At 49.5% G+C, this 142,958-nt stretch overlaps 2 protein-coding genes and 2 long non-coding RNA genes across 15 annotated transcripts; all 4 read left to right on the top strand.

Annotated features, from left to right (window-relative positions):
- The first annotated feature begins 40,534 nt into the window (after positions 1-40,534).
- LOC101933864 (ultra-long-chain fatty acid omega-hydroxylase-like) lies at positions 40,535-70,285 on the top strand. Of its 12 annotated transcripts, none has more exons than XM_065575596.1 (13): positions 40,535-40,807; positions 44,380-44,602; positions 46,256-46,400; positions 54,778-54,831; positions 56,429-56,556; positions 57,484-57,605; positions 60,653-60,920; positions 66,574-66,640; positions 67,090-67,219; positions 67,865-67,998; positions 68,128-68,192; positions 68,826-68,880; positions 69,221-69,401. In XM_065575596.1, exons 2-13 carry the CDS (start codon positions 44,381-44,383, stop codon positions 69,256-69,258), a joined length of 1,428 nt encoding a protein of 475 aa, XP_065431668.1. In that variant the 5' UTR covers positions 40,535-40,807; position 44,380; the 3' UTR covers positions 69,259-69,401. The 12 variants fall into 12 exon arrangements, with proteins under 12 accessions (XP_065431668.1, XP_042714883.1, XP_023969052.2 ...); XM_024113284.3 differs by having other exon boundaries at positions 40,539-40,807; positions 68,798-68,880; positions 69,221-70,285; XM_042858949.2 differs by lacking the exon at positions 68,826-68,880 and having other exon boundaries at positions 40,536-40,807; positions 69,221-70,285.
- A 9,652-nt stretch (positions 70,286-79,937) lies between these two features.
- Positions 79,938-84,884, top strand: LOC135977065 (uncharacterized). Its single transcript, XR_010594399.1, has 2 exons — positions 79,938-82,381; positions 82,440-84,884. It is a non-coding gene; the product is annotated as an uncharacterized LOC135977065 (long non-coding RNA).
- A 7,866-nt stretch (positions 84,885-92,750) lies between these two features.
- LOC135977031 (uncharacterized) lies at positions 92,751-96,910 on the top strand. The gene is made up of 4 exons (XM_065575615.1): positions 92,751-92,838; positions 93,285-93,354; positions 93,467-95,346; positions 96,341-96,910. The coding sequence occupies exons 3-4, from the start codon at positions 94,770-94,772 to the stop codon at positions 96,814-96,816; spliced, it is 1,053 nt and encodes a 350-aa protein (XP_065431687.1). The 5' UTR covers positions 92,751-92,838; positions 93,285-93,354; positions 93,467-94,769; the 3' UTR covers positions 96,817-96,910.
- Positions 96,911-99,520: 2,610 nt separating this feature from the next.
- LOC101935345 (uncharacterized) lies at positions 99,521-110,488 on the top strand. Its single transcript, XR_010594342.1, has 4 exons — positions 99,521-99,635; positions 101,605-101,657; positions 109,881-109,988; positions 110,370-110,488. It is a non-coding gene; the product is annotated as an uncharacterized LOC101935345 (long non-coding RNA).
- The last annotated feature ends 32,470 nt before the right edge of the window (positions 110,489-142,958 follow it).

The raw sequence follows: 142,958 nt of genomic DNA, 5'->3' as shown, positions 1-142,958 counted from the left end.
AACTGAGGGAGGGTCGGAGCGACAGGGGTATATATGCAGCACGAGGCACCGCTCTGGTGGGGCTCCCCTGCTGGCCCAATGGGAGCCGCTAAGGGGAAAAGTTTCCGACGTCCGTGCACACGGAGCGCGCACACCTAATGTGTAATGGACGTGAACAACACATCTCGAAGAACAACAGTTCCGAAAAGGTAGGTAACTGTTTTTTCCTGAAATAGCAAGGGCCAAGTTGCTTTTTGATTGTGTGATTTGGTCACCCTGAAAGTGCTTAGTGTGTCGCCTTAACTAAAGCAGGGTCTGTGCTTGGTTCCAACACAATTTCCTTAGCTGTAATAGGGAGGTGATCTAGGAAAGAAACTGTATACACAGGGTTTTCCTCTCTGTTTCCCTGTGTAAAGAAGCAAATGGGACAGTGCATCAGATGGTGTATGTGTGACACTATGTACCTCGGGGGAACACCCTGCACCCCCATGTTCATCCTTATAGGATTGTGTGGTTTATTCTACCTGAAACAGAGCATTTGGTTGAAGCGTGTCAGAGACTCCCCTGGGGATAACAAACCTGGTACATATCAATTTCTTTGTTAAATTGACAAACTCATATAAGCTTGCAGCGTCCAGCGGGCATAACTGGACACTGCAAAACGGAGGTTCCTAGGGTTGTGTCTGGGATCGGAGGTATTGGCTAGTGTCATTCGGTTGCACAGTCCAAGGAGCAGTGACATGCCAGAGGCTGTGCGTGAACAGACCCAGGAGTGGGGGTTCTCACAGCACAGCAGGGTAAGGCTGGCTCCCAGAGTCGAGGATTGGAGTGACCTAGCAGGTCACCGGTCCAGATAACACCAGAGGGGAACATCACAGTATGATAAACATCATGCTGGCAGGCAGCTGAGATCACAGCCCATTTCTGAAGCTTAGCTGCCTCTAGCAGAGAACACCTGCCTTTGGGCCTAGGGTTTATGATCAGTGATGAGGGCAAACATGTCTAAACAGGCCCTCATGGAGTTTAATTCCCCCCCAAATGGTGCCGAAAACCTTTTTTTCTATTTGTGAATAGTTTCTCTCAGCCTTTGAGAACGTTCTGGAGAGAATGCTCTGGGGTTTTCACTCCCATCTTTACCAGTGTGTGCAGCGACAGCCCCAGCACCTACAGGAGAGGCCTCACTCACAGACCAGCGCTAGGGGGATCCCGGACTGAAATGTTCCAGGAGCCTGGAACGACTCCGCTTCTTTTTTCGACCTCAAAACCCTTGTTTTCCTTTTCTGTGCAAACCGGCTTCATATTTTTCCATAACAGCGCGGACATCGGACTGCTTAATGTGGCTACATTTGGAAGTAGCCTTCCACAGTAGTTTAACGTGGCCAGAAACAATCTAAGCTCCAAGACATTCTGTGCTACTGGTGCATTGTCAGTGGCTTCTCTTTTAACGGGTTTACCCTTCTCCACCTCTACAATGCTCCGAGTGAGTAACCTGATTTTGAAACATGTACACTTATCTTTGCAAAACTATAACATTAGAGTTAACAATCTCTGTAGAGCCTCCTCCAGCCTTTCTAAAAGTCCATAACAGACCTCACCATTCACCCCCTGCAGCGCCTGACCATTACTCTTTGATACACAGCAGGTGCACTCCCCACAAGGGGTCATAAGGTCGTCATTCACACCCAATAGCCCCTTATGTGGCTTCACTGTCAGATATTTTTTACTCTGGTTCCAGCACCCCCTGCTGGTAGGCTTGAGACAAGACTAGTTTGGGAAACATCACTCCTGCTGCCAGTTCTGCAAATAAATTTTGTCGTTTAGCAATTGGATATTGGTCCACTTTCAGCCCGGGGTTTATGGTGATGTTATAGTCCCCACAAATTCTTCTGCTGCCATCGCTCTTTGGGGTACACACAACTGGGGCAGCCCATTCAGTGAACTTGAACTTACACCGTTTTGCAATTCCTCCATTTGGTTTTCTTCTGTCTCTTGCAGAGCATATGGCACAGGTCTCTGTCACTAACCCACAGGACCGGTGCTATGAGACCAGCTTTGCAACAGTCTCTGGGAGAACTCCTTCAGTGAGCCAGACCCCCTAGTGGCTTCACTCTTCCTCCAGGGAAAGCACATGGCTTCACCACCTCCTTAGGCTGGACCTCTGGGCCTTCAGTACCCCTGCTTCAGACCGTGTGCTCCACTCAACAAGTCCAACTGGGGCAGATCCCTGAGGGGAACTTGGACGATCTCAGGTAGCAATGCTCCTCCTCCACCAGCATCCGCAGGGACACCCAGCCAGCGCTGTCACACAGAAGAGTTTATTAGTAGGCTGGAACACAGGAAAGGAAGTCCTTAGCTAGCACAGAGAAAAAGAAGTTACAGCAGAGTCCATCGTGGTCAGCAGAGAGCCCAAAGCTCTGTGCCTCTGATTGCTCTGTCCCAGCTCAGGTGTGTGCCCAGAAGCTCTCAGCAGCCAACACTTAATCACCCCCTGGCACCTCCCCAGTCCTTTGTTCTGCAGCTGGGCAAACACTACTTGCTTCCTGCTGAGAGGTGGGCCATCCATGGTCATTGGTATCAAAGTCTCAGTGATTGGGTTTGCCATTGTCTTCAGAACTCCATTGATATGGGACCCAAGCCCCAGACAGCTAGGAGCCATACACACCAGAGTCTCTGAGCCTCTGCAGAGAGCAAACAAGCCTTTTTACCCCCTTGGGTAACCCTGCAGCTCATAGGGGAAATGGAGGCACATATAGACTTCATAAAAGGCTTCAATCCCATGTCTGTACTACATACGGCTTTGTAGTTTTCTTTCAGTTCCCTCTCTCTGTCTGGCATGTGGTGTACCACACTCCAAGCCAGTCAAACGTTGGATACCCACTTTCTGCCCATCAGTGGGGGACCATTTCCTTCCGTTACAATTAACTCTAATGGGAAACAGCTATCTTTATATATTTCAGTGACTGGGAGACTGCCTAATACTCCTGTCTGCCCATTATTGTGATTCTGTAAAAGCATCTCAGTGTCTCTCAATCGTCCCCCGGGCAATTTGTACCCCCCTGAGTGACCACAGGCATTGCCCCTCCTGTATCTAGTTCCAGAGTCAATGTCACATCATTTCCCTTTGCATTAAGATAACGAGGGGGATGATATGACCAAGCCTGTGTCATTATAATCCTCACCCCCTTCTTCCCAGCCCCATGGGGCCAGGCTATTTTCAAATGTTGGTGCATTTTTCTTTGTGGATTCAAAAAGTGGAATCTCCATAGCTCTCTCTACTGGCAGTTTCTCATTATACACAACATTCAACAGTTTCTCTCTTAATTCAGGTTTCAGAGTGATAGTCTGTATCAGCAAAAACAATGAGGAGTCCTTGTGGCACCTTAGAGACTTATTTGAGCATAAGCTTTCATGGGCTAAAACCCACTTCATTGGATGCATGGAGTGAAAAATACAGTAAGCACTATATATATGAAAATATGAGAGTTGCCTTATGGGGGGGGGGGGTCAGTGCTAACGAGGCCAATTCAATTAAGATGGGAGTGGCCTATTCTCAGTTAATTACTTTTGTAGTGCTAACAAGGCCAATGCAATCAAGGTGGACATCATCCGTTTCCAACAGTTGACAAGAAGGTGTGAGTATCAGCAAATGCTGGGAAAAAATTAAGCAGTTAAATGTTGTAAAAATGTTTTTTAAAAAGTGTTATAAAAAAAACCTTGGTTTCTTTGCAGCCATTCTGAAGGAAAAATGGGGGCCCTTTTCCAAAGGAATGTCTGTAAATAAGCCAGGCAAAAAAAATCTAATTTAAATCATTTGACTATGAACAAGTATCAGGGGGTAGCCGTGTTAGTCTGTATCTACAAAAACAACAAGGAGTCTGGTGGCACCTTAAAGACTAACAGATGTATTTGGGCATAAGCTTTCGTGAGTTAAAACCTCACTTCTTCGGATGCAGAGTGAAAGTTACAGATGCAGGCATTATATACTGACACATGGAGAGCAGGGAGTTACTTCACAAGTGGAGAACCAGTGTTGACAGGGCCAATTCAATCAGGGTGGATGTAGTCCACTCCCAATAATAGATGAGGAGGTGTCAATTCCAGGAGAGGAAAAGCTGCTTCTGTAGTGAGCCAGCCACTCCCAGTCCCTATTCAAGCCCAGATTAATGGTGTTGAATTTGCAAATGAATTTTAGTTCTGCTGTTTCTCTTTGAAGTCTGTTTCTGAAGTTTTTTTGTTCAATGATAGTGACTTTTAAATCTGTAATAGAATGACCAGGGAGATTGAAGTGTTCACTTACTGGCTTGTGTATGTTACCATTCCTGATGTCTGATTTGTGTCCATTTATTCTTTTGCGGAGGGACTGTCCGGTTTGGCCAATGTACATGGCAGAGGGGCATTGCTGGCACATGATGGCATATATGACATTAGTGGATGTGCAGGTGAATGAGCCCCTGATGGTGTGGCTGATGTGGTTGGGTCCTCTGATGCTGTTGCCAGAGTAGATATGGGGACAGAGTAGGCAACGAGGTTTGCTACAGGGATAGGTTCCTGGGTTGGTGTTTCTGTGGTGTGGTGTGTAGTTGCTGGTGAGTATTTGCTTCAGGTTGGGGGGTTGTCTGTAAGCGAGGACTGGCCTGCCTCCCAAGGTCTGTGAGAGTGAGGGATCATTTTCCAGGATAGGTTGTAGATCGTGGATAATGCGCTGGAGAGGTTTTAGCTGGGGGCTGTATGTGATGGCCAGTGGTGTTCTGTTATTGTCCTTGTTGGGCCTGTCCTGTAGTAGGTGATTTCTGGGTACCCGTCTTGCTCTGTCAATCTGTTTCCTCACTTCCCCAGGTGGGTATTGTAGTTTTACGAATGCTTGATAAAGATCTTGTAGGTGTTTGTCTCTGTCTGAGGGGTTGGAGCAAATTCGGTTGTATCTTAGGGCTTGGCTGTAGACAATGGATCGTGTGATGTGTCTTGGATGGAAGCTGGAGGCATGTAGGTACGTATAGCGGTCAGTAGGTTTCCGGTATAGGGTGGTGTTTATGTGACCATCACTTATTTGTACTGTAGTGTCCAGGAAGTGGATCTCTTGTGTGGACTGGTCCAGGCTGAGGTTGATGGTGGGGTGGAAATTGTTGAAGTCCAGGTGGAATTCTTCAAGGGCCTCCTTTCCGTGGGTCCATATGATGAAGATGTCATCAATGTAGCGCAAGTAGAGGAGGGGCACTAGGGGACGAGAGCTGAGGAAGCGTTGTTCTAAGTCAGCCATAAAAATGTTGGCATACTGTGGGGCCATGCGGGTACCCATAGCAGTGCCACTGACTTGAAGGTATAAGTTGTCCCCAAATCTGAAGTGGTTGTGGGTGAGGACAAAGTCACAAAGCTCAGCCACCAGGCTTGCTGTGGCCTCATCAGGGATACTGTTCCTGACAGCTTGTAGTCCATCCTCATGTGGAATATTGGTATAAAGTGCTTCTACATCCATGGTGGCCAGGATGGTGTTTTCAGGAAGAACATCAATGCATTGTAGTTTCCTCAGGAAGTCGGTGGTGTCTCGAAGATAGCTGGGAGTGCTGGTAGCGTAGGGTCTGAGGAGAAAGTCCAAATAGCCAGATAATCCTGCTGTCAGAGTGCCAATGCCTGAGATGATGGGGCATCCAGGGTTTCCGGGTTTATGGATCTTGGGTAACAGATAGAATACCCCTGGTCGGGGTTCTGGGGGTGTGTCCATGTAGATTTGTTCCCGTACTGTAGCTGGGAGTTTCTTGAGCAGATGGTGTAGTTTCTTTTGGTATTCCTCAGTGGGATCAGAGGATAGTGGCCTGTAGAATGTGGTCTTGGAGAGTTGCCTGGCAGCCTCCTGTTCATAATCTGACCTGTTCATTATGACTACAGCACCTCCTTTGTCAGCCCCTTTGATGATAATGTCAGAGTTGTTTCTGAGGCTGTGGATGGCATTGCGTTCTGTACGGCTGAGGTTATGGGACAAGTGATGTTGTTTGTCCACAATTTCAGCCTGTGCACGTCTGCGGAAACACTCTATGTAGAGGTCCAGTCTGTCATTTCGACCGTCAGGAGGAGTCCACGCAGAGTTCTTCTTCTTGTAGTGTTGGTAGGAGGGTTCCTGTGGGTCAGTGCACTGTTCAGTGGTGCGTTGAAAATAAACAAAACCCAGTTCCACCTTACATAAAAATAACGCACCCATTGTGGAAACTGCTAAAAAACATACAACATAACCCTGCTAAAACAGAAGGCTTTCACAGTCCCAGCCCTGCGTTTCCCTGATGAATCACAGTCTTTTGTCATTCGTTTGGCAGTTAATAACATGGCCGTGGCTGTCACACTATTACAAAATATTAAAAAAGGGAACCGACATGAATGTCCAGAGGTCACTCTGGAGCAAAAAATTGCCTTGTTAAAGGCACCCCCACTGGAAAAATTGAATACTGTGGGCCAAGAAAAGCACGTCTGATTTACTAATGAAAGTGCAATAATAATAATAAAAAAACCGTGTAAAATACGCTGCCGTTAATTTAGAAGAAGAAGTCATTCAGGGACATTTAGACCATGGGTCGGCTCAGCATGTCGAGCTCCACACAATTTATCAGGTTTTAAGGGAATATAAAAATTCCCCACAACACGGTATATATTTATGCTAACAGTAATTTTTATGTGAAAGAAATACAGTTTTAAGTACATAATTGGTATAAAAATGGGTAAAAAGCAGCAAATAAAAAGAATATTGCATATTCAAAAAAATTAAAATAAATTTACTAGTGGGTAACAAAAAAACCCTATACAGTTTAAGGTAAGACGTGTAAAAGCACACAGTAAAAAAATGGGTCTAAAAACCATCTAAGATAATCAGATAAATACAATAGTCCAACAGCATAACATAGCAGTTTTAACCAAAAATAAATAATAAAAAAAATGTCTGTGCTAACACATATAAGCTAACAAATAGCACACAAACCACCCTAACCAAATTCCAAAAAAAAATATACAAATAAAAGTTACTTAATGTAGCCCATCAGTTTATGCATAAAAAAGTAAAAGGGACTTTAAAAAAGCTATAGCAAGTAGCAGACTGGGAGTGTATGAAGGATGATGTTAAAACATGGGTGCGAAATTGGATGCGGTGTGCTCAGGACAAGACTCATCCCCCACACTGACAACCCATAATGCACCAACGAAGGCTTGGGCCATAGCACAGAGTTCAAATTAATTTTATTAATAAATTGCCAAAAAGTAAAAAAGAATTCCAGTATTTATTGGTAATAATTAATTCCTTTTCAGAATGGGTAAAGGCATTTCCTACTAAAAATAATAGCACCAGGGTAGTGGCCAAAGTTTTTTTAATAAGGTAGTATGTAAATATGGCACCTCAAAAATAATAAATTCTGATAATGTGGGAGCCTTTGTAAAAAAAAATCTTTGCAACAATAATACAAGTCTTGGAAATTAAACAAAAGCACCATATACCATACCGGCCTCAGTCCTCAGGCCAAGTAGAGCACATGAACCGCACTATTAAAAAAGCACTCTGGAAGAAATCACACAGAAAAAGACCGCCTGGATAAACTGCCTCTGATTTTGGCTGCCATAGCAGTAATAAACTAAGAATAAAAATCCAACCCTTTCAAATTCTGTTTGGACACCCAATGCGCCTAATGCTTGATCCTAGTTACATGGTACGGGGCCTAGAAGAGAGCTCTAATTTCATTATTTTCAATGGCTTAAACAGTTACAAGAAAATAAAACCACCCTCCAGTATAGGGTTAATCAGGCCATCAAACACATAAACAACAAAATTCAGAAACAAAGGCCCACAGAGGCAACCTCATGGGAAACAGGGGACCAAGTCATGTACCTTAAAATGGGAAAAAGGGGCCACTCACTGGAATCAAAATGGATAGGCCCTTACTCCATAGTGGGCTGCCTTAGCCCATTGGTATACTGTATTGAAAAAGATGGAAAACTGAAATGGGTACATTTCACAAATTAAATTGTTTACATAAATACTGGTGTTTGAATAGTTTGCAGAAAAGGACATCCCGGAACCTGAGCATGAAACATTGCTTAACCACCACAATTTTAATCCACAGAAAATGAGACTCCAGTGTAAAGTCTGGCTTTACCTGCTTCTGGGAACTTTCAGTGCCCGGATAATTAGAGCGATCAGGGGAGAAAATGCAGCCCTCCTCATAAGCCAATATTTAAGGAATAATTTACTCCCCGCCAACCAACCATGGATTCCTACCCGTGATCCTCATGAAATAGTATAATAAAACTACTCTAAAAACACTAGCTGACTCTTAAGAACCTTAGGAAATACCAATGTGTATGTCTGGGAAAGGGAAGTGGGACTTAAAGTGTACCTTATAAACACCATAAAGATACCACTGGGAAATAGGGGTTAAAATAGAGGGCCCTAATGGGGATGCCACCTAGAGTTCCAGCTACCCACAACTACCATATCAGTGGGATGAGCCTGTTAAGACAGGAACAATGCTGACAGTTATTGTGGGGTACTGTCCAATACCCTGTGGTGAATTGAACCTATGGTTCCCGGACACATGCACCAGAACCTGGACCAGAGACTAAGCATTCAAAAAAGGTTCCCCAATTAAAATAAATTGTTTTGTGACTCAAAGTGATCCAGTAAAAGTCTTGTTAAATCCACTATTAGTAACAAATAAAAAATTGGTATGAATTGGACTCCGCTGAACGTGTCTAAATTGGAACCCAAATGTTCACCCTACTCCCTTCCTATTATAATGATCTGGATAAAAACACATCAACACTCCAATGGCCGAGCAAAATGAAATGAAATAGACACCATGTTAGGAGAAGTTGGTTTGGGAGCAAAAATTATAAATACTATAAACCTAAAGGTAATTAAGAATAAGTTAAGTTCCTTGTCACAACTGCAAGACAGTCTCATTCACAAGCAGGCAAATACTACTGTGGACTTGGTACAAATAGGTCTGGGAAACCTAAAAATAACATGGAATATGTGGCGGTGGCTGAACACCACCTCCTGGCTGCTGTATAAACAACAAATAAAATTAGAAAATAAAACTGCCTTGGCCATAAGATGTATTGAGATGGAAAATCTTGAACCCAAAATGTTTGGGGTAATATCTAAAAATGTAGGATATAAACACATCTTTTAAAACAACAGAAGAGGTTCTTCTTTGATACCTACAAATATGAATGGATGCAGCATGTTTCCAGCATGGTTAAGCCTGATTTGTTATTAGGTGAAATTATTGTTAAAATTACTCACCATCAGTCTGTGGCGACCGAAATATGGAAGGTAAGCCCGCTCCCAATATTGACCATGGGATCCTTTTGGCTACCCCAGGTTATGGGTCAGTGGGCTGGAAAAGAGGAGAAATTATTGGACTCCCGCAGGTGTACGGAATGGAGCCCTCAGAAATGGGTGTGCTTGTCCTTACCTGTCACCACAGAACATGCAGCAAGGACACATCATTAAAAACATGTGTTTAGAATCAACTAAAAAAGGTGACTCCATTTTTACAAGAAACACACAAAAATATTAAAAAGCATGTCATTCAAATATTACATGCCAATAAAAACATACTAAAAATTGCTAAATCTAAAAAAAACCTGACAGCCTATCATTGGTACAGTGTTTTTACAAGCTGGTCCCCGACCTCTAAGGGCATATTGTCAATTATGTTTCACCCATTACTAGTTGTGTTAATATTGTCCTGTGTTTGCTTGTTAGAAATGTGTTGTATGTGCTGTTAAACACAAAAAATAGTTTGTTAAATTACAACTACAAGCTCAAATTGTCTCTCAGTATATTGCTATAAAACAATTGCATAAAATATGACCCCCCTCAAGACTTGTCCTTGAGGGGTCAAAAGGGGGACATGTAGTAGCAGGATTTTATGTTTGTATTTTATATAATTTAGAATGAAGAATAAAAAATAATAATGTAGCATGTATTAAATGTATTGGTGTATGATTTAATCATATCCTGCCAGCCACCCTTTTTGAATAACAGAAACGTATGGCCTAATGGGCCAATGGGAATCTGTGTCTGGACTGATTTCAGAGCAGTAACAGACATTTGAGGGTCACCAATTGTTGTAGGTTTAGCATTTTAAAATAAGTAAAAGAATGCCATGATTGTTTTCTTTTGCATTACAATTTGATGTTCCTGTTCAAAATGTTCTGTGTAAATTAATTCTGTTTTGTGTGTGAATGAGGAATGTGTGTGTAAAGAGGTAAGTGTGAAAGCCATCGCTGAACGAGATGTTCTAGGGAGCACTGGAAACAGACGCAAGGGCTCTAGGAGGCTGCAACATGCCCCTATTGACATATCAGAGGAGGGCAGATTGATGCCTCTAAAGACAGGCACCTATCAATGGGGACAAAATAGCTGTGATCAAAACCAGCATGGGGTAACTCCCTGAGGAACTTGATGAAAGAACAAAATAGAGAATCAGAAAGCCAATTTAAGAAAACAAGCACTCGTCAAACAACAATTGATTACAGCATGACGGTGCAAAACTCATTGGTCCCAATGAAGGAAAATCACTATATAAACAGGGTGCCTTAGTAGTATAATCAAACCCTAACCCTCCCCTTGACCCCTTAAGCCCCCCCCCCTTGACCCCTTAATCTCTCCCACTGGTCACCAGAAGTCCCACCCTATGGGGTTATTACTTCTGGGGTCAAGGTGGCCACATGACCGGAAGCAAGGTGGGTCGTGTGACCCCTCTAAGAACTCCTCCCTCTGCCCTCTACCAATCAGGATGGGGTTTGTGCCAACAGGACCACCCCGAGAGGAGATCTTGACCAATCAGGGTGCCTTCCGGGGTGGGGTGACCCCTCCGGAAGTGGGTCGTGTGACCCCTCTAAGAACTCCCTCCACTTCCCTCTACCAATCAGGATGGGTTTTGCCCTGAGAGGAGATCTTGACCAATCAGGGTGCCTTCCGGGGCGGGGGTGACCCCTCCGGAAGTGGGTCGTATGACCCCTCTGAGAACTCCTCCCAAGGCCCTCCGCCAATCAGAGTGCAGCACTGTTACCCCATAAGTCCCAGCGCCGGACAGAGGAAGCCATCTCTTACCAAGGACATGTGTTTTAGAAATCGTGGAAAGGCTGCTGAGAGGAAACATGGACTCCTTCACCACCTCTGTGAGAACTTCTGACTTTGTTTTAGCCCCGAGCAACTTTGGACTTGTGTGGAGAAAACGCTACATCAGCGACAGTTCTGAGGAGGACCCTTTGACCCAACCATTGATGAATATGCCGGAACCCGACCCTGAAACCCTCGTGAGGCACCCCAATGAGTGTGACGGCCTCTCTTCATCCACCCCCTCAGAGGTGGAAGGCGATTGCAGCTCAGGGGAGTCACCGGTGGACAAGGTGAACAGAAAAGATGGAGCTCAGGTAAATGAATGATTAAGAAGCGGCGGTCAAGGAGGGGTGGGTAATGAGGCTAGGAACCAGGGCTTGTGTAAATTAAAAACAAGCAGTGGGGGTGCTTACACTGTTTCTTTTCTGAAAATCTCTCAACAGCTCGATGATGCCTTTCTAGAGGACTCAGAGGCCCTGGACAGCGTTGCATCAAGCAGCGAAGATGAACCGGGCCCACCATGTTTTTGCACAACACCAATACAAATTGTTGAAGAGGACTCTCAGGATGATGGCTATGAGGAGTTAAGGAGGCGTCTTGGCATAGAACTAACTGAGCCAGTGCCACGTCGTGAGTTATAAAAAAGTTATGCGGACTATTGTACACGTTGCTGTTTATGCTGTCCTTAAACACCGCCTTAGGGAAAAGCTTTTTGAAGATTGTGAGTGCTGTGTCTTAGGTGTGCCAGCCCAATGGCACCATGACTGTGTGACTTGGACTTCAGTGAATAGAAACTGCAAGCTCCGGGGCCTGTGTGCTGAGCTGTGTTTGGAAAGCTTATTAAACACTGTTATTGCCATAGGTTATGCTATGCAATATCTGTGCCTAACCCAAGAACATTTAGCGCAAGGGGTGACCTTGAAAAATGCTGTGCAATTCAGTGGAGACCCTGACCGTGTTTTAAAGAAAATGCCCAAACTGGAAGATGCCTGCTTACAGCGTTATATTGACCGTCTGGTCTGCACAAGAAGTGACAGAGCCCTGCTTAAGAAAAAGACTATTTGTAAGAAATCTAAAAGGATTAAGTTAGAGAATGGTCAGGGGGCAAACATGCGATATAAAACTTGGTAGCTGTAAATTTAAAAAAAAAAAAAGGGTTTTGTGACTATCTGTGTTTTGTTAGAAGGACTTTGGCCCTTAAGTTTTAATGAAGCATCTTGGTTTGTTTTCAAGGAGCTGTATGTCTTTTAAATAAAAACAAATAAATAAATAAATTGTTTGTGAGAATTAGCTCTTGTGTTTTTGTGTGTGTAAAAGAGACCCATTTATAGCAAAAAGCTGAAATGTATGTTGTGGGAGGGGAAAAAAATCCTAAAAATGTGCTTACAATAAAACAAATAGGGCCAGTTCAGACATGTGTTTGAGTACAATAGAGTTAATATGGAGATATACCTATCTCATAGAACTGCCTTCACTAGCAGGACCAAATATTGATTTTGCCCCAGATCCATAAGTGGCCCCTTCAAGGATTGAACTCACAACCTTAGGCTTAGTAAAATCAATGCTTAAACTACTGAACTATCCTTAATCTGTTGAACTGAATGGGTTTAACCACACACACACCCTCACTGAATAGCCAGGGTGACTGCAATTACTTACCCTCATTGCTATAGGGTTACATATGATGGGGGTGCACCCATAGTAAGGGGGTGGGTTGGGGTGGATGGTGAGTTCTGATTAATATGAAATTAAATAAAACCTTAGGAATTCACAGATGCTATTGGACAGTTTAAATATAACCCCTGGGGTTGATAGAGCGCTATTGGACAGTTTAAAGGACCCAGGAGTTGGTGGAACGCTATTGGACAGTTTAAATATGGCCCAGGAGTTGGTTGAATGCTCTGGGTCATTCTTTCTAGGAAACAACCCCACCCCCCAAACTTTAAGCATGAAAGAAACATGTTTTAAAAAACAACCAAGCCCCAAGACATTCATTGATATCTGCAAAGCTCCCCCCACTTGGAAATGGGTACTGTTTAATACTGTACGAAAGCCACAAATGTATTTTAACTTAAAGGGGAAAAAAAGAAGAAAAAAAGCCCTGTTGTGCAGACAACATGGTTCCCCCACCCCAGATCACAAAAGGGTATGCTATGGGAGGGTGCCTAAAGTCCTTAAGGATCTATTATTTCAGAGCTGAGGTGATTAAATTAACCTGTTAGCAACTGTGTTGAAGTCTGTTTGAAACAATGGGTTAATATGGTATAAAAACCTCAGGTATGCTGGAGCCTGTCCTTTTCAACAGAAAACTTTCTTAGATAGCTGCTGGACTGCAAAAAGAGGTAAGACTTGCTGTCTTTAACTCTGAAACTATATATTATATAATGCCACTCTTTGCCCATGCTGTCTTAGTAAATAATGGTGCCTATGTTTATTGCAGTGTGATCTGTTTAGCATGGAACCAGTAACTTTAAACTGCATTTCACCACCAGGCCAAGGTAAAAACTATTTTAACTATAATTGTGCTTAATACATTTTTTTTAATTCAACAGTATTACACAGGTTGTATAGGGATTTGGTGGTAATACTAACTAACATTTTTGCTTGTTCTTGAACCTGAAGGCCCAAACACACATGGGGGAAACAGAACAAGCATGTGCCTGCAACACTTTATCCCACAGTGAAAGGTAACTTTTTTTTTTTTTTTTTTGCAATTGGCTTTTAAATGCATGTGGGTTTTTGAAAAGTATATAGCTGCAAACTTGGTTTGGTGTGTTTTATAAAGCTGCTGTTATGTGTGTGTGTGTGTGTGAGAGAGAGAGAGAGAGAGAGTGGGGCCTGTGCAAGGCATAGGTGTGTGGTGGTTTTTTTGTTTTGTCTTTGTTTTTTTTTTTTTTTTTTAAAGTATTTGGTTTGTTTCAAACTAACAGGGTTTTTTTTTACTGTGCATAATGTGATGTATTTTTAAAAATGGAGTTTGAGGCAATTGGGGAGGGGGAATGCTACTAACTAACCCAAAGGCCTAAACACGCATGGCTGCAGGACAGACAAACCGTGTGGCTTTTAAATGCATGTGGGTTTATTGAAAAGTATTTGGTTGCAAACTGGGGTTTTAAACTGGTGGTATGTGTGTTTCAAACTAACAAGGGTTTCTGTGCAAAATGGATTTTAAAAGCAGTTTTGGTTTTTATTCTGCAAAATGAGATGTATTTAAAAACCTGTGTTTGTTGTTCAGCCTGAAATGGATTATTTTGTTGTAAAGCTATGACTTTTTAAATAGAAAAACACCCTATTGTGTGTGTGTATGTGTTTACATACATATAATATATATATGTTTACAAGATGGTTTCATGTGTTTTATAATAATGTTGTTGTTTGCTCCACAGTACAGCCAAACCTGAGATCCTTAGACCAGAGGGTAAACAAGCTCAAAAGAAAAAGGAAAGAGACCGCTGAAAAGGAAAAGTCACCAGCATCAGTGACTGATGGATGGATGAAGCCCAGTAAATATATTGTGTTTATTAGTTTGGTTAATTTATGAGGTTTTGTATTTTAAGTAAATGCAAAGGTGTGGGAGAGAAAGATGGTAAAGTTAGGGTTACCATATTTCAGCGAGCAAAAAAGAGGACGGGAGGAGCCCCGCCCCTGCCCCTCCCACTTCCCGCCCCCCCTGACCTCCCAACCCTCCCCCCGTTCCTTGTCCCCTGACTACCCCCTCCTGGGACCCCTGCCCCTAACTGCCCCCCAGGACTATCTAAGCCTCCCTGCCTCTTGTCCCCTGACTGCCCCAACCTTTATCCACACCCCCACCCCCAGACAGACCCCTGGGACTCCCACGCCCCATCCAACCACTCCCCACCCCCTGACAGCCCCCCCCAGAACTCCCAACCCATCTAAACCCCTCTGCTCCCTGTCCCCTGACTGCTCCGATCCCTCTCCGCACTCCTGCCCCCTGACAGCCCCCCCCAGAACTCCCAACCCATCTAAACCCCTCTGCTCCCTGTCCCCTGACTGCTCCGATCCCTCTCCCCACTCCTGCCCCCTGACAGCTCCCCTCCAGAACCCCACCCCCTACCTAAGACTCCCTGTTCCTTGTCCCCTAACTGCCCCCTCCTAAGACCCCCCCCCAACTGCCCACCAGGACCCTACCCCCTACCTGTACCCTGACTGCCCAAAACTTTCTCCACTCCCCCCAAAAAGCCCCCCCCCTCCCCTGTTTCTTGACTGCCCCCTCCAGAACCTCCCTGCCCCTTCTCCTGCCCCCCCTTATCCTGCTGCTCAGAACAGGGTGTTGGGCTCTGTGCGAGCCGGACACGTGGCTAAGCTCCCCAGCACAACAAAACCCGGTCCCTGGCCCTGCACAACAAAACCCGGTCCCTGGTCCGGACCGGGTTGCAGGGGAGAGCTGCCCTTGTATCAGCACAAAGTGCTCTCGCTCCCGTTTTGCTACGCTGCATGGCAGAAACCGCTCCCAGTTGCAAAAGGGGAGGGCTGCATTTTGTGCTGAGACACTTGCTCAGAATGCAGGGTGGAGCTCCTCTCCAGCTGCTCCGGAGTCCAGCCCGGGACTTTCCTGCAGCCCTCCCAGCCGCTCGCTCTGCTGTGCCGGGGGAGGGGGGAAATCCCGGACATTGTGAGTGCTTTACAAATTCCCCCCGGACGCTATTTTTAGCACAAAAAGGAGGACATGTCCGGGTAAATCCGGACGAATGGTAACCCTAGTAAAGTTCAGTTTTGTAAAATGTTGTTGTTTTTCCCCCTCATAGGCATGGGCAACTTTTCTGACAATGCTGTAGTCAGAGCTACAAGGACACCTCCTCCAGAACTGCCAACGAACGAGGAATCTGCTTTGAGACCTTTAACAATGCAAAACAGCACAAGAGTGCAGCTGAAGCATCAGGGCAGTCCAAACTTCATATGCGTCAAACCCAAGGACAAAACAAAAGACTCTGGTTAAAAAAAACAACCATGCAATCACAATTCCAGTTCTTCAGCGGCCACCACCACACCAAGCCCTGAGGAAACTGTGAGTGAAAATGCCCACGTTCACAAACCCGGAACACGCACTCTAGGGGTTCTGAATGTGCGCAAACCCGGAGCATGCGCTCTAGGGGTTGTGAATAAAAAAACAAGAACTGACAAACCATTCTCCCAAAACCATAAGTTCGTCACAGCTCCCCCATATTCTAGTATTTGGGAAGAGTTTGATGCTTCCCTCAGAAAAGTGATGGATGCTGTATCCTCAGGGAATCTAAAAGAACGGGATTCTAGAAAGATTTGGGAAAAATATGATGCTTTGTTCAGAACAATGCTGAAAGACAGGAGGGCTGGAAAGGGTGGCTCTGATCAGGCATGACTAGTCATGGAAAGGGGCCTGGGTAAAAGGGGCACCCTCCAGGGTACACATCAGCTCATGTGTAAACAAAAGGGGGGACAGCACCAAAGAGTTCCACGCCAGGGTTGTTGTAAAATTTTTAAAAAGGACTAAAGAGGTAATGGGGGGAGGGGGGAAGAGATGCCCCCTAATGGAAGCTCTCAAACTGGCTTGTCTGAAAATGGGGAGGCGGAATCAGACTCTGGTTTAGCAAATTCCCCAGAGGGCTCTCTAGAAGGGTCCCGTTCTACTCCCAATGACCCTCATGGAGGTGCCTCAGAGTCTGACTCTCAAATAGCATCTAATGTAGAAGATGCCACTAATGATCCCGTAGAGGAACCCCCAAGTAACCCTGAAAATGCCGAGGTGTATATGGAGAGAGTGAGAAGTTGGCAACGTGAAGTATCCAGATTTGGTGGGGTTGGTGTATTGTGAGGAATTTCATTTTGTCAATGTTGAGCAAATAAATTCAGCTCAGCAGGTTGTTGAAGCCGTACACAGGGGAATACAGTTAGTGCTCGATGACGTTAATGGTAGGGTAGACCCTGATGATTATGTTCAGCTACGTTGAGAGAACCGTAATTTAACTAACCCTTTGTTTTTGGTCTGAAGAACTAGAGATGAGCTTTCTGCTGAGGATTTCTTAAATCAGACCTCAAAGCTGCTATAGAGCAATAGCGTTGCATGTCGATGGGACATTGCGCCTCGTTGTGACAGTTGTTAAAAAAAAGGGATGGAGGTGCTCGTAGAGTTTTAAATTCTATCCTCAGTAGTCAAATTATTCATAAAAAGAGACAAAGTTCAGTAGATCTGACTTACACAGGTACCAATCTGTGTTTTGTGGGTGGGCTCTTGGCCGTCATGTCCGATCGTAAACCTATGGATGTGGAATTGTTAGCGGGGGCAAGAAAATTGCATGAGAAACTGGGGTGGTCAGATCAAAAAAAGGTTATGCTCAGTGACGTAGCAACGTTTGAGCAGCATTTAGGAGTCCACATACAGGTAGTGCTATATGTGGTGAAAGGCGGCTGGGGCTTTTTTAAACCGGGGGGCACAGTGTACCCCAAGACTTATTTTATCCTGTTGCACGATGAGCATTACTATGGGGTTCTGGATGTAAAAAAGTTGTTTGGAGCGAAAAATTATTGTGAGTTTTGCCACACGGTGTACAGTCACGACCACTCTTGCAGGTATCGTTGCCGCCTCTGCTTGATCATAATGTGCTCAGACAGCGTGGGCTTGCAGCTGCCGTGTCCTAGCTGTAGACTGTATTGTCGGTCCAAAGAGTGTTTAGACAGACATATCGACTGCATCAAAAAACCAAGTTGAATGCCTGTCTAAAACTTTGTGTGATAAGTGTCAGTCTTACGTGGACAAACAGCACAGGTGTAAAGGGAGGTGCTGTAAGCAGTGTCAGGGTTTGATCATTGGTGATGTAGACTGTCACCTCTGTTTTATGGACAGCCTTAGAAAGCCTGAATCTTCAGAAAAGTGTGTGTGTGTGTGTGTGTGTGTGTGTGTGTGTGTGTGTGTGTGTTTATTTATATATATATATATAATTTTGAATGCACGCAGGAGACCGGGTTGCACACTCCCAATTACATTTTTGCTATGTCCCTAAAGCTGGAAAAGTCCTGGGAATTTAAGGGTGATGAGTGTCTTTCTGTGTTTAAGACCTTTATTGGCAAAGAGTTTTGGGACTACACATTCCTAGCGCACAATTCTAAAGGTTATGATGCGTACTTCATTGTTAGACAGTTACTGAAGGAAAAGATGTTCCTAGAACTGATCACTCAGGGTAGTAAACTAATGTGTGTGGAAGTTAAGGCCCTGGGCATTCATTTTATAGACTCTTTAAACTTCTTGCCCATGAAGCTTAGCAAGCTTCCGCAGGCGATGGGGTTTGAAGGGTGCAAAGGGTATTTTCTACTTTTTTTCTTTTTTTTTTTTAACACTTTTTAGAAAATCAAAATTACGTGGGGCCTATGACCAGTATGGAGCACTATAGTGTAGAAAGCATGATGCCCAGAGAAAAAGCAGAGTTTCTCGACTAGTATCGGGACCACAGCTCTGAGGAGTTTGACTTGCAGAAAGAGCTCGCGTATTACTGTCAGCAGGATCTCAAAATTTTGAGACAGGCCTGTATTCTATACAGAAAAGAGATTATGAAAATGACAGAGAAGGGAGATGTAGTAGAGAAAGAGCCTGGTAAATTCACCAAAATAAAACTGTATAGATCCATTCCGGTACATAACACTGGCATCTGTCTGCATGGGCTATGTACAGATTTGTTTTTGGAGCCTAACTCGGTAGCTCTTCTCCCTCCAGACAACTATCACAGGCAGAAAAAGAGAGATTCGACCCCATCTATTCAGTGGCTGTTGTATACCTTTCACAAAGAAAATATACAAATATGGCATGCTTTACAGAATGGGGAACTACAGGTAGGCCCCTACTTTTTAGACGGTTATGCCGATGTTGATGGGGTACGCACAACCTTTAAGTTTAATGGATGTTTTTTCCACGGCTGTCACCTCTTATTGTGGAAAAAGCACAAAACCCTATGACGGGGACAACTTTTGGGTTTCTTTATTACAAGACGCAGCTCAAGACTGACTATCTGAAATGACTTGGTTTTGTAGTGAGGACTCTTTGGGAGCACGAGTGGGAGGTGATGAAAGAAACAGACAGGGAGCTTGCAGACCTTTTAAACTGAGCCCAGTTGCCCCAGCCTCTCGTGCCTAGGGATGCTCTTTTTGGGGGGGGGAGGACAAACGCTATCCGCCTATATTAGAAATCTAACTCCGGGGAAGAAATCCACTACTATGATTTTTACCAGCCTGTACTCTTTCGTAAGCAAAACCAAAGAATACCCTATCGGACACCCCAATATAGCTTGACAAATTTGGACCCCTTGCAAATTACTTTGGAATTGCAGAAGTTAAAGTGTACCCCTCACGAGGCTACTTTTTTCCATTGTTACCTGTCAGAGTGAGTAGCAAGCTTATGTTCCCGCTATGCCGAACCTGTGCAGAAACCGAGCAGCGGGAGACATGCACCCATAGTGATGAGGAGAGGGCCATCCTGGGGACTTGGTGCACGGTGGAATTGAACGGGGCCATAGCGAAGGGGTACGCGGTGGCTAAAATCTATGAAATCTGGCATTTTAATGAAAAATCGGATGAACTCTTTCCAGAGTACATAAAATTACACCTCCACCAGAAACAAGAGGCTTCAGGGTATCCCAGTTGGTGCACAGACGAAGAAAAACAAAATAAGTACGTTAGCGATTTCTACCAGCAAGAAGGCGTAAACGTACGCCAACACGAGATCAGATCAAACCCTGCTAAACGCCAAATCGCTAAACTGTTTTTAAATTCTCTGTGGGGTAAATTCGGCCAAAGAACCAACTTATCCAACTCCAGCATTGTGAGAGACCCTGACTAACTCTTGCAGTATCTGTTTTCCCCCAATTACGAGGTTTCATCCTGCGAGTTTATCTATGATGAAACAGCGTGTGTGTCTTGGAAGCTGGCAAAAGACTGGTACTCTGTCTCTGGCAATCCTAATGTTTTCATAGCCTGTTTCACCACTGCTTACGCCTGCTTAGAACTATACAACCTCCTAGACCAGAGGTTCCCAAAGTGGGCGATACCGCCCCCTGCGGGGCGCTGGAACGATCCAGGGGGGCAGTAGTAGCCTCGGGTGCAATTGGGGGGCATTGAATAAAAATAAGGGGGCGGTGGAAGCATAAAGAAAGAATATAAGAAAATTTTGAAAAATCGTTCGTACATGTTTCATCTGTTGTGTAACATAGAGTTAAAGTTGTAGTGATTACTTTATTTTCCAAATAAATTCACAAATTATAACCGATCAGGTGTCAAGTCCGCCAACAGCTCTTAACAAGCAAGTGTTGGCAGGCGAGCGTGTCGCGCATTGTTGGGAAGTCCAGCATGCATCGGCAGGAATATGTGCGTGTAATGACTTGTTTACAATACGATACTATAAATAGGCGACATGTATGAAATCTAATTTAGATGGTTTCTTAATTGTGTAAAAAGCAGTTAACAATAGTGCAATAAGTATTTAAAAATTTTTATTCATATTCAATAACTTCGATCTTTACGGATTACGGATCACATACAAAGCAAATTGTATTATTGTTGTTTCAATAAAACAGCAATTTACACGTGAGTATTTTTATAGATTTTCTTACATATCTACCGTACGTTTCTGTGTCTCTAGTGCTTACTAATAATAAAATCGTAGCAGGCTTGTGGCGGTACAGTACTATTTGAAGTGTACAGTCAATATATTTGTCATTTTTTATTACAATATTAACGAACGGGAATGAAATCGTAAAAAAACTGTTAACTATTAACATTTATATCTATCGAATCATCTGTGTTAATTGGTAAATAAGGCGTGTGTTAATAAGGAACAATTATTTAAATAAGGGCAAACTAAATTAAAACTATTAACTGATTTTTAATTGCATATTGATTATTTTTTAATTAATTATTTCTTGATAAATTTAGTTTGATATTTGACAGTTTAATATCAAATACATATATCTAATGCTGAGCAAAGAACAAAACCCAGTTTATTAGTTTCATTAGTATTTTAGTTTGGTTGTCTTTTGCTATCTTACGCAAAAACCACTGTATACCTGATGTCGTGGGCGATATTCTAATAACACATCTTTCTTTACTATATTGTAGGACATAGGTAGAAATATAGATACATAAAAGAACACAAATTTGTCACTGCATCTTTCTGTTTGTTCACTTAAAGAAGGTAGATTTCCAGGGGGGCGCTGAGTAATTTTTTTTCTGAAAAGGGGGTGGTAGGCCAAATAAGTTTGGGAACCTCTGTCCTAGACGGTTTGCAGGAGCGGTGCCTGTACCAGGATGCTGACTCAGTGGTATTTGTGAAAAGGGTGGGTGACTGGAATCCCCCCTCTGCGGGATTATTTAGGGGACCTGACGAGCGAGATCCCGCCAGATCAGCACATCACTGAGTTTGTGTCGGCAGGCCCGAAAACCTATGGGTATAAGCTGTCGGGAGGAAAGGCCTGTATGAAAGTCAAAGGTATTACCCTAAACGTAGCAAACTGTGAGAAGATCAACTGTGACAGTTTAAAAGATCTAGTCCTGGACTATTACACAGGTCTGCACGAAAATGAAAACGCCTCAAAAAAAGAGAGGTGCAGCAGCCCTCTATCGTAAGAAACAAAAACCAGTGGCAAATAGAGACAAAAACTCTTAAAAACACAAAGTGGTTTCCAACAAGAGGGTCCTAGGAGACGGTTTTAAAACCCTGCCCTACGGCTTTTGAAAAAAATGGATACAAGGTGGAAACACTCCTTTTCTGCAATTCTCGCAGGGCCTACCAACTGCGGGGAAAAGTTGCTTTATAAAAAAAGTGTTGGATAATGCCAAACAAACACTGTCTGTTTATGCCTGAGAATATCATGTGGTGTTACAGTTGTTGGCAACCTCTGTATAAAGAACTACTCTGTAAATGTCCCTTTATCAATTTTGTGGAGGGGCTGCCTGATGCTTTTGATGATAACAGCTTTTCCTACTAATAAAGTAAATATGATTATCATAGACTATCTGATGAACTCTGCTTGTGAAAGCAATGAAATTGAGAGAGCCTTTACCAAGTATGTGTATCACAGAAACCTGAGCATTATGTATATAGTTCAAAACGTATTTTGTCAGGGGAAAAAACAGTCGCACGATTAACATAAACACAAAGTACGTGGTTCTGTTCAAAAACCCCAGGGATAAATTACAAATTGCTACGCTCGCTCGGCAAATGTACCCTGGCAAAGCTCAATTCTTTCTAGAAGCTTTTGAGGATGCTACCTTATGGCTACCTGGTGGTGGATTTAAATGTTTCCACACTAGAAGCTTAAAGACTAAGAACTGGTCTTTTCCCTACACACTGGCCGGCGGTTTATACTTTAAAAAGAACAACATCTGGATATAAAAAGAGATGACTTATCGGCAGGCCCCTTTTTAACAGCCGGGGCTGCTGACTGAAAACATGTCTAGCTGCATGAAGAGAAACCTGGGCCTTTTAAAATTACTTTTTAAAATTACTTAGCAAATTGTCCCCGCAGCAAAGGAGAGCTATACTGTGTTCGGCCTCTGATGATCTAGTAGCTGCCATCTCAGAAATCTGAGGGGTAGCCGTGTTAGTCTGGATCTGTAAAAAGCAACAGAGAGTCCTGTGGCACCTTTAAGACTAACAGATGAATTGGAGCATAAGCGTTTGTGGGTGAATGCCCACTTTGTCGGATGCATCTCAGAAATAACGCTCAATACCTTAAAAGAAAACGTACCTTTAACACAGAATCAGATGCATGTGCTGCAAAAGAAACGCACGCTTATAAAGGCTTTGTGTAATAAAAGGGTTTCATTTAAAAGAAAAAAGCATCTAGTGAAGCAGTCTAGGGGGGTTATCGGACCTCTGTTAAGTTTTGCTATCCCTCTGATAATGGGGCTTTTAACTAATTGATAATGCAGTATGCAGAAAAAATGTACCTGGTGCCCAGCCACCAGTTGGAGCAATTAAGGGCTCCCCCTCTGGCAGAGGAAAATATCAGAACGACCACAACTCGCTTACTGGATGCTGAAATGAAGTCTGTTCTTCAAAGAACTGACTTGACCGAATACGAAAAGGCTAAACTTTACAGCGCCGTGCTTCAAAGGTACCTAATGTACGTGAAGCAGAGCGATGCAGATAAAGGGGAAAATACGTCTGTTTCTACCAGAACAGGAACAAAGTGTGACTGCCAAACCCCCAGAAACACCAAAGAACTCAGACTTAGTTGCTCAGGAGGTGTTGGATAACGTGAATAAGCGTTATAAGAAAAATGTATTGCTAAATAAGCTGGGCCAGTATAAAAATCTCTCTTCATGGAACGATAAAGGGTCTTTTGTGTACAAAGGTCTGTGGTTAATGGTTCTAACATGCTCGACTTAGTCAGGGCCGTCACCCAGACTCGCTCTGTTCCTAGCAGACATGTACCTAAAGGATGGGATGTGTTTATGAATGCCATGGCGGAACTGAACGTACCATCTTCCGTCATGGGCAATGCAGCCAGCAGAGATCTTTTGGAACGCCTCGACTGCCGACACCGGGGTGGATTGAGAAACCATGACACCTTTTTTGCCGTCTAAAAAATGAAAATTGGCTAAAAGAGCCAAATGGATTAGTGTGTAATGTTTTTCACATTCTAAAATTTTTAAAACTGGTAATGTTTTGCTTTAAATAAAACATTTCTATACTTTTAAAAAAAAATCTGTGTACTTTTTCTCAATTGGTCATTGGTTTTTTGTTTTTTTTTAAACCCACCAAACATCAATTGTCTTTAAACCCTTCACCTGGGGTGCTTTGTTGGGTAACATGGCTATGAAAATCATTGCAAGATACACATGTCTGGGCTTGTTGAAACATGTTTTGAGCAAGGTTAGGCATGTCCAAGAATTGAAATTTATTTTTTACAAAATTCATCACCATCTGGTCATTTTGCACTAAGTTGTTAGAATACAATTTTAAAATCCGGTCAAAAGATAAACCCTTGCTACGATGATGTAAGGAAAAACATGCAGTGATAGCCGCAGGCGACAGAGTGGGGTGTCTTGTAATTGTCTATTGTGAAACACAATGTCTGTGGGATTTTTGTTTAAAAATTTCATAATGCTTTTAGGAAACAACACGCTGTTTGCGGGTTGCCCATATGAGTCAAAAAACTCTCCACGGTTACGCTCCGCCAGATACAAGGCGAGCCAGTGTTCACCAGGTTGGTTGTGTGGATGCGTGTTCACCACCAAACCTAGGGGTCTCTGAGACAGCTTGCTGCCAGGGAGCCAATTGCAAGGGAACATATCTAAGAAATTCTTTTTTGTGTAAGGGGCCATTGATAAGACACGTGAGAGCTGCACGATGTCCATGTTCACATGTAGTCAAACAGAACATTTCTCCTCTGATTTATCTCTGACATTGTCAAAAACCCCATACACGATCATATTGACGGTAACCGTTAAAGTCTTCCCAAAACATATTTCTGCTCTCAGGTTCCCGGTTTTAATCAGGGATTACTGATCAGCGCATTCCTGGTCAGGAGACAGGTCAAAGGCAAACAAGGTGTAACCCTGTGCAAACACCTCACGGTCAATTAACAGAGAACGACCTTTCATGTGTTTACCAGCTGTCTGTACCAGAGTCATGTATTCTCTCACGCAGCATTCTGCCTCGAAGTCCGGTTGCAGAGGCTTGGTTCACCATCCACATACAAGGCCACAAAATTAATATCATAATGTTTAAAATGAAAGGGATTTTTAGCGTAACTTCCGTTAAAGGTATCGTTATCCACAAATCCTAGGTCAAGCATTTTGGGTAACTGTCCCAAAAATAGGTTCGCCTGGTTACTGACCCTGCTGCCCACGGGAATGCTAAACACTTTCATTCCCACACGGTCCACGGGATAATTAGCATTAGCGGTAAGCAGGGCCTCCACGTGCCCCAGACGAACGCTCCGGGCCGTACTTTCTTCACAAAAAGGGACGCTGATACAATGCGCAGTTGAAAGCCTTCAGCCGCACTGCTCATTAAGCAGAAAGCGTCTTTACTGCGCGTCAGTTTAATTTTCACATCCACTCCGTTCAACAAAAGCTTTTCTTGAAAAAACAGGTCGCTGTGTAGATGGCCCAGCAGCTCTACTGACCTGCTCTCGGCCGTCAGCTTTGCACACCTCACAAACCCTAGATTCCCTCCATCCAACTCTGTTTCTTCATGTTGTCCAGCAGTGTCTTTGTAAAACAGGCTGGCGGAAAATTGCGGGTGTCGTCGCTGTAATTGAGCACCGATTCTATAAAGGCCCTGTAAGGGTAACAGTTGTTGCTTTGGCTTATGATGCGGTCTCCCAGCATAACATCCAACTGACTGAAAACAGAGGCCACGGGGTAATTCACCAGGCCCACTTCAGCGTCCACGGCGAGTTCAGTTCCGTCTTCTTTTACAATCTTGCAACACAGGTACAGCAGTGTGTTGTTTAAATCCATATAAACTATGCCAGTCCCTGCTATAAAAAAGTCAATGGGGGCAGACTCCGTAACGGCCGATAGAGGTGGCACCTCGATGTAGATTCTTTTCTCGATGCTGGTCTGTGTAGGGGCTATTTGAAACAAGTCTAGTTCGGATTTGGTGCACTTTTCAGACCTGCTTTGAACAAAAGCAATGTTGATTAAAATGTGTCTTTTACGAGGCAGAGCGCATCTCCTCTTTTGCCCAGGCTTCCTCTTGGACTTTCGCTTATGGCCGGCCCTGCGTGTCAAAGCCCTTCTTTTAAAGGGTTTTGGGGGACCTGTGCATCACAGGTATGACATATTTCTCTTTCTCTTTCTCCTTTTAATGTACATCAGCCCTGATCCTTCCTGTGAAGCTGTATTCCCCACCTTCTCCAGAACAGCACGGGAGACGTGACCTACCACATCTTTAGCTATGTTTTGAGCGGCGGTTTTTACGTGGGGTTTAATAATCTCTAGCCCCCTCCTCAAAAGCGGTCCAGCTTTTTGAAAGAGGCTACGAAATATTCCATCCACACCAGCCCCGTACATCACGGGGGCCCCATGATATCCAGGAAGGGCGTATCCAGCCTGGGCTTTGTAATAGTTCCTGTAGATGGTGAGGTCACCATAATTTTTTAGGATCACCATAATAGTGATTTTCTTTTTAGAAACCTCGCTCTCTCCACGGCCGCAGATGCAGCTTGATGATCACCTTGCCGAAGCGAAATGAGACATGTCTGTTCTGATTTTGTCTTTTTTTCAATGGTGATGGTGTCGATGTGGTGTTTACTGACAGGGACATAATGAGGTTTATCGTAGGTGATGGTAACAAACTCGTTGTTCCTTCCTCGGACAGGGACGCAGCATAACAGGGGAACAGAAAAGTCCCCCACAAACTGGTGTTCTATGATATCTGTGTACAGATACAAGGAGTTAAAACCCCCTGTGATGTCTGCCGAGAAGGGGAATTTTTGGATGTTGCGTTTGGGGCCCAAACCCAGAATGTTAGCTAGTTCCCCACCAGTAGAAAACACATACATAAAATCGGTAGATTTAAGTCTCACTTTTCTACCCACAGGGTCATAGTTCATGACCACCTCAGGCAGTCCGGGATGATGAGCCATGGTGCTGTTCATATGCTCCAGTAATTCGGGTATGGTTGAGTAATAACCTCGTCGTAGGATGAAATTCCACGTCATATCTCCAAAGGTGATTTCGAAAAGGGTGTCTTTGTTGATAGTATTCCAGCTGTGCAGGTATTGTATTTCCACTAACCCCACCTCCCAGGCACCCGGGAGATCCAAGGGCTTAATTAGCCGTATTGTAAAGTTCGAGATGATGTCTCTCTGTCTCTCTCTCTGTCTTTGCAGGAGGAATCTTTTTTTTTTTGTTCGTGTCTAAATGTCACAGTGTTGAGAAGCTTCCACCCAGCTGTTAAACTTATCGGGCCACCCCAACCATTTCACCAGTAGCTGTTTTTTTCTCCCTTTTCCTTTCTCCGCTAGAATTTTTTCAATCCTGTAAATCCTGTCACATTTGGGGTTTACTTTTTGTAATTCTTCAGGATAAAAAGATCCAGTAACTGCCTCACCCTCGTAATCTTTTAAGCGGTATACAGGTCTCTGGCCCCTGGTTAAGGCTTCATCCACTATGAATATCTCATCGGTAAACGTCTGTTCATAACCTTTTCAAAAGCGCCTTTTGTTTTAGATAGTCTCACGTGGTCACCTTTTCTAAAAGGGGCAACAACCGGTTTTATTTTAAAACCATCTCTATAAACCGTTTTCCATACCTTCAGAGAATTTGAAGGGTTAACATCAATGGGTCTGGTACATATAGTTTTGTGAAAGCTCTGGTTGTAACTCTTTATAAAGTCAGGTAAGACGTCAATGTAGCAAAAGATGTTATGGACTGTAAAATATCTCCACATTCTAGTTTTTAAAGTTCTGTTAAATCGCTCCACAACCCCTGCTTTGACTTCATTATTAGTAACGAAATGGTGAACTCTATGCTGCTTTAACAATCAGCTTTAAAGGTTTGTTTAAAAATTCTTTCCCCCGATTGATTTGTAATTTTTGAGGCATGTGACCTTCGCCGAAAATAGCTTTAAAGGCCTTGGATACCTCACTACTCATCTTGTCTTTTAGGCCTAAGGCCCAGACATATTTGGATAGAATGTCTATCGCTGTTAAGATGTAGTTAAAACCGCCGTTGTGTTTGGAGAACTGGTGCATATTTACCAAATCTGCCTGCCATTGCGCGTCCACATCTGAAACAATGGTCTTGTTTCTTTTAAAACGTATTCGAGCCGGTTTGTGTAAAGTGTAAGCATCCTGGTCTGAAAGCCATGCTGTTACCTGTCTTCTGTTTAAAGTTTTACTATGCTTTCTGGCCACTTGAAAAAGAGGGTTGACTCCGCCGAAGCTCCCAACTTCCCCGGGGGTGTAATATATGTTCTTTAACAGAGCCGTCTGTGGAGACATGACTGTTACTGATACCATCATTTACTACCATGAGTATGAAAGGGAACACATTCATATTGACACATTTAAATAAGTTTTATTAATCGCCTGGTTTAACACGACCTTTTACAGCTGCCTGTAAAAATGGACGCCATGACCCCTACCATAAGGGAGTCTGAGCTGGTTCATTCTTCCATTTTGTCCTTTTCGTCTTGAGATCTGTGTCTCAGACATGAGCAAAAACAGCTGACGCACAATATATTTACTCCCACAGGGCTGCGGATGTGTAAGTTCTCAAAGGCCTCTAAAAAGGCATCGTCGAGCTGTTGAGAGATTTTCAGAAAAGAAACAGTGTAAGCACCCCCACTGCTTGTTTTTAATTTACACAAGCCCTGGTTCCTAGCCTCATTACCCACCCCTCCTTGACCGCCGCTTCTTAATCATTCATTTACCTGAGCACCGTCTTTTCTGTTCACCTTGTCCGCCAGTGACTCCCCCGAGCTGCAATCGCCTTCCACCTCTGAGGGGGTGGACAAAGAGAGGCCGTCACACTCATTGGGGTGCCTCATGAGGGTTTCAGGGTCAGGTTCCGGCGTATCCATCAATGGTTGGGTCAAAGGGTCCTCCTTGGAACTGTCGCTGATGTAGCGTTTTCTCCACACAAGTCCAAAGATGCTTGGGGCTAAAACAAAGTCAGAAGTTCTCACGGGGGTGGTGAAGGAGTCCATGTTTCCTCTCAGCAGCCTTTCCGCGATTTCTAAAACATGTGTCCTTGGTAAGAGATGGCCTCCTCTGTCCGGTGCTGGGACTTATGGAGTAATGGTGCTGCACTCTGATTGGTGAAGGGCCTTGGGAGGAGTTCTCAGAGGGGTCATATGACCCACTTCCAGAGGGGTCACCCCCGCTCCAGAAGTCACCCTGATTGGTCAAAATCTCCTCTCGGGGTGGTCCTTTTGGGACAAAATCCCTCCTGATCGGTAAAGGGTGGTGGGAGGAGTTGTTAGAGGGGTCACACAACCCACTTCCAGAGGGGTCACCCCCACCCCGGAAGTCACCCTGATTGGTCAAAATCTCCTCTCGGGGCAGTCCTTTGGTGACAAAACCCATCCTGATTGGTAGAGGGTGGTGGGAGGACTTCTTAGAGGGGTCACGGGACCCACCTTGCTTCAGGTCATGTGGCCACCTTGACCCCAGAAATAATACCCCATAGGGCGGGATTTCCAGTGACCAGTGGGAGGGACTAATGTGTGAAGGGGCGGGGCTTAAGGGGTCGAGGGGCAGGTTAGGGTTTGATTGACGGTAGGGCCCTTATACTACTTGCCTTGCCATAAAACTTTGGGTTCATCCTGCCAAGACTTCCCCGGAGCATATCGCGACCGACGGAACCCGGCTCCTCCCTTCCCAGAATCCACCTAGCTAGATTGATCCGAACTCTGGACTGGTAACTATAAGATCTACTGGTGAGACAGTGTGTGTGTATGTGTGTGTGTGTGTGGTGTAACTGAATGCATATGCTAATTGTTGTATCTTTAGTAAATGCGGCCTATTGCCTTTCCTCCCCTCCCCCAAAAATCCCATGTGCTTCTTATAAGCATAACACAGGTAGACCAACAACAGTTAGGACTCCCAGCTGCTGGGCCTCCCTCAGGGCTCCTTCTGCAGAGCTGATCTTCTCACCTCCGCTGGCCACCTCCAGGTTGCCAACACTCTCCATTGAAAAATCATGAGTCAGACCCCGTTTGGCTTAAAATCGTGAGGGTTTTTTAAAATGAAATGTGGGTTCTTTTTATTTCCCTTCTGGTTTCTGGGCCTTTAAGGTGCTCTCAGGCCCCATTTTCCTCTGCCACCATGCAGGCTAGAAACTTACCTTTCTAGTACAAAAAGGTACTAGAGGCCACAGCCTCCTGATGGGGATGAAAAAAAATTCCTGAGATTTGATAGTTCTCTCACGAGCTCATGAGTGAGGCTTAATTTTACTTAGAAATTTCATCATTAGTGATAAATTTGTGAGAGTTGGCAGGTCTGCTACCTGCAAGTGAGCTACTGTGATGCCGTTTTCAGCTCCTCCTCCAGCCTGTGTATGCATGGTAGGTGTGGTGGTGAAGAATAGCCTGGGTCCAGAACAGCTCCTTAACCCCTTCCAATCCAGTGTGGTTTATTTTTTAGACTTCAGAATGATAACATACAAGAATCCAAAATAGAGACCAAACAGGCTCCTCCCTCTGACAGAGAAGCACAACTCACCTCTTCTTGCTGCAGCTGGCTCTTTCCAGATTGATGCAGATCATACACTTCCCTACATAGCTCCCAACCCATAAGCAGGGACAGGAAACCCCTTGAGAATTTAAAATGATAGATCACAATTTCAACACAGTTTTCAATATACTACGACCACTTTCCAGCCAGCACTCAGCCCAAAAGCTCACGCTCGCCTAGCTTCTCAGGGTGAGATTTTTTTTTTTGGCCATCTTGGCTTCCTTGTTGCTTTCTCCATGTGCTTCTCTGGTGTTTCTGCTGTAGTACAGATGCACAACCTCAATCCAATCATTCCCCCACCCCTGCAAATCTTGTTAGACTGCAAGACTGTCTGAGCTTGCATAGGATTTGGTTGTTGGGCAGTGGTTTTTCATTGTTTCAGCTATCATAAAACAAAGAAGCATTTAATTGCTCCCTCATTTAGCCTGAATGGAAGGCAACTGTCACACCCAACACCTTCAGCAAGGTGTGATTGCCCAGCTCCCAGTGCAACAATGTGCAGCCGGACCTGGCATGTTGGGGACTTTCAGCAAAATTATTGTTGTACAAAGAGCAAAAGTTCCAACAGTGCAGGTAGCCAAACTCCTTCATGGGACAAAGCAGGAACAGCACACGACAGGAAGGAGACACAGTCCCTTGCACAGCGAGGAGCCAAACCAAGAAAGGAGGTGACACATCCATGCATATTTCTCTTCTGTTCATTCAGTCCTAGCAAGTGCTTCCAAAGATTTCTCTCTGCCCCAGAAGCAAATGGAACCATGCCAGGAGGGAAGGAAAGCCTACAGCCCAGGCACCATCCACTCCCAGGACCTCAGCAGCTGGCTAATCCTGGCCAGGAACACTGGTGCATCAGGATTAAAATGCCTGCTCCTGGAGGAGCAAAAATGCCCCACAATCAGCCAGGCAGGTGTGGGAAATAAGACACTGGTGGCTGTAAACCCTTTGGGGGCAAGGACCATCCCTTCCTCTGTGTCTGCAAAGAACCTGTCATATTGGGGAGTCTGCTGAAAATCAATTACCAATAACAGGTGGTATCACCAGAGCCAGAACTCTCTCCCAGACAAAGATGTGTTCATTAATGTGTTCATGGCCATAAGGGACCGCTGCAAAGAACAGGCCAGAGACCTGCCCCAAAATAATTCCTGTTTGAACAACAGCAGTTCTGTTAGGGAAACATCCAACCTGGATTTAAAACTTGCCAAAGATGGAGAATCCATCACTACCCTTAGTAAGTTGTTTCAATGGTTATTTCCCCTCACTGTGAAAAATTTACACTTTATTTCTAGTTGCAGATTTCAAGCCTGCTGGCTGCTTGTCCTCACAGATTGAAAGAATCCCTGGGGGTTCATCTGCAGCCCAGATCTAGTTTCAGAAGTTTATTATCTTACTCCTAAGCAGGAGACCCCCAGCTGTTTTTGGTTTTTCCTGCAGCCCCCTCAATCTGTCCATTAGCATTTTGCTCAGGCTGTCCCTGGGTACCACTGTGAACCAGACAATACTCAGTTTGCACACGACTTGCCTGAATGAGATAAGTGTCGTTTCCCCCCTGCCTGATGGGTCTGTGGTTCACCTTTTCGTGACCTGCCTTAATGCACAGACCTAGAGAACATAATTTTTAGTATATACACATAACTCTTCACATATTTACTGTCCGTACGTATCACAATGATTATGATGACCAGGGTGACACAGGCTTTCATTAGTGACCTTACATTATATTTATTGGCAGACTAGGTCTGGAATGTAGATCCCAGACCCAGAGAATCCCCGTAACCCATGTGTACTTCTGTGTCCTCTGCCAGCTGGTGTCAAGGGGTCTTTGGGCCACACCGCTGCCTCCGAGAAAGCAGTGCACCCCATTCACTGGCTTCACCTCAGTTCAGTGCTCTCCTTAGCGCAAGGCACTGAGACAGCATTATTGTAAAATCAAACTGAAGTGCATCTACCAGGGCTTGAGAGAACAATTCAATTAGAAGGAATTGCAAGGGTTAGGGGAAAAGGTCACAGGTTTATAAAAAAGAAAAGAAAACCCATAACATGCCAACTATAGCCTACTGTTCTTAACTTGTCGCCTTCCTATCTAATTAAGGTCTCTCTCACCCAAAAGTCATTCCTTGCAGTGCTTGTCCAGTTCCAAAAACTGGGATCCAAGTTTCATGAGAGTCCCACACCGGCAGAGTCCCCACTTGTGCCCTTTCCTCATTTTTGTACCGTCACAGATCATTGTCTCTTACCCCAGGGGGCTCCTCCTCTGAGAACTCGCCTGGGAATCATTTGTCTCTGAGAATGCTCAGGCTGCCTCTTCCCCACCTGTAAACAAAAACTGGTTCAGTCAAAGGAGGTCCATTGTTCTCATGTTGATTTGGTAGGCCTGTAATTTTCTTCCAAACAGATTTGGAACACAATATCATACATGGAACATAACTCTAGAATTATTTTGCATACAAACGTCTTGCAATAACCCAGGCAATCAGCTAGTTCTTAGCTTTTAAGGCCACATATGACCCCCTTGGGTTAATATCCAGAAAATGGGCGGACGCAGATTTAATCTCCCTTCTAGGGCATGTTTGGGCATGTCTGTGTCCCAGATCACACACACACCCCCGGCATCCCTTCTGGGGAGGGGAGCTACACTCTTGGAATCCCATCCCTGGAGGAGATAAATGTCATGAGTGAAAAATGAAACTGACAGCAAACGTGAGGCCTGGGGACCTTTGCTGAACTCTCCACTAGGGAGAACTCCACACAGCAGACCTTGGGCTGGTGACCTAGTTTGGGAATTATCCCAGAATAGTTGACAGCTTGCAGCAAGGTTAAGGATGTCTAGGTGGGATTTCCATGAAGGTTGTGAAGGCCGTCACTCTTTGTTAATTTCGCAGCATCCAAGGTATGTCAGGTGCTCTGCTTCACAGACATGCCCCCTGCCCCCAAGCGCTTACAGATAGGATGCAGTGAGAGGGGGCATCATCCACTTCTCTCTTCATTCCTAGACACTGGGGCCCAGAGCATCAAAAGCATGTAGGTGCCTAAGTCCCATTTAAATCAATGAAAGTTAGAAGATAAATACCTTTGAGGATCTGGGCCTGGGTCCCTGCATAGGTCCAAAAGAAGAACAAACTTTGTGGAGCTGGCCTGGCCCTGCTGGCATTAAAGGAAGAGATATGGGGAAGCATGTGCGAGGACAAGTGGTCTAGTTTGGCTTGAGCTTAGCTAACTTGAGCAGGTGACCTAGAGCAGGAGTAGATACAGGGCCTTTAGCTCCAATCTGGCAGATAGCTGCAGCTAAGGCATACGTAGGCTAAGTCCAACCACTTGTCCTTGTCAGGACAAGCACAACAGCTGCTTCCTGTGTCGGTTTGTTAAGCTAGGTTTGGTTTATTGGTTTAGGGTGTGATTCACAGTTAGCATGTGAGAAAACAACCCCACATGAGCTCATGCTTTGTGAAGATTTCTGCTAGGCGAGGGCTCTTCAATCTAGCAGACAAAAGCAGAACAGGATCCAATGGCTGGAAGCTAAAGCAAGACAAATTCGAGAGTTTACACAATTTACTCCTCCTGAACTGCCTGGGCAGTTAGGAATCCAAAGTAACAGGACCCCTCCCAGCTTAAAAACGGCCCCAACAGCATCTATCAACTGTCACCCTCCCGCCTACACCAACCTTCCCCGACAGTGAAAACTATCACAGTTATATACTTCAACAAAAAGGATTTTATTAACAAACCACTTAGTAGGTTTAACGTACCTGTAGCATGAAGCCTGAACCCAAACCCGAAACAAGAGTGGACAACAGGTGTAGAAAAGGTCTCTATAATACAGTATCCCCGCAGTAAAGGAGGATGAGTGGTAACGGACCAAGAACCCCGAAGTCTTCAACCAGGAACCAGCCTCTGGAACCCAGGAGACACTGCTCAGGAACTCGCCATCATGAACACCTCCGCCAAGGACAGGACCAGGAGCGATGGTAAGCGTGCAGGTCTTCTCGTCTTCTTATCTTCGTCTCCAGTACTAGCAGAGCTAACCTCTGCTTTCCCCAAGTCTATAGTACTAACAAAGCTCATGGAGCCCTTGCTTTCCCCTGATGAGACGTGGCCACAGGCTGCTACTAGGACAGACAGCAACCAGTCGCTGCGTGTCAAGTCCTTATATGGATTTCAACACTGATCACATATCCTTTCCCGCTCTCTCTGGTTACTGGGCAGATTTGCCAGCACAGTGCTCCTAGCTCTGTCCAAGGATGCTCAGTCCCAACCGTTTCAGCCCCAGTGAGAAGCCAGGATCCCTGCCCCCGAGGGAGCTGAGCAAGTACAGCCCCTTGATGAAGAGCCACTCCATGACCAACATCCAGAAGGGCCGGGGGAAGGAGGATAAGCAGCACCTCCAGCAGCTACCCTCCTCCCCACACCAGGCCTGGGAGAGGAGGAAGATGCAGCGCACCCAGAGTGTGCCAGCCCAGAGCAAGGCAGGACGCAGGCTGCAGACGCAGAGCAGCGTGAAGCATGTGGTTGAATCCCAGGGAGAAGAGAGTCATGATGGGAGCCCTCGCCCCTCTACCTCCCACCCATGGGATGGCCGAGCCCACCTGGTAAGGGGGTCCGAGCCCACCCAGTAAGGAGCTCTGGGCAGCTCCCACCCTGGGGGATGGCCGAGCCCACCCGATAAGGGGGGCCGAGCCCAACCAGTAAGGGGCTCTGGGCAGCTCCCACCGCGGGGGACGGCCGAGCCCACCCCATAAGGGGGACTGAGTTCACCTGGAAAGGGGGTCCTGGCACACAGCTACCTGCCCCTTCTCTGACCCATACAGGCTGCTCAAGACGCAAAGTGATCACTGCCAGAAGCACCCCCACAGAGGCCGTGTGCCCCACCCCACAGGGGCCAGCCACATCCTGCTCTCCGGAGAACAAGGGCTGCCTTTCCTGGGGCACTATCGGGGCCAGGGCTATCAGCACTATCAGCCCCGGACCCCATTCTGTGCAGAGAGGGGCAGGGCAGGGCTGGGCCTGGAGCCGTCATTGTCCCCATTCCTTTGCCACTCGGTAGGGTCTGGTCATGGGCTCCAGCGGGAATCACCAGTTGTTCCAGCCTATCCCGAGAGGAACCGGGAGGCATCTGGCCCCATGTCACTGACAGGCAGAGCCCTGGCCCCCTGCCAGCCCGTGCTGCCCGCAGCGCCCTGAAGGGCTCTGTGCTGTGTGTTCTAGGGGCGATCCAATCTCCGCCAATCTGCCTCACTACCCTGGAAATCCACGGTGCCTTGGCAGCGCCACGCTGAGGAAGCGGCCAAGGCACAGACTGAGCTGTATGCCATGCGGCTGTTGGAGAAGGTAACACTCTGCACCCCCAGAGACCCCAGGCAATACAGGCTCCACAGCAGGCCCGATAGGGCCATGTCAGGATCCCTCTCCCCACCTCAATGCCCAGCCTCTGCCAGGGTGCTGGTGCATCACTGCTACCCACCCCGGTCCACAGAACCAGCCCCCATGCTTGCAATGGGGAGGGCAGTGCCATCCCCCGAACCTCACCACATTAGCCTGGTAGGGGGCAGCAGATGCCTCACCATCCTTTCCCCAACCCTACGGCCTCCAGGCCAGGATCCTAGAGCTCCTCACACACACAACCAGGAGTCCTGACTCCCAGCCCCCACTGCTCTAACCACTAGGCCCCTTTCCTGCTGCCATCCTGTGCTGGGCCTCAACCTTTCTGCAGCTGGGTAAGGAGCCCAAGTGGCAGAGCGGTACCCTCTCTGTGCCCGTGGAGTGCTGCACGCCCCATGACGAGCTAACCTTGTCTTGGGCTGCCCTAGCATGGGAAGCAAATTGAGGAGCTGAGGAAGGAGCTGGCAGAGTCCAGGGAGAAGCAGAGACTCTTCGAGAGCCAGCTGGAAATGCTGGTCACCCAGAACCAGACACTGCTGGAGGAGCAGGCCAAGAGCCAGGTGTAGGAGGAGAGACTCTGGAGGTAGCTGGGGCAGCTGGAAACCCACCAGGGAAACCACAGCACCAGGTAAGGGAGCCCTCAAGGAGAAAGACAGCACTGGGGCACCATGGCCCTGCTGAGCCTCTAGGTGATGCTGGGTGCTGGCTCAGCAGAGAGCCCTTGGTGGCCCTCCATGGCCCAGTCATATGCCGGGCAGCCAGGCCACGAGGAGAGCAGAGTGCATCCTACATGCGCTGCACTAGCTTCTAGTGGGTCCCCGTGGGCAGCTCAGGCCCCTCCCTGGCTTGGGTCCTGGCCGATTCAGATGCCAGCCAGGGTGGGCTGGGCACTTGCTGACTACTCTCAGGGGACTCTGGAACTTGCTGACCAGGTGGGTCTGGCCGAGCCGAGGGCCATGGCAGCTGGCCCAAGTGTTCCCACCAGAGCCTGGCTATCTCTCTCCTGATTAAAATAATGGAGATGTCCTATCTCCTAGAACTGAAAGGGACCTTGAAAGGTCATCAAGTCCAGCCCCCTGCCTTCACTAGCAGGACCAAGTACTAATTTTGCCCTAGTTCCCTAAGTGGCTCCCTCAAGGATTGAGCTCATAACCTTGGGCTTAGCAGGCCAATGCTCAAACCACTGAGCTATCCCTCCCCTGATACTGACAGCAGCTGGGAAAGGGTAGGAAGACTGGCACAACCTGCTCCCAAGATGGTCCCTCCTGCCCCTGCACAGTTCGGGATAGATTCAGGAGCTGTCAGGGTCATCAGACAGTCTGATTCCATTTGGTGCAGCGAGGTGGGGGGAGGTTCCCCATGATGGAATGGGGGCAGGTTCCCAGTGGATATGGAGAGGTACCCCAGGAACAGTGCAGAGTGAAGTGGGGTGAGTTTTCCAGGAGCAGGGGGAGGTGCCCAAGGGAGGAGCAGTGAGGTGTTCAGCGGAGGCAGGGGGAAGTGCCTAGGGGCAGGATAGTTAGGTGCCAGGGGGTGGGACAATGAGGTGCCCAAGGGTGGGATGATGAGGTACCCAAGGGTGAGATGGTGAGGTGCCTGGGGGCAGGGCAGGGGAAGGTGCCCAGGGGCCAGGGGTAGATTCACAGAAGCTTGGCAGTCAGATACCTAGTGTTGGGATAGTGAGGTGCCCAGGGGCAGGGTGATGAGGTGCCTGGGGGCAGGGCAGTGAGATGTCCGGGGCGTGGAGGTGCCCAGGGGTGGAGGGGGAGGTTCCTGGGGGTAGGGCAGTGAGGTGTCCAGGGGAGGGGAGGTGTCTGGGGATGGGGCAGTGAGGTGCCTGCGGGCAGAGCAGTGAGGTGTCCAGGGGTGGGGAGGTGCCTGCAGTTGGGGCAGTGAGGTGTCCAGGGGCGGGGAGGTGCCCAGGGGTGGGGCAAGGAGGTGTCCAGGGGCAAGGAGGTGCCTGGGGGTGGGGCAGTGAGGTGTCCAGAGGTTGGGTGGTGCCCGGGAGCAATGCAGTGAAGTGCCTGGGGCCAGGACAGAGGGAGGTGGCCAATGCCGGGGCTCTCGCATCCAGGCAGAGCAAGCTGCAGGCTTCATTGACACCCTCCCTCCTGCAGGGTGGAGGCAGCAGAGGGCGGCCAGAGGAAGGACCAGGAGAAGGTGAAGGCCAGCGAGGAGAGGGCGAAGTGTAGGGTTACCATATTTGAACATTCATAAAAGAGGACACTCCACAGGGGGTGCCGGCCACACCCACAGTCCACCCCCGCTCCTCCTCCACTCTGACCCAGGTCCCACTCCCTCCCCGCTCGGCCCCGCAACCACACCCTTCCTCACCCCCTGGCCCGTCGCTGGCTTGCTGCGTCCCTCCTCAGTCCCCTGCCCACCGCTCGCCTCCTCCCACCTGCCACTCACCTCCTCACTCCCCTGCCAGAAACCCCCATGCCCGCTCCAAGAACCCCCGCCTGCCACAGGCTCGCCGCCCGAACAAAAGACAGTTTATTTAAGAATGAGGATTTAACTAAAAACAAGAGTGATGGAAACAAATGATTGCAATATAAAACAAAATCATAAAATGCAAACCTGGGCCTACACTTATCAAGGATCAGAGAGGTAGCCGTGTTAGTCTGAATCTGTAAAAAGCAACAGAGGGTCCTGTGGCACCTTTAAGACTAACAGAAATATTGGGAGCATAAACTTTCGTGGGTAAGAACCTCACTTCTTCAGATGCAAGTAATGGAAATCAAGGGTTATCTTTTTTATTTCAATGTAGGTTCCTCCTCTCCCCACAAAGTTCAGTCTTTTTGCAGAGTTGGCTGGTTTTCCAAACACCAGGATCCAAACTTTCATGAAAGCAGCCCTGTTTCACAAGGTGGTTCCTCAGTGAAAGGATACAGAGCGCTACTCCCTCCTCTGTGTTATACTGAAAACAACCTTTGTTTCTATTTGCACAGAGAGTGAACCCCAGTCCTGTTGTAATGTTTCTTTTTTACCTCTAAGGCATTTCAATTGTTTGCCATTGCCTCTGAGAGTGTCCCATCAAAGTCTTTTGTGCAAAGCTAAACAATTGAGCCTTGCATTGCATCACCAGTCAGTTTAGGCAGGGTGACAAATCCCCCTTGTCCCAAAAGGCCATTATCCCCTGGTGATTAATTTCTACTCCAAATCTATAAAGCAGCCTTTTAAAGTAAATACATTATTCCTTCAATATTACCCATGCACACATATCACAAAGATTCTCACTCTTGACAAGTTACCAGCCTTGTGTAGATCCCATCCATGTTCCTCTTTGTGGGAAAGTGCCCTGTAAGACACATATGGGGTGCAGTGAGTTTGTTAGGCCTGCAGTTACAGCTGTTTGTGAAGATCAGGGGGCCCTTTGCCAAGGGGTGCTGGTGTCACAGTGAGCTTGGGGTGGTTGACAGTATGGAGCAGGGCACTGAGGCTGGTAGGGCAGGTAAAACTCACTGGGCTGGGAGGCAGGTGGTACTGAGATGGGGCAGGGGCAGGTACCTGTCAGTCTCCAGCACTCGGGCCGCGCCAGGGAATCTCTCCTGCTTGCCCAAGGGCCACTTCTCCTCTGAGGATCCCCGTCTGCTGTCACCGCGGCCACCCGGGAGGACGCGGACTGGGGGGCGCCGCCATGGAGGAGACGCAAGGGGCCGGGCTTGCCTGGGGCCCCGCACCTGCTGGCCAAGAGCAGCAGGAACCGGGCGCCACTCGGGGGGAGCCTGGCGGCCCGAACCCAGTGCGGTGGCAGCCTTCGCAGGGGCAGGGGCAGGCCAGGAGCATAGCCTGCCATGGGGCAAGAAAGGCCAGATGGCGCAGAAGACAGAGGCGCCTACAGCCACTGCCCCCCGCCGCCCATGGAGCCGGAGCTGCGGCTTCCTGCTCATTGCCTCAACACCAGGCCAGGAGCGAACCCAGCCCCTAGCCAGTGCCCCCTGCTGCCCCTGCCCGGCTCACCCCGGCAGCCTCCGCTCCCCCCGCTCAGCCCCACACAGGGGGGGCAGCAGGGGAGGGAACGTGTAATATGGTACAAATACACCTGGGGTTACCATACGTCCGTATTTTCCAAGACTTTTTAGATATTTAAAAATTCCTCCCGGACCGCAATTTAGAACTAAAAAGACGGACATGTCCGGGAAAATACAGATGTATGGTAACCCTACTCCCTGCCCCCTCACCAGAGGAACAAGGGCCCCTCGGTGGCACCAGCACAGTGCTGCAGCCTCCGGAGTCACTATGGGCAGAACAGGGCGGGGGAGGGGCAGCTGCACAGGTGCCCCCGGATGGAACCGGGCAGACAAGTCAGCTGCTGATGCAAGAGCAGAGGTGGCTCCCGGGCCATGCAGGCTGGAGTGTGAGCTGCGGCCCCCGCTCTCTGGAGCTGGTGGACCGGGCTCTGCCGGTGTTGGATCCAAGTGATATCCCCGGGCTGCAGCCGCTCCAAGCCACACCCCGACCCGCGCGGACCCCCAGTGCGGGTGATCATGTCCCAGCCTGGAGCCCATTGCCCGTCGAGCTGAACCGAGCCCCTTCTCGGGCCCAGGGCCCGGCCCCACCTGGCCTGGGGCCCAACCGTGCCTGGCTATAAAGGCCACTCCCATAGCTTGGCCTGTGAATCCAAGTGTCTGTGTCTGGTCCGGGTGAGCGGAGCGGCTGGTTCGTCCCCTGCCCGGGCAGGGCTCTGCATAGCCCAGTCCGGCTGCAGCCCAGGGGGTCTCACCAGGGCTTCCCATGAGCTGGGATCCTGGTGGAAGCAAATGCCCCCGTCTCCCTGCACGGCTGGGCGGGCTATTGGCTGGAAGGAGGATGGGGCAACAGGGAGGGCTGTTGGCTGGGGGGGAGCAGGGAGGGCTGGGGGAGTGGGGAGCAGGGGTGCCCCATAACTGTTGATGGTGGGGGGCCCAATGTAAAGGCTCTGGCTGTACGCAGCAGGGTTCAGGGCAGGTACTCCAGAGAGAAAGGAGTTTTGGTTTCTAGAGCGACTTTGTATGCCATGTTAAGGAATCTCTGTCCTAGCAGCTGGAGGCCGGTCTAGCAGGGAGCTGCTCCTGAGGTTACAGCCCACTGGGACACAAGCTTGGAAAGTCCCTCCTTGGCAGCACCAGACTTGTCAGGCTTTAGGACCCGAGGGAAAGGCTGCTGCAGCTGATGTCCAGGGAGCTCTGGGCAGGTAAGGAAGCCATGGCCTGGGGAAGACCAGCTGCTGCACCTGAGTTTCTTTGGGGAAGGCAGGTGCAGGGATTTCCCTACACCCCCCCTGAATATCTCCAACACCCTCCCTCCCAGTTTTTTTAATTAGTTACATACAGTGTCGCCAATTTTATGATTTTTTGGAAATTTGAATTGAAATTGAAACATTAATACATATTGTAAAAGCATATAAAGTGTATGATAAAATACGTGTATCTGACAAAGTATAATAGATATGAAAAGTATGAACATAGACTAGCTTCCTGTGATGAAGTGGGAATGGTCTTAATGTTTTCTCTGAATATTGTGTGGGTGCCTCAGTTTCCCCTATGCATTTCTTAGGTATCTAAGTGGGGGGATCAGGGTGTATAATTGTTGCAGAGCCCAAGAAGGCTGGGAAAGCGACAAAGGCAGAGAGGAGGGGCTGGAGAGTTTGAGTTGGAAGCTGTCTGGGGATGTGGAGTGAGTGCAGACATGGGTATCTGGCTCACTGCCCCCCAAAATGGACCTGGCTGAGGGGTCCTGTTCTCTGTACCTACAAGCTCTGTTTTAGACCGTGTTGCTGTCATCTAATAAACCTCTGTTTTACTGGCTGTCTGAGAGTCACGTCTGACTGCGAAGTTGGGGTGCAGGACCTTCTGGCTTCCCCAGGACCCTGCTTGGGCGGACTCGCTGTGGGAAGCGCACGGAGGGGCAGAGGATTCTGAATGCTCCGGGGTCAGACCTAGGAAGGTGGAAGCCCTTCAGCTTCTGGCCCTGAAGACAGTCTGCTCACAGAGAAGAGACTTCACCAGAGTCCTAACTGGCTTCATAGGGAGCAGTTCCAGAGCATCGCCTGGGGACTCCGTGACACTTCCTTATACAGTGTCCGGGTTCCTTCCCCACTCTGAACTCTAGGGTACAGATGTGGGGACCCACATGAAAGCCCCCTAAGCTTATTTCTACCAGCTTAGGTTAAAACCTGGTATGCTGCCACCACCAAGTGATTTAACAAGAAACAGGGAAAGGACCACTTGGAGTTCCTCTTCCCCCCAAATATCCCCCCAAGCCCTTACACCCCCTTTCCTGGGAAGGCTTGAGAATAATATCCTAACCAATTGGTTACAAAGTGAGCAAAGACCCAAACCCCTGGGTCTTTGGACAATGGAAAAATCAGTCAGGTTCTGAAAAGAAGGATTTATTTAAAAGAAAAGGTAAAAAGCATCTCTGTAAAATCAGGATGGAAAATAACTTTACAGGGTAATCAGATTCAAAGAGCCCAGAGGAACCCCCTCTAGCCTTAGTTTCAAAGTTACAGCAAAACAGGGATACCTCCCTCTAGCAAAGGGAACATTCACAAGTTGAGAAAACAAAGATAAACTAATACGCCTTGCCTGGCTATTACTTACAATTTGAAATATGAGAGACTTGTTCAGAAAGATTTGGAGAGCATGGATTGATGTCTGGTCCCTCTTAGTCTCAAGAGCAAACACACCAAAACAAAGAGCACATACAAAAGCCTTCCTCCCCCCTCAAGATTTGAAAGTATCTTGTCCCCTTATTGGTCCTTTGGCTCAGGTGTCAGCCAGATTACCCGGAGCTTCTTAACCCTTTATAGGTGTAAACAGAGTCAGGATGAGCTCTACCCTGACATCTGGTGGTGAATTGTGGCGAGTGGGAAAAGAACTTCAGGGGCTGATCTTGTTTGCATAGGCACACCCGCCCCGCCTAGCATGAGCCCAGGGCAGCCCAAAATGGTCACTTTGGCTGCTGTGTGATCCCCAGTTTCTCTGTTATTGTGTCAGGAGGAATAAAGTGTCGTTACCCTGATTATGTGAATCAAGGACAATGAAACTGTTTTATGACAGAGGATCTCACCATCAACTAAGTAGCACTCTCTAGACAAGGGACATGGGTTCCAAAACCTAGTGAATGTAGGTAGGTCTGGGCCCTTTTTGAGGGTCTGGAGCACCAATTGTATTGCTTGCTATCTCCACTGTTAAACAGCAGAGCTAATTTTGATTTCATTAAAAGTCTAGCTAGAGACTGCTGAGCTGAATTTATTTTGGGCCAGTAGCGTGCCAGCACTGGAGCTCCCCTACTACAAGCTGAAATCACTAAAAGAGCTAAAATTACTGAGCTGAGATCACTGAGTGCTGTGTTAACTAGTGGGGGAGCCTGAAGATATATTGCTAAGCAGCTGGCAGAGTGGAATAGTTTGTGGGATGGTTGGAGTGGCCCATGGAACAGCAAGTGGAGCGGAGCAGTTTGCGGGGATGGCTGGAGCGGCTCATGGGACGGCTGGTGGAGTGGAGCCGTTCGTGGTGAAGGCTGCAGTAGAACTCCATGGAGAGGCGGGGCAGTTGGCCCCTGGACCACGTAAGGTGTCCCTTAAAACCCCGTGTGCCCCCCCCCCATTTCCACCCAGGCTGGGGGGGCGGGGGTAAAAACTCTGCAGATAAACTTTTGAACTCTGGGGCGGCACTGACCAGGGACAGAGACTTTTGGGTTGTTGGACTTTGGGGTGATTGGATTTAAGACCCTGAGGGGAAAAGAACACTGCCATACTTACTTGGAGGTGGGTCTTTTGCTCATGGTTTGTGTTATGAATCCTGTTTGTGGTGTTTCCCCAACATAATGCCGCATTGTTTCCCTCCTTTATTAAAAGGCTTTTTGCTACACTCAGACTCTGTGCTTGCGAGAGGGGAGGTATTGCCTCCTAGAGGTGCCCGGGGGGTGGTATGTAATTGTCCCAGGTCACTGGGTGGGGGCTCGAGCCAGTGTTGCATTGCGTTATTGAAATGGAACCTCTAGATCCTGAACCCGGCCCTTGTAGCTGCCAACTCAGAGGGGCAGAAAGGTTATATAGGTAAAAGGATTTTGGTGCCTATGGCCAGGAGGGATTTTATAGTGTTATACACAGGAGGGTTGTTACCCTTCCCTTTATAGTTATAACATACAGCGGTTGTTTTTATGATGTCAGTGCATTCATTTCGGTGATGTTGGCCGAATTATGATTTGTAAGCAAACTCTAAATGATCTCTCACTGACTGCTAGTGATGAGCTGGGGCTGGGGGGAAAGGCTTCAGGACCAGATTGTATTTACATTCACACCTAATCTACCGAGGTATCCAGCAAATAGAGCTGTGTTGCCCAAGTGATAGATTTTGGCTGGGGTTGGGTTACAAATCACTTGAATGCGGGGGGGGAGGAGGGGGTAATGAAATGTTATTATTCTTATTGTATAAGTAAAAGGGCAGTAGAACAGTACTTAGCCTGTGCTGATTGAGGGCATAATCCCCAGGTCCTTCTCTGCAGAGCTACTGCTTAGCCAGTCGGTCCTCAGCCTGTAGCAGTGCATGGGATTCTTCCTTCCAGGACTCTGCACTTGTCCTTGTTGAACCTCATCAGATTTCTTTTGGTCCAATCCTCCAATTTCTCTAGGTCACTCCGGACCCTATCCCTACCTCCAGCGTATCTACCTCTCAGCAGCTCAGTAACTTGAATACAGCGTTTAACAAAGGGACCCAGTGGCAGTTCACCCCCAGTGACAGCCCTGTCTCTTCCCCACAGGATGCTGCCGCTCACGGACTGGGTGCTAGAGCTGCTGAGCATGGAACGGACCCCCTTCCGTGCCTACACCGTCTCTGCCCTGCTCCTTGCCCTGCTGGCCCTGCTCTTCCGCACCCTCCTGCAGCTTGGGAGCTCCTGGCACCGCTACTATGTGAACTGCCAGCGGCTGCGCTGCTTCCCGGAGCCCCCGCGTCGCAACTGGCTGCTGGGGCACTTGGGGATGGTAGGTGTCATGTCACGTGGGGGTGGGGAGGGGGATGAGTGTCTTCTCTCCCTCTTACTCCTTGCTGCCACTGAGACGTGGCTTGATCCCTGCTGGCAGGAGCCACCCTTGCCCATCCCAAGGGAGGGGCTGGTGGAATAGCCCCCGAGAGGGCTGGGGGCAGGTGACCCAGCTGGTTCAGGCCTCTCCCTCCCTTTCAGGTGAAGGGCTTTGGTCCCAGCCGGTGCTGGCCAGGGGAGCATGGCCTGGCAGGTCGCTCAGGGAGTCGTGCCCATCCATCAAACACATGGGAATGGGGCTGGGACCGAGCAGGGGTAGGAGACGAGGGTCCTGGGACAGCTCCACCAGGTTCTCAGCACACGTCCCGTCTGGCACCAGAGTGAGCAGCATCTGAACTCAGACTTCCTGACCCAACGAGGAGGGCCTGAGCTGGAGGCAGAGTTATCGGCCACACTGCTGCTCCCATCCTGCTGTTGATGGGGCCCTTCCAATGGCTGCTGGCTCTAATGCACTCCCGATACAGCAGGGCCCTGGGCTCCATCTCTGGCACTGGGTGGGGCAGGTGGAGCTCTGGCCAACATGCAGAGTGTGGGGGGGTGAATGGCCCCCTTCCCACCCAGTGCCCTGCACTCAAATGCAGCGTTCTCCAGGCAGGGTCTGAGGCTGAGCGTGGGATGTGCCCTGGTGGGTGGCCCTGGGCTCCGGTGCCCAGACACTTGCCAGTGGCAGGGGGCTCTAAGGGAACCAAGCCATAGAAGCCTCTCTGCTCATCACTGGCCCCTGCCATGCTCCCTGGCCCAGCCCCGTGCCAGCCCTGCCAGCCAGCTGCACCCCAGGCTCTGCCTGCATTGGTGGTCAGTGGCCTGTTCGGTCACCTTGCTGTGGAGCAGGGAGGGTTATAAAGCCCCTGGTGGGATGGCCCCACCTGGTGTAGCTGTGGCAAGGGCATAGCCAATCACCATGTGCTGTGATATCAGGCATTGCAGGAACTCTGCCCCTCAGAGCACAGAGGGACCTAGGGGACCCAACTGTGTGCTTGGAGTGAGACATGTTTTCCCTGAAGCAGCCGCGAGGCAAGTGAGGGGAGATAGGGAGTGGAGAGGCTTGCGGAGAAGGCTGCAGCAGAACCTCATGGAGAGGCGGGGCAGTCGGCCTCGGACCACGTAAGGTGCCTCCTCCCGCACCCTCCCCAGGCTGGGAGGTAAAACTCTGCAGATAAACTTTTGAACTCTGGTGCTGCACTGACCAGGGACAGAGACTTTTGGGTGATTTTTTTTTGGGTTGCTGGACTCAAGACCCTGAGGGGAAAAGGACACTGCCAAACTTACATGGGGGTGCGTCTTTTGCTCATGGTTTCTGTTATGAATCCTGTTTGTGGTGTTTCCCCAACATAATGCCACATTGTTTCCCTTCTTTATTAAAAGGATTTTGCTACACTCATATTCGGGGCTTGCGAGAGGGGAAGTGTTGCCTCTTAGAGGCCCCCGGGGGGTGGTATGTAATTGTCCCAGGACACTGGGTGGGGGCTCGAGACGGTTTTGCCTTGTGTTATTGAAAGGGAACCCCTAAATCCTGAACCCGGTCCTTGTTGCTGCCAACTCAGATGGGCAGAAGGGTTACACCTGTATTAACTCTGCCCTGTTCCTCTTGCAGTTCATGCCTGGTGAGGAGGGGCTGAGCTTGGCGTCCCAAACAGTGGCTACGTTCTCCCAGGCTTTTGTGACATGGATGGGGCCCTTCCTACCAGTCCTGTGCCTGGTGCACCCTGATTACCTCAAGCCGATCACAACAGCCTCAGGTACGCTGGCTCCTGGGGGTGGTGGTGAGACTCTGAGGGTGTCTGCACAGCACGTACACACCCGTGGCTGGCCCGTGTCGGCTGGCTTGGGCTGTGGGGCTGTTACATGGCAGTGTAGATATTCCTGCTGGGGCTGGAGCCTGGCCTCTAGCCTATCCCCTGGGGAACCTATGCAGGACTGGCCCCAGCAGTCTGTTCTCCAGGGCCCTGGCCAGGCTAGCTGTGAACATCTCACGGGACAGGGCTCCCAGCCAGTCCGTTACCCCAGTGTGACATCATGCTGGTATGAAGGTTTTCCTGATCTTCCCCAGAGCAGGGCTCGGAGTCAGCCACCTGAGGCCCTGCAGAGCAGCCCGACAAGAGTCCTGGGGAAGGCACTAGAGGGGATATCTGCCTGGGAAGCTAATGGGCGTCTCCCAGCAATAGGTCCTCAGAGTTTGCGCTGTCCAGCCTGGATCTCCCTCTGCTCCAGGTTGACCTGCCACCTTGGCTGCTCTCCCCTGAGTTCTGCACTGCGTGGGCCCAGCAGCCTCTTCTGGCCTTGACAGCTGGAATTGGGTTACTGTAGAGAGAGTTCCAGGGGGCCCAGAGCTGAATCCAGGGTGGGTCAGGCCAGGAGGGACCGTTCTGTTCCTCTAATCTGACTGCCCATGTCACACAAACCAGAGACCCTCCCCAGAGCTCCCTGCAGCCAGCCCCGAGCTCCCGGCTGTGCTGGAGGGAGCGTTACAAAGGGACAGCCCATCTCCATGTAAAGTCTCCAAGGGATGGCAAAGCCCCTGCGTCCCTGGGCCAGCTGTTCCCAGGGCTCGTTCCCCTCCCTGTCAAACACTTGCACTGCGTTGCCAGTTCGTTCCTGCTGGATCTCACTCAGCCGCTGTCTGCTGGATGGCAGAGCCCTCTGCTGCCAGGCATCCCTGCCCAGGGAGGGGCTGGTAGCTGGGATCTAGGCACCTCTTTACCTGCTTTTGAAGAAATTAAATCCATTGGGCTCCTGTAGCCTCCCCCAGAGAGGCAGGTTTTGCAGCGCTTGAGTTGTTCTGGTGGCTCCTCCCAGACCCCTCCGCTGCTGTCACTGTCCTATTTGAGGTGGGGGCACAGTGGAGGGAGGGACTATTGCCTCCCTGCTCCATTGTGGGACAGCTCCGCCCAGGAAGTTTAGTCTCTCTCTGGGGCCGTGCTGCATTGGAAACCCCGTTGGACGGGCTGGGCTCTGCAGCTCTCCAGAATCCCCTTCCTCCCGGACAGTTCTGGATCCCCCCAGAGGATGGGCTGCCTTAGTCCAGCTTCTCCAGCTGCCTTGATGTGACTGCTCTTGCTGTAGGCCAATGTCTGCACCAGCTCACCCTGGGCGAAGGCCGTCAACGTGCTCTGTGCAGGGAGGCAGGGAATAAAATGGGGCCATGTCGCTGTGTGGGCCAGGTGTTCGGGGGGAGGGGGGTCTTCCTTGTGCCCTGGTTTGTGCCGATTCCTGTTTGGCTCTTGAGAGATTGTGTCATTTGCTGCTTTGGGGAATCCAGCCCAGCCAGCCCCTGCTACCCTCTGGATCCAGGGGCACCCAGAAGCTGCCTGCTGCCATAAGGGGATGGGGCTGAGTCCGGCGATGCCCCTGGGACCCATTGGGGAGGGGGGGCAAGGAGTGCAGGAGCAGGCAGAGCGCGTCCAGGTGCGGCAGACTGCAGCTCCCTGGCAGCTACTGCTCCCCCTTTGGAAGAGGGGAGATGGTGCCCCTGTGGTATAGCCATCCCCCGCCCCCAGTGCTGCCAGGGAGCCATGGACAGGCCCTCACCCCACCAGAGCCACTGAGCAGTAGCAGCTCCTCTGCTGGGCACAGGGAGCACAGACTGGCTGTCTCCAGCATGGAGAGCCAATGGTCCATAGCCGGGACTGAGGCTGTCAGCTCCAGCAGTGCTGTGCCCGGGGCTCCTGGGAACAACAGGAGCAGAGACCAGCCATGCAGGGCAGGCCGAAGGCAGCACTCAGCGCGACCTGCTGCACAGCAAAGACCCTTCCAGCCCGGGCAGGCTGGTGCCTCAGGACAGTCTGGGCAGCAGGGCCAAGGGCACTGCCTGGCTGAACTCCTCAGGGGCGGGAAGCAGAGCCACCTCCCCACTGGGACCCTGTGTCATCATTGGTCTTGCATGAGCAGCTGGGGACCCGGTGGCGGGGGGGGGGGGCGCGGGGGAGCAACATGCACACACTCCAGAGGCAGGGTAGTGATGGCTAGGGTTACCATATTTTGAGTGTCCAAAAAGAGGACACTCCACCGGGCCCCGGCCCCGCCCCTGCCCCCACTCCACCCCCACCCCAACTCCGCCCCCTCCCCTGCTTCCCGCGAACATTTGATTCACGGGAAGCCTGAAGCAGGCAGCAGGTAAGCTGCGGGGGGAGGAGGCGTGGCCCAGTCTGGCCCCCCCCAACCAAGCAGCTCCCTCCGGCCCCGGCCCCAGCGTCTCCAGCCTGGCTCGGCTCGGGCCCTGGGGTGCCGGCCCCGGGCCAGCCCCGGCCCAGCACCGCCGGCCCGGCCCCGGCCCGGCCCCAGCACCACCAGCCCCGGCCCCCGGCCCAGCACCCCCGGCCCCACATGTCCCTATTTTCCCGGACATGTTCAGCTTTTTGGGATTTCCCCCCCGGACGGGGATTTGAGGCCCAAAAAGCCGGACATGTCCGGGAAAATCCGGATGTATGGTAACCCTAGTGATGGCCAGCAATGATCAGTGACGTGGGGAGCCCGTGCTGGCCCTGTCCCCTCCCTGCTGCCCAGGGAGAGTGGCCCCTGCCAGGTCCAGTTGCCCAGTGCGCTGGTGTCTCTCATAGTTCCAATCACCCGGGTGCTGAGAGGAGTCAGCGGGTGCAGCAGAGGGTGAGGGGTCTGTGCAGCTACGCCCCCTCCCCCCCCCCCCCTGGTGAGCGAGTTGCTGGGGCTGTGCGCTGCAGGGGGGCCGTGCAATGAGCTGGAGCCAGACTCCGAAGGAGTCCAGCCCCCGGCCTGGTTGGTGCTCCCTGGCCTGGGGGCTCCTGCTCCAGTCCCTCCTGCTCCCTTGCGGAGGCGACATCTCTGTTCCCGTTCACAGACTGCTGCCACTCTTTCCAATTAGCCCTGCTCCAAGTGGCGCCTGGGCCCACAGGGCCAAGAGCACGTGGAGCTAAGCTGGGGCCTGTTTGCTCACCCCTGAACTGCTGCCCAACCCAGCGGCTAGGGGCTGTGCCCAGGGACCCAGTTCAGTGTCCTGGAACTTTGTAAACAACCCCGTTGCTGATGCAGCAGCAGGACCAGAGTCCAGCTCCCTCCCCCAGTGCCAGGCTGGCTTGGCAGGACACGGAGGGGGGAGGTCTGGCTTTAGTCCTCAAAGCCAGCGGCTGGGTCTGAGCGGTGAGAGTTGCTCCCTGGAGCAGAGCTGTGTGTCACTGTGCCAGGACAGGGGTGATTCGGGGCTCAGGAGCCCTCAGTCCAGTGGGGCGGCTCATCACTCAGTCTCCTGCTCACCTCAGCTGGATGGCAGAGCAGTGCCGGATGGGGGTGCAGTGCCGGGGCTGTGTGAATGCATGTAGCACAGGGATAGCTCAGTGGTTTGAGCATTGGCCTGCTAAACCCAGGGTTGTGAGTTCAATCCTTGCGGGGGCCACTTGGGGATCAGGGGCAAAATCAGTAGTTGGTCCTGCTCGTAAAGGCAGGGGGCTGGACTCGATGACCTTTCAAGGTCCCTTCTAGTTCTAGGAGATGGGATATCTCCATTAATTTAATTTAATTTAATTCATGCCAGGGCTCAGGGCTCATGCACGCTGACCACTTAGCCCCTGAGTTCAGCTCTGCACAGAGAACAGCTGGGAGCCCCTGTTTGCCACAACACAGGGAGCCCCAAGTGATCCCATCCATGTGAGGGCAGTCTCCCTTCCCCCATTAGAAATGAAGCGGGAGGCATGCTGAGAACAGTCAGCAGTGCGTCTGCCCGGGGAGCTGCTGCTCCTGCAGTGGGCTGAGTTGGGCGCTGGGCCCAGCACGTTGCCCTGGACAGAGACGTGGCCGGAGCCCAGCTGGCCCGTGGCTAACCCATGGCTCCTCGTTGTAGGGTCAGAACACGGAGGAGGGGATGCAGTGCGTAGACGAGCTCATCGGGCGCTACAGCCACTCCTGCCTTTGGTGGTTTGGCCCGTTTTCCCATTCTGCAGCTCTTCCACCCAGGGGCCGTTAAACCCGTGCTGCTGGAGTCAGGTAGTGAGGGTGGCCGTAGCGCCAGGAGTTCGTGTGTCCATCCGTCCGTCCATCCGACTGTCCTCGGGCTAGCAGGGTGTTGGATTCCCAGCAGGCGCCTGCAGCTATCTGTGATGTGTGTGCTGCACCCGGTATGATGGGACCTCTGGGGACATGGGCCCAGTGGTGACAGGGCAGCTACTCCCTAAAAATGCCCCCGGCCAGGAGGACCAGCCCTCCTCCACGGGGCTGAGACGGAAGCTGCCTGGCTGTCGGGGCTGGGGAACGGCTCAGGTCTCAGGCTGAGCTCAGCTCGGCATGTGGCTGCCCATTGGGCTGCTTGTCTGGCTTGGTCCTGCCAACCCAGGGTCCTTAGAGAGGGGAGGGGTTAGGGGAGAGGCTGTAGCCAGCCCCTAGTGTCCTGAGAGGAGCACGTTCCCCTGGCTGCCAGCTGAAGCCCAGCTGGAGCTGCCATCAGCCTCTGGGACAGTGACTCTTGGGAACAAAGGTTCATTGCATCCCTGTCGGTGACCCTGGCTGCTGGGGCTGGTGGTAGGTGAGTCGGGTCAGCCCAGTGGGTCTGATAGCATCCAGCCACTCAGGGACCACCCTCCACTGCTACCCTTCATCTGCGCAGTCCATGGTTCCGAAGGGGTGCGGCAGGGCTGTGGGGTGAAGGGGACAATGAGGGAGGTGGTCCAGAGGAGAAACAGGTTGGGGGGACTCATAAGGACCAAATGGCCAGTGTTCTTGGGGGGCCTATGGGAAGAAGCAGAGAGTATGGGGCAGATACTGTTGTGGGGGTGCATGGCTGTGAGACTAGCGAGATGTTGGGAGGGGGGAATCTGCAGACAGGGGGTGGCCCTGGGGCTAGTGGTGCAGGAGCGGGTAGTTTCTGGCTGACCCAGGGGGAGGAGCAGCTGCAGCCAGCTCAGTCTGAGGGAACTGGGCCTGCCGAAACCCTTCAACTGTCCCCAGTGCCGCCCACCCGAGCGCCAGCCATTCACACATCCCTGCGAGGAGGGGAGTCGCTGAGGCCCAGAGAGGGCCGGGGACTCATGCAGCGAGTCCATGGAAGAGAAGGAATAGAACCCAGGAGTCCTGGCTCCCAGCCCTCTTCAGGCCCTGCTGTAGCCACAGGATCCCCCCCCCCCCACTCCTAGAGCCGGGGATTACAACTAATAAATAGGGAGTTTTAAAGATGCCAAGCTCTGTACTGTGAAGGCCCCACGTGACTGCCGAGCTCCCGCGGTCCATGGGTCGCAGGCACTGCCCCAGGTGCAGTGTCTGTCACTCCGCAGGCCCGGCCCAAGCTGCGGATGCTGCTTGCGCCCCGTGTCCTGCCTGTCCATGACTCGCTCGGAGCAGAGCCTGCTCTGTGTGAGGGGCCTGGTGGCTCAGCGCCTGGTCCCTGTCGTGTGGCTCCTTCACCCTGTTCACTGAGCCTGTCCTGCTGCCCCAGCAGCCGGCCTCCTGGCTGCTAGGGAGGAGCCTGGAGCAGGGTGTCCAGCAGGGCTCTGCCTTGTCTGATGGGGGCTCCTTTCACAGGGGGATGCTCCAACACTCCTTACGAAACAGCCTGTGGAGCAGGCGGGTGCTGGACAGACCCACGTTCTTGTGGCTGCCCCTTTCATAGATTCATAGACTCTAGGACTGGAAGGGACCTGGAGAGGTCATAGAGTCCAGTCCCCTGCTCTCATGGCAGGACCAAATACTGTCTAGACCATCCCTGATAGACATTTATCTAACCTACTCTTAAATATCTCCAGAGATGGAGTTTCCACAACCTCCCTGGGCAGTTTATTCCAGTGTTTAACCACCCTGGCAATTAGGAACTTTTTCCTAATGTCCAACCTAGACCTCCCTTGCTGCAGTTTAAACCCATTGCTTCTTGTTCTATCCTTAGAGGCTAAGGTGAACAAGTTTTCTCTCTCCTCCTTATGACACCCTGTCAAGGCTGCTTCCCCACTCTGAACTTTAGGGTACAGATGTGGGGGCCTGCATGAAAACTTCTAAGCTTAACTACTGTGGCAAAGTACCTCCTTCTCCTCAGCAGGCTCAGTCCTTTTTAGCCTTGGAGACCCAGGCTTGGGCAAAGCAAAACCCTGTAGGTAGTACAGGGTCTGGCTATTCCTTCCCTCAGTCAGTCCATTGTGCTTGTTTGTCTTCCCTTCTGGGGACAGAGTGTGGCCTTCCTTGCTGGAAGGGTTCAGAGCCTTGCTGCTCCTAATTTACTGGCATCTTTCCTGGTCGTTCTCATTCCCCCTCCCACGCCGGGGAGGGTTTAAAAAAGACCCAAGCAGTTGGAGCCAGCTGAACCTAATTAGTTCCCTAGTAACCCCTTGCCCAGCTGAACCTTATTTCCCCATGGTTCTCTCTCTTCAGTGGCTTGGGAGTGGCCTTTTAAACCCCTGGGACTGATTACTACCCCCTTTATAGCTGGTTCTCCTGGGTTTGCCACACTACCAGCTTAGATCTGGTCAGCTGCCACCACTCCCAATGTGCTAATTCCCTTCCCTGGATAGCCTTGAGAGACTCTTCACCAATTCCCTGGTGAACACTGATCCAAAACCCCTTGGATCTTAAAACAAGGAGAAATTAACCATCCCCCCTCCTTTCTCCCACCAACTCCTGGTGGATCAAGATCCAACCCCCTTGGATCTAAAAACAAGGAAAATCAATCAAGTTCTTAAAACGAAGGCTTTTAATTAACGAAAAAGGTAAAAATCATCTCTGTAACATCAGTATGGAAAATAACTTTACAAGGTAATCAAACTTAAAGAGCTCAGAGGACCCCCCTCTAGCCTTAGGTTCAAAGTTACAGCAAACAGAGATAAACACTCTAGCAAAAAGGTACATTTACAAGTCGAGAAAACAAAGAGAAAACTAACACGCCTTGCCTGGCTGTTTACTTACAAGTTTGAAATATGAGAGACTTGTTCAGAAAGATTTGGAGAGCATGGATTGATGTCTGGTCCCTCTCAGTCCCAAGAGCCAACAACCACCAAAACAAAGAGCACAAACAAAAGCCTTCCCCTCACCAAGATTTGAAAGTATCTTGTCCCCTTATTGGTCCTTTGGGTCAGGTGTCAGCCAGGTTACCTGAGCTTCTTAACCCTTTACAGGTAAAAAGATTTTGGAGTCTTTGGCCAGGAGGGATTTTATAGTATTGTCCACAGGAGGGCTGTTACCCTTCCCTTTATAGTTATGACACACCCTTTTAGATACCTGAAGATTGCTATCATGTCCCCTCTCAGTCTTCTCTTTTCCAATCTAAACAAACCCAATTCTTTCAGCCTTCCTTCATAGGTCATGTTCTCAAGACCTTTAATCATTCTTGTTGGTCTTCTCTGGACCCTCTCCAATTTCTCTACATCTTTCTTGAAATGCGGTGCCCGGAACTGGATACAATACTCCATTTGAGGCCTAACCAGCGCGGAAGAATGACTTCTCATGTCTTGCTCACAACACACCTGTTAATGCATCCCAGAATCATGTTTACTTTTTTTGCAACAGCATCACACTGTTGACTCATATTTAGCTTGTGGTCCACTATAACCCCTAGATCCCTTTCTGCCATACTCCTTCCTAGACAGTCTCTTCCCATTCTGTATGTATGAAACTGATTGTTCCTTCCTAAGTGAAATACTTTGCATTTGTCTTTATTAAACTTCATCCTGTTTACCTCAGACCATTTCTCCAATTTGTCCAAATCATTTTGAATTTTGACCCTATCCTCCAAAACAGTTGCAATCCCTCCCAGTTTGGTATCATCTGCAAACTTAATAAGTGTACTTTCTATGCCAATATCTAAGTCGTTGATGAAGATATTGAACAAAGCCGGTCCCAAAACAGACCCCTGCGGAACCCCACTCATTATACCTTTCCAGACTAATAAGCGCTGCAGCTCCAGCCGGGGCTCTGATATCAGTAGCCCCGCACTCCTTCCCTGTGTCCTGTACCGTGTATGTGTGTGTGAGCACTGGCACCAGAGTGCACCCCAATAGCACCCCCCTACTGTGTGTGTCTAAGTGCTAATGCTGGGGTGCACCCATCTCTGCCCCCCTGTGCCATGTGTGTCTCTCAGCATTAAACCCCGGGTGTGCCCCATCTCTGCCCCCTCGAGCCATGTGTGTGTCTCAGCACTAACCCCCAGGTGTGCCCCGTCTCTGGTCTCCCCCACAGCTGCCATCGCTCCCAAGGACTACATGTCCTACGGCTTCCTGAAGCCCTGGCTGGGTGAGTGCGCTTTCTTCTGGGCTTGGATCTTGTGCTTGGTGTCATGGGGCCTGGACCCCAGGGGACGGGCTTGTGGGAAAAGAAGGGTGTGACATTCCCCTCTGGTGCTATCCAGACCAGTAATCTGCTAGGTCACTCCAATCCTTGACTCTGGGAGCCAGCCTTACCCTGCTCTGCTGTGAGAACCCCCACTCCTGGGCTCTTCACGAACAGCCTCTGGCATGTAACTTGGACTGTGCAACCGAATGACACTAGCCAATATTTCTGGTCCCAGACACAAACCTAGGAACCTCCATCTTGCAGTCTCCAGTTATGCCTGCTGGAGGCTGCCAGCTTATATGAGTTTGTCAATTTAACAAAGAAATTGATATGTACCAGGCTTGTTATCCCAAGGGGAGTCTCTGACATGCTTCAACCAAACACACTGCTTCTGGTAGAATAAACTAACAGATTTATTAACTACAAAGATAGATTTTAAGTGATTTATAAGTCAAAGCATAACAAATTGGATTTGGTCCAATGAAATAAAAACAAAACACATTCTAAGCTGCTCTTAACACTTTCAGTGTCCTTACAAACTTAGATGCTTCTCACCACAGGCTGTCTGGTTGCTCTACAGCCAGGCTCTCCCCTTTGTTCAGCGCTTCAGTTGTTTGGTGGTGGTGGTGGTGTCCGTTGATGTAGGTGGAAGAGAGAGGAAGAGCATGGCAAATGTCTCTGCTTTTTATCATGTTCTTTCTTCCCTCTTGGCTATGCCCCACCCATTCAGGGTCAGGTGCGCATTAGCTCATCACAGTCCCTAACTGACCAAGGGAAGGGGGATGACTCACCAAAATTCCCTCACCAAAGGCTCGTAAGCAAAGTAAGCTGTCATGGGATAAGATGGAAGGTCCTTTCTGGATCAGTAAAAAGCAACAGAGAGTCCTGTGGCACCTTTAAGACTAACAGATGTATTGGAGCATAAGCTTTTGTGGGTGAATACCCAGTTCATCAGATGCATGCAAGCATGGAAAAGGTTCATAAAAGGGCAACAAAAATTACTAGGGGTTTGGAACAGCTTCCATATGAGGAAAGATTAAAAAGACTGAGTTTTCAGCTTGGAAAAGAGACGACTAAGGGGGTATGGCCACTGTTGGCAGACAGGACACTGGGCTGGATGGACCATTGTGCTGACCCAGTCTGTCCGTTCTTGTGGTGGTGTGGAGCTGGAGCTACTCATGCCATAGCCGTGAGCACCAGCACATGGGTTTGCACAGGATCACACACACACCTTGACATGCGCACACACCTCTCTGCACATACCACCACGCACCTGCACATATACACATGCATGCACCTGCATGTTCATTCCCACATGTGCCCCACAAACACACACATACCCACATGCATGTACCTGCATGTTCACTCACACTCCCACCCATGTTCCATGCACGCATTGCACACACGTGCACACTCTCGTGCCTGCCCGACATGCACCAGGGAGGTTGGTTCTCGCTGAGCTCCCCAGCTGGCTGTGACCCAGGGGGCTGCTGGGGTCCTGGGCTAAGGGATCTCTGTCATGGCTGCCAGGCTCTGAACTGAGTGCCTGTCATCTCAGGGGACGGTTTGCTGCTGAGCAATGGTGCAAAATGGGTGCGGCACCGGCGCATGCTGACGCCAGCCTTCCACTTCGACATCCTGAAGCCCTACATGAAGATCTTCAACCAGAGCACTGACATCATGCATGTGAGTACCTCCCCTCCCCCCACTGCACCAAATCCATGCCTGTGCCTCTGGCTCCTCCCACAGCATATACTGCCCTGCAACCCCCAGCCTGCCCATGTACCCTCCCCCCATGGCACACACTGCCCTGGCACCCTGGCACCCCCCAGCCTGCCCAGGACCCTCCCCCCACGGCACACACTGCCCTGGCACCCTGGCACCCCCCAGCCTGCCCATGTACCCTCCACCCATGGCACACACTGCCCTGGCACCCTGGCATCCCCCAGCCTGCCCAGGACCCTCCCCCCACGGCACACACTGCCCTGCAACCCCCAGCCTGCCCGTGACCCTCCCCACACGGCACACACTGCCCTGGCAATCTGCACCCCCACCAACCTGCCCATGACCTTCTCCCCATGGCACACACTGCCCTGGCACCCTGCTACCCCCATCCTGCCCGTGACCCTCCCCCCATGGCACACACTGCCATACCACCCCCCAGCCTGCCAATGTACCCTCCCCCCACGGCACACCCTGCCCTGGCTCCCTGGCACCCCCAGCCTGCCTGTGACACTCCCCCCACGGCACACGCTGCACTAGTGCCCTCCTCCCGTGGATTATGCTGCACCAGCAACCTGCCCTCACCCCTGCCTCCCCCACACCCTATGGAATATGCTGCACCATCACTACGCTGTGCCTCTGGCCCTGCACCCCCCCTTACCCCAGGACATATACTGAACCGATACCCTGCCCACCCGCCCGCCTGCCCACTCCTCTTCCACCTGCCCCTACCCCATACCCAGCCCTGTCACTGCACCAGTCCACTAACCTCCTCCCCTGTCTGCTTGCCTGTCTCTGACGCTGGCCCACCCGCATTGTGTGGGCACTGGGCTCTGCAGGGCTGTCCCTGCGGGTGGCTGCGCAGCTCTCACAGGCACTGTTCTCCCACAGGCCAAGTGGCGCCGGCTGGTGGCGTCAGGCTCCACCTCCCTGGACATATTTGGACAGGTCAGCCTCATGACCCTGGACAGTCTGCAGAAATGCATCTTCAGCTACAACAGCAACTGCCAGGAGTGAGTTACACGGGGGCAGCTCCCCCAGCAGGGGGGCAGTTCCCCCAGCTGACCCGAGGGTGGGAGCCCTCTCACTGGGGGAGGTCAGAGTGAGGAGAATGGGCTGCAGGGTCCCTTCATTCTTGGCCTGGCCCCAGTGAGCCCATCCGGATTCACGGAATGGTCCCTGAACTGGAGATCCCAGGGTGGGGAGGGTATTACTTCAGGCCTGGGCAGGGACTCTCCAGTGGGGGGTCTGGAGGTGACTGTGGGGGGGGGGTTGCTGTAGTGGCTGCACCAGGCCCTGGTCAGCACTGGGAGTGGAGCTCCTCAGCTCACTGGGCAGAGGCTGGTGCTTGGTGCTTCCACTCACTGGTTCTGTCTGCTAACGCCTGTGGGGTCGGCATGGCTGTGCAGTGCTTCTCTTGGGGGATGATCCTGCTGTCGCATGCATCTCGCTGCCAGGAAGCTCCTCACCTCAGTCCCGTCCCCCCAGAACCCTCCTGCCCCCAGTTTATACATGTACTGCAAGGCCCTCATCTGCAGCTTGTACCTGTTTTACTACACATTAGTGTAGATGGGTCCCGGGCTGGTTATGGGACCTACTGGGAGCCCAGCATTTCTGCCCACAGCGTGTGAGTTCAGAGCGGACCCCATTGCCAGAAACAGGACTGAGCGCTGGGCTGGAGCCTCACCTGGCAGCGACGGGGGAACTGGCTGGTTTCCTGGCAGGCAGGGAGTCAGTTCCCACCTCTGCTGCAGTGAGGTGACCCGCGACCCCGAGGAGCCCGGGCTGGACTTGCTCACACCAGGATGTCCCGAACCATCAGCCTGCTCTGGGGAGGAGTCCAAGATCGGCTCCTGCCAAACCCATGTTCATTCCGTCCAGCTGATGGGGAGGGGCACTTCTCCATCCCTGCCAGGCCCAGCTGTGCCCTGAACCCCACCCGTCACCCACAGGCACCCGCTGAATGACCAATCCCCCATGCCCCGCTGCCATCGCTGCCCTATGGGGGTGGGGCCCCCTGACACTCCAGAGTCTGCGGTGCACCCAGGGAACAGGCTGCGCTAGCCTGGGGGCTCCTTGGGCCTGTCTGGGCCATGCTGCCCCTCCCCCCTCGTGTCTGGGGCTCTTTATGGTCCCTGTGACTGGGGTTCCAGGGGAGCCAACTGAGGTCACTCAATTGGGGTGACCTGCAAAGAATGGGCAGACAAGCTTCCAAGCTGGTGGACATTCCAATACTTAGATTTACCAAGTCAACACAAAACAGCTTCTGTTGTACCTCACTGGCTACTCAGAAGTCAACAGCACAGTGCCCTTAAAGCAGCCCAGCCCCAGGCCTCCACCCAGAAACCCAAGTCAAATATGATGAGGATCAATGAAAATCTTATTCATCATATGGTCCAAAGGATCGGACACGTTACCTCCCGGGTTAATGAATATTCCAGATCTTACCCATATACACCCTTACAGCCAATTCTTATTAACTAAAGTCAAATTTATTAAAATCAGAAAAGAGAGAATTGGTTAAAAGAACGGTATACATACAGACATGAGTATCATTCTTGAGGTTCAGATTTATAGCAGAGATGTTGAGCTTTGTAGATGCAAAGAGTTCTTTCAGAAATAGTCCATAGGTTATAGCCCAATGTTTATATTCAGGGCGGTCCTGTCAGACCTGGGATCTCAGTCCTTGTGACTTAGGCTTCCCCTGCATGAAGCCTCAAACAGATCTGAGATAAACAGGCTCAGGACCCAAGGGTCTTTTATAAAACTCCAGGCCTTCTTTGACAGGTCCGAATCCTTAGGCCAACAACAGGCAATCAGGGCCATTTTGAAGTAGGTCCATCACCAGTAATTAGCTACATGAATTAACATAAGGCAGGTTTCAGAGTAGCAGCCGTGTTAGTCTGTAGCACAAAGAACAGGAGTACTTGTGACACCTTAGAGACTAACACATTTATTTGAGCATAAGCTTTTGTGGGCTAAAGCCCACTTCATCAGATGCATGGAGTGGAAAATACGGGAGGAAGATATATATATATCTTATATATAGAGAGAGAGAAAACATGAAAAAATGGGTGTTGCCATACCAACTCTAATGAGACTAATCGATTAAGGTAGGCTATTATCAGCAGGAGAAAAAAAACTTTTGTAGTGATCAGGATGGCCCATTTCCAACAGTTGACAAGAAGGTGTGAGTAACAGTAGGGGGAAAATTAGCATGGGGAAATAGTTTTTAGTTTGTGTAATGACTCATCCACTCACAGTCTTTTGCGACTTTTAGGACTGTAATTGAGTGACCAGGGAGGTTGAAGTGTTCTCCAACTGGTTTTTGAATGTTATAATTCTTGATGTCTGATTTGTGTCCATTTATTCTTTTGCGTAGAGACTGTCCGGTTTGGCCAATGTTAGTCTCATTAGAGTTGGTAGGGCAACACCCATTTTTTCATGTTCTCTGTAGATAGATAGATATATCTATATATCTTCCTACTGTATTTTCCACTGCATGCATCTGATGAAGCAGGCTTTAGCCCACGAAAGCTTATGCTCAAATAAATGTTTTAGTCTCTAAGGTGCCACAAGTACTCCTCGTTCTTTTAATATAAGGTAGTTGCCTGTTTTTCCAGCATTCGCAGATGATTGGCTATACATTTCAAAGAGAGGAATACAGCGATATCCTGCATTTACAATTCATTTAAATGCTAAGATGTTCTTTTGATCTCTGAATTAACAGAATACAGCATAGACAGGGACTGTTTGACGACATTGTTGACCTCTACCAATAAATACGTAAATACACAAAACCACAAACATCGTCTCCCCATACGATTTTAAGGACTGAATTTGAGTCATTTATCCTGCAGGATGCTTAACGCTTTCCACAGCAGCAGCTAGAGACACCAGAGCTCAGTCCCCTCCCCGCCGGCCGGCCCAGAGATCCTGTGGCTGGGAGATCACACGATCGCTCTGTTGCGAGGCCCAGCCCCCCAGGATCCCTCAGCTCTGATCAGGGTGCACCCCCCACCCCGGCCTGTCAGTCACATGCTGGCCTGTTGTGTTGCAGGACGCCCAGTGACTACATCGCGGCCATCCTGGAGCTCAGCTCCCTGGTGGTGCGACGCCAGCACCACCTGCTCCTGCACTGGGACTTCCTGTACCACCTGATGCCCGATGGGCGGCGCTTCCGGCGCGCCTGCGACACCGTGCACCGCTTCACAGACGGCGTGGTGCAGCAGCGCCACCAAGCCCTGAGCCGCCTGGGCAGGGAGGCCTGGCTCAAATCCAAGCAGGGCAAGACGGTGGACTTCATTGACATCCTGCTCTTGGCCAAGGTAACGTGGTGGGGGGCCTGCTCCATGGGGGTGGGGAGGTGTCACAGAGTCCCCGGGCGATGCTTTGGAACTGCTCTCCACAAAGCCAGTCAGGACTTTGGGGAGTCTCCTCTCCCATGGAGCAGACTGTCTTCAGGGCAAGAAGCTCACATGGCTTCACCTCCTGGATCTGCCCTTGGAGCATTCAGCATATGCCCCTCCGTGCGCTTCCCACAGTGAGTCCACCCAGGCAGGGTCCTGGGGAAGCCAGAGGGTCCTGCACGCACCCCCACTTTGCAGTCAGACGTGACTCTCAGCCAGCCAGTAAAACAGAGGTTTATTACATGACAGAAACACGGTCTAAAACAGAGCTTGTAGGTACAGCGAACCGGACCCCTTGGCTGGGTCCATTCTGAGGTCCCGCGAGCCAGACACCCCCATCTGCCCTCACTCCTAGTCCCCAGCCAGCTCCAAACTGAAACCCCGTCCAGCCCCTCCTTCTCTGGGCTTTGTCTCTTTCCCTGGCCAGGAGGTGTCCTGATCTCTTTGTTCACCTTTAGCTATTTCCTTGCAGGGGGGAAGGGCCCTGGCCATTTGTTAACAGGGAGACAGAGTGTCAGTGATTTATGCACACTGGCCTTTAACCCACCACCTAGAGACTTAAGAAATGCATTGGGGAAACTGAGGCACCCACACAGTATTCAGAGGAAACATTAAGAACAGTCCCACTTCGTTACATCTCTCTTCCCTTCGAGACTGAACTGGGTGAGGTCACTTTAGCCAGTGACCTGGGGAAGTTCGAATCCACCAACGTTCCCATGGATGCCGCATCATCTCTCCCATTCCTTGGTGGGAGTTACACCGGGACATTCCAGTTTCAGGCCCTCCTGTGGGTCTGTTGTGCTTGATGGCACTTGCAGGCTGCATGTGGAAAGGTTTATGCGGCCTGTGCCCTTTTGCCATCCCAATACCCCTGGGGTTTAAACTGGGATTGGGTCTTTTCCCAGCGCTCCAGGTTGGAGTGCTGCAATTCGGGCTCTCTTGGTTAAGAGCTCCCATCTTGACCTTGGCCACCCTCTGAACAGGTGTCTCTGTCCCCAGCAGCTTGGCCTCAGCCCTTTGCATTTGACACCGTCACGTCAGAGGAGAGTGGTCAGTATACACACTAAAGTGTTGCCCAAATAGATACAGCTGCAGCTTTTTAAGGGCCTGCACCATGGCCAGGCATTTCTTCTCTGAGGCCGCATAGTTCTGCTCCCGGGGCAGCAGTTTCTTGCTCAGGTACCCGATGGGGTGTCTCCCCCCCCTCAGCATCGGCTTGCATCAGCATCGTGCCGAGCCCTGCATCTGAGGCGTCGGTGAACACTGCAAAAGGCTTGGCAAAGTCTGGGTTTACCAGATTTACCGGGCCCTGGATTAGAGTCTCCTTCAGTATACAGAGAGCCCTCTGGCACTGCTCGGTCCAGACCACCTCGTCTGGCTTACCCCCTCACATAGCTCAGGGATGGGGGCAGCTAGGGGGCTAACGTAGGGTACAAACCTCTGGTAGCACCCCGCCATCCTGATAAAGGCCTGGACTTGTTTCTTGGTCTGGGGAATGGACCAATCTCTGATCATCTCCACTTTGCACTTTTTGGCTTTTACCATCAGTCCTGCCTCCTTCAGGCAGCCCAGCACCCTCTTCACCTGGGACACACGTTCCTCCCAGGTCTGGCTACAGACACACCTGTCATCGATGTACGCCAGGGCCAAGTTCTCCATCCCCCTCAGCTTGCCTAGAATCTCCCCAGGCCTAGGCATGGGGTAGGCATCGGACACGGTGATGGCTTTAAGCTTCCGATAGTCCCCACAAAACCAGGTCATTCTGGCTTCCTTGGGGACCAGCCCCACGGGTGAGGCCCATGGGCTGTTGAACGGCTGGATCACATCTAAAGCCAGCATGTCCTTGACCTCTCTCTCCAGGTTCTGTGCTACTTTCCCAGTGACTCTGAATGGGGAACACCTGATGGGGAAATTGGCTCCCACCTCAGGGAAGAGATCCACCAGGGGGTCTTCAGGTCCAGGGGTCCCCTCACTCTCCTCCCATACAGCAGCTCAAAAGGGAAGAACCCTGTGGATTCCTGGGGCACCACCAGCTGCCTCCCAATTCCCCCCCAGTTCTACTTCCCCTTGGGAAGCCCATTCCTGGTATAGGAATCCCTTCTCCCACAGGACTCTGTCCCTGCAGCCTTCCCCAAGGGGGTTTGCAGTGGCCAGCAAGTTCCCTTAGCTTTTCCAAGAAGGGATTCTTCCACAGCTCGGTCTGGAAATCAGCTGCTGGAGGAGGGAATGGGACCTGCTCCCTCTGGCTGGCTAGTCCTGGGATCACAGCCCCCCTGAGCCCTGTCCCTGGTAGCTTCCTCCCTGCTATGTAATCACTTCCCAGCAGCACTTCTGGACCAGGCAAACCTGGTTGGCAGCCAACCTGCCCTGCCTGTGTGTCCCCCCACTCAGCTGGGGTCTCAGCTCCCACCGTGCTCAGCGCTGCCCTTGCTGTCCCAGTGGGGGCAGGCAGCGAGCTCCCGGCTCTGGTCACAGCATCAGAGCCAGCGTTAGCCCCCTCTCCGGTGTGCAGGGGGGGGGGGGGGGGCGGGGAACATTTCTCCGACACACTCAGCCCCAGGGATCTGGTTACAGGTAGACAGGTATTCAGAGCCCAGCAGCCCCTCCCTCCTGCCAGCCAGGTTATTTGCATTTTCACTGATCATTTCCATCTTAGCCAATTGGTTCCCTTAATTCAAATTCAAATCCTCGTCCCTTACAGTAGCAGGGCCTGGATCCTGTCCCAAAGAGTCACAGTCACTCCCCAACAGGACCTCACAGCCGATATCCTGGAGAACCCCAACGACCAGCCAGCCCGACCCCACCTGCATCTGCACAGGGATCTGGGCCATAGGCAGGGCGAGGGCCTTTATCCCGGGGACCTTCACCCAGGTCACACAGCCCCTCAGCATCTGCAGCTGCACCAGCTGGGGCCTGACAACAGTTCTCTCTATCCCAGGGTCTTGCCACCCCAGTCATGTCTCCCCATTGACCCCCATCTTCCGCTCCCACTGGGGGTCCGAGGGGCCTGAGCCCAGGAGACTCCACACAGACATATAGGCCCGGGCCAGGAGTGGGAGCTTGTCCACCACCCCACCCATCTGGCTGACAGTGTCTATGGCCTTGGGACACAGCAAGGGAGCTAGATACCGGGGCTTTTCCGCAGGGTCTCCCTGGTTCAAATCACCCGCCTGTGTGAAGGCAGTGCAGTGGGCATCCACATCCCCTCCTTCCTTAACCAGGGGCAGCAATTTAGTGTCAAGGTTCCCTGCAAAACTGGCAACCCAGGGTCTATCCCCACTCACCCCTGGGAAGTCCCCTATGCCTCTCCACTCCACCATCACCAGTCCATGCTGCTGTTGCTTTTCCTCAGGCTCTTGCTCTCTCTCATGGTCCTGTCGCTCTCTCGGACTCAGCTCCAATTCCATCCATCTCCGATCCCCTGATGGGGAACCCGATCGTGAAGACCCTCGTCCGGTTGGGGACCAGATTTTTGGGGATGCCTGGCTACCACTCCAGCTGCTCCCAGATCCTCTTGTAGTCCCATCTGGGTCAGGAATCTACTCCTTAGAGTAATGGTCCTCCTCCAGCTTCATGATTAACTGTGCCTTGGTGAACTTTCCAATGCGTAACCCTCTCTTTTTGCACAGGATTACAATGTCCTTCTTAAGGAGATGGTGATAGGCCATCACTCCGCTGTTCCCAAGTTGCTTTGGACTCAGAGGCCCGTGTGCTCTCAACTCCCCCATGGTTTCCAGGAAGACCCCTAGTGTGCCAGCCCTTCTCGTGGTCACCGCCTCTTTGCCAGGGTTGAGCTTCAGACTCCTCCGCCCCTGGGACTGCTGGCTGCAATCCCCAGGGGAACCCTGTTACTGCAAAAGTCTTTCTCTCTCCTAGGGTCGAGTGGCAAGCTCCTCCACCCCTGAGACTGCTCGCTGAAGTCCTCAGGGGGACCCCATTCCTCCAACAGTCCTTCTCGCTGGTCACACACTCCCAGAGGTTAATCGCCCCCCAAAACCGTCCCTCTCTGAGCTTTCAGCACACCTGGTCCTCATTATCCCCCCTCTGTTTTTCTGCTCCCCAGTCACTTACTGCAAGAAGCGCCATTCACGAGGCGCAGTACATCCCACCACTGCCACCAGTTGTCATGGAGTCCCTGGGCGATGCTTTGGAACTGCTCCCCACAAAGCCAGTCAGGACTTTGGGGAGTTTCCTCTCCCATGGAGCAGACTGTCTTCAGGGCAAGAAGTTCACATGGCTTCACCTCCTGGGTCTGCCCTTGGAGCATTCAGCATATGCCCCTCCGTGCGCTTCCCACAGTGAGTCCACCCAGGCGGGGTCCTGGGGAAGCCAGAGGGTCCTGCACTCACCCACACTTCGCAGTCAGACGTGACTCTCAGCTAGCCGGTAAAACAGAGGTTTATTAGATAACAGGAAAACGGTCTAAAACAGAGCTTGCAGGTACAGCAAACTGGACCCCTCGGCCGGGTCCATTCTGGGGTCCCATGAGCCAGACACCCCCATCTGCCCTCACTCCTAGTCCCCAGCCAGCTCCAAACTGAAACCCCGTCCAGCCCCTCCTTCTCAGGGCCTTGTCTCTTTCCCTGGCCAGGAGGTCTCCTGATCTCTTTGTTCACCTTTAGCTATTTCCTTGCAGGGGGGCAGGGGCCCTGGCCATTTGTTGCCAGGGAGACAGAGTGTCAGTGATTTATGCACACTGGCCTTTATCCCACCACCTAGAGACTTAAGAAATGCATTGGGGAAACTGAGGCACCTAAACAGTATTCACAGGAGGTCACTGATGTCCTGTTATTGGCCAAGGCAGCACAGTGGGAGGCCGTGCCCTCGGGAGCTGGTGGTTCGTTCACGTCTGGGCAGGACGTTGCCAGGTGGAAGGTGCTGTGTGATGTCTGTCACATCAGGACTCACCCCCCTGCCCCGTGTGGCAGCTCCCCACCCCAGCTCACCTCTGCTCCGCCTCCTCCCTGAGCACGCCGTCGCTGCTCCACTTCTCCCGCCTCCCAGGCTTGCGGCGCCAATCAGCTGTTTGGCACCGCAAGCCTGGGAGGGAGAGAAGCAGGGCGGGGCGGCGTGCTCAGGGGAGAAGGTGGAGCAGAGGTAAGCTGGGACGGGGAGTTCTCCTGCATGCTACCCCTCTGCTTACTTGCTGCAGGCGGCCCTCCCCGTTCCCCCCTCCCCCTCGCCCCAGCTCCCTCCGCCGAAATGCTGACGACGACCGGGGTGGCCGAGGATCCGGCCGCCGCGGTCGCCACCGAAGAAAATGCCGCCCCCCAAATGCTAGCACCCTAGGCAACCGCCTAGGATGCCTAATAGGTTGCATCGGCCCTGGGCACCTCTGGGGAGCTCGAACACCAGAGCCAGGCTGGGCATGGGGGGAGGGGAAACCCACCTTGGGGTTGGGGCTGTGGGGCAGGGCAGGGGCTGCCTCTTTCCCTGGGCTGGTGTGGAGGGGAGATGGCCTAGCTCACTCCACCCAGAGATGTCACATCCTCCCAGGCTTGGAGATGGGGCAGGTGTGGGCTGGGCCCCCTGGGAGCCAGGTTACCCGTCCAGCAGTGTGTGCTTTGTGCAGGATGAGGACGGCCAGGACCTGTCAGATGAGGACATCGCAGCTGAGGCCGACACCTTCATGTTTGAGGGTGAGAAGTCGCCTTGGGCGGGCGGGACGGTGGCCCTCCTGCTGACCTCACAGCCTCATGTGGGGGGATGGGGTCTCCACAGATGACATGGCTCGGGTGTGGGGGGGGCGGTGGAGGCTAGAAGAGCTGGGTTCAATCCCTGACTCTCAGTGACCTGAGTGTGCCTTTCTGTGAAATGGTGCTAAGACAGATCTGCCCCTGGGCACTGCCAGACAGTCCCAGCAATAGAGGGGGATGCTAGAGGGGGCAGATGCTCAGTCACCCCACTCACCCCCCATGCACGAGGGGCCTGGAGTTCACACTGACACTGCCAGAGAATCACGGGGAGCAAGGCCCCAGAGGAGGTGCTGGCAGGAGCTGAGCCGGGCAGGGTCACTCCAGCTCCGGACTCTCCATGGTCCCTCTCTGCCCCCCGGCGGCTCTCATGCTGCGCTGGCCTCTCTGTGCAGGCCACGACACCACAGCCAGCGGCCTCTCCTGGGTGCTGTATAACCTGGCCTGTCACCCCGAGTACCAGGAGCGCTGCCGGGAGGAGATCAAGGACTTAATGCAGGACAAGGAGTCGGAGGAGATTGAATGGTGAGATGGCTGTTCCTGCTGCAGTGCTGGCTCTGTCCAGTGCAGTGCTGACCACCAGCACCACAACTTCCAGGGCCTGTGTGGCCTCCCCCACCCTTTACTCCCAGCACAGCCCCCGCTCCACCTGTGAGGGTTAGCACAACTGCTGCCCTCCCCTTCCCCCCATCCATGCCTAGAGCTGGGGTCCCTTCACCTCTGCCAGCCCCACAAGCTGGAGGGCTTCCCCTGCAAGATGGGCCGAGGCTGCTCTCCAGTGCCCTTTCTGTCTTAGCAGCTGGCTTTGGACTGGAGTCAGCTTCTTATCTTTGGACTGAGCTTGCTAGCTGCAGTGTTGAGTTAACCCGTTCTCTGCTTTCTTCTTTCTTCCCCTTCATCTCAGCCTCTCCTACTCCTGCAAAGGAATCTTCCACTCTCCACTCACACACCGTTTACCCTCCCCAAAATGCTTTGCGATGCTTGCAACAGCGTTAGCAATATACAATGCTGATCTACCATCCCTGGGGACTCCCTAAGGGAAGGGGGCCATTGGGCTGTGACATCATGCAGATGCGAGTCTGTCCCAGCCCCAGTGCCTGGCTCATGGGCTCACACTGGGCTTCTCATGCATCCACCTCCGGGGCCAGCGCTAAGCTCTGCTCTCTGCAGGGAGGACCTGTCCCAGATGCCCTTCTCCACCATGTGCATCAAGGAGAGTCTGCGCCTGCACCCGCCTGTCCCAGCTGTATCCCGGCGCTGCACTGAGGACATCAAACTACCCGACGGATGTGTCCTACCCAAAGGTGCCAGCCTCCTTCCCTGCCCCCCAGCCAGGGGCATGGCACTGGATCTGGGCCTATAACCCCTGAGGCCCTCAACACCTCCCTTCCTTCTTCCTTTCCTCTCTAACGAGGCAGTTTCCTCTCTGGCAGGGAACATCTGTCTGATCAGTATCTACGGGACGCATCACAATCCTGCTGTCTGGCCGGAGCCCCAGGTATCGCTGGTCACTCTGTTCTGTCCCTTTGGCTGTACTCCACCCCACGGCCACCTCCAGCATCACACTAGGAGGTGCTGTGCTGCAGGGGGTGGGATTGGGGGACTCAGAAGGGGGTGCTGTCCCCTCGCAGTCACTGCTGGCCCAGTGCCCCAGCATGGCACTAGGGGGCGCTGTGCTGCAGGGGGCGAATTGGGGGGCTCGGTAGGGGGTGCTGTTCCCTCAGAGTCACTGCTGACACAGTGCTTCAGCGTGGCATTAGGGGGTGCTGAAATGCCAACAGTCTAGCAGCTTCCTATTCCCAGCGACCCTCCCCAGAGAGGAAGCTTTTCCCCTGCCCCTGAGCTCACCTAAAGGCGAGTGAGGGTCGCACCCCCATTCACTGGGCAGGGCTGGGTCACTGGGCCTGACCCGGCTCTGAGTGTTGGGTGGAGGCAGAACCATCCCCGCTGCCAGCGCATGGCCCCAGCAGGCAGCTCGGTCTTCGGGAGCCTGGTGTCCATGCTGCACCTGGGTGTGGGGGCTGTCTTTGCTCCCTCCTTGGCTCAGGGACACCAGCCCTGCCCCCCCGTTCCCCTCACTGTGCCCTGTGCTTGCTGATCCAGGCCTATAACCCACACCGCTTCAACCTAGAGAACGCCAAGAACCAGCCCCCGCTGGCCTTCATGCCCTTCTCTGCTGGACCCAGGTAACCTGCCTGCCGGGCTCAGAACCCATCGCCGCACGAACTGCCTCCTCCCTCCTCCCCCCCCCGGCTGCCCACCAGCGAGTGGCTCCCTGTTGGTGCCCTGGCTGCAGTGAAGCATTGTGGGATACACAGGACGTTGCCTCTGGTCAGTGCTGGGGTCAGCTGTTATTGCTGAGGATCTGTCCCTTCTCCCAGAGGGGGTTGGGCTCCCCCCAGCATCTGTCTGTCCCTGTGGGCAGTGGGTTCTGGGGTGTCTGTCCCTGCTCCCCCATCCCTGCTCTCACATGGCGTGTGGTTTCCGGGCGAAGAGCACTGGCTGACACACCTGGCTCTCTCGCAGGAACTGCATCGGGCAGAACTTCGCCATGGCAGAGATGAAGGTGGTGCTGGCGCTGACGCTGCTGCGCTTCGCAGTGGGGCTGGATGAGAGCAGGCCTGTGCGGCGCAAGCCCGAGCTGATCCTGCGCAGTGAGAACGGGCTGTGGCTGCACCTGGAGCCGCTGGTGCTCAGCCGTGAGAGCCGTCCCCCTGCACCGTGCTCCTAGGGCCATCCACTCCCACCTGCTGCGGGGGATCCAGCCTGCTCCACACAGCTCAGGGGCCTGCTGAGTGGAGGACCAGGTGGGGATCATGGTGGGTGTGACGCACTTTATATGATTTTATGAAAATATGCTAATGTAACTGGAACAGGCTTCATGTGAAAGGTCTCTTGTAAGGTATCATTACAGAGCTTATGATCTAATGAGTGTGATCATCCTATTTGTATAAATGTACCACTCTTGTATCTGAAACTAGAAATATGAAATATAACTCTGAGGGCCTATTGTAATTATGCAAAGTGTTAGCCATTAATGGTGGTTTGGAATCTTGATGACTCCCATTAACCAGGACAATTGTCTGCAGATGACTGTCTTTTACCTGTAAGTCTTCCTGTATATGTGTGTGCTGTCAAGTGGGTAATGAAGTCTTACAGTGACATGTGATCATATCACCTAAACTGGAATCCATCTTTAACCTGGTGCTTTTCCATTGGGGGTGGGGGGGTGGGAACCCAGAGGGACAAAGGATTCCCATCTTATGCAAAAGATATATAAGTGGGTGAACCAGAGAAATGAGAGAGCCATCATGAGGAATCCCCTAGCTACCACCTGAGCTGGAACAAGGGCTGTACCAGGGAAAGGATTGTGCCCAGACTAGGAAGCCTCCAGTCTGTGAAAGAGACTTATTGAAATATCTTTCAGGGTGAGATTTTATCTGTACTCAGTTCTATTACTGTATTAGGCTTAGATTTGCGTGTTTTATTTTATTTTGCTTGGTAATTCACTTTGTTCTGTCTGTTACTATTTGGAACCACTTAAACCCTATTTTCTGTATTTAATAAAATCACCTTTTACTTATTAATTAACCCAGAGTATGTATTAATACCTGGAAGGGGGGGGGCAAACAACTGTGCATATCTCTCTATCAGTGTTATAGAGGGTGAACAATTTATGAGTTTACCCTGTATAAGCTTTATCCAGGGCAAAACAGATTTATGTGGGGTTTGGACCCCATTGGGAGTTGATCATCTGAGTGTTAAAGACAGGAACACTTCTGTAAATTGTTTTCAGTTAAGGCTACAGCTGTTAGGGAACGTGGTTCAGACCCTGGGACTACCGGGTCTGGCTCAAACCAGGCAGGGCACTGAAGTGCTAAGCTGTTAGCGCAGGAAAGCGGGGGCAGATGTAGTCTTGTCACATCAGTTGGCAGCTCCCAAGGGGGTTTCTGTGATCCAACCTGTCACAGTGGGATTAGGGATTAGCATAAACCTGGGAGCCAGCTCTCTTCTCTAATCCAGACCAGCCCTCTGTACCAAAGGAGGTGCTGTGGGGTCCAAGCATTGGGCCCCTAAGGTGCTGCAGGCTCCTTTCAGATACTAGCTGCTTAGCCCTCCCACACCTGCCCCTGGGAGGAGGGCGACAAGTGCCTTTCCCCAGCCCCGCTAGATGCCCATGGCCACCTGATGTCTCAGAGCTAGAAATGGAGCCCAGCAGCCTGGCTCCCAGCTCTGCCCACTCACAGTCTAGGCGACCCCCGTGGCCTGCGTTCCCTGCCCCCACTGGCCAGAGTCAGGGTGCCCGGCAGTTCAGCCACTAGCCTAGGATGTGGGAGACCCATGTTCAATTCCCTTCTCTGCCACCGGCTCTCTGCATGGCCTTGGGCAAGTCACTCAGCCTCTGGCCCTCAACTCCCATCAGTGCGATGGGGCCAATGGCCCTGCCCACGGGGGGTGAGGATAAATGCAGTCGGGGGGTGAACTGCCAGATACTTATGGTGGGGCATCTAAGAACACGTGGTCAATAACCCTAAATGCTATGGGCTCATTAGTGGATCAGCCCCTGCGTTCCCCCCAGCCCAGGGCCAGCCCCCCCGTGTCCTGATGCTGTTGTCTGGAGCTAAGGGTCTGGTCTGTCTCTCACTCCCCTTCCCTGGAGGGTAGGAATCTTCCCTCCTGCCTGTTCCCCCTACTTCTGCACTCAGCAATCCACCTGCCTGGTCTGGGGCAGGAACAGCTGAGAGGCCTGCGGGCAGGTGGCTCCGTGCCCTGGCCGATCTTCCTGAGGGGCCCCCCAGGGCCCGGGTGAGAGCTTCTGACTTGGTCTGCTGTGGGTGGCTTTGGGGTGGGGCAGCAATCCAGGGGGCAGCTGCCTAGGAATCGCAACTGCTGCCTGCAGTCACCCAGGGGAGTTGGGGCAGGGAACCTGTACGTGTCTGTTTCCTTCACACACACACACACACACACACACACACACACACACACACACACACACAAAATGGGGAACTGTACTGCCAGAGTGCCCAGGGGGGCTGGCTGCAGACCCAGCAGGGACCCGCTCTCTGCCACAGGGAACTCATGGTTCAAAGACACAAACAATGGTTGAGGACAGAGAGGAGGGGGCCAGGTGTGGCCCCTGAGGCGGCTGGACCTGGAACTGGTTTCATGATATTTCTAAGTTCGTTCCAGAGCACGGCGAAGTCCGTCCCACTGCTGCAGGGACGAGGCCACGGGGCTTTGGGATCCGGCCTTTGGGGAGCGCGGTGCGGCATTCCGCGGGGGGGGCACTCCGGCGGCGCGGCGCTCGGCCGGGGGGGGCGGCATGGGGCGCGGCGCTGGGGTGGGGGGTGTTCCGGCAGCAATCGGCTGGGGGGGGCGGGCTACGGCGGCGCGGCACTCGGCGGGGGTGGGCAGTGCTGGGGGGGGTGGCGCGGCGTGGCGCTCGGCAGGAGGGCGGCGCTGGGGGGTGGCGTGGCGTGGCGCTCGGCGGGGGTTTGGGGGGGAGGCGGCACTTTTTTTTGCTGCTTGGGGCAGCAAAAAAGTTAGAGCCGGCCCTGGCAGGAGCCCAGCCCCAGCTGCGCTGCCTGGGCAAAAGGGCCGGGGGTTAACCTCCCACCCCGTCCACGTGAGTCTACTGGGGTGTGGGGGGCACTCACTTTGACAGTGGGTTACACAGCTGTTTACTAGATGGCAGCAGGATATTGGGGCTCAGGAGTCTTGGGTTTTGCATCTGTCTTGGGGAGGAGACAGGAATCACAGCCAATAGTTGGGTGGCAGGACGCCTGGAGTCTATTTCTGGCTCTAGGAGGGAAGTGGGATCTAATGGTTTATAGCATCAGAGATTTCAAGGCCAGAAGCAACCACTGTGCTCAGCCAGTCTGCCCTCCTGCATAGCACAGCCAGAGATCTGTTAGACAGAGACCCTCAAGCTTTATTTAAGAACTCCGGGTGATGGAGAATCTGCCCTCCCCTTTGAGTCAGCTGTTCCTAGGGTTAAATCCCCTCCCTGTTAAACATTGTCACCATATTTCCAATCTGACTTTGTCTCGCTTCAGCCATTGGTAGCCATAGGGATTAGCCTGGTAAGGCATAGGCATATAGTAAGCAGTGGCGTAGCCAGCTTCTAAGAGGAGGGGGAGCAAACATAAAAAAGGCCCCCCCTGGCTCCTCCTCTGACCACGCCCCCCTTGGCTGGCTCCTCCTCCGGCCGCTCCACCCCTTCCCCCCATGGCTCCTCCAGCCCTGCTGTGCCACCCCCGCAGCCCCCCAGCTTCATTCCTCTGGCCGCGGCTGCTGGCCACCACACTGCGCCCCCCCCCCCCCCCCCGCTGCTCCGGCCGTGCCCGCCACCCCCCATTGCTGCCGGCCACCAGCCTGCGCCTCCCCCTGCTCCTCCGGCCACGGCAGCATGGTGCGCCTCCCCCCGCTTCTCCGGCCGCACGCCTGCCACCCACCCATAGCTGCCGGCCATGCTGAGGCCTGCAGGTGGGCAGCCTGCACCCCCTCCCCGCTCCTCCGGCCGCGCGCCCGCCACCCACCCATAGCTGCTGGCGGTGCTGCGGCCTGCGAGCGGCCAGCCTGCACCTCCCCGGGCTTCAGCCGCGCTGCAGGCTGCATGGTGTACGCCCCCGCTCCTCCAGCCATGTGCCCGCCACCCACCTATAGCTGCCAGCCATGCTGTGGCCTGCGGGCGGGCAGCCTGGACACCCCCCCCCCCGCTCCTCCGGCTGCAGCAGCATGGTGCGCCTCCCCCCGCTCCTCTGGCCCCCCATAGCTGCCAGCCGTGCTGCAGGCAGCCAGCCTGCGCGCCCCCCTCACTCCTCCGGCCGCCTTTGGAAAGGCGCTGCTTTGGGGAAATTTGCTGAGGGGAAGCGGCTGCTTCCCCTGCACCCCACTAGCTACGCTACTGATGGTAAGGCAGAAATGCAATAAACCTACACGTCTCAAGGCCTGGAAGATAATAGCTTAGCTAAATTAATTAGGGTGTAAGGCCCCAAAGCCTTAGAGTCAGGGCCAGTTCTAGCTTTTTTGCCACCCCAAGCAAAGAAAAAAAACTGCGGCCGGAATGTTGCCCCTTAAAATGTGCCACACGTGCTTCCTCTGCTGGTGCCTAGAGCCGGCCCTGTTGGTACCTCGGTGTGGTGAGAGTCTAGTGTCTCCTCGGAATACACTGCCAGTGGCAACCCCAGGGAGGCCACGCCTCTTTGCTACACAGCACTACAAATTTTTGTCAACCTAAATTACATTAGCATACAGCCATCGCAGTTATTACAGAGTGATTAGGGAAGTTTTTGAAATGCCTCATGGGGCTGAAATGAGTCATGCTCTGCAAATCCTGCAGGCTGAGGCGCCCCGTGCTCACAATACTCACGAGAGTAGTGCAGAGCTGTGCTTGCTCCATGCTTCTGTCAGAGATGGCAGACAGTGAGAAGGGACGTGCAGGTTTCTGGGGATTTTGAAAAGAGTTGTGAAATATTATGGGATGCGGAACACTGCATTATGGAAAGTTGAACACATGCTCCCGGTCACCCCTGCGCGTCCTCACCAGGAGCACTTATGTCAATTCAGAGTGCATGTCTGGAGTGGCTCACGACCATGAGTGCCTAACTCAGAACAGACTGCCAATATCAGGGCTGACACCCCAAGCTGGTGGTGTGTTCGATAATTAGATTTCACCAAGCCAGTAACAACTGTGAACTCCTGGATCACTATACGAGCCTTACCATGGAGTCACACACAGTCCCCTTAGACTCTCCAGTCTATCCTGCCACTCAGACAAACTGGCCTTAGTGATAAATGGTCACTTTCACCAAAAATGATACCACATTCAGGTTGCTTCCAATCCCAAGAGACCAGTCACCTACCCCAGATCATTTGGTACCCTAGATCCTGCATCAAAGTGATGCCTGTAGCCAATACTGTAAGAAACTAGCTAAAGGTTTATTAATTAGGGAAAAGGACTAAAAGCGTCATTTACAGGTCAAAGCAAGTGAACATGTACAACCAATGAGTTACCATCTAACTCCTGAGAGTGACAGAATTGTTGAGCTCTGTCAATTCAAAGTGTCTTTCAGGGCACCCCAGGAGGCAGCCCCTGGGGATCTCTGGCTTCAGTTTCAAGTCTCTGGCCTTTCAGAGTTCAAACAGCCACAAAGGTGCCGTTTCTTCTAGTCAGGGATTTTTATTCCCTTCCCCCACAGTTCAAGATGATGGGACGAGTCCATGTGCACACCCCTTCTTTGAGGGAGGGCGGGGGGGAGAGCAATCAAAAAAGTCTTTTGTCCTCTGATGTGCAACAATGGTTTGTCTGGTGTCTACTGGCCTTCTTGTGTTGGCCAGAAGATGACAGCTCCTGCGGCAAACCAGTACTTCACACCTGGTAATGTTTCTCTCCTCACTGTGGGGGCTTCCAGTTTCAGAGCAAACACTGAAACTTACCTTATGAATTGGGATACAGACATTACCAGTGAGACTGATGCAGCAGCAACAAACAAGCATTTCACAGAGTCTAAACACTGAACACATTCTTATAAGACTAATCCTTATTTTGAGCAAAACTAACCTGGTCTGATCTCCAGCTCTGGGGCCATTGGTTCTTAGCTAATGCCTGCAGCCAGGACAAGAGCTGGCTCTTGGCCCGTCAGCCTCACACTCGGTGCCTAGGAAATCACTAAGGAGTCCTGCACTTAGGAGGGAAGAATCCCATGCACTGCTACAGGCTGGAGACTGACTGGCTAAGCAGCAGTCCTGCAGAAGAGGACCTAGGGGTTACAGTGGACAAGAAGCTGGATATGAGTCAGTGTGCCCTTGTTGCTTGGCTAGCTCCCAGTACCAAAAGAAAGGGGAAGGCTCGATGGGAAATCAGGACCCTGAGACTGTCAGTCCCCAGGGGCAATGGGGAGAGGCCAGTGCTCCAGGTCAGCTTGATTGACAAGGCAGGGCAGGCTAATGAGGGAGTCAGGAGGCCAGGGGGGTCCTTTCCTTGTGAGCTGAAATTGCCTGGAACAGAGTGGGGCTGAGCTAAGGAGAGAGCAGGAGCCTGAGCTGAGTTGGGGAGCAGAGCTGCACCAGCCAGAGCCAGAGAGAACCAGAGAAGCAGCCCAGGGAGCAGATCCATGCTGGGAGCAGGGCCACAGAAGCAGCCCAGGGAGCAGATCCATGCTGGGAGCAGGTCACAGAAGCAGCCTAGGGAGCAGATCCATGCTGGGAGCAGGGCCACAGAAGCAGCCCAGGGAGCAGACCTGTGCTGGGAGCAGAGCTGCAGCAACCAGAGCCAGAGAGGCCAGAGAAGCAGCCCAGGGAGCTGGAGGCAGAGCAGCAGCAGTGCTGGGGCTGGAGCAGTGAGCACTGTGGGGAGCGAGGGGGGAACCTGGACAGCGGGTGCAGCGCAGGGAGATGCCCCCAGCCAAGAGGCCTTGCAGGCCACACTTGGAAGGGGATCATAACCCTGATGGGGGACTGACCCTGGGAACAAGGGTCCTGCCACCTAGAGTCAGAGGGTGTGTGGCCAGCACCAGAGCAAGTGTCCGACCCGCAGCAGCCCTGCAGCACAGCCAGGGCCTGGGCAGGAAACCTGGGAGCGTGAAGGACAGACTGAACTGCCCTTACATTCCCTAAATATGTAGCATTATATTAGTTATATGCTGGTACCTGGTCAAAGGGGGCTTTTTTGCTTGCTTTATTATCCTCTTGTCTGTTTGTTGTGCTGTTAATATGTGTTCATTAATGACAGTTAAGGACCATCTTGTTCTATGTTTGTACAGGACCTAGCGCAATGGGATCCTGGTCTGTGCCTGGGACTATGAGGCTGTACTGCAATACAAATAATCACATGCTGATCTACAGAAATACTTTTGTACCGTGGCCATCCCCACTGGCTTAAGAGATTAGTCACTGAAAATGGAAGTATGTGAACTTGACATCTGCAGTTTAACTCAGTCCCCTTGTCTCCTGCCCTGAGTGTTCTTTCTGCTCAATACACACTCAATGGTAGCCATGTCCACATAATAGGGTTATGGAGATGGGTCTATGGGAGGGTTTGACTTCCTCTACCATGGGCTGCTATTGCAGGAAGGAGGTTTGCTGGGAAGAGATGGGGTCCGTCTGACCAAGAAGGAGAAGAACATCTTCATGCACTGACTCACCAACTTTATGAGCTTAAAACTAAGTTCCGAGGGGGCAGGTGAAAAAAGCCACCAGTTAAAAAATGGTGACCTTAATAGAGGACTAGATGTTTGGGGAGAAGTAGATGTGAAAAATTGCAGTAGAATTATAGGAGAAAGAGGGAAATCCATGAGGGCATCTTTAGGAGTAATAATAATGGGGAATAAACAGTAAGAACTGGGAATTTTAGTACATAAGTCATAACTGAGCTTAACTGGCACCACAGATACTTGCTGGGCTAAATCTCATGACTGGAACATTGGTATAGAGGCCTATGGCTTGTTCAGGAAGGACAGGCAGGAAAAAAAGAGAGGAAGTATTGCATTGTACACTTGTTCTGAAGTCTGGAAGGAGGTGAGAAGCAGACCAGTTGAAGGTCTCTGAGTAAAGATAAAATGCAAAGGGAAGATAGGAAGAATAGGAAGAGGCCAATATGGCTCCATCAGAAGTTTTTTAATGACCTGAAAATCAAAAAGAAATCATTCAAAATGTGGAATTACTAAGGAGGAGTACAAAAGAATAGCATTTATGTGTAAGGACAAAATCAGAAAGGGTAAGGCACAAAATAAGTTATACATAGCAAGGGACAAATGGAATTGGAATTCTTTTTCCATATGGTATGCTGCAAAGAGTGTCATCAATAAAAATTAATGTCGTTGATTTGTTTGGCAGGACATGGAAATGAAGTATACATTTCAATTCATTGTAAAACAATATAAAATCAATATTTGTAATACAGTCCAATAAGGTTTCATCAAGCTTTTTGATCAACCGAATTAAAAAGCAAAGGAAACCAACTACACTCAAGTGTCACTGTGCATTCTCCAAGGCAGTTTCTTCTCTCTCTTTGTTTGGTGCTTTTATTTTATATAAATTCAACCAGGAGCAGATTTTCAGATAAAACCAAGATTGGAAAGTGTGGCAAAGTGAGAGAGGGACCGAACCAAAATTCAAAATGATTTAGAGAGAATGAGAAATTCTACACTGGAGCAAATTTAGCCACCTATTGGACTGCTTACATGTATGGGCCCAGATATTGAAATGTATTAAGGTTCCTAACATCTATTGATTTCAGTGCGAGTTAGGAGCCTAAATACCTTTGAGGATCTTGACCATAGTCCTTTCCAGCAAAGTGAAAGAGTTCATGTAATTACAGCACTTACCTGGTCAGCAGCAGTGTATGTGATGTCACAGTCACATCGATGTCATAATAGTGCTTGCATAATCTTAACTGGCTATCCTGGACATGACAGACTGAGAGGCCAACTGCCTATCAGTACTGGAGCTCTTTGGAGAAAGGGCTGGAGGAAGTATTGAGGAAAGATTAAAACATGAATAAATTTGTGATTGAGCAGGAGGTAACCGACAGAGGTAAGGGTCAGCATTGTATTCTCTATATCCATTCTATATTCACACACACATTCAGAAAGCATAGGCATACAGCTAGATTAGTTGTAATGGTCTCCATTTCTATGACCAGAACCTCAGCTCCTGTAAACCAGTGTCGCTCTGTTGACTTCCTTATAGCTGTGTTGATTTACACCAGTTGAGGAGTTGGCTGACAGCCTCTGGACCTGCAAACTTTCCTGAGAATCTGAGTTTCTATTGAATGTTATGGGGAAGGTCTTCCTTCTTTTCTCCCAGTTGTTTTATGTTTATTATGGGTCTGCATTTTGTGTCTTCTGCATACATGGAGCCAACATCTAGCTGTGGAATCCATCAGAGATGGGGGAAATTAGAACAATAAATGCAGAAGAACTTCTCCTCTAGCTGTCTAAATGAAGCTCTGCTAATATCTTAAATGCAGGATAACAAAGTATGGGGTCACATTTCTTAACAACACTAGTGCTCCTAATCCCACACTATCACTACTGCAGCTAGATGGGCAGTTTAGGTTACAGTTATGATTCAGTTTGCATCTGGGTGTTAGAACTGAAGGATGCAATTTGCATAAAGAATGGGCAATCACCTAACCTCAAGCAGTCTTTCCTGGGAAGGGGAAATCTTGTTAGTTCCTCCTTCATGCTTTGGAATGTTACAATGGAGACAGACAAATATGGCATTTCAGATTTCTTGTTAAATATTAAGTCTCCTGGAGAATTTCTGCCCACAGCTAACAGATACATGGGAGATAAAATCCTGATTTTTAATACATCAGCTATTTCATAGTTTCATAGAATTTAAGGCCAGAAGGGACCATTAGATCATCTAGTCTGACTTCCTATATTTCACAGACCATTAAATTTCACCTAGCAACCCTACACTGAACCCAAAAACTTGTCTTGGACTAAAATATTTCATTCTTTAGGAGACTAAACTGTTGTGTGCCATAGGCAGAGGACAGGAGAACCTGAGGTTCCACCAATGCCTGAGGCCCTTGCAATGGTAGAGAATTGTTTAGGTCAGATATACCCAGATGATCCTAGCAGGTGATCAGAGCCCCATCCTCCCACCCAAAGGTCCCTGCCAATCTGACCAGGGGGAAATTCCTTCCCACCCACAACTCTGGAGATCAGTTGGACCCTGAGCATGTGAGCAGGACATTCTCTGAACCATTTTGGAACACTGGTCCACCCTACTAGGTGTCCCATCTCCTGCTATGGTCAATCCCTGATGCTTCAGATGAAGGTTGGAGGGAACCACCCCACCTCACTCACAGCGTACACCTAGCCAATTGTGCATGGGGAAAAATTCCTTTACAGGATGAACTCCGTTCCATGAGTCTTCTCTGCAAGTATTTAAATGACCATAAAGTAAGATTAAAGGCTTTCTTCAATACAGGGGGCCTAAAGTTAGGCTTTTAAATTCATACTGAGGTCTAAAAAAGTGGCCTGATTTTCAAGAGATACTGAGCCCCCAAAAGTTCCCATCATAGCCAATAGGTACATCTGGGTGCTCAGGATTTTTGAAAATGAGGCCCTGACTAAGCAAAACTCTTAAGCATATGCTTAACTTTAGGTCTATTTGTTGGCTTATGTGGGGATGTATCATCCCTACACCAACCTAATGAAAAGTTCCATGAGGAGGTAAGGGTCACGATGGGACACGTGCCAGGTAATAAATCATGGCCTTATGTAAGGCCCCCTGGTGGTCTAGGATTATATAAGATGATCATGGTCTTATGTAAGGCCCCCTGGTGGTCTAGGATTATATAAAATGAGGTAAACAAATCATGGCCTTATGTAAGGAACGGTTGAACCAATCGGTGTGGGGCTATACATGTGATAAACACATGATTCTCCTTCTTGTCCAATCCGTAGATGTGTTATTATAGCCTAATTGTGTTATGTAATGTAAAGAAAAACTATAAAAGAAAGCTTGCAATAAACAGAATTCGGATTCAGCTTGCAACCACATTGGTCGTGTGCTTTATCCGCTCCGCATGGAACCCCACAAATGGTGACCCCGACGTGATTCGGCTTGGACATCGAGGCAGCCGACTAAAGCGTTCGGTGAGAAAAGGCGGAGGTGGCAGCTGCGGCAGGAGGTACCGGAGGATACCGGCTCCTGGTCGTCCGAGAGAGACGTTCGTGAGCTCACAGCCGACTGAAGCGTTCGGTGAGAAAAGGCGGAGGTGGTAGCCGCGGCAGGAGGTACCGGAGGATACCGGCTCCTGGTCGTCCGAGAGAGACGTTCGTAAGCTCACAGCCGACTATAGCGTTCGGTGAGAAAAGGCGGAGGTGGCAGCCGCTCAGGAGGTACCGGAGGATACCGGCTCCTGGTCGTCCGAGAGAGACGTTCGTGAGCTCACAGCTGACTGAAGCGTTCGGTGAGAAAAGGCGGAGGTGGCAGCCGCGGCAGGAGGTACCGGAGGATACCGGCTCCTGGTCGTCCGAGAGAGACGTTCGTGAGCTCACAGGTGAGCGGCTGCATTTAATAAAATGGGCTCTGCTTTGTCTGCAGAGGAGGAGACGGTGCATGATTTTTTATTACGCATCGCTGAAAAGCGGGGAGAGAAGCTTCCCTCTGACGCGTTGTCCCGTTTGTTGAAATGGGGGCAAAGACGCGGGTTTTTTGTTACTCCTGATACTGTCTTTAATAAAGCAGTCTGGGAAAGCCTCGGCTCTCATCTATGGAAATCGGTTGCCCACGGCAACAAAGAGGCTGTGTCCTTGAGCCAGATTTGGTGCAAATCTAAAAAATTGATTGAGACCCTCACAGCCGAAGCTAAGGTGCAGTCGGCGATAGATGACCTTTTTCAAAAAAGGGTGACCTCTCAGCCTAAGTCGCCTGTACTGACGGAGCCGCCGACTGTCCTGCCCATAGGAGCGCGAAAATTTTTTGGAGGTAAGAACACCTTTATTCCGCTCGCGCCGTCGGCTGCGGCACTGGAACTTGACCCTTGTGATATTCCATTACCCCCCGACACCGAATCTCCAATGGAGGTTTTAAATTCGGACCAGAAGTTTAAAGCTGAAATGTATAAGCAAGGCCTTACACTACAGGAACTTTTGAGTCGCGTGTCACACATTGCCGGAAAGGCACCCCCGCAGTCTCACCTGCTCCGAGCCCTGAAAGGGGGCCCGCCTACATTGGACTATCGAACGAACGCATCCGGGCCCCCCCCCGGGCCAGGCTAAAGCTTGTGCTTGTGGCATGTGGGACTGCTTGACAGGATGCGCAGGCCATCCGCTACACCCTGGCGTGCCGCCGCCAAAGCCACCTCGCCACACGCTACCTGGCCGTCCGTTGGTGGCCCCATCCTCAAATCCTTTCGTTACAACAAGCCCAATAGCCCCTCCTGCGTACTCCTCGGGTGCCCCCTCGCCCGTAGTGCCAAACAGTGATCCGGATACGGGCGGCGGACGTGGCCCACCGGATCCGGCACGAAAATGGTTTGGTTTAATTAAAAAAGCCCACATAAAAGGTCAGTTCCCCCCCAGCGCCTTCCCGGTTGTGACGGACCCGCGTCATCCGGACCAACGGCACTGGGCTCCATTGAATTGGAAGCTCATTAAAGAGGCGCAGAAATCCATTATGTCGTACGACCTGCACAATCCCTATGTGCAATCCCTGATTAAGCAAATCTTTGTGGGACAGGCCATGTGCCCCTATGATTCTGTTAAATTTGAGGACATGCTCCTGACGCCGCCACGCAGGAGCCGGACGACAACCCCGCGACACCGGACTTGCACTTGTTGTTTGCTACAACCTAGACACCTGATAATGCTGTACTTCTGTTTGTTCGGACTCCTTATTATAGGAGCAGGGGTCTTTGTATGTCCAAACTCTGTACCTTTTGTTAACCCACGACAAAATGTTTGGATCACCTGGGCGAACCAGACTGGCCAAGAAGCCCTTTTTGCTTGTCCATGGCCACCCCATCGGATCCCTTTAGAACATGTCTTATTGGCTATCCTTATTTACACCCCAATGGTTTTCGTGGGCATTTACGTAATATTACGTTTCTTTAAAAGTTCCTTATTTAAGAAAAAGGGGGGAGGTGTGGGGATGTATCATCCCTACACCAACCTAATGAAAAGTTCCATGAGGAGGTAAGGGTCACGATGGGACACTTGCCAGGTAATAAATCATGGCCTTATGTAAGGCCCCCTGGTGGTCTAGGATTATATAAAATGAGGTAAACAAATCATGGCCTTATGTAAGGAACGGTTGAACCAATCGGTGTGGGGCTATACATGTGATAAACACATGATTCTCCTTCTTGTCCAATCCGTAGATGTGTGATTATAGCCTAATTGTGTTATGTAATGTAAAGAAAAACTATAAAAGAAAGCTTGCAATAAACAGGATTCGGATTCAGCCTGCAACCACAGTGGTCGTGTGCTTTATCTGCTCCGCATGGAACCCCACAAACGGTGACCCCGACGTGATTCGGCTTGGACATCAAGGCAGCCAGGACTTTGCCCAGAGTGAGCTAGCAGAGATCATACTAGACACAGCCGCCAGTGGAGCAGGGATCAATGTTCTCAAACAGTAGACCCAACAGGTATTGTCTCAAAAGCTAAGCAAAGAGAAAGCAGATCCAACCAGAAAAAGGATCTGAGTGGTCAGACTCTATGTCATCTCTCATGAAGAAACTGGAACAATTAAATTTAGATATTAAAGAGGCTCTCAGTGCTGGCTCTTCTCCTTCCAGCACTCCTTCTACCAAAAAGCGCAAACAGCCGTGCCCTGTTAAGGTGGAAACAGGCCTTCTTCACAAAGATCATCAAAGAAAGGGAATCTGTGGAAATAAGAGGGCAGGCTACCAAGATTTAGATGGTTTGCCAAGCTCAGTGTCAACTGGAGCACGACCTAAAAACTGAAGCGTTCGGTGAAGAAAAGGCGGAGATGGCAGCCGCAGCAGGAGGTACCGGAGGATACCGGCTCCTGGTCGTCCGAGAGAGACGTTCGTGAGCTCACAGCCGACTAAAGCGTTCGGTGAGAAAAGGCGGAGGTGGCAGCCGCAGCAGGAGGTACCGGAGGATACCGGCTCCTGGTCGTCCGAGAGAGACGTTCGTAAGCTCTCAGCCGACTAAAGCGTTCGGTGAGAAAAGGCGGAGGTGGCAGCCGCGGCAGGAGGTACCGGAGGATACCGGCTCCTGGTCGTCCGAGAGAGACGTTCGTGAGCTCACAGCCGACTGAAGCGTTCGGTGAGAAAAGGCGGAGGTGGCAGCCGCGGTAGGAGGTACCGGAGGATACCGGCTCCTGGTCGTCCAAGAGAGACGTTCGTGAGCTCACAGGTGAGCGGCTGCTTTTATTAAAATGGGCTCTGCTTTGTCTGCAGAGGAGGAGATGGTGCATGATTTTTTATTACGCATCGCTAAAAAGCGGGGAGAAAAGCTTCCCTCTGACGCGTTGTCCCGTTTGTTGAAATGGGGGCAGAAACGCGGGAATGTACAAACAGGGCCTTCAGCTACAGGACATGCTGAATCAGTTGTCCCATTTGGCCGGTGAGAGCCATCCCCCGCAGTCCCACACATTGCGAGCCCTGAACCAGCCCGGCTTTCCTGTCACCAATAATGTTTGTACCCCAAAGTTCCGGGCAGAGTTCCCGGGGCAGGGTGAGCAGTTGCAGAATAGGTTAAAAAGAATGGCGGAGCCAGGCTTATCTAACTTTGAAAGGACATATAGGAAAAAACCACCGGAAAAGATCCCTCCGGCAGATGATATTGCTACCCGAACACCATGCCACCACACAGAAGCCGAACAACGGCCCCGCAACACCGGACCTGCACTTGTTGTTTGTCACAGCCTAAACACCTAATAATGCTGTGCTTCTGTTTGTTCGGACTCCTTATTATAGGAGCAGGGGTCTTTGTATGTCCAAACTCTGTACCTTTTGTTAACCCACGACAAAATGTTTGGATCACCTGGGCGAACCAGACTGGCCAAGAAGCCCTTTTTGCTTGTCCATGGCCACCCCATCGGATCCCTTTAGAACATGTCTTATTGGCTATCCTTATTTACACCCCAATGGTTTTCGTGGGTATTTATGTAATGTTATGTTTTTTAATAGTTCTCCATATATTTCCCAGTTGTTAAATGTCACCTGTCGTCAGTTTTATAGGTTCAAAAAAAGTAGTCAGGTGGCTAGTAATTGTCCTAATGTTAGTTGGACCCTCCTATAGGCCTTATTTAAGAAAAGGGGGGAGGTGTGGGGATGTATCATCCCTACACCAACCTAATGAAAAGTTCCATGAGGAGGTAAGGGTCACGATGGGACACTTGCCAGGTAAACAAATCATGGCCTTATGTAAGGCCCCCTGGTGGTCTAGGATTATATAAGATGATCATGGCCTTATGTAAGACCCCCTGGTGGTCTAGGATTATATAAGATGATCATGGCCTTATGTAAGGCCCCCTGGTGGTCTAGGATTATATAAAATGAGGTAAACAAATCATGGCCTTATGTAAGGAACGGTTGAACCAATCGGTGTGGGGCTATACATGTGATAAACACATGATTCTCCTTCTTGTCCAATCCGTAGATGTGTTATTATAGCCTAATTGTGTTATGTAATGTTGAGAAAAAACTATAAAAGAAAGCTTGCAATAAACAGAATTCGGATTCAGCTTGCAACCACATTGGTCGTGTGCTTTACTTGCTCCGCATGGAACCCCACAGGCTTAGAGTTAAGCATGTGATTAAGATGCTGAATCAGGGCGTAGGTGCCTTAATATGGATTTAGGAGCTTAAGTTTAGGCACCCAGTTTTGAAAATTATGGCCATAAATTATTATTCTGTATGCAATCAAAACTCATAAATTGATAGTAAAGAGGGAAAGGAAGATTATTTTACATGGGGCTCTACTTGAAAGGAGCAAATTTTCTTCATTATGATTTCCCCCAAACACATTGGGTAGTTCAGCAAACAAACCTGGTCATCAGGAGGAAGGAAGAGGATTTACATGAGTCCCAAGTCTACTTCTCACAGTGTTTGGGCTCCTGCAGAATCTTTTCTGGGCAGTGAATTAAAGAGGCCGGCACCAATTTCTACTATCGGTGGTAACCAGCTGAATCCTTTTATTTAATTTCAGGTGTTTATAAGGAGGTGGTTTCCCTCCTGGCACATATGGGTGACCAAGGTAAGGACAAAATTGTCTTTACAGCTGAGACCAAGCTGGCTAGTGTTGTGACAGTTCTGCTAGAGAAACTACAACAGAATGAGGTAGCACAGTTTCATGAAATTACATCTGCTTTCCATGTGTCTACACCAAATTCTGCCTAACCTCATGGGGGTATAGGGGAATGCATGGGGGTAATTCAGTATAGAACTTGGCCTGGCGCACCATCAGTATAATCAGTATTCACCCTTCAGTCCTCAGGCATAAACTCATAATGCAAAATGCTCTATAAAGAGAGCGTTGTCCTTTTACACACAGTAGAGTACATGGGCTGGATATAGTAAAAGTACACTGTAGGACTAGCAATAATCTCTGAACTGCTTGTCTTGGCCTCCTAGTACTTTAATTATTTGAATTACTTGATTAGTTATGTTAATTAATTTGATTAATTACTTTAATTATTTGAATTACATAGTGCTTATGTATTCATAAGTTATCAGTGAAATTTTTCAATTAAAAAAATCTTCCTTACATTTAAAAATGAATGGAAGGAGCTTCTCCCCAGTGGAGCTGTCTGGTATGATTGCAGTGTGCAGAAGCATTCCTTTTCAAGCAGAACCACTGGAATGTTTAGCCAGTCAAGAGATCTGATTGGCTTTGAACATTCCAAAGTGCTTTATGACCTTGGCATGCAGGTCACATAGATTTAGAGACTCGCAGGAGACAGAGATGGAAAAGACCTATTGGATCAGCCAGTCCATTTCCCTGCTAATGCAGGAGCATTCCCAGTGGCCATTTTGCACTGTTTTGGCCAAAAAAAATTTAAAATCCCCTAATGCCTGAGCTTCCACCACTTTCCTAGGAAGACTATGTCATAGCCTAATAGACCTGTCTCACAGTTATGCATTTTTTCTGTTATTAAAGTCTACATTGTATGTCTTCTTTTAGTTTAATCCCATTACTCCTACTTTTACTAAATGTATTATACTAAAAAATTCCTCTCCCTCCTTGGTGTTCACACCCTTCAGATACTTGTATGGTATTATCATGTCTCCCTCATAGACAGCTCTTTCAGTCTGTCTGCAGAAGCAGAGGTCTGCTTGGGCCCAATTTTTAAGCCCAACCTGAACTGGCCCCAAGCCCACTCACCTCACCCTGAGAGGGTTGAATCATTTTCCATCCTGATCCCAACCCTCCCCCACAAACCGGATACTGCCACCGCATCCTGCTCATGGGGCCGGCGCAGCAGCAACAATGTGCAGCAATGGCTTCATCCTCTGACGCTGCCCCCTGGGTATGTGCTGCAGAGAGAGAGAGAGATGCTGTGACTCCTCGGCACCCTCACTCCACAGCGCATGCAGCGCAGAAAGGAGGTGGTGCCTGGCAGGAACATGCAGTCACGGTTGTGCCGATCCCATGGGCTAAAGGAGGAGAGCCGACCTGACCCGAGCCCAAGAGGGGTTTTCTCATCCAACCTGACCCTGACGCCTGTAGTCAGGTCCCGTAGGATTTGGGTCAGGTTGCAGGGCTCTATTCAGAAATCAATTTCGCCACCCCCCTGCATTCTTTTTAGCTCTCCCATGAATTACTTCCAATTTGTTGATCTCTCTGGGAATGTGGTGCTAGAAAATGCAATAATGCAGATGCAGTCACACCTCAACTGAACAGAGAGGAACTGGTGTCTTCCTGCTTTGTGCCATGATCCCTGTGTGTAAAAGACCCAACCCACATGGCTCTTTGTGGGAGCCATCACACTTTGCATATACATGTTGACTTTGTTTTTCATGGTCACCCCCAGGGCACTTGTTGCTTTCCACTTTTCTCCCTCCGATTATGTCAGTTACTTCTACCTCCTTTCCAGATGTGCTAGTTGGCAGTTTTCTGAAATGAATCTTGTTCTCTGCTCAGGTTTTTAATTTCTCTGTGTCCCTCTTTATTTTTTCTCTGTCCCAGCTGATACTACAACTCCTCCATATTTAGTATCATCTGTGAATTTCTATACTGATGGGCCTCATAAAAGACACCTTCGAGTGTGTGACTGTCAATGTAGATCTAACTGCTGAGCTAATTTCCCCTAGGAGCTGTTGAGGATTTACTGCGGGAGTTGGGTATTTTGTAATTACAAATTTACAAATTCTGTCTGGAGTGGATAGAGCAAGGGCAAGGTGCTCATTTGTATTGTTTGTTTTAAATAAATGAAACTCAATAAGGGGGCGTGAAGGAGGCTTATTCTGGCTCTTTTCTCTCCAGGAAGATTAAAATATGTAAATTGCTCGGCTGCTTCTGAAGTGCTGCTAAATGCAGTGATTGGAGGACATGGCATGTTTTACACCAATTAAGCCAATGGATTAGTTGTGTGAGCATGCAGGCTGAGGAGTCAGTGTGGCCTAGTGGATAGGACTCTGGATAATGTCTCAGGAGACATGGATTCTCTTCCTGGCCACGGACCTGCTCTGTTATGATAAGACTTGGGCTAGTCATTTCATGTGTGGATTGTAAACTCTTTAGGGTAGGGGCTTATTAGCCAAATTACTGTGTGGCCATCAAGAAAAAACTTTTCTCAATTGTTCTCTTTTATGGTTTGTCCCCAGAAAAACAGAGTAGACATTTACTGTGTCCTGGAGAAAATATTACAGCAGGACACCGGGGGCCTAGAGAGAAGGCTACTGAAGAAAATAATAACCCTGGCCTCCAACCACAGGAGAGAGACTCAGGTAAATTAGTTCTCCCGAGATACTAATCAAAGGATCCAAAGCTTTAACTAATTAAAACTCTCTTTTTTGGGGGTAAACTATATACTGAAATGAAAATGTATTCTCCTGTTAGAGGCCCACACCTTCCTCCAGACCAAAGCCCAGGTCCTAGACAGCACTTGTGCACATGCATAAGTTGGGAGAACTCACATGCGAAAGTTACACATGTGCTTAAGTGCTTTACAGGATCAGGACCTGAGACACATGATATCAGACACAGAGACAGGCCTATGGTTTCTGAACGAGCAAGTCTTTCCTGAAGTCTACTAGGGATTTCATTATTGATCCTGATGTTATGTGGAAAGTGCTCTGATACTATAGCACCTAAGACAGACAGAATCTGAGCTGTCTCCAAAAGCAGCAGCATTGGATTTAGAATATAGTTTGCCAGCAGGAAAACCCATGGAAAAATCCCTCTCTTGTTCCAAAGGAAGTCAGCCTCCTTTTGGGGGACAGTTTATTCCAGGAAAGCTCTCTGAATATCTTGAAGCTGCCCAGTCTGTGTCTCACTACCTCCTCAGGGAAGGGCAGGGAAAAATATCATGTGACTGTGGTGACCAATCATCCACCACAAGTAGCTAATAGTAAATAGTCTAACTAAGCAGCTTGCAAGCAACTCAAAGGCTGAAAATTGTTTAGCCAAATGACTCGATGAATATTTATGACTAATGACTCTATCCACAGAAAGTTGGGAGGGTTCATTCACAACTTGTGCATAGAAATAAGGACTTGACTCATATAAACAACTCTGGCTAGTGCAACCGGCTTCAGTCACCTCAGCCTCTCTCCCTCTCTCTCTCTCTATTTTTTTTTTTTTTAGGAAGCAACAAATGAACTAAAAGTGGCCACTAGCAAGACCTTCGTGACCCTAGCACGCTGCTATTTCTATGCTGTGATGTACAAGCTGCAGTGTCATCTGAAACCACTGGAGCTGCCTGAAGATTTTACTTTAATTATGTTGGGCAACCTGTCATCAGCCTATGGTATGGTAACTTCCATCTTTTGTTTCAAAGTTATTGTCTTTCATTTAGTGTAAGCAGAGTCAGGATAAACTCTACCCTGACATCTGGTGGTGAATTATGGTGAGGGTTGAAAAGAACTGAAGGGGCTGACCTTGTTTGCATAGGCACACCTACCCGCCTAACCTGGGACAACAACAACTGAAAGTGGTTACTTTGGCTGGTGTGGGATCCCCAGTTTCTCTGTTTTTGGGGCAGGAAGAATAAAGTGTTTTTACCCTGATTCAGTGAATCAAGGCCAGTGGAATTGTTGCATGACAGAGAGACTCACCAGTAATTAAGTAGCACTTGCTAGACAAGGGGCATGGGTGACAACTTCCAGTGAATTGAGAGAGAAGCAGAGGGCTTGGAATATCAATTGCACCATTGCCCTGCTCTGCTGCTGAATGTCAGAGTTAACTTTGAGTCCATTAGGACTCTAGTTACAGGCTGCTGAGCTGAATTTGCTTTGGGTCAATGGTGCACCAGCACTAGAGCTCCCCTACTATGAGCTGAAATCACAAAAGAGCTAAAGTTATTAAGATCTGAGATCACTGAATGCTGTGTTAAACAGTAGGGGAGACTGAAGCTGTATTGCTAAGTGGCTGGCAGAGCAAGTTTGCGGTGATGGCTGGAGGAGCAGCGTGTGGCGTGGAGCCTTGTGGGGACAGAAGGAACAGTGAGCGGAGCTGTTTGTGGGGACGGCTGGAGTGGCTCACAGGATCTTTTAGATCATAAGCTCCTCAGAGCAGGGGCTGCCATATGTTGTCTCTGGTCAGTGCCAAGCCAACTGTCAATGGTTGAAAATTAATACTAAGGAGGCTTGAGGGTCATTGCTTTGGATTATGTAACTAGATTGATATAAAAGCATTGCCTGTCTATTTCATCTACCGTTCTATGCAGTGCTGTTGTAGCCATGTTGGTCCCAAAATATTAGAGTGACGAGGTGGGTGAGAGAAACTAGTTAAAGATAGGTTTCAGAGTAGCAGCCGTGTTAGTCTGTATCCACAAAAAGAACAGGAGTACTTGTGGCACCTTAGAGACTAACAAATTTATTAGAGCATAAGCTTTCGTGGACTACAGCCCACTTCTTCGTATGCATCCGAAGAAGTGGGCTGTAGTCCACGAAAGCTTATGCTCTAATAAATTTGTTAGTCTCTAAGGTGCCACAAGTACTCCTGTTCTTTTAATTAAAGATATTGTCTCACTCACCTTGTCTCTCTTTCATCTACTCTCAGTACCACATGAGCAAGAAGTAAGGGGCCATATTCTGTCTTCAGTGCAGGGCCGGCTTGGAGCGCAGCAAGCAGGTGCTTGGGACAGCCAACGGAAAGGGGTGGCATGTCCCGCTCTTCTGCGGCAAGTCAGCAGCAGGTCCCTCAGTCCGTCTCGGAGGGAAGGACCTGCCGCTGAATTGCCGCCAAAGAATGAAGCGGCGGCGGTAGAAGTGCCGATCGCGGCTTTTTGTTTTTTCCATTGCTTGGGGCGGCAAAAATGCTGGAGCTGGCCCTGCTTCAGTGGGGCTATACAGTTGTAAATGAAGTCATGAGACAGCTATAACTTCTTGGGTAGTGATATTTACTCACCATCTCTGTTGGTTGAAGCTTTCTGGTGCAGAGTGTGTGGTCACTTTTGGAGTTGAAATACCCATGATTTGGAGGGAACCAATGCATCATGGACTTGTTTGATAGCATCGGGTCACTACGCAACTGCTTAAACATTAAAATATGTAGATGGCATCAGAGACATTCTGGAAGCTTCAAGCAGCAAAGGAGAAAAGTGTTTAGCTGCAGGAAGGAATTAGATTTTCACCTTTTTTATCAATAACCTGGCAGAGGACATAAAATCATCACTGGTAAAGTTGGCAGATGAGATAAAAATTGGGGAGTGGTAAATAATGGAGAGGACAGCTCACTGATTCAGAGTGATCTAGATCGCTTGGTAAACTGGGCGCAAACAGGTGCATTTAAATATGGCTGAATGTAAATGTCTGCATCTAGGCACAAAGAATTTAGGCCATACATAACATGCTGGGGGATGCTGTTCTGGGAAGCAGTGACTCTGAAAAAGATTTTGGGGGTCATGGTGAATAATCAGCTGAACACGAACTCATGCTGTGGCCAAAAAAGCTAAAGTTGGGATGCATAAAAAAGGGAATCTCAAGTAGGAGTACAGTGGTTATTTTACCTCTAAATCTAGCACTTGTGTGACTACCGTTGGAATACTGTGTCCAGTTCTAGTGCCCACAATTCAAAAAGAGTGTTGATAAATTGGAGAGGATATTGACAGAAGAGCCACAGTGACTAAAGGATTAGAAAACATGCCTTACAGTGGTAGAATCAAGGAACTAAATCTATTTAGTTTAACAAACAGACAGTAAAAGGGTGCGTGATGGGGTTTACCTACCCTGCATTGGTTCAGCAGGGGTTAATCATACACTGTGGGCGGAGGAGGCCATGCCCCCTCATCTCTGCTGGTCATGCTTCAGCTGGAACCAGGATATAAAAGAGAGCTGCTCAGCTCAGTCTGGGATGACTGCCGAAGGGAGCAGAGGTGCATTGCAGGCTCCTGCAGAAAGACTGCCAGTGCTCCAGGATTCAGAGGCCAGCCAGGTTGTGGCTGCAACTGACCCCCAGCCACCCAATGCCAGAGATGGAGGAGAGACCACAGAATCCCTGAGACTACCAGCTGCTGAAGAACGGGTGGGAGGTAGCCTAGGTGGACTGAGCACTGATCCAGTTGAGGTACCGGGCTTTGACTCGGCATGTTTTGGAAGGATCCCTGCTGAGTTGATGGTAGATACCCCTGTGGCAAGACAGGGCCCTGGGCTGGGACCTGTGGAATAGATAGGAGCCAGTGGAGAAGGACTGGCCACTAGGCAACACTTCCCTGCCGCAAAAGGTGGTTCTATTGACTCTGGCCACTAGGCCGCATTGCCCTGCTGCCAAGGGCGGTTCCGTAGACTCTGGCCACTAGGCCGCACTGCCATACCTAAAAGGGCAGCTCTAGTGACTCGTGCTGTTGGGCCGTGGAACCTCACCCAAGGGCTGCTGCACTGATCCCGACCATTAGGCTACACTGCCTAGGAGCCAGAACTGCTGCGGTGGCTAGGGAGACTAGGCCAGTTGGGCCGTCTCAGATCTACTTCAATTCCTTCACAACCTGGTACCACCCTGAGGGGTGGACCTGTCCTGTGACAGGGTGATTTAATTACAGTCTATAATATCATACATGAGGGACTCATGTTTTATAATGGGCTCTTCAGTCTAGCAGAGAAAGGTGTAACTTGATCCAATGGCTATAAACTGAAGCTAGACACATTCAGACTGGAAATACAGCGTACATTTTTAATGGTGAGATAATTAACCATTAGAACCATTTACCAAGGGCCGAGGCGGATTCTCCCTCACTGACAGTTTTTAAATTGAGATTGGGATGTTTTTCTAAAAGCTCTGCTCTGGGAATTATTCTGGGCAAGGTCTATGGCCTGTGTTGTACCGGAGGTCAGACTAGATGATGGCAATAATCCGTTCCAGCCTTGGAATCTAGGAATCCCCTGAAGCTGCTTCAATCACTACATATTGCTCCTGTGTGTGCCACCATCTGACTTTCACCCTCTGTTGCAGAGTCTGAGCCAGCTCTTGGAGGTCTCTTTTGAATATAAGATCCCTCTACCTAAAGAGAAGTTTCAAGCCATCTGCAGTGCTCTGCACAACCAGGTGAGGGGTGGTTTTGCTTGGATCCCTTGAGCTTAGGCACAGCAGATCTGAAGCATATTAACAATAAAAATCTATCGAATGATAGTGCAGAGCCTGGGCACCTCCTCATGCCTTACTGATTTCTGCAGGCTCAAGAGTAAGCAGGTAGCGGTCTCATTTTCTTAGCAAATGTCCAGCTCAGTTTGTAAAGCAATTTCACCATAAGCCGATTATCAGGGGGAGTCAGAGTTGTATAGTAAAAACTGTGGCTGTGTCTTGATTCGATCAGCTCTTATCTAATGTATTGGTCATTGTGTTTGATTCTTGCTGTGCATTCAGTACCATCTACCTGGGGTTCAGACCTCTAGTTGGACAAGTAGGAAGTGGAAGCTTAGAAATTAATTGAACATTTTCTTTTCAATTGCTTCTGATTAGTTTTTCTTTGACCATTTCCCTTCTTCCCACAGATCTGTTCTCAAGCTAAGCCGCTCAGCACGGAAAATCACGCAGAGCTGTTGGATTGTGTAGTTCTGCTAGGTAAGGGGAAGAGACTCCGAGTTGCACAGTGGTTTCCTTGTAACTTCCTTTGTCAGGTATGGTAAGAATAAGAGTTCTGTTGTCAGTGAGGACGTGATTTGTTCCCTTGCAGCCCGTTCTTCTCCTGATGATCTGATAGCATTTCTGCACTCGCAGCTGGAGATTGAGAATGAGGCTGTTCGTGTGGCCTCTTTGAATCTGCTCAGTGCTATGGTTGGTGCCGACTGTAAGTAACACAGGAGCAACTGTGCCAGCTGCCCTCTTGGCCGACATGCTGAGGGTTAAGTTGGGGACATCCAGCGCTAAAAGCATGAGCTACTATAGATTGAGCTAAAGAACCAAGGCTTTGTAGGCACGGCAGGGCTGTAACAGACTCATCGCCTCTGCAAATGGGGCACAGAGGCTCTATAACACATAGTCACCAGTGGTTTGGATTTTCCTAAGGGACCAAATGCTGCCTTAAGTTACCCCCGTATGGCCACACAGCAATCAACAGGTTCAACTAAATGCTGAATGTAGCCCAAGATATTTTTCAAGGTATTTTTCAACTTCAAATACAGAAGTTAACTTGGGGCTAAGGCATGTTAAGAATAATCAGATAAAAATAAAATAGGACTCCTGACTCGATAATTGTAAGTATTATATACTATAGACTAGATTCTGAGTTCTGTTCTACTGGTGTAAACACAGATTAACTTCAGTGACCTCAGTCTATCTAACACTTTTATAAGATTTCCATCATGGTAGTATGATGGCACTATTTATAGAAATGGAATTACTTTAGATTTACACTGGTGTAACTGAGACCAGAGTCTGGTCCTATGTTTTTCCCACTGATTCTGTAGATGAGAGAAGCTTGGTACTATTCTTAAATAAGGCTCTTTGAAATCCAGGATTAATTCCAATGTGGAAAGTGAGTGAGTGAAACAAAGAAGTACTGTACACCTCTCCTTACCTTTCAGTGCCCGAGACAAGAGTTAAAAAGTTTCTGATTGTGAAGGCAGTGAAATCCACTCTCAGGCCTGGTCTACACTAGGCGTTTATGTCGAAGTTAGCGCCGTTAAATCGAATTAACCCTGCACCCGTCCACACTGCGATGCTATTTAGTTCGACATAGAGGTCTCTTTAATTCGACTTCTGTACTCCTCCCCGACGAGGGGAGTAGCGCTAAATTCGACATGGCCATGTCGAATTAGGCTAGGTGTGGATGGAAATCGACGCTAATAGCTCCGGGAGCTATCCCACAGTGCACCACTCTGTTGACGCTCTGGACAGCAGTGCGAGCTCGGATGCTCTGACCAGCCACACAGGAAAAGCCCCGGGAAAATTTGAATTTGAATTCCTTTTCCTGTCTGGCCAGTTTGAATCTCATTTCCTGTCTGGACATCGTGGCGAGCACAGCAGCACTGGCAACGATGCAGAGCTCTCCAGCAGTGATGGCCATGCAGTCTGGGAATAGAAAGAGAGCCCCAGCATGGACTGATCGTGAAGTCTTGGATCTCATCGCTGTGTGGGGCGATGAGTCCGTGCTTTCCGAGCTGCGATCCAAAAGAAGGAATGCAAAGATCTACGAGAAGATCTCTAAAGACATGGCAGAGAGAGGATACAGCCGGGATGCAACGCAGTGCCGCGTGAAAATCAAGGAGCTGAGACAAGGCTACCAGAAGACCAAAGAGGCAAACGGACGCTCCGGATCCCATCCCCAGACATCCCGTTTCTACGAGGCACTGCATTCCATCCTCGGTGCTGCCGCCACCACTACCCCACCAGTGACCGTGGACTCTGAGGATGGGATACTGTCCACGGCCGGTTCCTCAGACATGTTAGGGGACGGGGAAGATGAGGAAGGAGATGAGGAGGGCGAGGCAGTTGGCAGCTCTCACAACGCTGATTTCCCCGACAGCCAGGATCTCTTCATCACCCTTACAGAGATCCCCTACGAAGCGTCCCCAGCCATTACCCCGGACACAGAATCTGGTGAAGGATCAGCCAGTAAGTGTTGTAAACATCTAAACATTTATTTTTAACAAAACAGGAATATTAACAATTAAAAGAATGGGTTGTTCATGATTAGTGTGCCCTAGGCGCTTAACGGTTTAGTAAGGGGCAGTGCAAGTTTTGAAAAGAAATCTAGCAATGTCCGGTTTTCAGTGATTGTCCTGCACAAGCCGCTCTACTGTGTATTCCCTGCTACTGCAGCTACAGTAAAATGCGGTCTATATGTGCGGGGATAGAGCAGTAATCCTCCTGGGACATCTCGATGAAGCTCTCCTGGAGGTAACTTGAAAGCCGTTGCATGAGGTTCTTGGGGAGAGCGGCCTTATTGGGTCCTCCGAAGTACGACACGTTGCCGCGCCACGAGATTATCAGGTACTCGGGGATCATTGCTCTGCACAGCAGGGCGGCATACGGCCCTGGTCTTTGGAGGCTTTCCCGGAGCATTCTCTCTTTGTCGCTCTCGGAGATCCTCATCAGGGTGATGTCGGCCATGGTGACCTGCTTTTAATTAGGTAGGGGAATGTTAGTGTTGGGACTGCTTTCCCGTTCCTTTACAGAACTGTCACCGCTGGTTTGCAGCCACGCGGTGGAGGCGGGAGAGGGGCAGCCGAAAGGGATCATTCCCGGGGACAGCCGCGAGGGGGTGGGACAGGGGCAGAGTTCCCGCTTGCCGGATTGCTGGCAGCAGGGACTGACATTGATTTAAATGTGAAATGAGGCCAGTGGTAATATAAAAGTTTTAAACTGCCACAAGTGTACGGCTTACCATGTCTGCCTGCAACAGAAATTCCGTTGTGCTGCCTCGCTTCTCAAATGTGCTGTTCAAGACCCCAGGCACAGAATGCGAAGGCCGAGAATTCGACCTTGTGCTGAGTGCGCATGTGAAAGGTGCTGTGCATGGTCTTGTTCACAGAGAAAGACTATGTTCTTTGTTCACAACTACATTTATCTTTCAGAGGAATTCACTCCCTTTTTCCCATTTCCACAGCCCCGTCTGCGACTGTCTCACAACCTAGCCTGGAATCACACTCCCAGAGGCTAGCGCGGATTAGGCGTAGGAAGAAGAGGACACGGGAGGACATGTTCTCTGAGCTTATGGCCTCTTCCCAAGCCCAGGCAGCACAGCAGACCCAGTGGCGGGAGAACTTGACCCGAATGCACCAAGCCAACATGGATCGGGAGGAGAGGTGGCGGCAGGAAGACCAGCAGGCGACTCAAACGCTGCTTGGACTACTGAGGGAGCAAACGGACACGCTCCGGCGCCTTGTGGATGTTCTGCAGGAACGGAGGCAGGAGGACAGAGCCCCGCTGCAGTCCATCTCTAACCGCCCTCCCCCGCCACCAAGTCCCATACCCACCTCACCCAAAGTGCAAAGAAGGAGAGGCGGCAGAGTCCCTGCTAACTCTCACTCCACCCCTGCAGAGAGCTCTAGTAGCAGAAGGCTCTCATTTCCCAAAATTTGAAAAGTTCTTTCCTTCCTGCCTGACACAAGCCCACGTCCAAGTTTCACCTCCCAATGCCATGTGTAGTTGATAATAAAAAATTCGTTTCTGTTAACTACTGTTTCAATCATGTTCTTTTGGAGGAGGAGGGGAAAGGGGGTTGGAAATTGGACAGGACAGTCTCCTTTGGCAGGGTACATAGTCGGGGGCAGGCACAGCAGCAGGGCACATACACAGTGCAGTGATGCAGTGACTAGTTGCCCCGGTTAGTCTGGGAGGTTGTTTTGATGTAATGTTGGGGGGGGTGGGTTGCTCTGTGACTTTGTGGCGGGGGAGGGCAGTTACAGATCTTAAGCGCCGGTCCTTAGACAGGATCACAGAGCCACACAGCATGGGATCTGTAACCGTCCTCCCCCTGCCACAAAGTCAAATAGACCTCCCATACACACAGTCCCGATCAGGAGGGGTGACAGGCTCCGTTGAAACAAGCATCCCACCGCAGCGGAGCCTGTCAATCCTTGAGTTTAGAAGCTGCATTCGCATCACAACACTAGACCCGCCCCGCACCACAGTCTGCGTCCCAGTTTTAAAAAATTCCCGCTAAAACAGTATTAAAGAAAACGGTGTGCTTTAACAAAGTAGAACTATTTTTATTTCGACACGTGTGTTGGAGGGGGGGGTGAAGGGGGTATGTAACTGGATAGGATAGTCAACATTACCTGGGTAAAGAAACGGGGGCAGGTTTAGCTTCTCAGTACACAAACTATAAAATCACAGGTTACCCTGCTCACTCAGGAACTTTGCTTTCAAAGCCTCCCGGATGCACAGCGCTTCCCGCTGGTCTCTTCTAATCGCCCGGCTGTCTGGCTGTGAGTAATCACCAGCCAGGCTATTTTCCTCAACCTCCCACCCCGCCATAAAGGTCTCCCCCTTGCTCTCACAGAGATTGTGGAGCACACAGCAAGCTGCTATAACAATGGGGATATTGGTTTCGCTGAGATCACAGCGAGTCAGTAAGCTTCTCCATCTCCCCTTGAGACGGCCAAAAGCACACTCCACCACCATTCTGCACTTGCTCAGCCGGTAGTTGAAGAGTTCTTTTTCAGTGTCCAGGGCGCCAGTATAGGGCTTCATGAGCCAGGGCATTAGCGGGTAGGCTGGGTCCCCGAGGATGACTATAGGCATCTCCACATCCCCAACAGTTATTTTGTGGTCCGGGAAGTAAATACCTTGTTGCAGCCGTCTAAACAGACCAGAGTTCCTGAAAACACGAGCGTCATGAACCTTGCCCGGCCATCCCACGTAGATGTTGGTAAAACGTCCCCTGTGGTCCACCAGTGCTTGCAGCACCATGGAAAAGTATCCCTTTCGGTTAATGTACTGGGTGGCCTGGTGGTCCGGTGCCAGGATAGGGATGTGAGTTCCATCTATGGCCCCACCGCAGTTTGGGAATCCCATCGCTGCGAAGCCATCTATGATCGCCTCCACGTTTCCCAGGGTCACTACCTTTGGCAGCAGTACATCAACGATTGCCTTCGCTACTTGCATCACAACAACCCCCACGGTAGATTTGCCCACCCCAAACTGGTTCGCGACTGACCGGTAGCTGTCTGGCGTTGCAAGCTTCCACAGGGCTATGGCCACTCGCTTCTGTACACTCAGTGCAGCTCGCAACCGGGTGTCACTGCGCTTCAGGGCAGGGGACAGCAACTCACAAAGTTCCAGGAAAGTTCCCTTCCGCATGCGAAAGTTTCGCAGCCACTGGGATTCATCCCAGACCTGCAGCACTATGCGGTCCCACCACTCAGTGCTTGTCTCCCGTGCCCAGAATCGCCGTTCCACGGCATCAACATGACCCATTGCCACTGTGATGTCCTCGGCGCTGGGTCGCCTGCTTTCTGACAGGTCTGTGCTACTCTCAGACTTCAGGACATCACCGCGGTGCCGTAGCCTCCTTGCCTGACTTTTCTGCATCTGCCTCAGGGAAACCTTTATGATAAGCTGCGAGACGTTGAGAGCGGCCACAACTGCAGCGATGGTCGCAGCGGGCTCCATGCTCGGAGTACAGTGGCGTCCGCGCTGTCAATGACTGGAAAAGCGCGCGAACTGTTTTCCCGCCGGCGCTTTCAGGGAGGGAGGGCGGGAGTGATGGACGGATGACGACAGTTTCCCAAAAGCACCCTCGACTCATTTTGTTACCCAGAAGGCATTGCCGGCTACACCCAGAATTCCAATGGGCAGAGGGGACTGCGGGAACTGTGGGATAGCTGACCACAGTGCACCGCTTCGAATGTCGACGCTATCACCGTTAGTGTGGACGCACAAAGTCGAATTACTGTCCTTAGTGTGGACACACACGTTCGACTTTGCAATATCGATTACAAAAATTCGATGCAAGTAAAATCGAACTACTCTCGTAGTGTAGACAAGGCCTCAGTGATCAGAATGCTAAGGTAAGATTGTGTGTGGAACAGTGAAGTATTTCAATTTTTTTTCAATGTTATGGGATGAATGGATATCTGGGTGGAGCTTTCATTCAGATCCAGGGGAGACACTGCAGACTAGAGAAGGCATGCCATTCGCCTGCCTGTGTTAAATGTAGCCATGTTTATAATCCAAGGAGATAAAATCAAAAGCATAAGGACTCTCATATCCTATCTCCTATTTCAGGCAGAAGGGATAACAAGAACTCTTGTGTGTAATCTCTACCCTTGCAGGTGAGGAAGGCAGTTCTTCATTTCATCAGGAGGCTGCTCAGTTCAGGAAGTGTGGAGAATTGTGCAGAATGGGATATGGTAACATATGTTTTCCGCGAGTTCAGTGTGTCCACCAGCAAACTGGTAAGGAGAGTTCTTAACACTTAGGACTCGATCCTACCATTCTTGCATGCTGATTGCTCCCCTTGACTTCCGTGGGAGTTTTTTGACTCAAGGACAGCTGGACTGAATGATTAGAGCCAGAATCTGATCAGTTATGTTGGTGTAAAGTCAAGGTAACTCCACTGACTTTAGTGGCATTACTCTGGATTTATACTAGTGTAACAGAGATCAGAATCTCACACTGGGTATTTACATCTAACAGAGTTAGCTATGTTACTCAAACCTCTGAGTCATGGAAAATTCTGAAAACCCCATTTTTCAGTGAAATGTTCTTGTACAAGGAAGCACATCTTTTTGTTTTCAATAGACTCTCCAGAGAACATAATGATGCCCAATTCTGTTGAAGCATACCAAAACTATCAGCAAAACACCGAGGTTATGCAGGCTGCATCCCAGACTGTCAGGAGCCTGGAAAAGCTTGCTGCATATTTCCTTCACTATATACACAACTCTACATGTACTCAGGGCTGGCTCCAGGCACCAGCAGAGGAAGCATGTGCCTGGGGCAGCGCATGCTAAGGGACCGCATTCCATCCATTCTTGGGGTGGCAGTTCGGGCGGCACTCTGAGCGGCTTTTTTTGTTTTGTTTTTTGTTTTGCTTGGGACGGCAAAAATGGTAGAGCCGGCCCTGCATATACTAGTTTAAAAATATCTTCAATCCGTATTTCTATCCATGGACACAGCCAGGGGCTCCAGACACTTTGTGCTCCATGACTGGATCCATGATATGTATTAACATAAACAGTTCAACTTTACAGTAAGTTGTTGAAGATCTTAGCTCTGCCTGGCCCCTTTTCTACAAAGCTGGAGCTTGTGGCAGTCCTCCCAAGGGCCTTTTTTTTCACACACACCCTCACCCCCACATCTTAAAGAAGGCTGCTTTTTCTAATCGGGCCAGTTTTGCCCTCCTTGAAACTGAAATCAGTAGAGTCAATCAACATTTAATCTGGTGTAAGTAAGAGCAGAATTAGGCCCATTAATAGAATCACACTCACTACACACAGAATGACCAAGCTGGTTGGGGCCTCAGAACAACCAGAGTGGATCCCCCAGTCCTGCATATTTATTTCCACTGAGCAGAGTCTGAATGTTTTTCCTCAGATAAAAAGATGAAACAGTTTTTCAAATTTAAAAAAATTAACACTGTTGGGGAAACTCTTTTGTGTTCAGTGAATCATTCCCTTCACCTTAGGGTTTTCCTAAGCCTGGGATCTGACCCACCAGTTAGGAGTTTCTATTATTCTCCTCCCTTCAGACATTTGTGCACTTCGAGTGCAATATAAAAGCAGGCATAGGTCAATGTTCAAGATGGCTTCGTAAGAGAAGGACACTGATTCTATAGCCAGTGTCTTACTACTAGCTAATAAATTCTATATAGAAATGAGCTGTATCTTCCCTGGTTGTTGTTGCTGTACAGAGTCCCCAGTACTACATTGTACCGACATTAAAGAAGGGTAGGTTAGAGCTGGACATTCAGAAACAGGGCCAGATTCTCAGCTGATGTAAATCAGTATAATTCCATTGACTTCAGTGAAGCTACACCGATTTACATCAAGTTAGGATCAAGTCCAGAATCTCTTATTATGCAGGAAAAGTTTGTATTCATCTTAAACCCAGTCTTCTGAACAGTTTTGTGAGGTGCTAAGCACCCTCAGCTCTCATTAAAGTCAACAGGAATTGGGAGTGCTCAGCATCTCACTCCTGGTGGGTTGACTGACCCTGAATAAAAATGCCAGCAGGGTACATAACATGATACTTTCTGTTGGTCCAACAAAGAACGTTGGCGTAGGCCCATTTAGCCTTGAAAGCCCAGGTATGTTACAGCTTGGCAGACCAGGAGTTTTAGAAGGACTGATTGCAAAGGAGATACCTGGGACAACTCTTCTTGCTAATCTAGGTGACATTATTGTTTTGCCTCCTGCTTTATAGGAAACACGGAGAATTCCCTGGACCATGAACGGTGGGAGCACATGCTGCTTCAGGTACAAGATGGCTTTCAGCTGTATTGTCACAGCCCTCCCTCCCCCCTCCAAATGTATCAGCTGGGGAAAAAATTAATGATAAATTATTCATTATAAGCAGAACTGGTCAAACCATTTCATTTGCAACTTTTATTCAATGAAAAATGGCCTTTTTTATTTTCATGGGACATTTTCAAATTTTTCAGGTTTTTTTTTTTTTTTTTGACAAAAAACAAAACAAAACAACCCCAACCCAAATAGAAAATGTTTAGTTTTTTGAAGCAAGTTGATTTTTTTCCAGTTGCTTTTTCATAGATTCATAGATTCTAGGACTGGAAGGAATCTCGAGAGGTCATCGAGTCCAGTCCCCTGCCCTCATGGCAGGACCAAATACTGTCTAGACCATCCCAGATAGACATTTATCTAACCTACTCTTAAATATCTCCAGAGATGGAGATTTCACAGCCTCCCTAGGCAATTTATTCCACTGTTTAACGACCCTGACAGTTAGGAACTTTTTCCTAATGTCCAACCTAAACCTCCCTTGCTGCAGTTTAAGTCCATTGCTTCTTGTTCTATCCTTAGGGTACATCTACACTACAGGGGGGAGTCAATTTAAGATACGCAAATTCAGCTACGTGAATAGCGTAGCTGAATTCGACGTATCGCAGCCGACTTACCCCACTGTGAGGACGGCGGCAAAATCGACTTCTGCGGCTTTCTGTCGGCGGCGCTTACTCCCACCTCCGCTGGTGGAGTAAGAGCGCCGATTCGGGGATCGATTGTCGCGTCCCGACGGGACGCAATAAATCGATCCCCAAGAGGTCGATTTCTACCCGCCGATTCAGGCGGGTAGTGTAGACCTAGCCTTAGAGGCTAAGGTGAACAAGTTTTCTCCCTCCTCCTTATGACACCCTTTTAGATACCTGAAAACTGCTATCATGTCCCCTCTCAGTCTTCTCTTTTCCAAACTAAACAAATCCAATTCTTTCAGCCTTCCTTCATAGGTCATGTTCTCAAGACCTTTAATCATTCTTGTTGCTCTTCTCTGGACCCTCTCCAATTTCTCCACATCTTTCTTGAAATGTGGTGCCCAGAACTGGACACAATGCTCCAGCTGAGGCCTAACCAGTGCAGAGTAGAGCGGAAGAATGACTTCTCGTGTCTTGCTCACAACACACCTTTTAATACATCCCAGAATCATGTTTGCTTTTTTTGCAACAGCATCGCACTGTTGACTCATATTTAGCTTGTGGTCCACTATAACCCTTAGATCCCTTTCTGCCGTACTCCTTCCTAGACAGTCTCTTCCCATACTGTATGTGTGAAACTGATTTGTTCCTTCCTAAGTGGAGCACTTTGCATTTGTCTTTGTTAAACTTCATCCTGTTTACCTCAGACCATTTCTCCAATTTGTCCAGATCATTTTGAATTATGACCCTGTCCTCCAAAGCAGTTGCTATCCCTTTTCTGTTTGTCTCCTTCCCCTCTCCACTTTTCCATCACAAAGTGGAAGAGGGGGAAAAAGGCATGGGGATGAGGGATAAAGTGAAGGAAAGGGGAAAAACAAAGAATTGAATAATGGTCACTTTTGATTTTGAAAAGCAAAATATTTTTGTTTTTTCACTTTTCATTTGTGTGTTGAAAAATCAAGAAAATCCCACTTGTTTTGTGAAATAGACTTACCATTGTTCAACCAGCTCTAGTTATAAATAACTCTGTATTACCACTGGGAACAACACAAAACTTAACCAGAAAACCAACATGCTAATGGTGCTAATGCATCGCAGGGGGCAGGGGCAGCTCTGTTTTTTGCCACCCGAAGCACGGCAGTCAGGCGGCTTTCGGCGGCACGCCTGCTGACGGTCTGCTAGTCACGCAGATTCGGCGGCATGCCTGCTGGAGGTCCGCCGGTGCTGCACCTTCGGCGTCCCCGCTGCCTAATTGCCGCTGAAGCAGCGGGACCAGCAGACCTCACGCAGGCATGCTGCCGAAGGCGGCCTCACTGCCGCCATCACAGTGACCGGCAGGCCAGCCCCCGCAGCTTGCCGCCCCAGGCACGCACTTGCTGTGCTGGTGCCTGGAGCCGCCCCTGACTGGGAGACAGGATTCTTAAAGGATTCTTTTTTCCTCTTTGCCACTCAAAAGAAAATTTGCTATGAGAAACCCAAAAGGAAAAGAGACAAGACAAGGGTGGTGACTGTATCTCATGGAGAAGCCTTTCTGGTCAGAAAGAGCTCTTTACAGCCTCATGGATAGACAAGGAACATTTTTATGGTGAGTGCTGAAAATGAAAGGAAAGGACCTAGTGACAAATAAGCCCCAGAAGGTTTGGAGTTCCATTTGGGGTTGGATTACACTCTAGAATTTCCCATTCCAGATCCAGCCTCATTTGAAATTCTTTGGGGTGAAAAATCAAATAAGATTAGGTTCTCTTGTGAGGTTTCTGATATTTCCTGGCTGCTGTTCAAAATTCAGGCCTGAAACAGCAAAGTGCTGAGTTACTAACTGTGACGAACTGGGCCTGTTCTTACTGTGGTGTGTGAATGCTGACAGGGGAGTGTGGCTGGATAGTCTGCATTGGGGGATGGGAGTCTGAGTCTGCCCGAGGGCGAATACCTGGGCGTGTAGCATGGGAGCCCAGGAAGGGGTTGGAGGCCAGGTGACTCCTTGGCCTGGGAAACTGAACAAAGGCTGTGGGAGGGGTCACTGAAGGCAGAGTGCTGGAAGCGAGCTGGAGAGATGGCTGGGAGGCAGAGATGGCTCTGACCCCCCCCAAAGGGGGGTGGCTGGGATGCCCTGGGACCCCAAGCTGGACTTAACTGAGGGGGTCCTGTTTGGGCCTGCAAGACCTGTCTTGGACTGTATTCCTGTCATCCAAATAAACCTTCTGCTTTACTGGCTGGCTGAGAGTCATGGTGAATCGCAGGAAGCCAGGGGTGCAGGGCCCTGAGTCCCCCAATACTCCGTGACAACTGGTGGCAGCGGTGGGATCTACTGTACCCCGTGGACGGCGCTTCCTGCAGTAAGTGACTGGGGAGCAGTAAAACGAAGGGGGATTGACAGGAACCAGGCGTGCTGAAGAGTGAGAGAGAGACGGTTATTATCCCTGGGAGTGTGTGACCAGCGAGAAGGACTTTTGCAGTAACAGGGTCCCCCGGGGGGATCGCAGCGAGTGGTCCCAGGGGCGGAGGAGTCTGCAGCTCGACCCTGCCAGAGAGGTGGTGACTTCGAGAAGGGCTGGCACACTAGGGGTCCCCCTGGGAACTGTGGGGAGCTGTGAGCACACAGGCCGGTGAGTGGCCAGCAGAAAGATGTATGCCAAGCGGCTTAAGAGCAACCTGGTGGAGCTGTGCAAGCAGAGGGGGCTGCGCAGTGGGAGGCTCACCAAAGAACAGCTCATTGCCCGGCTGGAGGCGGAAGATCGCGCGAATGAACTGATCCCTGTGTCTCAGGGAAGCAGCCTGGCAAATGCAGCGCAGGCCCCAGTGTCTGTCCCAGCTGGGAGTGGTCAGCCGGCTGCTAAGGGCTTCCCGAGACCCCTCCTTCCTGTGCCTAGGGGAAGGGTGGGGAGGAGCCCAGCAAATACCGAGGACGCCGTGACCCCCCCGGCCAGCAGGGGATCCTCCCGGCAAAGCTCGCCGGCCAGCAGAGGATCCTCCCGGCGACGTTCGGCATCCGTGGAGCGGAATTGGCTGGAATGGGAGAAAGAGCTAAAGAGAGAGAGCTGGAGGATCGTGAACAACAGAGACAGCATGAAGAGAGACAGCATCAGCATGAAGAGACAGCGTCAGCATGAACGGGAGGAGAAAGAGAAACAGAGACAGGAGAATGAGACCGCGTCAGCATGAACTGGAACTGGCGAGATTGAAGGGCAGCGAACCCCCGGCTGCGGTGAGTGAGGGGGGACCCAGGACTGCACGGAGCTTTGATAAGTGCATCCTGGCCCCACGCAAGGAGGGGGAGGACATGGATGACTTCCTGGAGGCCTTTGAGACGGCCTGCGAGCTGCACCGGGTTGATCCCGCGGACAGACTCCGGGTCCTTACCCCCTTACTGGACCCCAAAGCCGTGGCATTGTACCGCCAGCTGGAAGAGGCAGAGAAAGGGGACTACGAACTATTCAAAAAGGCCCTGCTACGAGAGTTTGGGCTGACTCCTGAGATGTACCGGGAAAGGTTCCGGAGTCAGGATAAAACCCCTGAGATCTCTCATCTGCAACTAGCCGTTCGCATGGAAAGATACGCCAGCAAGTGGGCAGATGGGGCCCAGACGAAGGAGGACCTGGTCAAACTGCTGGTACTGGAGCAACTGTATGAGCGGTGCCCATCCGACCTGAGGCTGTGGTTGGTGGACAGAAAGCCAGAGAACCCGCGACATGCAGGCCGGCTGGCCGATGAGTTTGTAAAGAGCCGGTCAGGAGATAAAAGGTAGGAGTCCCAAAGGAACAGTCCCACCACAACGCAGAGAGAGAGTCACCATGGGACCTCCCCGTGGGAAAATACAGAAAAACCCCATCAGAGGGGAACATCCGGCGTCAGGGCCATCCGACCCACTCAAGGGGACCCATGGGACATGGGCTGCTACCACTGTGGCCAAAAAGGCCACATACGGGCCCAGTGCCCCAGGCTCAGGGACAGACTGAGCAGACCGAACCCACAGAGGGTTGACTGGGTAGAGACCCAGCCCGGCGAGAGGCAGCATTCCCAGGGAAGGGGAGCTGGCAGAGTACCACCTGCTAAGGAGGGAGGAGAGCTCCAGGCCAACTCCTCTAGGGGGCTGGATGCTCCGGACTCAGGGTTTTTGGTTTATACGGTAGGCGCGGGGCTGTCCCTCCGGAGAGAGTACCTTGTTCCCCTGGAGGTGGATGGGAGGAAGGTCAATGGATACTGGGATATGGGCGCAGAGGTGACGCTGGCCCGGCCCGAGGTGGTGGCCCCAGATCAGGTGGTGCCCAACACCTACCTGACCCTGACGGGGGTGGGCGGAACACCAGTCAAAGTGCCCGTGGCAAGGGTACACCAGAAGTGGGGGGCCAAGGAGGGCCCCAAGGATGTGTGGGTACACCCGTATTTGCCCACTGAGGTATTGATGGGGGGGGACCTGGAGAACTGGCCAAGCAACCCCCAAAGGGCACTGGTTGTGACCCTCAGGCAGAGCCGGCGAGGGGCACTGCGCCCTGGCCTTGGGGGGGGTGCCTTGCCTGAGGCGCAGGACCCTAACCTGGTGGGGAGGGAACGCCCAGGGACACGGCTCAGGGAGGCTGCAGCTTCAGACCCAGTGGGCGAGAGAGCAGGTGGCCATCCCTGTCCCAGCTGCTGAGTTCCAGGCCGAGTTACAGAGAGATCCCTCCTTGCGGAAGATAAGGGACCTGGCCGACCTCAATGCGGTGCAGACCATGGGACGAGGTGGCCGGAAAAGGTTCCTGTGGGAGAAGGGGTTCCTGTACCGAGAATGGGCTCCCCCAGGGAAAATGGATTCAGGGGGGATCAGGAGGCAGCTGGTGGTACCCCAGAAGTATCGCCGCCAGCTGCTGTGCCGGGCCCATGACACTCCCCTCTCAGGGCACCAGGGAACCTGGCGTACCCAGCAGAGGCTGCTACGGAGCTTTTACTGGCCTGGGGTCTTTGTTACTGTCCGACAGTACTGCCGATCCTGTGACCCCTGTCAGAGGGGGAGGAAGGCCTGGGACAAGGGGAAAACAGCTTTAGGACCCTTGCCCAGCATAAAGGATCCTTTCTGGAGGGTGGCCAAGGTTAAAAGGGCGGCTCTAAACCAAAAGAGCCCAAAGCACAGACCTCCAGACTGGAGCACTGGGAGAAGACCACAGCCCAGTTGGAACCCCAGAGGTATGGGGGTGGGAAAAGGGCACAGGCCGCATAAACCTTCCCACATGCGAACTGCGAGTGCCATCAAGCACCCCCGACCTAATGGAGGGGCCTGGTGTAATTCTCACCAAGGAATGGGAGGGATGCGGGGGCATCCATGGGAACGGGGGTAGGTTCGAACTTCCCCGGGTCACTGGCTAAAGTGACCCTGCTCAGTTCGGTCTCGAAGGGGGGAGATGTGACGAACTGGGCCTGTTCTTACTGTGGTGTGTGAATGCTGACAGGGGAGTGTGGCTGGATAGTCTGCATTGGGGGATGGGAGTCTGAGTCTGCCCGAGGGCGAATACCTGGGCTTGTAGCATGGGAGCCCAGGAAGGGGTTGGAGGCCAGGTGACTCCTTGGCCTGGGAAACTGAACAAAGGCTGTGGGAGGGGTCACTGAAGGCAGAGTGCTGGAAGCGAGCTGGAGAGATGGCTGGGAGGCAGAGATGGCTCTGACCCCCCCAAAGGGGGGTGGGCTGGGATGCCCTGGGACCCCAAGCTGGACTTAACTGAGGGGGTCCTGTTGTCTGGGCCTGCAAGACCTGTCTTGGACTGTATTCCTGTCATCCAAATAAACCTTCTGCTTTACTGGCTGGCTGAGAGTCATGGTGAATCGCAGGAAGCCGGGGGTGCAGGGCCCTGAGTCCCCCAATACTCCATGACACTAACCTCTAGCTAACTTCAATGGGAGTTAAGGGTGTTACCCCGGGTCCTTTGAGTGCCCACTGACTGAGGCCATAGGAGTGCATAGGATTACCAGGATTCCCTGGATCTGATCTCTATGTAATCAAAGGGTGTCATGTAAAGCCTTTACTGGATGCCTGTGCCACACAGATCATCATAATCATTGCACAGTGACTGGATGGATAATATATAAGGCGCTATGGTTGTATATTGAAATTTATGCTTTTAAGGTCTGAGAGTTGGGGTTGGTCACCAGAAAGCGATCAACAAGTTTCTTTCAGGCAGGAGATGCTTATCTGCCTATTTGGCTATATATAGACTGAGTAATTATTCACAGTGGATGCTAAGCAGTTGAACAAAATTCTAATCAAGTGATTGCAAAGTCTCCAGAGGAGATTCGTTACAGGAAAAACAAACAAACAATGGGGGGTACCCTGTTTACAAGTGAAGACAATGGATGCTTGGAACTATATCTGGGGGTCCAGAGGTATCCTGTACCAGGTATCCTTCACCTATTGGACGAACTGCCAGCTGACTTGTCTCATGAATGGAGGATCACATTTGGTCTGGGTGTTTCATGCTGGGAGAGAGATTTGGGGGAGCTGTCCTTTGTGAGACAGGGGAATGTTTGCTTATCTAAGTTTAAGCTCTAGAAGTGTGTTATGATTTTATTTTTTTGTAACCATTTGGTTACATTAATTTTACTTTCTGCTTCTCAAATCTCTGATCTTTGTGAATTGAACTCTGCTTGTTTTCACTATAAATGTATCTAAGGGTGTTAAATGGAGCGGTGATGCTGAGGTGACACTGGTGAGGTGGTGTGTAGCAAACCTATGAATTCTGTGAGTGTCCAGTGGAACAGGGGCTGGACATTCTGGGGCTGCACAGAGGGCTCGGCGGTTGGAGTGTACCGATTGCTTATCTGTAGAAGGACAGTGGAGCTGGATGGGGTGAGAAGGGTGTGCTTGTGTTTCCTGTGGCTGGCAGAGTCAGGAGCTGACACCTGGCAGGCACAGAGAAGGCTTTCTCATGCTAAGGGCAGGTGGTAGTGAGGTACTTCACAACCCTGGGGACCCTCGGGAGGTGGCATAAAGGGTCCATAACACTTCAGAGAAGGTGCCTGGTCCTTCATAGTCCAGGGCCCTTTGTTCAAAATTTATTAGACCCATTCTCCATCCACTATAAAATCACTCCTGAATGGTCAGATTTCTTGGCTCCATCTCATTCTCCAATTCACTGTCCATCTGGGTTTGGGGACTGAGAGGAATCATCAGGCAAAGGTTAAAGAACAACAGGCAGAGGAAGTCTGGGTTGTTGATGTTTATAGTTCTGAATAGGGAAATAATCTTCCCATGACACCTGAATATTGGACGGTTTACAACAGAGAACAAGGAAGCAAAAACAAACAAACCCCACAACAACCCCAAACTTCTTGCAAGTATTAGAGGGGTAGCCGTGTTAGTCTGGATCTGTAAAAAGCAACAGAGAGTCCTGTGGCACCTTTAAGACTAACAGAGGTATTGGAGCATAAGCTTTCGTGGGTGAATGCCCACTTCGTCGGATGCATGTCATCCGACGAAGTGGGCATTCACCCATGAAAGCTTATGCTCCAATACATCCGTTAGTCTTAAAGGTGCCACAGGAAAATTCTTGCACTTAACCATCTGCTTTAACTCTTGTTTTACACTCAGTTCCTAAGAACATCTCTGGAGGTGATAGACGACAGTGCCTGGAGTAGCCAGATATGCCTTGAGTTGAGCCAGCAGATGGCTGGCTATGCCAGCCCCTCCAAAGAGAAGGTTTGTTATCTGTTAAGGCTTAGTTTCTAGTTAATTTCCCTTGAAATTCTGATTGGGGGGCTGCATAAGGCTTCTCTTGAAGCTTCATTACTTTATATTTTATTCTGCATATAAATTTGTTTTTACTTGTTCCCTGCTCTCTCTCCCCCCGCCCCGCCCCTGCCCTGCCCTGCCCTGCCCTTCCCTTCCAATATTTGCTTGGACAGGCTGCTTGTCTGTACTGCATTGTTGGTTCTCTGGCTGGGCTAGATGATGGGATGTTTCTGCAGTATGGATTCTTGGACTTGGCTATCTTGTTGCTTCCTGAGTGTTGCTATGCTGGGTCTGTACTGACAGGCACGTTGTGTTACTGATATCTCAGGGCTGGTCTCTTTCTTTCAGAGTTTCCTGTATAAGGTGCTAGGAACGTCCTTAGCAGTTTGTCAGGACCTGGTCCATGTTAAATCACAGACTCAAAAATTTCTGACGACAACAGATTATATGGAAGCCCCTGAGAGAGAGGTGAGGACTCTGTCCCTCTCCCCACTTTACCAAGTAATCCCTGAATGCTCCCTGTGGGGCTCAGCTCTGAGTTGGCCTGGGACAGATGCCATTTTGCTTCATATCATCGTCATTGCTATTTCACTCAGCCCCCGCTCCCCATGTGTCTCAGGCCTGATTGGCACTTTACACCACTTCAGGTGAAAGGAATGGACTCGTGGGGTCTATCAGGCACCTGGTTAGATCCTGTCACAGAGTATTGGGGGACTCAGGGCCCTGCACCCCCGGCTTCCTGCGATTCACCATGACTCTCAGCCAGCCAGTAAAGCAGAAGGTTTATTTGGATGACAGGAATACAGTCCAAGACAGGTCTTGCAGGCACAGACAACAGGGCCCCCCTCAGTTAGGTCCAGCTTGGGGTCCCAGGGCATCCCAGCCCACCCCCCTTTGGGGGGGTCAGAGCCATCTCTGTCTCCCAGCCATCTCTCCAGCCCGCTTCCAGCACACTGCCTTCAGCGACCCCTCCCACAGCCTTTGTTCAGTTTCCCGGGCCAAGGTGTCACCTGGCCTCCAACCCCTTCCTGGGTTCTCATGTTACACGCTCAGGTATGCGCCTTCGGGCAGACTCCCATCCCCCGATGCAGACCATCCTAGCCACACTCCCCTGTCAGCACTCACACACCCCAGCAAGAACAGTCCCAGTTCGTCACAGATCCTAACCAGTATTTTTCTTGGGTGACAGGGAGTCATTTCCATCCTCGCATTCTCTGCTGAGAGCCACTTGGACCTCACCTTGAACACACTTCAGGAGTTTGGGGCTGCAATGAGCAAGGTTAAGATTTCTGGGCTCATCGACCATCTGAAGGTAAAGGAGCCAGGGGCTTCTCTCAAACTTCCTCTCCCTCTAAAGCAGGGGCAGCAACCCTGCGGTAGTGTCTGCTTTGGTCAGCTAGCATTATCCCCCAATGTATGCGTTCTACGTGATGCCTGCAGTTAAGCAGAGTGGAGCACAATCTGGAGCTGGGGTTCTCTCAAATGATTTTTATCGTCTGATGTCTCATGGCTTGAGTGCCCCTCCCATGCACAATGTGTGGGAACTACATCAGTTGCTTGCATGGAAAAGCATTTCAGGCATTTTTAGATGTTTTTTAATCCCGGTTAGTAGCTGGAAATGAGGAGGTGTTGCAAGCAACATGTGGCTAACCAACCTGCTGTAGGTAGACCACCAGTGGTCTACGGATGACAATTATGGAACCTCTGATTTAGAGCAGTGGTTCTCAACCTTTCCAGATTAGTGTACCCCTTTCAGGAGTCTGATTTGTCTTGTGTACCCCAAATTTCACCTCACTTAAACTACTTGCTTACAAAATCAGGCATAAAATTATAAAAAAGTGTCATAGCACACTATTAATGAAAAATTGCTTATTTTCTCATTTTTACCATATAATTATAAAATAAATTAACTGGAATATAAATATTGTACACTCAGTGTGTAGTATAAAGAAGCCATTGTATGAAATTTTTATGCCAGGACTGGATTGGGACCAAGTTCTTACAATGGAGCTGACACTACTTGGACCGGCAAGAAAATCACCACTGCAGTAGCCAAATCCAAGAGAACCAGTTGAAACCGATCACTTCTTCGAAGAGGAATTCATTACTATTGAGTTAAGCCCTGTGTATGGAAACTCATTTAGAGAAGACTTCCTGTTCCTCAGACACGAACAGAATATCTTGAAGAGCTGAGGGGTGGGGAGTTTGATGCACCTTCAGTATAAAAATGAAGTTATAAAAGGAGCTGGGCTGGGGGGACTTCTCTGCTCTTATTCAAATTAATAAAAAGAAATGCTCCTCTCTGTCATTTTGCCACTCGACGTGGGAGAAGTTGCCCGGAAACAGACCACAGCAGCAAACATCAAACAGCATGCAAAGTGCTAGACAGCTCCCATCAGACAGTCTACAGCAGACATCACATACACGGGCCCAGATTCACCTCTCATGTACCTCCTTTGGCTTCAACCACCAGAGGTGAATCTGGTCCCTGGGACTTGTATATCTAAGGGGCTCTTCCATTAGACATGTAATTCCTTTGCTACACTGAGGTCAGATGCTTTGGAGAGGGATTTTAGTGACAATTAAACCTGTTTAAGAGGAACTTTTGGGGGGGATTTTCTGGTACTAACTCTGTCCTGCTCTACCAACAGCTACTAGCGACATGGTTCAGTTCAGGGAAGGAGTGGGAGAGAGAAAGGGCCTTGCAGGCCAGCACCCAGCTGCTGACTGCCTATCAAGAAACAGTTAATAGCACAGTGAGAATAGCCTTACTCTTCCTTGAGCTGACTTCCCTGCTTATATCAGATCTGACACTCAACGCAAATGCATGACAAACTCTTCCAGGGCAGCAGCTGGGATCTCAAGGTGACTAAGATCCTTCTGCTTCCAGAAGAGAGAGGTTTACACAACAATGCTGTGACCACACTCCGGGCAGACGGCAAGAAGTAGAGGGCAGACAATCCCCCAAACTGATGGCTTATTCTATAATTAGATTCACCAACAACAAAAGAGCTTCCACCCTAGTTAACAACATGCAAACACAGTCCCTTTTTGGCATTCCAGACCTTGGCTCCCATCTAAACAGCCAAGTCTAATATAGTGAGGGGTTACTGAAAACCTGATTCACCATATGAGAGGTTCACCGATCATAAAGGACCAGATGCTTATCCCCAGGTCTATGTGAATCTCAGGTCTTTCCCAAATATCATGTTGTCAGCCAATCCTTAATAACTAACTCTAAGATTTATTGTTAAAAGAAAGAAGAGAGTTACAAATGGTTAAAAGATCAAACAGAGATGGGGGGGGAGGGGTGTCCTTCATGAGTCAGACAGGCTAGATACTGTGCCCCGGTTCCCCAAAAACACAGAGCTGACTGTTATCAACAATAAGGATGGCAAGTGAAGTCTAGTACAGCTGGAGAACTTTCATTCTTCATTCTTTAATTAGACTCAGGAAACTTTTAATCGGTTTGGATCTCTGATTGGACAAATAGCACCATACAGCTGTGATTCACTGGCCACGTCCCGTCAGTGGGTGGTTGACTGTATCAGCTGCCTTCTCTGTATACAAGGTGAGGAGACCATTAGCAGGTATAAGTAACTCTTCACCTTCTTTCACTGTTGTAATGTCTATTTTTCTGCCTGTCTAGTTCTTTCTGTCCTGTCTGTTGGCGCTTAGATAACAGAGTGGTGGCATCTTGTAAATACCTCATTAGAAGAGAAGATTATGATGTGTAAAGAGCCTAGCACACTTTTGGGAACTGTACAAATAATAAATGGTCTGCATACAGGTAGATAACTGCTAAATTCCTTAGGGCTTCTCTACACTGGGACACTAGGGAAAGTTAATACAAATTAACTAAAGGTGTAAATTTAAAGTGCTTTAGTTAAATGGCATTAAACGCATGTGGATGCTCGGATTCTGAATTAAAATGGACCTTATTAATTTTAGTGAATTACATGAATTAAACTAACCTGAATTAAGGCCACTTTAATTCTACATAAGTGTGTCCCCATTGGTGTTTAATGAAGTTTAACTAATGCATTTTGAAAATGAATTTGGATTAGCTTTCTTGACTATCTCCATGTAGAGAAGCCCTTCGTACTAAACATTTTCATTCTCTTTACCCTGCCACAGGCTGTATTAGAGGGGTTTCCTGGAATAATTCTTTAAACAAAAAGTTCTTCCAGCAGCCCTCTGTCGTGAGCATTCAAAGCTACTGGAGTAAGTGTAGGCCATTTTCCCCTTTGTGAAAGACTAGGATATTATTTTCACCTACTGGGATAGAGCTAGGTTATTTTTTAAGGCCATTTCCAATTAGGGTGAACAGACAGCAAATGTGAAACTTCGGGACAGGATGTGGGGGGGGGGGGGGTAATAGGAGTTTATATAAGAAGAAGACCCCAAAATTGGGACTGTCCCTATAAAATCAGGACATCTGGTCACCCTATTTCCAATTACTATTAATCAGTCCTAAAAAACAGTGTTGGTGATTCAGAACCAGAAGAAGGGACTCCAATCTTTGAATGTACAACATAGAAATCTCAGCATTGTTTAGAAGTGACTGATGAACCTGGGTTTCCTGCCAAAGGTTTTGTCCAGCCCCATCTCTTTTACAATGAGAGTTTGGTGGAGGGATTCACCTCTACATTGGAACCTCAGATCTACCTGCATGAGTTGTACTTGACTATGAGATTAGATTTAAATACTGAGAGCAGAGAGGCTACTGAAACCAGACACACCCAGAAATCTGCTCCAAGCTGAATACAGTGCTTGTTCAATCCTGTATCATTCACAGGGCCGGCTCCAGGGTTTTTGCCACCCCAAGCAGTGCGGGGGGGGGGGAAAGCCGCACTCACGATCGGTGGCACTTCGGTGGCAGCTCCACTGCGTCGCTTTCTTCTTCGATGGCACTTCAGCGGCAGGTCCTTCCCTCCGAGAGGGTCCGAGGGACCCACTGCTGAATTGCTGCCGAAGAGCCGGACGTACCGCCCCTTCCCCTTGGCCACCCCAAGCACCTGCTCGTTGCGCTGTTGCCTGGAGCCGGCCCTGATCATTCACAATAACATACTACTACTGTTAACTTTCAGACATTTAAGGTGTAATCCTGACTCCATTACAGTCAACAGGAGTTTTGCCATTGACTTCAATGGGGCCAAGATTTTACACTATGCTGATAACAGCATAGCACATGGATCCTCCTGTATGAATATCCATGCAATAGAGGTTCAGTTTCATTAATCGTTACAGTACTTTTTCTCCTTTTCTCCACTCCAGGCCAGTCCATGAACCTGGGGTCAGCGGCGGAGGAGCTGAGATGTCTCCGTGAAGCACTAACAGCTCCAGACCCTGAGGCTCTGTTTCAGGCATCTTCCAAAATGGCCAGGGTAACTGACTCAAAAAGCTTGTGCGGATGTTCTAGTGACGGGGCACCATTCATTTTACATTTACGCTTTCATGATGCCTTTCCGTACTTGGAGTGAGCTGTGGGAGCGGGGCATTCATTGCTAGTAACCAGCAAGATGCTTTTCATAGATGTGTGCTATGAATGCCATGTAAAAACCAGATTCCACAGAATGTTGCACGCACATGAAAATACGCACACAGCTGCACACACATGGACCTATCCAGCCATCCATGAGAAAAAACTGTGTTAGTGGAACATCAAGCTGAGAAACCACCCAGTCTTCATTCTGTCACCTTGTGGGTTTGCCTTAGCCTATATTTGTGTGCATGCCTCTCTTTACTTCATTTTATAAGTTGTAAAAAGATGCAGTGTATATAAGAGAATAGAAACTGGAAACTTACCTCCTGCACATCCAGTACAATGTTGTGCTAACTGTGCATCAGAGGCTTTGCCTCTAACCTGATATCATTAGTGTAGAATACAAAAATGTCGTATATAGACTGTAGAGAGAATTGTAATCCCAAATGGCTCGCTAGACATGAGGCTAATTAACAATTTGCTGATACATATATCTTTTTCCATAGAGATATTAGGCCTCCATTTTTAAAAAGCCAGACATCATTGCAGTCTCTCCTGTTTTTGATTTGTTCCCAGGTTGTTAGTGAGTACTTTCCTTCAGAACAGGCCACAGACTTTATTAAGGCCACACTGGATGTTATGCTGTCTGCTAGCGCCACCTGTGCCACGGCAGCTGGACTGTGGATGAAGATCATCCTGAAGGAGTGTGGAGATGCCATGCTGGACCAGGTAAAACAGGAAACTGGAGAGGTTTTCTGCCTAAACTCTAGGCTTTTAGATCTTTGCCCTCATGTGTAATGAACAAAAATCTTGCTGTTTCTCCCCCTCGGACATAGAGTCGATTCCATCTCTGTTCCTACCCTAAGATAGGCAATGGCAGAATCAATAGCAGTAGACCGAGATAATCCAAGGGAAAAGGAAGATGGTTGGTTATTTATTTGTCTAGCTTGTTGCCACAGTATTCAGCCAAGAAAGGCTTGAAAAAACAGACTCTGGGGAAAATACAACAAGACAGAATGACTGGCACTTGGAGACATCCAGTTCTTAAGAGGCCTATGGCTAAGGGCTACCTGGATAAAAATAGCACTGTAGTCATTCCCAGTCAGTCTGGAGCCTGGGCTCTGAGACCCACCCTCTTGCCAGGTTTCAGAGCCTGGGCTCCAGCCCGAGCAGGAACAGCTACACTTTTAGCCCCATAGTGCAAGCCCAGGAGTGCTGCCAGCTTTTCCGCTGCCTAGGGCGGTGGAAGGTCCTGCCCCGAAATGCCACCCCCCACCCCAGAGGCCGCAGAAGGTCCCGCCGTGGAAATACTGCCGTGGTCACCGCCCCCTAAATTGCAGTGCCCTAGGCGACCGCCTAGGTCGCCTAATGGGTTGTGCCAGCCCTCTGCAAGCCCCACAGGCCCAGGTTGACCTGAGTTCTGAAACTCACTGCTGTGGGATTTTTTTGCTGTGTAGACGTACCCTTTAAGAATAGAAGGAGGGAGGGAGAAAACTATAGTGTCTTTGGGATCCACTATTTATATGCCTTATTCTGGAGCCCAGTGCATTAGGGCTAGATGAAAGGAGCACTCCACAAAACTTCTAACAAGGCTGGTGAAAGGCCTCAGGACAGGGAACCCTCGCAGCAGAACTGCCATGTTTGCCCAGTGTTTTGAAGATGTGAAGGGCTAGGAATGACTGAGAGGTCATCACCTGTTCATAGTCCCAGGCATTTGCACACTGTGTTTAAAGCACTTGCATATTTTGTGCTTGTGGTTGTTTATGAACTCCGCATTCTTTGAGGCAAATGGTCAGATTTGGCTGCTTAAATCACACCTGCAAAATCTGGGCAAGCAAAGCCTTCTTTTGTGCAAGCAAACTGGTCTAGTTAATGCATAGCTGGGCACCACCACATTAATTTACCTGGTTGTATATGTGTGTGTCAGTGTTAATTTTTACAGCCAAGTGAGGGCAATTTTTGTGGGTTAAATTTAAGCAGACATATTTGAACATTTGTTTCTTGAAGTGAGGATTTCTAAAAAAGGAGCAAATGGCTAAATAAAGGTTTTGATTCTGTAGAATGAATGGAGAGAAAGAGGCAAACGGAAGGTCCGGGGCAGAGCTGCAAACATGCCGCTTCTATGCGGAGCTGCATGCGATGCTAGGGGGTGCAGCCACCACAACCCCAACCGTGTGCTTTGACTCCTTCAATGGAGAAACACACAGGGAAGCAGGTTCGGGGTATGAGGAAGATGAGGATGAAGATAATGTAGATAGCTCACAGCAGCAAGAAAGTGGAGAAACCGGTTTCCCCAACAGCCAGGTGTGACAGCGTACCCCATAAGGCTTTATGGGGGGACGTTTATAAATGTATGTATGATATAACTGGCTGTATGCTTGCTTGATTTCTAAGTAAGCTCTGTGAGGCATTTGGTCAGCTTCTTTAGGAAGGAATTCACCAGGTTAAGTACCTGATCAGGAAACACTTGGGGAACAATGCATCTTGGAATGCTCCAATCCACATGAGAAGTCTTCCTGGAGACATGCAAGATGCCATGTGGACAATGGCGTCGGCCTGCAAAGACTGAGTCATGCAGGGGCATGTGACTTGCCCAGGTGACTCCAAAACTCCATCTTGGAGCTGGACTTTGCAGAGGAGGGAGGAGGGGGGTCTCCACCCACAAGAGAGAGTCTATTTAAACCCAGGGGAGACCCCTCCATTTTGTCTTCAGCTAGCTAAAGAAGGAGCCTCTCCACCCCCCCCAGGATACTTGAAGGAGACTGAAACAAAGGACAGTAACTGCAGGGGGTGTGAGTGATTGCTGGACCCAGGCTAAAAGGAGATTAGCCTGTAAAAGGGAGCACTCTGGAACTGGTGAGGAAATTATCTGTATTCAGTTTGATTAGGCATAGATTTGCGCATTTTATTTTATTTTGCTTGGTGACTTACTTTGTTCTGTCTGTTACTACTTTGAACCACTTAAATCCTACTGTCTGTATTTAATAAAATCACTTTCTATTTAGTAATTCACTCAGAGTATGTATTAATACCTGGGGGAGCAAACAACTGTGCATATCTCTCTATCAGTGTTATAGAGGGCGAACAATTTATGAGTTTGCCCTGCATAAGCTTTATACAGGGCAAAACGGATTTATCTGGGTTTAGACCCCATTGGGAGTTGGGCATCTGAGTGCTAAAGACAAGCGCATTACTGCGAGCTGTTTTCAGGTAAACTTGCAGCTTCGGGACAAGTGATTCAGACCCTGGGTCTGTGTCTGGAGCCAAACAGGAGTGTCTGGCTCAGCAAGACAGGGTGCTGGAGTCCTGAGCTGGCAGGGAAAACAGAAGCAGGGGTAGTCTTTGCACATTGGGTGGCAGCTCCCAAGGGGGTTTCTGTGATCCAACCCGTCACACCAGGATATGTTTATCACCCTGGACCTGGAACCAGTAACCCCCGAACTCACCCCAGGCGTGCTCCCAGACTCTGCGGGCACACAGGGGACCTCTGGTGAGTGTACCTTTGTAAATATTACACATGGTTTAAAAGCAAGCGTGTTTAATGATTAATGATTAATTTGCCCTGGCAATCGCGGCCAGTACAGCTACTGGAAAAGTCTGTTAACGTGTATGGGAATGGAGCAGAAATCCTCCAGGGACATCTCCAGAAAGCTCTCCTTCATGTACTCCCAAAGCCTTTGCAAAAGGTTTCTGGGGAGGGCTGCCTTATCCCGTCCGCCATGGTAGGACACTTTACCAAGCCAGGCCAGTAGCATGTAGTCTGGAATCATTGCATAACAAAGCATGGCAGTGTATGGTCCCGGTGTTTGCTGGCATGCAGACAACATCCATTCCTTATCGCTCTTTGTTATCCTCAGGAGAGTGATATCATTCACCGTCACCTGGTTGAAATGGGGCGATTTTATTAAGGAGACATTAAGAGGTGCCCGTTCCTGCTCTGCTGAACAGAAATGTTCCCCGCTGTTAGCCACGCGGTGGGGTGGAGGGGTGAAGTGGTCATCCCAGAGAATTGGGTGTGTGGGGGGAGGGGGGGTTAGTTGGGTTTGTGCAGCATGTTAACCCGGAAACCGCAGCCCCTCCTTTTACATTGCAAACCCATTTTAAATGGCCAACCCAACGGGTGCTTGGTATGGGAAATGAGGGCACTACTGTTTGAAACCATTCCCACATGTTAAGAAGGTTAAAAAAGCCAAAAGACTGTGGCTTACCATGGCTGCCTGCAAGCCGAAATCTGTTGCCTGGCACTGCATGAGTGATCTCTCACACCAAACTGGCAGGCCCTCAATATAAGAGGAAAAATGCGACCTTGTAACGAAAGCACATGTGCTGTGTAATGTGAACAGCAAAATTTAACGTGAAAGAGTGTACCCATTGTTCTCTAAAATGTGTCTTTTTTAACCACCTCTCCCTTCTCCTCCACCAGCTGCAAATGTTTCTCCTTCACGGAGGCTAGCGAAGATTAGAAGGACTCGGGATGATATGTTCTCGGAGCTCCAGATGTCCTCCCACGCTGTCAGAGCACAGCAGAATGCGTGGAGGCAGTCAATGTCAGACTACAGAAAAGCACAATATGAACGAGAGGAGAGGTGGCAGGCTGAATCATGGGATGAACAGAGCAAATGGCGGGCTGAAGATGATAGGTGGCGTCAGCTTGCAGACAGAAGGAAAGAGTCGATGCTCCGGCTGCTGGAGCATCAAACTGATATGCTCCAGCGTATGGCTGAGCTGCAGGAAAGGCAGCAGGAGCAGAGACCGCCACTACAGCCCCTGTATAACCAACAGCCCTCCTCCTCAAGTTCCATAGCCTCCTCACCCAGATGTCCAAAAACATGGTGGGGGGGCCTCCAGCCACCCAGTCACTCCACCCCAGATGATTGCCCGAGCATCAGAAGGCTGGTCTTCAATAAGAGTTAAAGTTTTAAACTGCAGTGTGTTCTTTTCCTTCCCTCCTCCCAAACCCATCTTGGGCTACCTAGGCAAGTATCCCCCTAGTTGTGTGATGAATTAATAAAGAATGCATGAATGTGAAGTAACAATGACTTTATTGCCTCTGCAAGTGGTGCTCGAGGGGAGGAGGGGAGGGGGGGGGTGATTGGTTTACAGGGAAGTAGAGTGAACCGGGTGGGGGGGTGGGGAGTGGGGCGGAGGGTTCATGAAGGAGAAACAAACAGAAATTTCACACCGTAGCCTGGCCAGTCACAAAACTTGTTTTCAAAGCTTCTCTGATGTGCACCACACCCTGCTGTGCTCTTCAAACTGCCCTGGTGTCTGGCTGCGCGTAATCAGCAGCCAGGCGATTTGCTTCATTCTCCCACCCCGCCATAAATGTCTCCCCCTTACTCTCACAGATATTGTGGAGCGCACAGCAAGCAGCAATAACAATGGGGATATTCTTTTTGCTGAGGTCTGAGCGAGTCAGTAAGCTGCGCCAGCGCGCTTTTAAACGTCCAAATGCACATTCCACCACCATTCGGCACTTGCTTAGCCTGTAGCTGAACAAGTCCTGACTAATGTCCAGGCTGCCTGTGTACGGCTTCATGAGCCATGGCATTAAGGGGTAGGCTGGGTCCCCAAGGATCATGATAGGCATTTCAACATCCCCAACGGTTACTTTCTGGTCCGGGAAGAAAGTCCCTTCCTCCAGCTTTCGAAACAGACCAGAGTGCCTGAAGACGCGGCATCATGTACCTTTCCTGGCCATCCCACCTTGATGTTGGTGAAACGTCCCTTGTGATCCACCAGGGCTTGCAGCAGCATTGAAAAGTATCCATTGTGGTTTATGTACTCAGTGGCTTGGTGCTCTGGTGACAAGATAGGGATATGGGTTCCATCTATCGCCCCACCACAGTTTGGGAATCCCATTGCAGCAAAGCCATCCACTATGGCCTGCACGTTTCCCAGAGTCACTACCCTTGATATCAGCAGCCCCCACAGTAGATTTGCCCATTCCAAATTGATTCCCAACTGACCGGTAGCTGTCTGGCATTGCAAGCTTCCACAGGGCTATTACCACTCGCTTCACAACTATGAGGGCTGCTCTCATCCTGGTATTCTGGCGCTTCAGGGCAGGGGAAAGCAAGTCACAAAGTTCCATGAAAGTGCCCTTACGCATGCGAAAGTTTCGCAGCCACTGGGAATCGTCCCACACCCGCAACACAATGCGGTCCCACCAGTATGTGCTTGTTTCCCGGGCCCAGAATCGGCGTTCCACGGGATGAACCTGCCCCAGTAACACCATGATTTGCACATTGCTGGGGCCTGTGGCTTGTGAGAGGTCTATGTCCATGTCAATTTCCTCATCACTCTCGTCGCCGCGCTGCAATCGCCTCCTCGGCTGGTCCAGGTTTTGCTTTGGCATGTTCTGGCTCTGCATATACTCCAGGACAATGCACGTGGTGTTCATAGTGCTCATAATTGCCGCGGTGATCTGAGCGGGCTCCATGATCCCAGTGCTATGGCGTCTGGTCTGAAAAAAGGCGCGAAACTAGTATCTGAGGGAGGGAGGGAGGGTGGGGCGAGTGACAACATGGTGTACAGGTACAGGGAATTAAAATCAACAAAGGTGGCTGTGCATCAGGGAGAAACACAAACAACTGTCACACAGAATGGCCTCCATAAAGATTGAACTCAAAACCTTGGGTTTAGCAGGCCGTTGATTTCATGGAGGGAGGGGAAAGCAAATGAATACAGAAAAAATCTATTTTTTACATCTTAAGCTGGCAGCCGACGGTGCAGCATGACTGATAGCCCTCGGCATCTTCTGGGTGCTTGGCAGAAAATACTGGGCGCTTGGCAGAAAATAGCATACTACGACTGATAGCCATCATCGTCATTGGGAAGGCAACGACTGGGGAACACACGGAGTTTCAGCCACTGTAGTACGACGACAACGGATACCAGTCGTAATACACCATCTTCTGCCAAAAGGCAAGGGGCTGCTGCTGTGTAGCAATGCAGCCCCACGTCTGCCAGCACCCAGATCACCGATGAAGGCTACCAGTCATACTGCACCGTCTACTGCCAAAAGGCAATTAGCTGCTGCTGTGTAGCAATGCAGTCCCACGTCTGCCGGCACCCAGATGACATACGGTGACGGTGAGCTGAGCTGAGCGGGCTCCATGCTTGGTGTGGTATGTTGTCTGCACAGGTAACCCAGGTAAAAAGGCGCGAATCGATTGTCTGTGGTTGCTCTGATGGAGCGGGAGGGGCCTGATGACATGTACCCAGAACCTCCCACGACACTGTTTTGCATCATTCAGGCATTGGGATTTCAACCCAGAATTCCAATGGGTGGCGGAGACTGCGGGAACTGTGGGATAGCTACCCATAGTGCAACGCTCCGGAAGTCGACGCTAGCCTCGGTATTGTGGACGCGGTTCGCCGACTTAATGCACTTAGAGCATTTTATGTGGGGACACACACAATCGGCTGTATACAACCGGTTTCTATAAAACTGGCTTCTATAAATTCGACCTAATTTCATAGTGTAGACATACCCTTAGTTGACATACCCAGGAAAAATTAAAAACCCAAGTACACAACTTACAACTTAAATGTAAGGCATCCGGATGTCTTCTGGCTTGAGCAATTCCTTCTGCTCCTCTTTATCCCCAATTAGTTAGGGCTGACAGTGAAGAGGAAACTGCTGAGGACATTGTAGATTTTTTCAGTAACATTCCACAGCAGCAGCCCGTGCCTCTTCCCCCTCCGCAGGCTGTGCCTGCTAACGAGCCTCGCCCGGTAGTGTCAGCTTCACCACCGCGTGTATCAGCTGCACAAATTGTTCTTTCTTCTCCTGTGAGAGAACCCTCCTCTTCACCACAAAGGGATGATTCTGATCCTCCCAGTAGCTCTCCTGACTCTGGTCCTTCTGAGGATGGTACCCGTTACTTTACTACAGTGGTTCCCAAACTGGGGTTCGTGAACCCCTGGGGGTTCACAAAAATGTTACATGGGGTTCTTGGGAAAAAATTCCCTAATGGCGGACAGAGCTGTCCCTAGGGACCCTGGACAGCACGGGGCCAGCAGCCTGGAGCCCCTGGACTTCCAAGAGCTAAGCAGATCAAAGCAAGGATGTCTATCACACTGAGGAGATTTAAACGTCAAGACTCCTTATAAGAAATGGAAAGGGAGGTGGATATTTTTTGCTGTTTTTAAAATGAAATAGGCAGCTAGTATTGTTTTTAAAATTATTATGAAGAACAAGTTTAAGCTTTGTTGTAATGTGCGTTGTTTACCTGGACTGCTCAAGACCTGAATGCTTGTGTAGGACGAACTCTGAGTTGGCTTCTTAAATACCTTCCTGCTGTTTCACATCTGATACTCCTTGATGAAACATAGGAGCCTTGTCTTATAACAGGCTTATTCAAAGTGATACAAGCTACGAAAGTGAGATCTTGGAAGAGTGTTGCTGTTTTCATAATGTAATAATACTGTAATGATAAATATTAATAATAAATAATGTGTAATAAGCATGTCATAAAAACAAAGTGTATTTCCAAGATCACTGCTTTTATAATTTTTACTCAGGTAAAGGAGAAAATCCCTGGAAATATTCATTTTTAGGAGGGGGTTTGCGAGACTTGACATTTTCATGAAAGGGGTTCACAGGTTGTTAAAGTTTGGGAACGACTGCTTTACTAGAAGCCTAGCACAGACACTCCAGGCTCCTTTAAGAGAACTGCCCGGGACTGCAGGACAGTTGGTTACAGTGCATGCCCCGTGGTCACCAGGAGATCTGAGAAACTTGGTAAAGGAATTTCCTAACGTTAGGGAGGAGCCAGAAAAATTTAGAGAAGAGCTCCGGACAGTGGTTCAGTGTTATAATCCATCTTGGGCAGACATTAATCAACTCCTACGGATGATTATGCCAGCCGAAGTTCGACAACGGCTTACCAGACAGGCAGCTTGGCCAGGTGTCGACACTGGAATTGAGCGTGACTTAAGAGAGGCTAGGGACCGTCTCTTAAATTCTATTACGGAAGTCTGCCCTAAGAAGACAGATTGGACAAAGATTACCCACTGTAAACAGAATAAAGGAGAGTCCCCTGCTGATTATCTAGATAGACTGACTAAGTTTTTTGAACAACATTCGGGAATTGCTCAGCCAGCTGAAAATGCCAGAGAGGCAGTAGGGGCTGCTTTCGTTCAGGGACTCTTACCAAAGATTCAGCAGCAGTTAAGAACTATCTGTATTGGCTGGTAAACTAAACCCCTTTCTGAACTGGTGACAGTCGCCAATCATTGTACAGCTTGCATAGAGCAGAAGAAAGAGAATACTGAAACTAAACTTTTGGCCTTGCAGTTAGAAAATTATCAAAACAAGGGCCATGGGGGAATGAAGGGAGGACGAGGACGAGGTTGCGGGCGAGGAAGAGGGAAAGGTCCCTCGTATCCTACCCAGACCGGGAACACTGCATGCCACTTTTGTGGCCAAGAGGGATGCTGGAGAAATGCGTGCCCATCCCGACTATCTCAGAATCCTCCACCTCCTTTCTCAAATCCTGAAGGGTCTGCTTTTACCCCACAGAATACCTCTTACTAGGACAGCCTGAGGGAACGTAACTGCATCATGAATCCTTTAATTCCCATTAATCAAGAAGGCCCCTATGTAAATTGTGAAATTGCAGGACAATCTGTTACTTGTCTTGTGGATACTGGAGCTAGTAGCTCTGCTCTAAGATCCTCAGAGTTTCCCTCTGTTCCTTTGTCAACTTTGTCTGTAAATGCCGCTGGCATTTCAAATCAACCTGTTTCGCATCCTGTCACAAAACCCCTTGTGGTTTCACTAGGGCCCCTTGCTAACAAGCATGCATTTTTGCTCAGCCCCTCCTCTCCTGTGAATTTGCTGGGAAGGGATCTTTTGTGTAAATTAGGCTGTACTATCTATTTCACACCAGATGGCGTATTCTTACAGGTTCCTGCTGAGAATACTAATCTAGTGTTGGCGACACTCCACATAGCAGAGCCAGCTAAATTACCAACAACTCTTAGCCCTGACTTGTGCATTTGTTATCACAAGTTCCTCCTCATAGATTCATAGATTATAGGACTGGAAGGGACCTCAAGAGGTCATCGAGTCCAGTCCCCTGCCCGCATGGCAGGACCAAATACTGTCTAGACCAGGGGTGTCAAACTCAATTGCACAGGGGGCCAAAACTCAAAACTCGCGGGCCGAACAGTATAACCATTTATTTAACAGACTAAATATTTATGTTTTTTAACCATTAATATGAACCAAAATACAGGATATCATTCCAAAATAAATACATTTCAACTTAAAATATTTTGCTCTTCATAAAAAAATATCCTGTCAATACAATACATTCAAAATCTGTACATGCTGGAATATTAAAAAATCTGAAAATATAAATAAAAAATTGAATTTAAAGCAAAAGTATAATCATAACAAATCATAACATTCCATTTTCTTGTCCTATTTAGTCAGAGCCTGATACTTGGAGTCTTTTCTTTGCAACAAGTTCGTTTATGTTTGGGGTTAGGTTCTGTGTTGTGAAGATTCTCAGGATCGATTGCAGGTGTTCATCAGTGAGGCGACTCCTGTGTGACGTTTTGTTAATTTTCATCACAGAGAACAGCTGCTCGCACAGATATGTGCTGCCAAACATGGACAGGATTCGAGCCGCATGTTGGCGGAGCTGCGGCATCGCTTCAGGAATGAAGCGAGTGAACTGTGCTGGCCCCGCAGTGTCGTACTTTGCCTTCAGTGTCCCGTTACATTGCAGTTCTATCAGCTCCATCTGCATTTCTACAGGTGCGGTTTCCACATCGACTGCAAATGGGTTGCGAAGCAGCTCGAAGTTACTTTTCTGTGCCTCAAAGTCACTGAAGCGCCGTGCGAACTCAGTGCGCAGCGCGCTGAGTTTTTCAGCAAAGGTGGCATTTGGGAAAACTGTGGCACTTTCTTGGTTCCGTATTACTTGGCAACAGGGAAAGTGAGACAAGTTGCATTGGTGCATTTGTGTCTCCCATAAGCGCAGCTTCACTTGAAATGCCTTCACTGCATCATGCATATCGGTTATTATGTGCTCCCGTCCCTGGAGTTGAAGGTTTAAAGCGCTAAGATGCGACGTTATGTCAGCCAGGAACGCCAACTCACATTTCCACTTTTCATCCCGCAGAACTGTGCAGTCTTTCCCCTTACTGTCCATGAACTGGCAGATTTCCTCTCGCAGCTCAAAGTGTCTTTTGAGAACTTTTCCCCGACTTAGCCACCGGACCTCCGTATGATATGGCATATCGCCAAACTCGCTATCTATTTCCCGCAGAAAAGACTGGAATTGGCGGTGATTTAAACCGTGGGCTCTGATAAAGTTGACGGTTTGTGTTACAGTGTTCATCACATGATCCATTTTTAGGACTTTAGCACTCAGCGATTCCTGGTGTATGATGCAGTGATACACTGTCAACTCACCGGCACAGTTCTCCTCCCGCATCTTTGAGCGCATCCTTCCCACCAGTCCATTTTTTTCACCACACATAGCAGGTGCGCCATCTGTTGTAAGTCCAACGAGTTTTTCCCACGGCAGTTTCATGTCGGTTACACTTTGAAATACATTTCCAAAGATGTCTTCTCCTTTCGTTGTCCCGTGCATCGATTTAATGTCCAGTATTTCCTCTGTTACGCACAAATTGGAATCCACACCACGGATAAATATCGCCAGCTGTGCAGTGTCAGTCGCGTCAGTAGTTTCATCCACGGCAAGGGAGTATGCAACAAAATCTTTTGCTCTTTCAGTCAACTGTGTTTTCAAATCAGTCGCCATCTCACAAACCCGATTAGCAACAGTGTTTCTGCTGAGGCTTACATTTGCAAACGCTCGCGTTTTATCTGGACAAAGGACGTCGCACACTTTCATCATACAATTCTTTACGAATTCCCCCTCGGTAAACGGCCGTCCTGATTTGGCGATCTCTTCGGCCACAATGAAACTTGCTTTCACAGCAGCTTCACTTTGTGATTTTGCTTTGGTGAAAAACGTCTGCTGGGATGTCAAATTCTTCTTCAACTCCTCTACCTTTTGTAGCTTCTGTCCTGCGCTCAGGTTTTTGAATTTGTTCTCATGTTTCGTCTCGTAGTGCCGTCTTAGGTTATACTCCTTCATTACAGCGATATTACTCCCGCAAAGGAGACACACTGGTTTACCTGCAATTTCAGTAAACATATACTCATTCTCCCACCGGCTTTGAAAGCCTCGGTTTTCAGAATCAATTTTTCTCTTGGCCATTGTTGGGGTCTAGCTTTGATTTGATATTAGCGTTGTATACATCAACAGACCGCGAACTTGAACCGCGGCTTGCCGTTGGCGGCAATTGCACTGCATCATGGGATTTGTAGTGTGTGTTATTGGGGCGTCATATCACAGGGCCATTAAAAACAGATATATAAAATGATTTCGCGGGCCGGATATAATTGTATGGCGGGCCGGATGTGGCCCGCGGGCCTTGAGTTTGACACATGTGGTCTAGACCATCCCTGATAGACATTTATCTAACCTACTCTTAAATATCTCCAGAGATATCTCATCTCTGGTCTTGGCATGCCAATGAAGTGGGACAGATTCGGACAGTTGAGCCGGTTAAGATTTTTGTTGATCCTTTTAAAGCTTTGCCAAGGGTTCCACAATACCCTCTGCCGAAGTGCCGCCAAAGACTGGAGCTCCGCTGGGTGAGGAAAGGGATTCTCGACCAGGGCTCACGGGGCCCCTGTGGGGTCTGGGGCAAATTGCCCCACTTGCCCCACCCCTGGGTGGCCCTGTATCAATGTGGAGTAGAGTGTAAGACTTACTTCTTGAGTCTTGCTTACAACACTTCCGCTAATACATCCGGAAGGATCTTTGCTTTTTTTGCAACAGTGTTACATTGTTGACTCATATTTAGCTTGGGATCCACTCTGACCCCCAGCTCCCTTTCCGCAGTACTCCTTTCTAGGCAGTCATTTCCCAGTTTGTTTGTGTGCAACTGATTGTTCCTTCCTAAGTGGAGTACTTTGCATTTGTTCGTATTGAATTTCATCCTATTTACTTTAGACCATTTCTCCCGATCATTTTGAATTTTAATCCTATCTTCCAAAGCACTTGAAACCCCTCTCAGCTTGGTATCGTCCACAAACTTTGTAAGTGTACTCTCTACGCCAGGGGTCGGCAACCTTTCAGAAGTGGTGTGCCAAGTCTTCATTTATTCACTCTGATTTAAGGTTTCACGTGCCAGTAATACATTTTAACGTTTTTAGAAGGTCTCTTTCTATAAGTCTATAATATATAACTAAACTATTGTTGTATGTAAAGTAAATAAGGTTTTTAAAATGTTTAAGAAGCTTCATTTAAAATTAAATTAAAATGTAGAGCCCCCTGGACCGGTGGCCAGGATCCAGGCAGTGTGAGTGCCACTGAAAATCAACTCGCGTGCCGCCTTTGGCACCCGTGCCATAGGTTGCCTACCCCTGCTCTACGCCATCATCTAAGTCACTGAAGATATTGAACAGAACCACACAGAACCCTAACCCAGAACTGATCCTCCCCAACCCCCAAACACACACACCCCTGCAGACACCGGTCACACCCCCCCCCATGTGTACACACAGAGCCCTGCATAGAGAGCAGCCAACCCCCCCCACACAGACACCATTCACCCCCCCCCACCCAAAGACACCCTGCACAGACATCAACCACACACACACCCTACACACAGTGTAGAGAGCAGCCAACCCCTCCTCCGTACACACCCCTGCATAGACACCAATCATCCCCCCCCACACAGCCCCCTGCACAGACAGGCGTCACCCCCTCCCCCACCAGCACATCATACCAGCTGTCCCGGAGCTGGCGGGGGGTGGGGCAGATCCATGGGCTGCGCCCCCCCCCCCCCGCCCCTGTAGTGGCCTGGCTGATGGAGGGCTGCTGCCCGCCACACACGCTGAGCCAGCTCGGGCTGGGGGAGCAGACCGGGCTGGCTGCAGCGTGCCCATTGCTGCCCTGGAGCAGACTCGGGGCCGCTGGGCTGCGCAGCCCCGCCCCACTTCCGCCCCCTCTGCCTGTCACACACTGCAGGAGCTCGGCCGCCCGGTGTAGATAAATCTCTGATAATTTTCATATGACTTTACATTGTGCCTCTTCATATAACCTTGTGGTGGGTCTACCCACGTGTGACCTCTGTTTTCATGGGACTTTGTATCAAAGCCTCATTTAGAAACTTTGCATTGCCCTTGGTATAATATTATAGCCCCTAAGGCACATGTGTCAAACTCAAGGCCCGCGGGCCACATCCGGCCCGCCATACAATTATATCCGGCCCGCGAAATCGTTTTATATATCTGTTTTTAATGGCCCTGTGATATGACGCCCCAATAACACACACTACAAATCCCATGATGCAGTGCAATTGCCGCCAACGGCAAGCCGCGGTTCAAGTTCGCGGTCTGTTGATGTATACAACGCTAATATCAAATCAAAGCTAGACCCCAACAATGGCCAAGAGAAAAATTGATTCTGAAAACCGAGGCTTTCAAAGCCGGTGGGAGAATGAGTATATGTTTACTGAAATTGCAGGTAAACCAGTGTGTCTCCTTTGCGGGAGTAATATCGCTGTAATGAAGGAGTATAACCTAAGACGGCACTACGAGACGAAACATGAGAACAAATTCAAAAACCTGAGCGCAGGACAGAAGCTACAAAAGGTAGAGGAGTTGAAGAAGAATTTGACATCCCAGCAGACGTTTTTCACCAAAGCAAAATCACAAAGTGAAGCTGCTGTGAAAGCAAGTTTCATTGTGGCCGAAGAGATCGCCAAATCAGGACGGCCGTTTACCGAGGGGGAATTCGTAAAGAATTGTATGATGAAAGTGTGCGACGTCCTTTGTCCAGATAAAACGCGAGCGTTTGCAAATGTAAGCCTCAGCAGAAACACTGTTGCTAATCGGGTTTGTGAGATGGCGACTGATTTGAAAACACAGTTGACTGAAAGAGCAAAAGATTTTGTTGCATACTCCCTTGCCGTGGATGAAACTACTGACGCGACTGACACTGCACAGCTGGCGATATTTATCCGTGGTGTGGATTCCAATTTGTGCGTAACAGAGGAAATACTGGACATTAAATCGATGCACGGGACAACGAAAGGAGAAGACATCTTTGGAAATGTATTTCAAAGTGTAACCGACATGAAACTGCCGTGGGAAAAACTCGTTGGACTTACAACAGATGGCGCACCTGCTATGTGTGGTGAAAAAAATGGACTGGTGGGAAGGATGCGCTCAAAGATGCGGGAGGAGAACTGTGCCGGTGAGTTGACAGTGTATCACTGCATCATACACCAGGAATCGCTGAGTGCTAAAGTCCTAAAAATGGATCATGTGATGAACACTGTAACACAAACCGTCAACTTTATCAGAGCCCACGGTTTAAATCACCGCCAATTCCAGTCTTTTCTGCGGGAAATAGATAGCGAGTTTGGCGATATGCCATATCATACGGAGGTCCGGTGGCTAAGTCGGGGAAAAGTTCTCAAAAGACACTTTGAGCTGCGAGAGGAAATCTGCCAGTTCATGGACAGTAAGGGGAAAGACTGCACAGTTCTGCGGGATGAAAAGTGGAAATGTGAGTTGGCGTTCCTGGCTGACATAACGTCGCATCTTAGCGCTTTAAACCTTCAACTCCAGGGACGGGAGCACATAATAACCGATATGCATGATGCAGTGAAGGCATTTCAAGTGAAGCTGCGCTTATGGGAGACACAAATGCACCAATGCAACTTGTCTCACTTTCCCTGTTGCCAAGTAATACGGAACCAAGAAAGTGCCACAGTTTTCCCAAATGCCACCTTTGCTGAAAAACTCAGCGCGCTGCGCACTGAGTTCGCACGGCGCTTCAGTGACTTTGAGGCACAGAAAAGTAACTTCGAGCTGCTTCGCAACCCATTTGCAGTCGATGTGGAAACCGCACCTGTAGAAATGCAGATGGAGCTGATAGAACTGCAATGTAACGGGACACTGAAGGCAAAGTACGACACTGCGGGGCCAGCACAGTTCACTCGCTTCATTCCTGAAGCGATGCCGCAGCTCCGCCAACATGCGGCTCGAATCCTGTCCATGTTTGGCAGCACATATCTGTGCGAGCAGCTGTTCTCTGTGATGAAAATTAACAAAACGTCACACAGGAGTCGCCTCACTGATGAACACCTGCAATCGATCCTGAGAATCTTCACAACACAGAACCTAACCCCAAACATAAACGAACTTGTTGCAAAGAAAAGACTCCAAGTATCAGGCTCTGACTAAATAGGACAAGAAAATGGAATGTTATGATTTGTTATGATTATACTTTTGCTTTAAATTCAATTTTTTATTTATATTTTCAGATTTTTTAATATTCCAGCATGTACAGATTTTGAATGTATTGTATTGACAGGATATTTTTTTATGAAGAGCAAAATATTTTAAGTTGAAATGTATTTATTTTGGAATGATATCCTGTATTTTGGTTCATATTAATGGTTAAAAAACATAAATATTTAGTCTGTTAAATAAATGGTTATACTGTTCGGCCCGCGAGTTTTGAGTTTTGGCCCCCTGTGCAATTGAGTTTGACACCCCTGCCCTAAGGATAGAATAAGATAGAAGAAAAATTTCTTTTTGCTAGCAGTAGAACAAGAGCTCTCCCCCCCCCCACTCTTAATCAATTGCCCTGTTGAATGAATGAGGTGTGGATGAGCAAGGCATGGAAGGCAGCACCTCCAGACAGCCTCAACTGTTGGAGAGGGGCTGGGAGCCAGACCCAAGGACAATAAAACGTGTCAAGTGGGCTCATTAAAAACAAGCAGACATACCGAGGGCCTCCGGGGGGGGGGGGGGGTTAGAAGCAAGCACCTTCTTTTGGAAACACCCTCTTTGCAGCATTGGGACAACACTCAAAAGAGAGCAGCACAAAGGACCAATGGACACAGACACAGAGTTTGAATCTGGTATAGATTTGCATAAGAGGAAAGCTGCTATAAAAGTGAGATGTCTTGCAGAGGACCCCGGGTCTCGTCTTGTCAACATGGGAGCATCGATCCGGATCGGCAGAAGCCCAGCTCCACCCCCTCCCCAATCTAACTCACCTGACCAGTGCAGTTAAGGGGAGCAACTAATTGGTAACAACAAGACGGAGTGTGTTTGTGTGTGTGTGTGTGAGTGTAAGTGTAATATATTATATGCATAGGATACAGTGTTAATGAATACATGTATTACTAATAAATGTGGCGTTTTGCCTTATTCCCCCTGAAAAGATCCTGTGCAGTACTTTAAGTACAACACCGGCCACTCCCGCACTTAGCCCGACCCCCGCACAGAGGCCCCCGCTGCTGTGCCCTTCCCTCCCGAGCACAAGTATATCAAATGCCCGCCCTGGTGCCGAAGGACCCGGCTTTACCAAGCTCCGGCTGCAGCCCGCACCCTCCACCCCGCTCGGCTCCAGCCTGGCCTCGGCTGTTTATCAGGAGCCTCGCCCACTGGCGGCCAGGGCTCTGTGCAGTGCGGGGACACCTACGAAGCAATGCCAGTGAAGGGCTCCCTGCCTCTAACTGCGGGGCTGGCTTCGCTCCTGACACCTCCCCCCCGACTGTCCAGTCTGGCACCAGCAGGAGCCCGGCCCAGCTCTTATGGAAATCACCGCTAGTTACAAATATCTCAGGGCAAGAGCCCGTGTTCAGAAAGGTCACCAGCATCCCAGGCCGGCCTGTGCTGCAAAGCCAAAGAACTCATTAACTGCCTGTTAATGCAATACTCCAATACACAGGAGCCAGGTGGGAGGTGACAGACTGCCACCCCACATGACCCTTCTTGTGTTATGGAGAGAGAAGGCTATGCCACTCCCAGAGCCGAACCTTGATTTCTGGCCTGACAGATGTGTTACCCCATTTTTATTTTGGGTTTACTTTGTCCCTTAACACACAATATGTACATACAAATCAACAACAAGTAATAGTCTGTGGGTTGCAAATCCAGCAATAACTTTTTCACTCAGTGTAGAGGGGTGCACTCATGTCTCATGAGCACCCCCCGGTTGAGTGCGTGCAGTGCCTGCACTTCCTCTCCCTAAAGCCTTTCTTGGGCTTAGGTCCTTATCCTTAGTCAGTCCCATGGTCTAGTAGTGGTTTCAGCTCTGACAGCAGGCCTTACTCCAGAGCTTTCCACTGCGGGCAATGTCCTCAGAGGGCATTTCACGCCCCAGCTCTCCTACTGGGCCACTAAAGAGTTCAATTCCCCTTCTGGGGTATCTCAAAATCCAGGCCACTTCCCCTAGTGGCTAATGGCAGGTGAGGAAGATCCTGGTCCGCTCACTACCCCTGCAGATAGCAGTTGTCCATCATGCCCCTTTATCTACACCACAACACTGCTCTAATTCCCAGGGCCACTTCCCAGTATCCCCATCCCTTCCTCAGCAGCAACCAGCCCAGAGCTCCTTCTTTCCACCAGCACTGCTTTGTCTGAGGTCTGATAGCTCCCACAGCACTCCCCCAACTCTAGTAAGGAACTGATTTCAGAATGGCCCTGCATCTCATCTTATACTATGCTGCTGGGCCCTGATTGGCTGCTCCCTTCAGCCCCTTTCTGATTGGCTGTGTTCCACACAGCCACTCTAGGCAGCTTGATGGACCCTCTCCACTGCCCTTTTCTGGGGCAGGGAGTGGCAAGGCCACAAAGCCTCCAGCACAGGGCTTCAGAGGGTCTGGTACACCCCGTCTGGGGACATTATACACTAGTTACAAATTAAGGAGTTTGTTGTTTGGTGAATTAAGAACAGGGAAATGTCAACATTTATCTAAATTTGTTTCATTGTGTTAATAAAAATAATAAAACACATTATTAAAGTTGTGTTTTGCATGTCACGCAGCAAAATTCATATGAAGACACTGCTCGGGCATAGTTGGCTCCCAAATAACCATGTTTATTAACTATGTGCCAACATCCAAGGTCTAGCTTAACCTATCCTGTGGTTCTCAGTGATTTCTGATGGCTTCTAAAATATAGACAACAGTGAATAGCACTACAGTGCTGACAAACTCTTTGTCTTCTAGCCCTAATCCTATCACTATGGGGTCAGATCTCGGAGTTCTTCTTCAAATTCGAGTCTGTCTCGAAGCAGTAGAGTGCTCACAAACTACTTAAAGAAATACTATCCTAGTCCTATATACTACACTAAGTTAAACCAGCTAGCATCCTGAGTGGTTTAGGTAGACTCATACAGCAGCAATGTGGCTTGGTATGCGTTAATAGAGTTTGGAAAACTCTATCATATGGCTAAAATACCTACACCTCCTTTCCTTTTACATTCCCCAAACTCCATCATAGAAATGCCAGCTCTCATGTTTGTGGAAATATACAAAATTGTTCTCACTGTCGTATGTTATCCCGACAGCTTTGAAGCTATCATGACACCTTTGCTTTAATACATGCTACTGTTTATGCAAATAATCTTGATGATTTCTACTGAAGTAATCAATAGTTGAAACATTATTTTAAATATTAATAATACATTCAAGTTACATGGAACAGTGCTACAGAGAGGGCAGACGAAGAATTTTTGTGGGACAGTGGTGTAGTCATGCAGGATTTACATACTGCTTGCTATTTGAACTGAGATTTACAGCTCAAGCACTGGGATAACAGTTTAAGTCAGTGGCTCTCAACCTTTCCAGACTACTGGACCCCTTTCAGGAGTCTGATTTGTCTTGTGTACCCCAAGTTTCACCTCACTTAAAAACGACTTGCTTACAAAATCAGACATAAAAATACAAAAGTGTCACAGCCACACTATTATTGACAAATTGCTGACTGTCTAATTTTTGCCATATAATTATAAAATAAATCAATTGAAATAGAAATATTGTACTTATATGTCAGTGTACAATATATAGAGCAATATAAAGAAGTCATTGTATGAAATTTTAGTTTGTACTGACTTCACTAGTGCTTTTTATGTAGCCTGTTGTAAAACTAGGCAAATATCTAGAGGAGTTGATGTATCCCTTGGAAGACCTCGGCGTACCTCCAGTGTACACGTACCCCTGGTTGAGAACCACTTACGTGATTCTAAGAGTAGGCAATATTGAATTTAGGTTCTTATATTAGTTAAAAGATTTGCGGAACTAAGTATTTGAATTGGAGATTCCCAATGCCTGCCTTGGGGTTTCAATATCAGAAGCTTTGTTTATAAACTTACTCCCACTGAAAGTAAAGTATTCCACTAACAATCTAGCATGTTAGAGAAGGGTCATCACTGTATAAGGAAAAACTCAGTTATGGAAGCCACAACTGGCATTTAAACTGCTCATTTAACATCATCCAGGTCAACGGTGTGACATTGCTAATCAATTAGAGAACTTGCTGTTTAAAGTTGCGCAATGCTCCCTTATAATGTCGTTTGGCAGCCACCTGCTTTGTCCACTGCTTGCAGAAAGAGCAGCCTAATGGAGCTAGCTGATGGGGCTTGGAACCAGGGTAAACCAGCAGCCTCCCTAAGTTCCCTGTGCGAGCCGCCCAGCAGGCTATCAATTGCCGGGCAGTTCAGCTGTCCCTTCCCCCACTGCCATATGCTACTCCTGCCCTCTGCCTTGGAGCTGCTCCCGGGAGCCTCCTGCTTGCTATGCGGGGGGGGGGGGGGGGGAGAAGAGTGCTAACGTTAGGGTGTCCCCCTCCCCCCTGCTCCTGTACCCTGTCTCCACAGAGCAAGGGGGGACATGACAGGGCTCAGGACAGAGGGAGCTTGCTGGAAACAGTTGCTCTCTCAACTTGCTGATCTTCTTAAAAAGGCAGTGTACTTAGAGTGGGGTCAGTGTACTTAAAGAGGCAATGCACATCTCTTTCTCTCTCTCACACACACAGGGTGTGTGTATCTGTCTCTCCCTCTTTCATAGAGACACACACACAGTCTCTCTCTGCCATGCTGTGTCTCCTCCCAGCATTTGTGCTGCCTTGTAGAGTGTGAGGCTACATTAACAACAATGTGTTAATCCTTGAGGGCTCAGGCGAGTGCTAGTTCATCATTTAACAGTAAGGCATTCCCTGGGAAATATCCCACCCTCTGACTCCACCACCTCAACCAAGCTTCACAATCATCATTGCTGCGTACAGTATTAAACTGCTTAAAACTTATACTGTGTGTATATATATATACATGTCTCTTCTCGGACGAAAAAAATTTCCCTGGGATCTAACTCCCCTGTCTTTTTACATTAATTCTTATGGGGAAACTGGATTCACTTAACATCGTTTCGCATAAAGTAGCATTTTTCAGGAACATAACTACAATGTTAAGTGAGGAGTTACTGCACAATGTTTCTTTTGACACACAAAGCACCTATGACTTCTGAAAAGGAAGTGATGTGCTACCCTATCCAGCCAGAAAGAAATGAGGCTCTCAGCCAAGGATGGCTTTTGGCTCATGCAGGAAGTTTGCCATAGTTTTGATATAGAACTAGAAACCCCTGGCAATTGTGGATTTCCACATAGCAAAGCTCATTCTCTGTCAGAAACCAACTGGAGTCATGCAGTTAACACATTGGCTCACAAGATAGTCATCTTTGCAAGAGCAGGTCAACACCTGGGAAGTATCACAGGTTTCCTGCAATGAGTCTCAAGATGATAGTTCAGATCACAAGAGGGACAAACGATGAAGACATTCTAGCTTTTGGTTCATACACTGAAGCAGACAGATTTACACTTTGCCCACACGGCACTTCCATGTGTCTTCCCTCTGTCAGGTTTCCCAAGGTCAAAGGAATGGTAAAGCTGCTCTATACAAGAACCATACCTCATCTACGTGGTGTTGTGTCTGCTCAAGGTGATGGTTACTGCCAGAAGCACTACTTGAGCTTCCAGGGACACTTGTTGACCTACAGTGTAGAGACAGTTACACTACGATATCATACCGTTAATTACATTTATATACCACCTAGAAGTATGCTTGGTAATTTGCAAACAAAGGGTATGTGACAGCGTACCCCATAAGGCTTTATGGGGGGTGTTTATAAATGTATGTATGATATAACTGAAATATGTTTTGTGCCGCCTGTGCCACGTAACATATCTCCGTAAAGGTTATGGTCTACTATATCTATTCATCCTATTTGTACAAATATATCATTTTCCACTTGAGGTTAAGAATTTGGGCTGTATGCTTGCTTGATTTCTAAGTAAGCTCTATGAGGCATTTGGTCAGCTTCTTTAGGAAGGAATTCGCCAGGTTAAGTACCTGATCAGGAAACACTTTGGGAACAATGCATCTTGGAATGCTCCAATCCACATGAGAAGTCTTCCTGGAGACATGCCAGATACCATGTGGACAATGGCTTCAGCCTGTAAAAACTGAGTCATGCAGGAACATGTAACTTGCCCAGGTGACCCCAGAACTCCATCTTGGAGCTGAACTTTGCATAGGAGGGAGGAGGGGGGGTCTCCACCCACAAGAGAAAATCTATTTAAATCCGTGGGAAACCCCTCCATTTTGTCTTCAGCTGGCTAACAAAGGAGCCTCTCCACCTCCCCCCCAGGATACTTAAAGAAAACTAAAACAAAAAAGAAGAACAGGAGGACTTGTGGCACCTTAGAGACTAACAAATTTATTAGAGCATAAGCTTTCGTGGACTACAGCCCACTTCTTCTATAGCTATATGCATCCGAAGAAGTGGGCTGTAGTCCACGAAAGCTTATGCTCTAATAAATTTGTTAGTCTCTAAGGTGCCACAAGTCCTCCTGTTCTTCTTTTTGCGGATACAGACTAACACGGCTGCTACTCTAAAACAAAAAACAGTAACTACAGGGGGTGTGAGTAATTGCTGTACCCAGGCTAAAAAAAGATTAGCCTGTAAAAGGGAGTGCTCTGGAACCGGTGAGGAAATTGTCTGCATTTAGTTTAATTAGACATAAATTTGCGCATTTTATTTTATTTTGCTTGGTAACTTACTTTGTTCTGTCTGTTACTACTTTGAACCGCTTAAATCCTACTGTCTGTATTTAATAAAATCACTTTTTATTTAGTAATTTACTCAAAGTATGTATTAATACCTGGGAGAGCAAACAGCTGTGCATATCTCTCTATCAGTGTTATAGAGGGCAAACAATTTATAAGTTTGCCCTGCATAAGCTTTATGCAGGGTGTGACGTTATTGACATAAACTGGGACCATACAGATCATTGTTGCAACCAAGGTCCTGTAGTGGCACCCAAATCTTGTATAAAGGGGGTCAAATGGGGTGTCTAAGACAAGGTTATGGTTTACTGGTTATGATTATGCTGTCTATATGTGTGTATCAGTTTTGTAGTTGAAGTTATGAATATTGGCTCTATACTGTCTGTATGGCAAAATTATGCTATGCTTCTGGGTGACATCCCAGACAAGCTGAGATTAGCTCTGCCTAACCTGCTTGATGGCCCATTAAGGGCCATCAGCTATACAATGGACTCATTGAGAGAAGGTAAGTATGCCTTCAGACTCAGCAAAGTATGCAGGAACTTGCCCATGTGACTCCAGACTCCATTTTGCTGTAATTTTCCACAGTAAGAACAGAGAGGGGTTCTTACACCGCATAGACTCATAGACTCATAGACTTTAAGGTCAGAAGGGACCATTATGATCATCTGGTCTGACCCCCTGCATGCTGCAGGCCATAAAACCGTCCCTACCCCTTCCCTGGACTCTGCTGTTGAAGTCCCCGATCCTGTTTTTAGTGACTTCAATCGGCAGAGACCCTCCTGCTAGAGATCCCTGCCCCATGCTGCGGAGGAAGGCGAAAAACCTCCAGAGGCTCAGCCAATCTGCCCTGGAGGAAAATTCCTTCCCGACCCCAAATATGGCGATCAGTAAGACCCCGAGCATATAGGCAAGAGTCTCCAGCCCGACCCCTGTTAGCCATTATACTATTTACCTACCATTGCTTGGCTTTCCTTGACTACTATGTTTTACCATTAAACCATTCCCTCCATAAACTTATCTAACTTAATCTTAAAACCAGACAGGTCCGTCGCCCCCACCATTTCCCTCGGAAGGCCGTTCCAATATTTCACCCCTCTGACGGTCAGAAACCTTCGTCTAATTTCAAGTCTGAACTTCCCCACGGCCAGTTTATATCCATTCGTTCTTGTATCCACGTTAGTACTAAGCTGGAATAATTCTTCTCCCTCCCTTGTATTAATCCCTCTAAGACTATATAAGGTGGATGCCTCATATCCATCTTGTCTTCAATCCTGCTTCATACCTCTGGAGGAACTTTGCTACACTGAAGCTCTGAACAAAGGACTGAGGATCCATCCCAGCGGGGGATGTATTCCAGAGACTTGATTTGAACCTGCAGTTTATTCCATTGCTGCTGCAAGCCTGAACCAAGAACTTTGCCATTACTGTATGTAATTGATTCCATTTAACCAATTCTAACTCTCATCTCTATCTTTTCCCTTTTATGAATAAACCTTTAGATTTTAGATTCTAAAAGATTGGCAACAGTGTGATTTGTGGGCAAGATCTGATTTGTATATTGACCTGGGTCTGGGGCTTGGTCCTTTGGGATCAGGAGAACCTTTTTTCTTTTATTTGGGTATTGGTTTTCATAACCATTTGTCCCCATAACTAGTGGTACTGGTGGTGATACTGGGAAATCTAAGGAGATTGCTTGTGAGACTTGCGGTTAGCCGGGGGTTGAGACCGAAGTCCTCTTAGTCTGGCTGGTTTGGTTTGCCTTAGAGGTGGAAAAAACCCAGCCTTGGGCTGTAACTGCCCTGTTTGAGCAATTTGTCCTGAGTTGGCACTCTCAGTTGGGTTCCGCCAGAACTGCATTGTCACACAAGGTAAAACGGATGTATCTGGGTTTAGACCCCATTGGGAGTTGGGTATCTGAGTGTTAAAGACAAGCACACTACTGTGAGCTGTCTTCAGGTAAACCTGCAGCTTTGGGGCAAGTGATTCAGACCCTGGGTCTGTGTTAGAGCCAGACAGGGTGTTAAAGTCCTGAGCTGGCAGGGAAAACAAAAGCAGGGGTAGTCTTTTGCACATCGGGTGGCAGCTCCCAAGGAGGTTTCTGTGATCCAACCCGTCACAGGGTATACAAACCAGTGACTATAAATGTAAACACCAATGGTCATAACAAAGAAAGGTGGAACATTCCCAAGGAGCTAATATGCAGCAGAAGAAAGAAAGTTAGATTTCTTTTGCAGTGGAGGAGTGAAGCTTCAGCAGCAAGCTTTAGCCATTGTGACAGACCCAGACCAGTGGGGTACAGGAGTCTGGCAGAGGGCAAATATACTGGTCACTGGATGAGTAGTTTTCTGTTCCCTGAGTGACCAGAGCAGGGGCTGCACTAGAGTAATCAGGAACCTGCTAGAACCAGGTAAGGCAGGCAGGCTCTGGTGCTGGCCACACGCCCTCTGGCTCTAGGTGGCAGGAACCTTCTTCCCAGGGTCAGTCCCCCTGTCAGGGTTATGATCCCCCTCCAAGTGTGGCCTGCAAGGCCTCTTGGCTGGGGGCATCTCCCTGCGCTGCACCCGCTGTCCAGGTTCCCCCCTCGCTCCCCACAGTGCTCACTGCTCCAGCTCCAGCCCCAGCACTGCTGCTGCTCTGCCTCCAGCTCCATGGGCTCTTTTCTGGCCCCTCTGGCTCTGGTTGCTGCAGCTCTGCTCCCAGCACAGGTCTGCTCCCTGGGCTGCTTCTGTGGCCCTGCTCCCAGCATGGATCTGCTCCCTGGGTTGCATCTCTGGTTCTCTCTGGCTCTGGCTCTGCTCCCCAGCTCAGCTCAGGCTCATGATCTCTCCTTAGCTCAGCCCCACTCTGTTCCAGGTGATATAAAATTATTCTGCTTAACTGCCAGGGGGCAAATTTGTCACATACACATGGGAGAAAGAAGAAGGGAAAACATCAGCTATAGGTTGTCTTACCTCAGGAAGTTCCATCAAGAGGAAATGTAGCGAAACTCCAAACCTGGAGACAATGGACCTTTCTGTGCCTGAGTCCTGTAGATAGCTAACCACTTAGTTTGCAAAATAAGCAAGGAGGAGGGGGCAAACAGATGAACAATAAGGGGTCATAAGAGGGGCAGATACATGTAGCTTGCTAATTATGTATGGTAATGATGGCAAATTTTGGCCAATCATAGAGCGATAGATTATCATAAGCAACTGCATATAATGCTTTGGTGTACGTGTTTTCTTTGTTCTTGCTGACTTATGAGCTCAAACCCAATTGCAATTGAAATAAACAGATCACCCCTCCCGGGGCTCCTTGCTTGACTATCTGTGTCCGTCTCTCCTTATTCCTCAGCTGGAACAGACAGAAATTTCTATGACACAGGCAATTTCAGCTCACATGGAAAGGACCCCCCTGGCCTTCTGACTCCCTTATTAGCCTGCCCTGCCTTGTCAATCAGGTTGACCTGGAGCACTGGCCTCTCCCCATCGACCCTTCCCCTTTCTTTTGGTACTGGGAGCTGGCCAAGCAACAAGGAGTCATATCCAGCTTCTTGTCCACTGTAACCCCTAGGTCCTCTTCTGCAGAACTGCTGCTTAGCCAATCAGTCCCCAGCCTGTAGCACTGCATGGGATTCATGGTGCATTCTGCATTGATACAAGCACTCCTGGTGAGGACACGCACCGCTGACTCAAGGAGTGCAGTGTGCACACGCACAAGCAATGTAATAACTGCGATGGCTGTACATTAACGAAATTTAGGTTGAGACAATTTGTAGTGCTGTGTAGCAAAGAGGCGTGGCTTCCCTGGGGTTGCCACTGGTGGTGTATCCCAAGGAGACACCAGACTCTCACCGCACCGAGGTACCAACAGGGCCGGTTCTAGGCACCAGCAGAGGAAGTACGTGTGGCACATTTTAAGGGGCAGCATTCTGGCCGCCCTTTTTTTTTCTTTGCTTGGGGTGGCAAAAAAGCTAGAACTGGCCCCGACTCTAAGGCTTTGGGGCCTTACACTCTAATTAATTTAACTAAGCTATTATCTTCCAGGCCTTGAGAAGTGTCGGCTCATTGCATTTCTGCCTCACCATATGCCTATGCCTTACCAGGCTAATACCTATGGCTACCAATGGCTGAAGTGAGACAAAGTCACATTGGATATACGGTGACAATGTTTAACAGGGAGGGGACTTAACCCTAGGAACAGCTGACTCAAAGGGGAGGGCAGATTCTCCATCACCCGGAGTTCTTAAATAAAGCTTGAGGGTCTCTGTCTAACAGGTCTCTAACAGATCTCTGGCTGTGCTCTGCAGGAGGGCAGACTGGCTGAGCACAGTGGTTCCTTCTGGCCTTGAAATCTCTGATGCTATAAACCATTAGATCCCACTCCCCTCCTAGAGCCAGAAATAGACTCCTGGCGTCCTGCCACCCAAATATCGGCTGTGATTCCTGTCTCCTCCCCAAGACAGATGCAAAACCCAAGACTCCTGAGCCCCAATATCCTGCT

This window comes from Chrysemys picta, chromosome 22 (assembly GCF_011386835.1).
Source record: "Chrysemys picta bellii isolate R12L10 chromosome 22, ASM1138683v2, whole genome shotgun sequence".
Taxonomy (NCBI): domain Eukaryota; kingdom Metazoa; phylum Chordata; order Testudines; family Emydidae; genus Chrysemys; species Chrysemys picta.
The sequence above is the reverse complement of the archived record's forward strand: the minus strand, read 5'-3'. Positions and strand labels throughout refer to the sequence as shown.

What these genes read in the sequence shown, in the direction of transcription:
- LOC101933864 (XM_024113284.3), top strand. Translation starts at nt 44,381, where the DNA reads ATGCTGCCGCTCACGGACTGGGTGCTAGAGCTGCTGAGCATGGAACGG. An exon ending in AGAGCACTGACATCATGCAT is followed by an intron (nt 56,557 to 57,483) that starts GTGAGTACCTCC and finishes GTTCTCCCACAG; the next exon opens with GCCAAGTGGCGCCGGCTGGT. An exon ending in CTGTCTGGCCGGAGCCCCAG is followed by an intron (nt 68,193 to 68,797) that starts GTATCGCTGGTC and finishes TTGCTGATCCAG; the next exon opens with GCCTATAACCCACACCGCTT.
- LOC135977031 (XM_065575615.1), top strand. Translation starts at nt 94,770, where the DNA reads ATGCAGAGCTCTCCAGCAGTGATGGCCATGCAGTCTGGGAATAGAAAG. An exon ending in ATCTGGTGAAGGATCAGCCA is followed by an intron (nt 95,347 to 96,340) that starts GTAAGTGTTGTA and finishes CCATTTCCACAG; the next exon opens with CCCCGTCTGCGACTGTCTCA.